Source organism: Mauremys reevesii, linkage group 4, assembly GCF_016161935.1.
Source record: "Mauremys reevesii isolate NIE-2019 linkage group 4, ASM1616193v1, whole genome shotgun sequence".
NCBI lineage: Eukaryota > Metazoa > Chordata > Testudines > Geoemydidae > Mauremys > Mauremys reevesii.
This window is the reverse complement of record NC_052626.1, coordinates 100,144,362-100,247,318: the sequence shown is the minus strand read 5'-3', so window position 1 is coordinate 100,247,318 and position 102,957 is coordinate 100,144,362. Positions and strand designations below refer to the sequence as shown.

General features: G+C 40.7%; 1 protein-coding gene across 4 annotated transcripts; it reads right to left on the bottom strand.

Moving 5' to 3' along the window:
• Positions 1-9,633: 9,633 nt before the first annotated feature.
• LMO1 (LIM domain only 1) lies at positions 9,634-91,289 on the bottom strand. 4 transcript variants are annotated; one of them, XM_039533311.1, is made up of 6 exons: positions 90,664-91,289; positions 46,669-46,774; positions 45,365-45,425; positions 30,168-30,381; positions 14,847-14,972; positions 9,634-10,088 (listed from the first exon to the last, which is right to left on the bottom strand). In XM_039533311.1, the coding sequence occupies exons 2-6, from the start codon at positions 46,690-46,692 to the stop codon at positions 9,983-9,985; spliced, it is 531 nt and encodes a 176-aa protein (XP_039389245.1). In that variant the 5' UTR covers positions 46,693-46,774; positions 90,664-91,289; the 3' UTR covers positions 9,634-9,982. The 4 variants fall into 4 exon arrangements, with proteins under 4 accessions (XP_039389245.1, XP_039389246.1, XP_039389247.1 ...); XM_039533312.1 differs by lacking the exons at positions 45,365-45,425; positions 46,669-46,774 and adding an exon at positions 83,719-83,904; XM_039533313.1 differs by lacking the exons at positions 45,365-45,425; positions 46,669-46,774.
• Positions 91,290-102,957: the final 11,668 nt, after the last annotated feature.

Below are 102,957 nucleotides of genomic sequence, written 5' to 3'. Positions count from 1 at the left end.
TTATATTAGGCTTGAATAAAGACTGGGAGTGGATGGGTCATTACACAAAGTAAAAATTAATTTCCCTGTGCTAATTTCCCCCCCTACTGTTACTCACATCTTCTTGTCAATTGTTGGAAATGGGCCATCCTGATTATCACTACAAAAGTTTTTTTCGACTACTGATAATAGCCTACCTTAATTGATTAGTCTTGTTATAGTTGGTATGGCAACACCCATTTTTTCATGTTTTCTGTGTATATATTGTCCACTGCATACATCTGATGAAGTGGGCTCTAGCCCACAAAAGCTTATACCCAAATAAATTTGTTAGTCTCTAAGGTGCCACAAGTACTCCTTGTTTTTTTCCCTAAATTAAAAAGGATACTTAAAAAAATTAGGAAGCAGGTAAAAATGTAAAGTCAAATGTGAATTAAAATCCTTAGAATCACCATTAAAACTATATAAAAAGAAGGCATATCGTGACAGATATGCAATTTCCTGCAATAATCCTTAAAAAAACCTTAAATTTTAGTGTCTATGGAGTCCACTGTATTAAATGCAAAGGTTTGCTATTTATATTATTGAGGGCCAGGATTGTATGCAACTTCTAAGGAGGAGATGTGATGTGAACCTTGGGAAGTGCAATGAACTTCAAAGGACTGTATTGAACAATGTGCCAGACAAGAATGGACTTTTGGGACAAACGATGTCAAGTGGTTTGTGTAAGGAATTGGGGGACGTGAATGCAAATTCCCACTTGTGGCTATGCAAAAACCCAGCTTTTGAAGCTATGCCCTGAGGAAGGGACCATTGTCTGCTGATCACCTGTTCTCAGAATCTCAAGAAGAAAGGCCCAAGCTGACTGATCTATTCATGGGTGGGCTAGTTCTGAACTAAGGCTGTTCCGAACTTGTAACCACACAAAAAACCCATTGTGGAGTTGAAGGTCTGAGCCCTCACAGAGCCTTTGTTGGAGTGCAGGGTGATCTCTGGTAAATTTGTCACATGTGTGTATGTTCCTTTAAATAATTTTCTTTGTAATGCTTTCATTTTAAGAATAAACGTGCTTCCCATAAAGACCTGTGTGTTAAGTTGTAACTGCTGGCAATTACAGCTGTTCATAGCTTTCGAAGAGAAAGCAAAGCACAGAAGCTGGCCTGGTTAAGCAGACTTGCTTGTTGGAGATATCACAGTGTAGGCAGTAAACTGTGCAGCCTGAAAAATCTCTGATCAGAAGGGAGAGAGATGCAGGTCTCTGCCCAAGAAAGATGATAGCTGAGTAACAGAGTCTAGAGGCGGTGTCCCTGGTGGAGCCCGGGGGTGAACTAGATTAGGGCAGCTGCACCTCTATGTGAAAAATACATATCCCAAATCAAAAAGGAAGCAGAAATGCAAGAAAAACACAACATGGTTTATGGCCAGGCGCAAAAGGTAATGTGAGCCAAAGAACTGTCCTTCAGAAATGGAAATCCACCCCAATTTATGCCAATAAAAAGGAACAGAGACACTGAAGGTAAAATCTAAGATCAAAACCCAACCTTATTTCCAAGAGCCAAGACATGAGAATGAAAATGAAATTATTTTTATATAGCAGAAACTGGAAGCCTGCAAGAGAATCAGTAGATCTACCGGAGCAGCAGGGATTAGAATAGAAGCTAAGTAATTTCTTTACCATAAAGGATATTAGGGAGATACCTGCTCCAGACCTTTGCTCTTTAGGTCAGTAAAGATAAGGCAATCAGAGACTGAAATGTCAAAAGAGAGGGAACTGGGACAAATTGAAAATTAAGGCATAATCCATCATCTGGACCAGGTATTGTATAGCCAAAAGTTCTGAAAAAAATTAAGAACCTTGTGGCAGACCTGAAAAACATATCCAATCCTCATTAAAATTGCCTACTAGATTGGAGGACTGCAAATGTTATACCTATCTTTTAAAAAAGGATTTTAGAGGTGGTTATTTTAAAAGTTTTTTTTCTGTACTAAATAAAGTGGCTAAATTATAATTAAGGACAGAGTTCTCAAACACTCAGATATGATAAGGACAAACCAGCACAGTCTCTTGTAAAGGAAAATCATGCCTCTCCAATCTACTAGAGTTCTATTATTTTCAGCCCACACTCTGTAATCTTGGGTATATGTTTCTGGTGGCAATGTTATACTGTTCTGTCTAAACAGAATTTAAGATATTACATTACACATTAGTTAGAATATAGGCTACACTTTGCCAGTGTGACTTAAGTAAAAAGACAATGGGCTAAATTTTGGTCCCAGATACTGCACATGTGCACAACATAGATGGAAGTAAATGGGAAACTGCACAAATATACCTAAGAGCATAATGTGGCCCAGTGTTTTTCATTGCTACACTGGAATCAGCTTATTCCTTTTGCTGTCAAATTTTTAAAAATATTTTTGTAATTCTCTGTTATATACTAATTATCCATTTCCTTCCAAAAGGATGTGTTACAAAATCAGTATTGATCTCTTCTCCTATAACTACAAATTTTCTCCCCCGATGGTACAGAAATCCATAGCTCTTTAACAGCACACAGCCACACTACCCTGTTGTTCAGGACAGGAAGAAAAAATGGTGTCTAGATGGAAAATGACGGGCCAAAATTTAGTTCTGCAGAATATAATTATGTAATCCAGAATTTGGTCCCAGGCCAATACTCACGTGAGCCAACACGGTCAGGACATCTTCTGAAAGACAAAATTACCCCTAACAATATGCTGTGGTACAGGTTTATTACGAACTCATGGGGATGCTTGGCACATAGTGAATCACAACGTTTCCTTCAGCACCTTTTTCCCTTGGAGGTCTCCCATCCAAGTACTCCTCAGACCTGACTTGCTTAGTATGAGATCTCATGAGATCAGTGCCCAAGGTGGTATGGCATTAACGTCTGAGAATAATTTTCACATCTGAGCCTCTTATAATGGCCAGAATCTGGGTCACCATGAAAATTGCGTTTTAACATGTAGTTTGACTGAGCTCTTCGCTTGCCCTTTTCTCTTACAAGAATTTGCAGTGAAAAGACAGAGACACTTCCTTTGCCCGTAGATAAACCTCAGAAAATCCTGATGCACAAGATGAATAGCATGAAAGCACTATATAAATGCTTCAGGAATCTGTTGATATTAGAAATGTCTGCTGTTGTGCCCATATGTCTACTTATTTCCATACTAAAGACATTTACTGTATATGTTTGCCACAAGGGAAAACTACTGTCTACAATTCAGCTATATTACTGGAAGTGCAGTACTGTATTTGTATGTGTCTGAATTTTACATTTCCAGGATATGTACAGATCCGCATTTTATAGCTCTTATCTTTGAAAGACTCCTCCAATCTGTGTTTCACCTCCCAGCCAATTAGTGAATATGCCTCATTAGGATCATTCTGTCTATATGGAACTTGCTACAGCCCAGGAGGAGATGCATTCTATGCACTGTTCTCAGCAAAGTTAATGATCGTTATGGCGCAAGGGATGGGGATACATCTTATAACTGAATGGAACAGGGTTGAGATCTAAATACAGCATTTCTTGTAAAGTAAATTAAGCTAACAACAAGGTAACAAACTGCTGTTAATATTAGATTAACTTGTTTGGCAAGATATGAAATCAGGAGAGCTGGATTGTCGATAGCCAAGTGTTCAATAAAGCTAATGTAGCTCAGGAAAGTAGAGCATCCATCTGAAATACAAAAAGTAAAAATAATAGATTGGAGAGAGAGCCAGAACCAGCACAATTATACCAGTGTTAAAGATAAATTTAAAGGGTGCTCTAGTTTGTTTGTTTTCAACACTGACTTGTTTTTATTTCAAAAATCAGACTGAGTCACTACCAGCCATTAGATAAGCGAAAAAACAAACAAAAACAAAACAAAACATCCCAGATTTTTTTTACATTTGGAATCTAGAGCCTAAATGCCACATTGATCTAAGAATAAGTAGGCAAATGGCAAATAGTTCAGAAGTTAAAGCAAGTTGCTTGTGTGTTTTTTCAGCAACACCATGCTGCAGTAATTCTACTAGACTTGGAGTAAGAATCATTAAGACTCAAGCAGAGGGGTCATTGACAGTAGCATTCTGAATGCAGGGATTGAGGCAAAACCTGAAATGTCAAACTTCATGCCAGTGGTCACTAAACAGATTAAGCAGCGGTTATCTTGAGCAGTAAAAAAGGCAAGCTGCTAATACTAAATGATTAGAGTCTAAAATGCCATTTACTCTGGTGTGATTCCTCAAATGAATATTTATACCAAGTGATGACTAACACACCATCAAAAGAATTTCATGTTCTGTTCATCAGAGAGTGTCCGTGATTATTCAGCAGCAGATCTGTGCTTCAGCACTTGTTTCTATTAAGCAAATTTGCAGTGTTCAGACAAAAATTCATGATTGCATTTTCCTTCTGGGATTTTTTTTAAGAAATCACATTCTATTCCATCATAAGAATGTGGGTCACGGCGGGTGGGCCTTATCCAATACATATATATGAAAGTGGTTATACAGGCACTGAGCAATTTCTCTCCTGTATTTTATATGAAACTGCTGGACATTTGCTGCACTGTATTCAAAAGGAGAAACCACAATGCATGCAGTGCTTCTCTCTCTCATTTGCCCAGCAACTCACAGGCCGAATTTCTGCATGCAATACACAAATCTGGGCAATACAGGAAAAAAAATAGAAATCATTCAGTCCAGGAAGCGTCTTATTAGGCATCTGGAATCAAATTTACAGTCAGTCACTTTGCAGGGGCACAATAATAATCCTGACTATCAAGCATTATATCAACTATTCCTACATTTACTGGAGTGGTTAACCACAATTTTTAATGCAACTGACACCCGATAACGTATATGATGTTATGCCCATGGTAGGGAATGGTAAGTCATTGGAAACCTTGATGTTCAGAAATGTATTAACCTACAACAGCATTCCTGCAGCCCCATTGTCTCTCTTCTAAATGCAAGTGCATCCAGCCTTCTAATAATGACATTAAAGCCAGTTTGCAAACTATGACGGCTTCCATCCAAGGACCTCAAAGTGCCTCACTAGCATTGTTGCATTAATCCACATTGCACCTTAATGACGTAGCCATTATCTGTGTTTTAAAATGGGCCTAAGGAAAGTGAGGCACAGGGGACTTGCCCAAGTTCTTAAAGGAAGTCAGTGGCAGCACTGGGAATAGGACCCAGCTTTCATGAATCACAGTCCTGGCTTTCACCACAAGAACATCTTTCCTTCACTAGCTGATAGGATTTCAGAATCTGGCATGCACACATGAATGTATTTTGCCTCATCACTAATGTTGAAGTTTAGGACCTATCACAGCCAAGGATTTGTGAAAAAATTAGAAGATGTAAGACCCCCCCATGGAGGAAAAGCAATCAAGAGTGTAACAGAGCAGAGTTCAGCCCTGTTTTTTTGGTGTATATGATACCTGCAAAAATACCCCGGTGAGATGTGAAGCTTGGCTGAAGACAACATTCCAAAACTGAACTGACATACTTCTACCAGGAGCTGGCTTGATGAGGCCACAAGCATTTTCCCCTTTTCCACCAATTGAACACTAACTACTTGGGGATTTTTTGGCAGGCATCTATCTGCAATGATGCCTACAAAAATCCTGACAATGGTTCAGCGGCTGGTAGGCTGTGACTCTGTTTAGCAGACTAACCGGTACTGTCTGACTGTTTCCTTGTGCTCCTCCCAGGTGTTTTTTCCACCTGTTGTCTCGTCTTAGACTTTGATCATAAACACCTCTGTGCAGGGACTGTCCTGTGTTTGTATAGTGCTTACAATGGGTCTCCAAAGGAACCCTAGGTGCTACCATTGCACAAGTAAATAAAATAATGTAAGCTATGCAGAAAGCAAGCCACCAGAAGTTAGATGTTTTGCCATTTCCACGCTGGGTGGAAGTTGTCTAATGTTTGCAGAAGTTTTTGCAACAGCAAAAAACAGTTCATGTAATTGGAGATGATCCTTTCTACTGAGGGGTCCTCTCTCCAACAGTCCGAAAAAGAGGCAGGCTGAAAAGGAGCGCTTGAAACTTCTTGCTCCCTAAGCCTACTTCACTCTTTTGGAGGGTTGTTGGTACCAGGACATCATGGAACATGCTATTCAAGACTGCCAGAAATGGTTTTCTCTGTTCCCATAGTTATTTTCCTCCCCCATTGGAGAGGATAGAGCCAAGGAGACTAGAACTAGGGAAGGGAACGGAAAAGGAGGCCAAAAGAAACAGAGAAGGGTGCTATGGATGCATGATGACAATCGTTTTCTTTCATTAACCTTGAGTGATTTCTGGTTAATGCACAAAAAAAAAAGTCATTAAGCTGTGTTAGCAAGTAGAGCTGGTTTCAGACAGCCCAGTCATGTCCACATTAAAGAGTGCCTCATTAGGAAAGCTACACAGTTATCCTCAATCAAGCCTTCCAAACCCCTTTATTTACTATTTTTTCATAATAGGATACTCGGAATTCTGAATGCTGCTCCAGCTGAATTTGCACTCACCTTTTGTACAGCACCAAATCGTCTAGACTCAAGAAATCTCCTTCAGAACAACTAAGGTCAGAGCCACTAAGGTCTACTGCTATGTATTGTCTTTGGTTCTTGCTTTTGGCCAGCCTAGAAAGCTTACAGGAACAGGGCAGGATGAGAAACTGCTAATACATTTTTACCCATTCGGTGTATTTTTTGTGCCCTAACAAGGCAGAGAAACAATATCATTTCGGCACTTCCCCTTAAACCAGGGAGCAAAGAGGTACTCAAAAAAAAAAAAAGTTAGCATGCTTAGCTTCAAAGCTTCAAGAAAACTCAATTATTTTATTAGAACTTGTTGACAAGTCCCCAAGTACAGATGGTCTAATCTTTTCTTTCTAGTCCTACATATCCTACTTATACCTATTAGCTTTTTAACCTACCATTGTGGCAAATGCTTTTATGTTTCTGTCCACTTTACTTGTATCACAGATCACTCTCCTGGCCAACATCTTGCAATTTATAACCATTTAGGCCAGTCCGTATTGCAGTTCAAGTTTCTCATTGTGTTTTTTTGGTTTACAATCTACAGCAACCCTAAACCATTCATCCGTTTGTGGCCTATTTTTTCCAGGTTCTTTTGGATTTCATTTTTATCTGACATTAACCTGTCTGCCATTCTCATGATTCCTGATGATTTCCATTGGTTGTGCCCCGCACTGTGTCACTGAACAAGATTATGCAAAAAATCCATCAGAGATATTACATATGCCAACTTCTCTCTTTCTCCATCTCCTGCTGCCCTCTGACATCTCTTACTAAGTCATTTTTAAAAAAAGTGAACCCCCACTTTTTCTTTACATTAAGGAAAGAACTTCAGGAAAATTTAATCTGTGCCTAGACAGTGTTTAATAGTAGCAACGGCAAATTGTAATGTTCCTTCTATATCTTAAGGCTGCGTGAGCACTGTCAGAACACGTGATTCAGTAGAAAAATGTTCTCATGTGTCCAGAGAGACCTTTCTTTCTGTTTGTGTCCCTGTTGTTGAGGCTACATGAAACAAGAGCCATCCCAGATGCGCCTCAACAGAAAAGAACTCAGATTTTCTCAGCCTAAGGAAGCAGACAGGTGGTTCAATCACACAAAAGAAACCTGCCTATACAGACCACACAGCCATTTTATAAATCCAAGGTTCTTAAGAGCCACTTCTCTACAAGCTACTGGATAGATTTCTCCCTTCTATACTTTGCCCGAATACTTCAACTTCATTGTCAGTACGGCATACGACTGGGTAATAATAGAATTGATTGGTGGCCAATGTGTCCAGGCAAATCTTTTAAAGAGAATTTCTTCCAGTGAAAAGAAGGATAAAAATGAAGTTATATAACCTTGAAAGAGCATTTCTTAGACATCAAAAAGTAAGTATCAGTTCTCTAAAGAGATTCTTTAACTGGCACCAAAACACTTCTTTCAAACTTTAAATAAGCCTGATAGGAAACCAGCTTTGTCAGCTCCCCTAGCATCACTATGGGATGACACCCCTACCATCACAAATGTCATCATTTTAAACTATGGAAGGAAATCATGGATATGCAGATGCCAATTTTTTCCTTGAATTTAGAGCACATGAAAGGTGGTAAAACGACAGTACTGGATATGGTAACCGATTTAAATCAAGAGAACAAATACAGTTTGGATAGTGAAAAATGAAGACTCTCCTATACTGTCACAAGCAGTCTGAACCATGAGTTTGATAGCCTCTAGTGCTAGAAAGGCTATTTAATCCATGCTCCCTCCCCCTGCCCCCGATGAAATTGCTAAAAGGAACCAATTGGTATTAACTGGAGGAGTGACCTATTGAAAAGACTCCTGACAACCAGAAACAGAATGGATACCAAACAACTCATTTCACATGGCCATCCTGATCCTGAAATATCGACCTCTGTGTTCAAGAGAAGGAATGCTCAAGATAAACTATGAGGTATGTTAGCTTATTAGTGATATCTCAGTGCTTCTCTTACATCTTTGGTGTTCTGCTGTTATTTTTTAGTTTGCTCAGCTTGAGTTCTGGATGTACTGTGAAACACAGTTAAAGAAAATAGATATGAGAGGCCAAGATAAAACTGTATATAGTATTTGTAATGCAGAGGAAACAAGCAATACGAGATTCAAGATCAGTAGCCGGCTATTAATTCATGCTGGGAAAAAACTGAAACAAACGAAGAAAAGAAAAGCAGGGAGATATAGTGTGTAGAATTGAAGTAATTGTTTACCAGTGCTGGCTGCAATGTATAAAAATGATGTTGGTTGTAAGTAAAATTGTTTGGTGTGGTCCCATACCTTGCACGTGAATTGTGTAACACTGACACTTGCCAGAAAAAGTAGCCTGAATATAATTTGGAGCTTTTTTATCGGAGTCTTTTTAAATGACCTAGATTAACTGGAATCTGACAGCTTGTTGTGTGGGAGGTCACAACAACTGGCAAATGACAAGCAAAAAGATCTGTAAAACAGGTGATGCGGGTTCAATACCAGGCTTCGTTTGAAGTCTCTGGCATCAGCTGTTTTGGTGCCTGACACTTGGAAAACTGATGCCCTGTATAAGAGAATTAAGCCATGCCAAAGCCCTGAAATGAATATTCTGATCAGTAACTGGCCACCTGTTGACAAGGCTAGATAGATTCTATTCATTAGGGTTCATACTGAAGAGATACTGTATTATCTGGTCAATAAGGTTCTTGGTCATAACATTGCTCTGTCTGAATTGATGTGCTTTCATTTAAAGGGGGTCTGTGTCCACAGATACCATTCATGGTGAACAATTAAAGAAGTTGTTTACCACAGTCCTCATGGGGATTGACTAGTGATGCAGTGAAGATTCCCCAGCTATCACCCCCACAGAGCTCATTTACGCCTTTTCTACACGACAGCAATTGTGGAGACCAAATGTCATGTGGTTCAAGCAGAGGTTGAATTTCAGAGCAGCACTTTCTTCCCCAACTTTTGTCTGTTTTTGTGGTAGTTTAAACTCTTGCCCGTTATTTTATTTCATGAGTGTTCCAGGGATCTGTGTAATTTTTTTTTAAAAAAAAAATCTGGTCAGCATCAAATGCAGGAAACACAAGCCCCAACTGTATTACAAACAAACCACAACTTAAAATGACCAGGAAACATTCATAATTTTTAATTCACACCAGTAATAAAATTGCATTACATTTTTCATAAAATAAATGTTCCAGTTTATATACAGAAATCAGACTGTACAGAGCCCTCCCCCAGACCCCAAAAAACTCACAAACATACAGGCAATGCAGTGCTCAGCTAAGCAGGCACAACTGTACATCTAAATTTGTAACTGCTTTGTGTTGGGGCAGGAAAAAAGTACTACAATGTATATAGTCCTTTCTGGACCAAGAATTAAAAAAATATTGCAGGCAAGCTGACAGACGCCCCTCACTGCTTGTGTGGCTGAACGTCCATCCCACAGTGCTTCAGCAAAGCAGGGATCGTTATTGAACTTGGGACTCAAAACTTCCATTCAGCTGCCCTTCCTCATAGTCCATCTGACATAAGATCATGTTGTTCTTCAGGAAAAATTTGTCTCCCACACAAAATCTGAAACGTAAAAAAAAAAAAAATTACGCATGTCTAAATGTTAATTGGCATTAACCAGGTGGCAGTACACCAAGGAAAAGATGACAGAGGATTAAAGTCTAGAGGTAGCAGGTGCCCAGATGGAAAGGAAAAGTTATCTTCATTATGAACTATACTTATCGGATTGGAATTTAGGGAGGCAGGATACAGTGGAGAGGGCACTTGACTAGGAACCAGGCGGCCAGAGTTCTATTTCTGGCCCTGCCACTGATCTCTAAGAGACTCAAGTCACTTTACCACCTTGTTTCCCTCTCCTACCTTTTGTTTGTGTTGTCTAGTTAGACTGTAAGCTCTTTGGCGCAGAGGCCCTCTCATACTATAAATTTGAACAGTGCCTAGCACAAGGGGCCCTGATCTCTGTTGAAGCCTATAGATCAGGGGTCGGCAACCTTTCAGAAGTGGTGTGCCGAGTCTTCCTTTATTCACTCTAATTTAAGGTTTCGCGTGCTGGTAATACATTTTAACGTTTTCAGAAGGTCTCTTTCTATAAGTCTATAATATATAACTAAACTATTGTTGTATTCAAAGTAAATAAGGTTTCTAAAATGTTTAAGAAGATTCATTTAAAAATTAAATTAAAATACAGAGCCCCCCCCCCCGGACCGATGGCAAGGACCCGGGCAGTGAGAGTGCCACTCAAAATCAGCTCGTGTGCCGCCTTTGGCATGTGTGCCATAGGTTGCCTACTCTGCTATAGATACTACCGTAATAATCAACATGAAAAGTGATGGAATAGATCCCCAAATAGACATGAGCTTTCAGACTTCACTGAAACCAGGAAGCAAACTGGTTATGTTACACAAAATGTTTTAAATGTTCTATGGTATTCAAATTTCCAGGTGAGGCAGTGTTTACACTAATTTACAGGCACTAAATGGCTATTAAGTCCTTCTTCACCCCCTTATGTACAGTGCTGAACAATAAATAGAAGTTTTTTGATGGATGGCTAGACTCGGTTAACCTTTATCTTCATGGAATGGAGCATGAAGTTCTCTGTCTGCCATGTAAATTGTTCTGTTTGTATTAAAGTTGACAGAGAGACTTGTGATATTTAACAATTTTATTTGATCATTAAGGTCAAAGAAGTTGCACACAATATCTGCAAGGTGCAGTTTGACAGCCACTAGGCTCCTCACACCTCCTGTTTGCTATAGATGTAAAAGTTAATCTAGAATTTTAGGATAATACACATGGTGCTCTTCATTGATCTCCCACTCAAGGGCAGAGTCTGACTTAGCACATGCTAAGTGCATGACAACAAAGCAGGACATAGGCGAGACAGCCTCAGTGTCCTAAGACAATCCTGCTACTTCAGGGCAGGTACAGGCAAAGCTGGTAGTGATGCAGACGGCCAGTTCTGAAAGACAGATATATATGGGTCACACATGTCCATCCATCCAGCCAGGAACTGGCAGATATGAACTTTAAAGAGGCAAAAACATTAGCTAGGAGTTCGGGGGAGAAATATAGGCCCTACACAACATGAAGCCCACAGCTTTTTCCTCAGCAGAGTCATGAAGCCTTGAAAATGTGCCCCTATTATGTAGGGTGACCAGATGTCCCGATTTTATAGGGACAGTCACGATTTTTGGGTCTTTTTCTTATATAGGCTCCTGTTACCCCCCCACCCCCGTCCCAATTTTTCACATTTGCTGTCTGGTCACCCTCTAGTCCTGGTCTGGAATATGTTCTAGGCCTGATGGTCTCTAGTTACCCACAGACTGACAGCCTGCTATCAGACTGGACAGTCTGAATTATAAGAGAAGTGTTCATCTGTATGAGATCTACCAGATCCAAGCCTCTCCAGCACCTCATACAAGTTTTCCCTTAATGGATGCCTACAAGTCAGCTGATGCTTTGCTTAATTTGGCAAGTCGGTATGGCGAAAACCTGTGGCTTCCACAGTGTGCTTAATTAGTATGGTTCATTGTGTGATTTCTCTCAGCACCCAGAGTCTCCTCTCCTAGCCTGCACCTGAAGCCCTCTTTATAATAGTCTGAAATTCAGCTAGCTAACTTTTAGCTTTGTATTCCAGATAAGAAACAAAAAGCTGCTTCTTTAAGAGGAGACTCCAGTTAAAGCAGCATTGCACATATTCTCCTGAAAGTCACGGCCTCACCAATGGATTTGCTGAATATACAAAGTCTATTAGCCAACATTTTCCAGACTGTAACTTAAGACACAGCTGCTGACTTTCTGCTACTTAATGTTACTTAAACTGTGACCATAAAACCCAAGGAGCAGGAGTACAAAACAATGTCATGCCACCAGCACAACTGCAGCACAGTCAACAGCCGCCTCTTGCCAAATCTAGCAGGGGTCTAGAGCACCTGTGGGAGAGCTGAAAAGATATTCGTAGGGTGTGGTTGAGTGTGGTTCTTTGAAAATCAGGTGAAAACCAGGCATCATGGGGTCCCATGTTTGTCTCTCACAATGTGCTTAATTTACAAGACAAAGATGTTTTTCTCCAACTGCCAGCGCTGAAAATTCAGCATGGACCCAGCAGGAAGTGGAGTTCTTTCCTTCTCATGCACAACTACCAATCAAGATTTAGCAGGCCCGTGTCACACCCATAGAGTTTTATGCCTGTGCAAACCCAGCAGTTTTCTGGAGGTTGATGTGCGAGGAAAAGGGAACCCAGCCTTCACACCGTGAGTGCCGAACTGTTAGAAAAACCTATCTTACTGAGCGAGTTTCATCAGGAATCAGTGAGACACGAACACTGAACCCAGGATGCCATTTTTATAAAGTGACTTTCAGAATAGAACTCACCACGAGAAAAAGGCAGGTGAACTGCCTGAAACATCTTAGGATACTGATGTATTAGCAGAGTACAGTGATAAAAAGAAGATTTAGTAGTTAGACAACAGTTACCTTCCCTTAAAAAAAGCAACATGAGTTAGGCCCAAGACACATTTTAGAAATCAGTGTTTTTGACGTGTGTTGGAGCCGACAGCTGATGGAAATATTTCGTACTCAACACTATTAAATAAAGTATCATTTTGCCTTAAAAAAAACAACAATAAAAAAAACCACCACCAACCTCCCCACTATGCTAAGAATGGAGCCTGAGACTCTGAAAAAGAATAGGGTAATACCAATGGATCCCAAAAAACCTAACTGAGGACTTTGCCTGTGAAAGGCTGCTCATTATGAGTTTCGTCTCTGGGGAGGGAGGTGCTGAATCCCTGCCAGTGCAGTCACAAAATGGATAGGTCTGCCAATGCTTTCTGGATAGCAATAAGGTATATCAGAAACATATTAAAAGACAGAATTAGAAATAGGACTATGCACCAAAACACTGGGAAATACAGTTTGTCTGCAAGAAAGTACGCTCCCTGTCCAACACACCAACCACTAGATGTCACTATAACCTCAGTGGAATAACCCTATTAAACGGGACAGCTTGATTTATTGCAGCTGTCAGTATTAATAGGAAGGCATTCTACCCCCAAACAAATACTACCAGCTTTGTGTTTGATACAGTGCCTTCAATTAAAGCCACTCAAACTACATACCATGTGTCTGATTCTCCTCAGACATGCACTGCTGGGAGTCGGGTGTAACTCCACAGACTTCAACCAAGTTATACTGATATAAAACAAGTGTGAGAGGAAAGTCCTGTATTTTGATAGGTTCTCACAAATCTAACATAAAAGCTAGAAAGGAGGCGTGAGCATGTGTGTGTGTAAATATCACACACATACAACCCCATATTGACTGAAATTCCAGAGTAACTGAAAGTGATGTATCTTATTTTTAAGTGAAATATCAGGTATGTTAACTTGGCTTTGAAGTAACATGCTTTTCTCCCATTGAGCTTACTCTCTCTTCTTTTCCTCCTCTTTTACCACGTCCCTTCACAAGTAATAATTTGTGGTTCAACGGGCAGCTTAAGCAAGGAGGGGCAGTTTTAAGAATGAACACATGCTTCAAAAAGGGAGACTATGTTGCATTTAATGCACTCAGCTTCCAAGAGAACTCAACCTTCCGACAAGTGCACCAAAATCAAGAGAAAAGCATACCCTAAAGTATTTGCACACACACCCCCACATACCCCCATTCAGTCTTTTATAGATACCAATGAGTCAGGCTAAACCCATGTCCTTTCACTGTACACTTTGATATGTATTTCTCTTTGCATCTTCCAGTCAGGTGTGGTACGGCCCCATTTAAAACTACCCCACAAGCAGGCCCTATTGCTTATGCAGTAAACTGAAGAGAGCACTTCATAGTCTCCAAAAGGGTTTAACCTAGAATAGATTTCTCCTTTGTACCCTCCTCACTTCCGAGCCTGTCAGAAGTCTGATTTAAGTAACTCTGAGTAACTTGTGCAAGAGAGGGTCCTATTTCCGTCTATGGGTGTTCAGCAAACAGGCTAGATGCTGAAAAACCTCAGAAGCTGTTCATTCAGCTACATTACAACTATTTCAGAACAGCTGTCTGGTGCTTACTGTGCCTGGATCTGCAGTCCTTGCGCGCGCGCACACACACCCACCCACCCCTCCTTTGGCTCCACCAGGCCCACATCCTCGAAAAGATTGCAGGACAGACCCAGTCTATGTAGGCAACTACAAATAAGACAACCCAGCCAGTGCTAGCAGCTTCTCGGCCTCAGAGAGGTGGCAAAGATCAAGCGGATTTCCTTGATCTGTTGGCAAAAATTAAAAAAAAAAAAGTTTGTGGGTTTTTTAATTTCTGTAATAACTGTGTCCTCACCTCTGGTTGCAGAGTTGGCAGGCAAAGCAGTCCAAATGGTAAACATTATCTCTGGCCCTCATCACCATCTCAAAGGCAGGGATCAGTTTACTGCAGGCAGCGCAATTCCCGGTGGTACCAAAGAGCCTGCCAAAGAAGCACAATCATTAGAAGCCATTTTAATTAAATGGTGGAAGCACTAATTAAGTGTAATTAGCAGTATCAAATACTGTATTGCACCAATAAATAGGAGTTGCAGTATCCATTTCGCTGACCAACCAGTGTGCAGGAACTTGGGATACAATTGCCTGGTGAGCAAATGCCGATTGTCGAGATGAAACTTCACTTGGCTTGTGAGCCTTGGGCTAATTTACTATCTAACGGAGAAAAGCGTTAAAGATACTTTCAGTCCTATTTTGCGGCTCACACGATTTCAGCCAAAACAAGACTATTTGCAAGGTTTTATCTCTGAACATTTTGCTTCCTTCCCCACCCCACTCAGCACCCATTTGCTCTTCATAGTTACCTAATGGAGGAATCCAGGCTGATGACAATGAGCCAGTTATAAAGACTCAGAAGACTCACTAACTTTGCCAATGGAGAAAAGTCCAACTTACCTCCTGTTTTAAAGGAACACACACTTATCTAAAGACAATTGGCATAATGTTTTACAAAGCCACTTTTTAAATTTTGCTAAGACCTCCACCCTCCTCAACCTTCCTGGGAACCAACTAAGCGTCTTACACCAAGGCACAAATAGTACATTCAACAGTTCACTTCAGCTCCAGTCCTTGAGGACAGCCCTTCTGCACCAGAAGCTTTGCCACTTGTGTCATGGCTTTTGCTATCTCCCTTCCTAGATGTCTCCTGCTCTTACAGCTCCCACAGGGAGACTAACCAAGAGCTACCGCATCATCCTCCCAGTCCTTGGACAAGACCCTGAAGACCCATGACTCAGTGCCACTCCCTGGTGACAGGCATGACAGCACTTCTAAATTAGAGCTATAGGAACCAGTTGGGGATGCATGCAACGAATCAAAGATTTCAATCTTAAACTGCAAATAGTCAATATACACTTGTTACTTTCTGTTTAAGAGAAAGCATGTGATTTAATTGTTCTCAGAGCTATGTGGAAGGCACCTTCTTTCTGCTGATTGTTAGTTTGGCGTGCATGTAAACATGCACACGTGTGTACATCCTCCTAAACATATATTGGGCCTAAGGTCTGTTTCAATTCTTTGGAGTTGGATCTTGCTAATGCCAGTATTTACTGGTTCTACCAGTACAAAAAGGCAAAAAAGCATAGAGAGAACTGCTTGTAGCCTGGTACAGGAACACCTACGTCTGATTTCTCAGCCTACAATTTGCTGAACCAATCAATGCTACTGATCACTGGACAGTAATCACTGAAGTGTGATAAGATCCTCAAGATAACCCTTCCACTCTCAGGCTCCTGAGCTATCATGTTAGCTTGTTTTTAGCATATAAAAAGTCTTACTTCTTGTGTCAGATGTTAAAAGAGACACCCATTACTTTTCTGTTATTCTTGGCTTGAAGGCCACTGGACTGTTTTCAGTGGGAGGAGACTAGACATTTGTGTCTGACACTTTACAAAAAAAGTCTATGGTACAGTGGGCCAGATAAAAATAGCACCAGACACACAGCGATGTAAGATCTAAATACTCTTGCCCTCAGACTTCACCACATTAGGGCTGGAAAGCCTGTACCGCAATAGACCAAGCAAAATGGCAAAGAGTTTAAATAAGTCTTACAAACAAACAAAGAAAATGGGAACATATTCAGCAAGGGCAGGATGGTGGCCTGCTCTTATGATAGCAGGCGAGCCAGCCCTTCACTTTCCTGCCTGGGCTCCCTGCATCATGGATTAGTGCAGGACAGAGAGAGAGTAGCCTTCAGAGGGCTGCTGCGCCCAGTCCTACTCAGGTGGTCAGGGACACTGCAAGAAAGGGCGTGTCTTATTATGGACCAGTAGCAGACTGGAGCCAAGGGTGGTGGTGGTGCCAGCAGTGGCGGCAGAAGCTCACAGTTCCCTCCCTGGAATGCTCCTGGGCCAGCATAGCTACAATGTCCCTCATTCTGGATGGGGTGCCAATTTATAATTTAGCCCCAAATTTGTATTTTCTGATTCACAGTCATTTTACTTGGCAAAACAGAAATGTCTCTATCACTCCTGGGTGTGACCGTCTTCCATTGTATAACTAGAACACCCTTAGTACAGTAGCAGCAGTCAGTTTCAATTTCTCTATTTGATAGAGAACTAGCAGGTTAGGAGAACAATGACGTCTGCATTTTTAAAATATCCAAATCACAGCAAACGTTAAAAAAAATCACTTAAAAATAAAAATCAAACCCAAGCAAAGCAGCCCAATACATTAGTGGAAGTTAATCCTCAATTTGTTCTGTGCATGATGCCGCTATTCTTGTGAGCGTAAAATATCCATTATTCATTAGCATCACAGTTGTGTGGAGCTCAATCTAGATTAAATAAAATAAAGGGGCCCCAGACAGAGTTATTTGCATTGTTAAACAGGCAGTTTTCTTCACCCTTCAAATAGGATACTTCTCTACATGGAAATGATGGGGAAGTTTGGACAGATGTTCACTTAACGATTTAAACAGTTAGTTTAAGAAACATGAAGATTGTATTTGGCACTGGATTCACTTGTCTCTTTTCAGGGGTTGGGGGGTAAACCAAGTGTTAAACAGCTTTGAATGTTTGCATAAGAGCTACAGTTTATGTTTTGTCCAGCTGAAATTATGTCGCCTTTTAATGTCTACATAAAGGTATCTCCCAGTTTTTCAGTGCGCTAATCTTGTTCTCTTCCATTAAGTTTCAGACAGCCCTCACCTCCCTTCCCTAACATATGAACATTTCACACACATTCTAGCACTTTCTAATTTTAATCACTTCTCAGGGAACGAAGTAAAGCTCTATATAGTCACTAAAATTCTCAAGTATGCCTGACTTGTAGCTCAAAGATCACAAGCTTGGAGGAAGTGCAGATTGAGGCAAAGAAGAGACGCATTCTTCAACTAAGAATTTGGTCTTTGTTTTTTGGCACGTCCAGCTGTCATGCTCCATACCTCCTCTCTTGGAGATCACACGAGGAGCAGTTTGGATTTTTGTTTTTTTAATTTTGGGGGAGAACTCCCTTTCACCATCAATACATCCCATTGTTTAGTTTAAAAAGAAGCCACAAAAAAGGAAACACATATCCATCCTCTGGATGCATTCTCCATAGCAAATCCAATCTTCTCTCTCACTCACTCTCACACACACTCACTCACTGGCATGACACCAGTGGGGGGAAAAAAGTCACAGACAAGGTTTTTTTTAAACCTTTTAAAAACTCTCTTAAAAGTTAGAAAACAGCAATTTTTAAGTACAGATTTATTATCTCTTACGTAACAGAAGGACCTCACCAGCTTGTAAATAAGCTTAGACTATGCAGATTTAAAATTTAACACAATTAAACTTTTACCCTGTGGTAGTAATTATGCTTAATGGCTCTTACTCTGAACTTAACCATGTCTATTGTCGTCAGCCAATCTGAAAGCAGGAGTTTAGCCAAGGACAATTTTCTGTAGTTTATAGGCACACTAAAATCCAGCTATTCTATATTCCGATTAGCTGTTGATGTCATTGTGTATAGTAAAAATTAAAAGCTAATTGGCACACAGGAGCAGCAGTGAATAGGAATGAATTGAGGGGCAAGCGGGTAGCATTCTGTGGAAGTGCTATGTAACTGTTGGGAGGCTTCTTTTTATTTAAAGATTTAGCTGCTTGTAACAATCTTCTGTACAACATTTTGGAATTCAGCAGCTCTGTGGAGGTACCTTAAACTGACTAAATGTATGGTAGGGGCATAATTACCCAGAGTTCACCTTTTCTTTAGGGTATGAGTGAGGGGCTTATACTGGTGAGTATGTGAAAGGGAGGGACTTGTCTAAAAGCGACCATCTCCCCCATCATTTTAAACACATTCTATATTTCCAACTTTCATTCATCCCTCATGAATGAACATTAGATTTGTACCCCTTCCATGAATCTTCCTTCTCGCCCCACTCACATTCATTTATGGTCTAAGCTATAGGATAATCTGCACCTCTGTTTCATTACCTCTAAACCTACAAATAGTATCTACAAATGGATTTCTAAATACCTAGCAATACCGAGATTGCCCTCCATCCTGATATTTGCAAATCAGCAGCAAGTCAGGGGCCAGAAAACTCTCCTTTGAAAAGGGATTGAAAAGATTGGGGGCAGCTCACTTTAGAAAAGAGATGGTTAAGAGGGGATAAGTGTATATAAAACACAGAATGGGACAGAGAAGGTACACTGGGAGCTTCCCTTTTCCCTGCTGTATAATATGAGAAACAAGGAGGACATTCAGTAAAGTTAAAGAGGCGGCAAATTCAAAACAGAAGGGACTGGGCATGTATATGGATACAAAGAATATCCAGAGTTATACTAGTTAACAGAAGCAGATTTTAGAAGAGAGAGTGAACCTCACGCTTAAACCAATCCCTAATAACTAGGGATTAAGTGGTTTCAGTATGAGGAGACCATTGCTTACCATGCTAACCAATATGGTCTCATTTTTAACTTGTACTCTTCTAGCTGCTCTGTAACCATCTGCTATTATGTTATATTTAGATTGTCATCTCTTTGGGGGCAGAGACCATCTTTGTTTTTGCTTGTACTGCACCTAGCACAACAGGGTCTATGATTAGGGCGCCTTGGCGCTTCTACAATACAAGTGGTGATAATCGTTATAATAAAATTCTTGCACCTTCCTCCGAAGTATCTCATGCTGCTGCTGTCTGAGACTGGATACTGGTTTAGATGCACCCTAGGTCTGATCCAGTGTGGCAGTTCCTATGTCCATTTCTCATACCTTGAATTCATAGTCATGAGAAAGAGCCCTGTTCCTACCAGTTCAAAACCTTCCAGCAAGTTGGACTTGAACAACTTACATCAGTGTCTGTCAACTGCATGTGGCTGACACAGATTGAACAACATATGTTTATTGTGAGCTGACAAAATACTGAGTATGCAAATAGCTGTAGAAAAAGCTTAACAGCCACTTAATATGATAAAAATGTAAAACCAGTTCTAAAATGCAGAGTCAAGGCTGAAGGATGTCTCTAATCTGTCTTTGTGTGGGATACGGACGTAACCTGCTCCCACAAAAACTGCATATGGCAAAAACCAGATAGATATTCCCTCTCCCATAATCACCGCTTGGCATGTGGTAAATACCTGTTGATGAGTGCACACTTCTGAATACAACAGAGTCAATGCTACAGTGGAAAGTTGTCAACTGAAGGAAAAGAGACATATTTTGACATTAATGAAGTCGGTCAAGTTGTTCTTTCATGATGGTTTCTAGTTCAGTTCCAGAGAATGTACATTTTATGCCAGAGGGTTTATTACTAATGGATAGCTAAACTGAAGGAGCTGAACCAGCGTAGTATAAAAAGCCCTCCACTTGGGTGGCCAACTGGCATGGAGACCACGGGGCATAAATTTCAGGATTCCTCAAGGGCACACATCTTCAGTTGAACAATCCATATGAAAGGTATTTATTTTGGGTCTTTTGGTCCCTCCCTCCACATTTTAGAGAGCAAGAGATTTACACATGGTATGAAGCTGTCCCACCTGGTGTCAGAATATAGGCATCATCACCTTCAAAAGCTCTAATCTTCCTACAGTATAATTGCTCCAATTGACATTAAAAACAATCTTGGCTTTCACAGATGCTGTGTAAATACACATATGGAGCCAAGTTTTCTTAGGAGAGTTTAGAAATATTAATAGGAAAGTTGCAAGTTTGAAAGCGTTCGAGGCAGGTCAGTACATCAAAGCCTACAAGGATTAGTCCACCCCCGTTAGAAGGTTTTGAAAAACAAAATCAAAATCAACTAACAAACCCAACTGCAATTTGTTATCCTGGAAAGTTCTGGTTTGCATAAGTGAAAGGCCTTCATCTCCATATAGGAAATAATCTTTGCTGTGACAATACAAAGTATGACAATGTGGTTGAGATGCACCATCTTTTGCAAATAAAGCTCAGCATTTACTTTTTCATTGTCAATCTGTCTAGGTACAAAACAGTTTAGAGGCAGGGAAATCCCGTGCAGAATGCCTCAAAGTGGTTAAGAATAATAAAAGTCAGTTTAACAAACTCTACACCATTATTAGGAACTTCAGTAAAACCCAGATTTAAACCACAGTCCTTTCTGGCCATGCTGCATCTATTTATAATCTTTAACAGAAAATACATTTCTGGATATAAGCAGATTCACTGTATACCTTTAATAACAGATCATTGCCTAATATATCTGCTGCTGATGCCCATATATGCCGTATATTTATTGAAAAAATAAATAGCACCCTCTTTGGAAGACTTCCCAGTTTATCTAGTTCTTTCTGCTAATTAATGCTCCTGAACATAGCTTCGATGACACCGTTGACAGATTAGCTCAAGTTTTGCCAGTTTGGGCGCACACATTGGAACTTTCAAAGACTGTGCTTGAAATGTGGACCTGTGGTTTGGCCATTTGATTTGGTGTCACCATCATTACTTACACGTGGAAGTCTATTGAAAGCAAGGCATTGCTGTGCATGCTCTCTTGCCAGACAGAAATAATGTATTTTTGAAAAATCAAAGACTCACTTTTCTTAATCACTAATAAAAATACTGTACATTTACTGGATGCAATAACTTTCATCCAAAGGCATCTCTATGCTCTTTACTCACAAACTGAAATGTAAACTGTACGTGGTTATTACTGGGGCAGAACAAACCAATGCTGTCCAAAAAGCTTGAGACAGGAAAAGGTGAATGTTGAATCCAGCAGGAAGTAGGAACTTTTAGGCAGGAAGAAGGCACTATAGCTACCTGAATTGGAATTTGGTTAAGACAGAGTAAAAAACACCTCTCTCTCTCTTTTGCAAATATGGTCTTGGGATCATTAACAACCAGATAAGATGAAAACCCCAGTTTGAGCTCCCATTCAAAAGTGATGATAAGCAGAACATCACACCCCTAGTCTATGCTGAGGCATTGGTTCCAGGGGGAGGGATAGCTCAGTGATTTGAACATTGGTCTGCTAAACCCAGGGTTGAGAGTTCAATCCTTAAGGAGGCCATTTAGGGATCCAGGGGGGAAAAAAAAATCTGTCAGGGAATTGGTCCTGCTTTGAGCAGGGGGTTGGACTAGATGACCTCCCAAGGTCCCTTCCAACCCTGATAGTCTATGATCCTATACCAATTTAGGGCCAAATCAAAAGCACACTGAAACCAGTGAAAAGATTCCCATTAACTCCACTAGGAGCTGGATCAGACCCATAGAGAGAAACATGTCCTCTACTGATTTACCATCATTTCTTTGTGCAATATTTGAGCTTCCTTTGGAGATACCCTCATTTAAGTCCTGACCAGGACCAACTGTTTCGTTTATCAAATTGTGATAAGTTCCTAACAAGTGCTGGTACGTATGAAATATGCAGAAGTCATTTGGTCTATTTTATCATACTGCGTTTCATTTTCCTCCGATTTACGTGGGTGTAATTCGGGAAGAGCGCCATTTAAGTCACTGGAGTTGCAGTGGTGTAAGATAGGAGAGAATCAAATGCATCTTCTAAAAGCGCCCCACTGAAAATTCTGAATTAAGATGGCAGTTCCAGCAAGAAACTTTGAGCAGGGCTCACAGAGACTGCTTGTGTGCTCCAAGCTGGTGGATCTTCAAGTATGTCTGCGGATTAATAAAACAACTGGTTTTTGTATTAACCAAGCAGTTTACAAAGAAGCACACTGTAAGGATTTCTATACCAGGAACAGTGGCTTCCAACAGAATTTGCCTATTCAACGGAGATAGATAAATTAAAGATGGAAAAGCTAGCCATCACGACTTAACCAAATGGTAAATACATTGACTTAGACAATGTATCTGGAAATACATCTTTATGTAGCTGGAGATTGAGGTGGGATTGCAAGGATAACAAATTTAAACAACTCAAGATCTGATTTCATCTTTCAGAATTAAAAAAAGAAGAAAGTGCTTTAGGAAACATGAAGGTTAACAAATGTTCCTTTGCAAGCAATGACAGTTTATCTTTTGAAACAAATTATAAGGATATGGTTTGCTAAGAGTTCCTGAAGCACATTTGAAAGATGTCCTCAGTGACTCGGACAAAATGTATTCAGTGCAAAAAGCCCACTGCCTTATTTGACGCATTGGATGGCAGCCCGCTCGAAAGCAATGTGGGCAGGCCAAGAATATACAGAACCAGTAGGGCTCCTGCCACTGGGCTCTACCCCACTCAGAAGAGGAGAAAACATTCACACTAAAAGGAGCTAATTCTCATGCCAGTTCCATGCACTGGTCACAGCTGTCCAGTTAACAGGATAGCACTTCTTCCAGGAAAGATCCAGGCATTATGTCTATTCCTGTCAGGGGCTCCAAAGCAGCACAGCACTGAACAGCCCAGAAGCCACTGCTGAGTTTTGAGGTGCACCTTCAAAAGTTTCCATTCATGAACGAGCAGAAATGCAACTGAAGCAACTTGCAGAATGTCATCTAGTATTTCTTTAAATGTATGCACAAATAAGCACCACGGCCAATGACCATGGAAAAAACACCATTTGTTTCACACTAATTGGCCAGAAAGCTAGGGTCTCTGGTGCCTGTTTACTAATCACGAAACAGCGCATTCTCAAACAGCTCGAGCTCCCCAGTGGATCTCAACAGTTACAATACCACATGGGCCAATATCCATTCAAAAAGGCCCTCTATCCTTTATGCAAAGCCTATGGGACACCAATAGAGTATGTGCTCCTACTATTATATGCACTATTCCCATCAGGTTTCACTTACCTTTTCTCTGTCCACACATTTATAGATTCAAAACTGGCTTGCTTCTTAGCTTTGTAAAGACTAACATATTTAGTGTACCAAATTCCATTATTTGACAGTGCTCTTCTTGGAAGCCACATAATCACAGTAAGCGGCCAGTGATTAATTCTTTTGATAGTCATTGTAATACTTTAAGTCACTGCAATGAACTTTACTATAAATATATCTGTAACGTATAATTCCACTGTAGTTTAGCATTAATTCAGTTCCAATTGCTGTAGAAGATGTTACTTTTTTGTCTTACCTACTAGAGTTTGGATATTAGCTCCAAAGCCATTGAAGAAAGGAGTCAAATAAGAAGGGCTTAGATAATTCTCTGTGAGTGAAGCAAAAAAAATAGTGGAAGTGAATTAAGGACTGAGGAGATGGTGCAGAGAAAAAAAAAAGTTATGGATTCAGAGATCCTGTGGTCAGAAGTGACTATTTGGAGTGGAGAACTTCTAGTTGAACAGATGCGGCAAGTTACCTTCTAGGCAGAAGGCTGGCCTGGTTGGTGGGAAAGCGTTTAAACAGGGAAGAGGAAGATGATGGATACACATTACAACATAAAGGCAGAAGGATACAACAACAACATATATGGCCGGCAGGACAATGCTGAAAACAAAGCAGAAATGGCTGCAAGAACAAATAGAAATGAACAGAGGTAATCAAATGCTAAAGACATTAACATTAACAAGAATAATGGAGCATTATCACAAGAAATAAATCTTATTTGGTTATCTATGAGAGAGCCACAGAACAAGACAATTCAAATATCAACTTGCACAGGAAAGCTGGCACTGTGTTACATATAAAACTAGTAGTTGACAAGGGACAAGATTTTCAAAAAAGGTTGTCTAAAGCTAAGTCCATATTTAGGAACCTAAGTAAGTGGACTGATTTTCAGATGCTCTGAGCACCCAAGCAGCTCCCAATGATTTCAGCAACAGAGAATTCGGTTAACGTTAGGCACTTCAGTAAGGCATTCAATGCTGCTCCACATAGTGCTCTCAGAGAAGTCTGAACAAAGGCATGGCTACGTATATTATGTGATGGATGCCTAACTGACGGACGACTGGGAACAAAGTAATGCTGCTAGTGTATTAGATAGCCAACCCCCGTAATGGATACCTTTCCCTCCCCTCAGCAAGTGTCGGATATAGATCATGTGCTCAGTGTCTTCATAAGTGACCTAGAACAAAGAAAGAAGAGCATGTTCACCAAGTTAGGAGGCTGCCTAGCAGCAAGGGAGGCAAAATTAAAATGGTGGGATCTAGGAGAGTTAGACAGGAAAAGTGATAAACAAAACTAGGTTTAATCAGGATAAATGCAAAGTGGTATGGTAGGAAGCTAGCAAAATGGGTGAATGTTGGTTGGGAACTGGTACTACCAAGAGATCTTTGATGAGAAAATGGGCCCAACTCTTTCCTGCCCTGTACATAGTAGTCAGTCATTTTACATCGGTGCTCAGTAGCAATACAATGCTACCAAATCAGACTTCTGCACACCCTTACACAGGGACGAGTGGCTACACAGAGTAAAACCCAGTCAGTTGAACATGAACAGGGAAATCATGCAGTAATAGAAGAGAAACACAGGGATGTATAAATAGTAGTATAATGTGTGGAACTGAATTATTCTTAGCGAATTTAAAGAAGAGTAGCATAAATTATCAGATTATTAGAAAATGACTTACTTAAAGGTTAAGAGAACTAAAGTAGCACAGTCTGGAAAGGGAACTTTGGAAAGCAGATTTGTAACAAGAAAGAAAATCTAGGAGGTTTTTTCCAGTAGTCAAAGTGAGCACAAGCTGAAATTAAGAAAGGAAGACTTTAGGATAACCTAGGAAACAATCTATCAGTGAAGTCAGTTACAGACTGCATATAGCTGCATATGCAACTGTCGTTATTTGAGTCAGTCAATGAAAGATTAGATGGATCTCTCATATTTTGTATCCGATAGTGATAAAAGGAGACGAGCCAAAGTCCCTTCTACCTGCAGTAGCTAAAATTCCTTAGCACAGAGAAAGCCTGCACTGAACTGTTGTGAAGTAAGCGCCTCATTAATCTCACCACCAACACACTGCTTTACACTTTCAGCGTTCAGTACAAATTCTAACTGACCTCCCGCACACCCTAAAGAGGTAGAGAGAAGTGCTGTAGTTATATTTGGCTTATAGCCGGAGACAGAGAAGTGATGTGACACACTCAAGTTATAGAGTTAGTCCATGTCAGAGCCAACGTTTTGGTAATCACTGAGGGCAGGTCTACACTAAGAAGGGGGGGTCGAACTAGGGTATGCAAATTCAGCTACGTGAATAGCGTAGCTGAATTCGAAGTACCCTAGTTCGAATTACTCACCCGTCCAGACGCCGCGGGATCGAAGTCCGCGGCTCCAAGGTCGACTCCGCCACCGCCGTTTGCAGTGGTGGAGTACCGGAGTCGACCGGAGCGCGCAGGGAGTTCGAACTATCACGTCTAGATTAGACGCGATAGTTCGAACTCCGAGAAGTCGAACTCACCGCGTCGACCCGGCAGGTAAGTGTAGACTAGCCCTGAGATAGGTGCCAAGACAAGACAAATAGAATTAGAAATCTGGCTCAGACCACTGCCTGCAAGAATACCCACAGCATGGATTACCTGTAAACTCCTCAGAGTGCTGCTGGAGAGACCTGTGATCAATTCCCGGTTCAGCCACAGATTTCTTGTGGGACCTTGGGCAAGTTTCAAGAATCTGTAGAATGTGGATGAGACTTTCTTGCCTCGCAAGGGTGTTGTGAGGATAAATTCCTGGATGATTGTGAGACACTCAGATATTACAGTTATGAGGGTCATGTGAGTATCTAGACTGAGCTGGAGGCTATATGGCACTTCTTACCCATATGATGACCCATCCTAGGGGCGCGCACACTTTTTTCCCCATAATTTTTGCGAAGGAAGTTAGAGAGAACAAAGCCCCAGCCTACCAGGAAATCCCAGCAGCACAAGCTCCCCTCTACTTCCTATGAGTACCCCAGCACTTTGGTGCTTCATCCTCCTTTGGACTCCCTCATGCTCCCAGCAGCATCGGCTAGCTGCCCTGTATTCATTGTCCATGCTCTGCCAGGAGCAGTCTTTGACTGGTGTTACAAATCTTCAAAGTCCTTTCTCTTCCTATCTTCTAAAATCACCTGTACTTTCAATTCACTGTATGCCAAATACCTCAGTCTCTCCCACCCAGAACTCCTTGCTGTTCTTGGTGTTTCTTCCCCAAAGTCCAGCATCCCTCTGTTCCATATTATTCTACTCTCTGCCTTCTTCAAAACCCTTGTATTCAGTCCTTCCCTCCCAAGCAAATCCCACAACACGCTGCTCCATACCCCAGTCTCTCCTCCCTCTTCAAACAGGCCTCCCCTCACCTACACTTTGGGGGTGGCCTACCTATACAATTATACTTGGGTCTGAGACAGCTGAAATTCTACGGACTCTTGATAGCACAGGCACTTCTTATATGCCTGAGAGATTTAAGAGTAGAATTCATAACTAGAGGAAAGATGCTCTGATTCCACTGATGGGCTACAAGGTTCCAGTTCTAAACACTGTAACAGTTAATTACAATCAAATATTTCACAACTCCATTTCTTCTTATTTTTAAAGGAAAATTAAGGAAAATTTGATTTGTAAAATTGTAAACACTACAGACTCCCTAAAATATTACCCTGAATCCATTAATACTTTGATCCCAGATAGTTCAAGGGTTTAAACTATTGTCACAAATACGGCTGGTTTCTGGGAACCACAGGGTTAACAAATGTTGAATGGCTTAATTACAGTCTATTGTTTATTGCTGAAAATCTATTCAGGGGATGATGGTACAGGAGGAAATTCTATGGGGACAGGTGTTATAGAAAAATATTAGCTAAAAGTCATTCACCCCTCCAAAAAAACCTCAACATTATATCTTTTCACAGATTCCAAGGCCAGAAGAGACCATTGTGATCATCTAGTCTGACCTCCTATATAACACAGGCCATAGAACTTCCTCAAAATAATTCCTAGAACAGAACTTTTAGAAAAACATCCAGTCTTGTTTTAAAAATGGTCAGTGATGGAGTATCCACCATGACCCTTGGTAAGTTGTTCCAATGGTTAATTACTCTCACTGTTAAAAATTTACACCTTATTTCCAGTCTGAATTGATCTAGCTTCAGCTTCCAAGCATAGGATCATGTTATACCTTTCTCTGCTAGCCTGAAGTCTATTTTTAAATATTTGTTCACCATGTAAATATTTACAGACTAATCAAGTTACCCTTTAACCTTCTCTTTGTTAAGATGAATAGATAGCTCTGAGTATCACTCTAAGGCATGTTTTTTAGTCTGTCTCATGGCTCTTCTCTGAACCCTCTCTAATTTATCAACATCCTTCTGGAAGAGTGGGCACCAGAACTGAACACAGGATTCCAACAGAGGTCACATCAGTACCAAATACAGAGATAAAATAACCTCCCTACTCCTTGAGAGTTTCCTGTTTATGCATCCTAGGATCATATTAGCTCCTTTTGGCCACAGCATCACACTGGGGGTTCATCTGCAGCTGATTACCCACCATGATCCCCAACTCTTTTTCAATCACTGCTTCCAGGACAGAGTTCCCCATCCAGTAAGTATGGCCTACATTCTTTGTTCCTAGATGTATACATTTATATTTAACTGTATTAAAACACATATTGTTTGCTTGCGCCAGCTTTACCAAGTGACCCAGATCGCTCTGAATCAGTGACCTCGATTACCTGTTTAGTTACATTCCGAGACCTATTAGTTAGCCAGTATTTAATTTATTTAATGTGTGCCAGGTTAATTCTATATTCTATTTTTTTTTAAATAAAAAATGTCACAGTAGCAAGTCAAACACCTTACAGCAATCTAAGTATAGGATGTCAACAGTATTATCTTTATTAACCAAACTTGTAATATCAAAAAAAGATATGAAGTTAATTTTTCATAAACCCATGTTGATTTGCATCAATTACATTACCCTCCTTTAATTCTTTATCGAGTCTCATATCAGCCACTCCATTATCTTGCCCGGGATCGACATCAGGCTAACAGGCTTATAATTACCTGGGTCATCCAGTTTACTCTTTTATAAGAACTGGTATGAGTCTAGCTTTCTTCCAGTCTTCTGAAACTTCCCCAATTCTCCAAGACTTATTGAAAATCAACATTAATGGTCCACTGGTTTCCTCAGCCAGCTCTTTTAAAAATCTGAAGTCTTGGATGCACTTTAGCTGGACGGCCTGTCTAACTTTAGTAGCTTTTGTTTAACATCCTCCAGAGATACCAGTGGAATGGAAAGTGTGTTTCCACCACCATATGAGGAGAGTACATCATCTGTTTTTCCTCCCTGAATACAGATCAGAAACATTTATTGAACATTTCTGCCTTTTCTGCATTATTATTGACCAACCATTGTCAGGATTCTTCTTGTTCCAAATATATTTTTAAAACTCCTTATTGTCCTTAACTCTGCTGGCCACAGATTTCTCCTTGTGTCCCTTTGCTTCCCTTATCAGTTTTCTATATTTCCTAATTTCTGATTGATAGTCATTACTATCAACTTCCTTTTTATTTATTTTATATATTCTATACAGCGGACTTCACTTCCCCTCACTTTTGCAGTAAGCCCCATTATTAGGCAAAGTACGCTATAGCTATTGTCTTATTAAGACTCATTTAAGCTTCCATATATACGTATTTACATATATCCAATCCAAAAAAAAGTCACAATTGTCCTTGAGTAACAGGTTTTATTCGCTACAAATGCACATGGGTGAGGATAGCTCTACCTGGAGGAAGAGTCACTGTTGGTCACTACAAGATTTCCTGAAGGAAAACTTAAAAAAATAAAAAACACCTGATCTCTTATTTTGATACTGTTTTGCTTTGTTGTGTCACCAAGGAGCCTCATTTGCCCGGGGGAGGGGGGAAAAGGAGGGAGAGAGCGGACAGAAAACAGTTAAATGTCTATTTAAAAGCTGCCATTGAAAGGCAAGTGGGACAGACCCTCAGCAGTTGTGTATCCACATGGCACTGAAGTCAGAGGAACTACGCCAGTTTACACCAGCTTATGATCAGGCCCTCCATTTTAAAAATAAACATCCCTTTCTTTTGTAAGCTCGTAATTTAAAAAAATACCATAAAGCATGCCCTTCCCTCACTACCAAGCCTTACACATAAACAGTTCCATCAAATATAATACAGCAAACGAAAAGGTGTCCTTAAAAAGGAGAAAGCTATGGATCTTGTACTCAATTTAGCTATTAGGCAATGCTAAAAACTGTGCATGTGGATATTTACACAGTACAAATTTAGAAAAAAATAAACAGCCAGCAGTGAACTGGGAGCGTATAGGAAGAACCCACAGAATATACCTGTATTTACCTCAGGTAATCTCTGCGGCAGAGAATGAGATTTGCTTTTGTGTAAAGAGTTGATCCAACCTCTCCAAGACGGCAGTCACAGCAGGCACATTTTAGACAATCTTCATGCCAATATTTATCCAAGGCCTTCAGAAGGTAGCGGTCCTTGATCTTTCGGTTGCAGCCAGCACAGCCTTTCTGCTTCCCTTTTGGTTGTACAGATAACATGGGCACCCCTGCAAACAAAAACAAACCATTATAACTCATGTGACACTTACAGACCGATATTTTAAGCAGAATTGCTTTCCCGCACAGTTGGGGACCTTCAGTGCTGCAGGTTTGGGGGAGATCATGTTCTAAACAGCTTTCGGTGATCAAAGGAACAGGTTTTATCTTGGGAGGGATGTTCACCTGCAAAGATGTGATAGTTATTTCCCAAATGATAAACTGACCCGAGCACCAAGTTGTTGGTTTAAAATCCTTCAGCAAATAAATTAGTTGCAACTTCAACATTTTTCTTTCTTAATTAGCATTAACAGACAATTAACGAGACAGGTAAAGGCAATCATGAAGATTTTAATGGCACATATTCCAAGGCCCTAATGCTGTTCTGCTGTTGAGTTGAGCTTGGTAGAAGGGGAGGAAAGTGCGGGCAAAGAAAACTATATTCCACCCTTTTACTCTTTTGCACCCTCCTCCCTCATAAAAACCCTGCTGAAAACTAGCATAGTCCTCAGGCTGCTCTAACCTATGCTGCCCCAGGCCTCTGAGGGCAACTGAGAATAGCCAGAGCATAAGGATTCTTTAACAGTGCTGCTTATGTCAAGGGCTCTGCACTAGCACCTAAGATGTATTTCCAGATAACTGGCTAATCTGGGCTTTCCCTTTGCTTTGTGCCATCAGAGCAGGTACCAAAAACTCTGGGCCTCATACAGATTCTGGACATCCCTGCTGGACAGCAGAGATGAGTGCAAGCATGTCAGGGAGATAGCTAGGTTCTCAGTCAGGGAATCGAGGGAGAAAGCAGTTCTTTGGCCACCAAATCCCTGGATGGTGATAGGACACCAAGAGCCTATCTGAGCTCCCAGGGCACCAAAGCCCCCAGGCCTGTTAGTACACTTGCCTCTCATGGGCTCCTCTTCCAACTTTCCAATATGCTGCTCCTCCCTACTGCCTCCAACTTCCCTACAGGCCTCCTCTCCCTTTTGGGTACTCAGTCACCACAGGGCTCCTGTTCCCTGAGCTCTGTGCCCAGAAGTCTTGGAGAGAAGCTGCTCACCTATTGCTTTGGAAGGAGTGAGCCTGTATCCTACCACCCCTCAGTATCCTCACAGGGAAAAGGGAGAGATTTGCTCTAGAGCACAAGGGCAAAGGAAACAAACATGGTTTTGTGAGGCTGAGTGGGCAAAAAAAAAAAAAAGGTGCACTTTGTAAGTGACCTAGATGGGGGAAGTGACTATATAAGGAGTCAGAATGCCACTTTACCTAGAGCTTCACAGTGTCTATTACTGGCCCTGCCCCATATCATACCCACATTGAAATGAGAGAGCTGGGCCTCCGAATTGGCTTAGACGAAGTTGGGGAGATGAGAAGGTGGCAGTGATGGCAACAGTGGGGGTGGCACAGGATCTGCTCTCGTGCAACATTTTAGAACAGTTTTTATAGCAAGTTATAGATCCTAGGAAGCAGCAGCTTGATATTGGAATTATTAACAGCCCCTTAACCTGAGTGGCACTACTTAGTGCTGCTGTAATAAGTGACATTTGCTGCTTTCCTTAAAAGCCAGGGGGACTCGAGGGTGGCTAACACTTGGCACATGTAGAACCCACCACTCTTACAGTAATAATTGCTCTGTCAGAGCTGCAAGTGGAGGACAACAGCACTTAAGACACTTCTGCACAAACAGTGCGCTATTGATCCATTTGTTATCAAAGTGGTCTCGGTACTGTGGAGACAGGTCAAGTAACATTCTTAAGGCTAAAAGAGCCCTCCTGCTCTAGGCTGCCAGAGGCTCAAAATCCACTTGCTTAGAAATATCTGCAAACTTGAGACACTAGTGACAACTATGTAATCATTAGTAAGTGAAGATCTAAGCCTCAGCTCCAACACCACACACAAATCAACAACGCTACTCAAACGCATGGCGCCATCAGGCTGCCCAAAAGTAGGAAAAGTTTTTTGAGCAAGCACAGAAGTGTTTTCTAAAGAAAACCCACAAACAACCCCGCCCCCCCGCAAACTGCAAAAATTTAGAAGTGGAACCTATCTTAGACTGCAGGGGTAAAATTTGAGCAGCTGTGATATTGCAAGACATGCTCACAAGAGACAGGAAAGGGACTCATGGGTTCTACACACTGTGCTTTTTACTTGGGCATTCTGGGAGCAAAGAGAAGGAGCTCCACTTTTCCAGCTGATCTCCTCCTCAGAGTATTTCCCACCAAGAGATAATCACGTACCAGCTCAAGCCCCACACCAGCAGACTAACTCCACAGACAAAAGATTGCAATACCTTGCCAGAATGGAGGCCTTGCGTGGAAACACTAACTGGATGTAGAAGTAGGTTTCAGTAGCAACATTAAAATTTTTTTACAATTTTCTGAGCTTACTGAAACCAAGCACCAGGCTTCCCCAAATGTAAGAATCATGTTGAAAGACAGTCTCTCTAGGCACTGGAGAAGGGAAGAAAAAACAGCTCTCTATCTAGTAATACAACATTTTGGATTACAGAACTAAACTGTCTTGATGTATGTAATCAAAGACTCTCCAAGGTCCTTAAAGAGGTGTGACACCACATAGTACTGGATAGGATTTGTTGACTAATCATGTACTTGGGTTCCAGGGTGGGTGAAGGGCTTTCCACTCCTTTGTATTAGTGCGGTTAGTCTGGCCACAAATTGTATAACTTCAGCTTTGTCTGTCAAAAATAACCATAATCTCATTGGTCATTCAAAAGTGGACAAAGATAGGTTTGCTGTGCAAAAATCAGTGTTTCCAATATCTCATCCAGATACTCTTCAAATGGCTGCCTTAAAACTCTCCGATGTCAATGCTGCCAATCACCAGTGGATGGAAAGCAAGGGAGAAGACACAATCCAAGTTGCTAGTTGTCGACATTAGAAAAATCAAGTTTCAGGTGATCACAAGAGATTGCAATCAGCTGCATCAGAATTTCAAATCATGTACCAGCTTTTCAGCTGCCAAGTCGTGAAAGGGATCCAGAAAAACTGAACTCACAACATGTGTTTAGATCAATACTCTGGGATACTGTAGGAAAAACCCTTGCTTGACAGCAGTTCTTTTATCCCCTTTGGCACTGGGTATGCTCGGCTGTGACAAACATTAGTAATTTGAGTTCAAACCTTTACAGTTCAAGATACTTAAATATACTGCTAACATAATATATAAAGTTGCTGCTGCCATGTTAACAAGATTTTAAACAAGAGCTCTGTGTGTGTCAGTATCTCTAATTTTTTCATTCTCTACCAGTCGCATATGCATTTACTGTACATCTATCAGGGCTCAAAACCAGCTAGTAGGTGCCAACATGTTGTACTGGTACTTCTCTGAAGCTACCATCTCTAAGGGTATGTCTGCATAGTATTTTGGAGCAAACCTCTCAGACAGTCACCAAATGGGGTTTGCATTAGAGCTCTAAAAATAGCAGGATTGACAGCATGAAGCTGCGACTTGGACTTCACAGTATGGGCTCTGAAACCTAGGCTGAACGCCTGGAGTAATAGCTCTGAGAGGCGTGAACTGCCCCATTCAGCTCAACAGAGGGTTAAATCATCATTCCTGGCCATCTGAGTGAAGTGTCTACTATTTCATTCTTCACGTAAGGCCATGACTATAGATACGGTGCTACTGAGGCACCTCTGCAGCACGTTTGGTGAAGACGCTCTAGGCCGATGGGAGAGAGCTCTCCCGTCGGCAGAAAACCCCAACTTCATGAGCAGCGGAAGCTATGTTGGCGGGAGAAGCTGTGCACACAAGTGCTTATGCCAGTGAAGTTTATGTCGCTCAGGGGTATGACTATTCCTTCACAGCCCTGAGCGTCATAAGTTTTACCGACATAGGCTATAGTGTAGACCTAGAGGGGGAGCCAAAAAGCACACAATCATATTTTGAATATCTGTGAGCAGCATCTCATACTGGATATTCACAGAAGCGGAGCTTGTTTTGTGGGCAGAGTTTGGAAGAACGCACTACCACTTCTCCCTCCCCGCCCTCAGTCTGCTTCGAGCCACACCGTCAGACAGTCTATATAAGGCTGTTTCGTATTTGGACAAGTTTCATGGGTAAGGCTTGGTGTTCAGTTTTTCCAATACAACATGAATAAAGGAGGAGTTTAACTTACCCAGGCTCATACAGAAAGTGCAAGAAATGCTGTACATGGCAGAAGAAAATCAACTCAATTTGGAGTAGTCTGCCCCACCTGTAGTAGCCTCTACTCCCCTACAAAACGTTATTGTTCTTGTAGTTATTAACTTTATACTACAAGAGATCTACGCATATCCACCCAAGTTTAAAGCATCAGTGGAAATCTAGTAGGCACTGAAAAATACCAAACCCCAGGTTACGTTCCTCTGGTGGTGCGCTTTATCAACACACACACTTTCATTCATAAATATGCTTTGAAACAGCTCAGCAATTTACAGATCTCCTTCCCCATCCCTACATGGAACCACGTGTCATTCATGAGATCTTAAACAAGTCTGGAGATCCTGCCTCAGGCCCATCCCAGGAACAGTAGATGCCTCTAGTTTCAAGGTTTAAACATTAAGTTTAATTGGTTCTATTTCTCCAAACAGAAAATAGTTATATAGGTGGGGTTTTCTAAAGCACTTAAGTGACTTAGGAGTACAAGACTTTCAATGGGACTTGTGTTTCCAAGTCACTGTGGGGGTGGGGGGAGAAATCACACACGACAAGAATGACATTTGCCTTCACTCAAAAAGTTGGGCTCCTAATAACTGCGGTAAGATCAGGACTTCTGCTGAGGGTGTGAGGGATAGAGGGAAAATGCAGTTCCCTTTCTTAAAACATTTAAAAAGTTAGTTTAATCAATATAGGAGGAAAACTTTCCTTAATAAAAGTTAAGCAGGGCTTGAACTAAATTGTAAGGGAGTCACTAGTAGTCTGTGTTAAGGATGATTAGTGGAACCACAGTACGGTTTGTTGTCCCATATGTGGCCTGTAGGCAGATAACTCTCAAATCTCTACAGTCTCCATTCTGTGCACATGATTGTCTTGGGAGAGGCTCATGTGAACAGGAGGAGAGCAACACTTTCCAATTTTCTTTTAATAACTAGCAGAAAAGCAGTGAAGATCTTTTTTACAGTACCTTTGCAAGGAAAGAAATGCCACACACTTGGTCAGTTTTCAGCGGGGGGTTTTCTAATGAAAAAAGCCAGCATTTCAGAGATCATATGATGTTCAAAGCTGCTATTCCCACTCAGATAATAACGAGCAAGGTCAACCTGTGCTGGTCAGGTTCAGCGTTTTGAAATTACATTTTGGTCTAGAAGGCTCCCCACCTCCAACACCCTAACCAATCTGGATGGAGCACAAATGGAACTATAAAAAGTTTTGACTGCAATTAGCTGGCACATTGACATGGCAGGTGAGGTGTGAAACAAAATTTCAAAACTGCCAAAGTTTATCAGCATGGATTCACAGAGTACTTGTCATTTCATTCCAAACAATGAGCAAGCAGAGTCTCCAAAGCATTGTAACTTTACAGCCCAAGCCCTGCAGGGAAATCTCAGAAGACAGGGCCGGTATAAATACCAAACCCCACTCTCCTCCCTCCCTGAAAAACAAACGACCATGGCTGAATAATGCCAGCCAGCCAGTATTCAGAGCCTCAAGTTTTTATTAGTAAGTCACTTCCTTAGCTTAACATCATGAAACACCACTGGAGTATTCTTTATTTTCTAGGGGTATGTCTATACTACCCCACATTACAGCGCGGCCGCGGCAGCACTGTAACATGGGCAGTATAGACATGCTTTATCTCCGGGGGGAAGAGCTCTCCCGGCGATAAAAAACCCACCCCCAATGAGCGGTGGTAGTTTTATAACCAGGGGCGTGGCTCCCAGTAATAAAGCGCAGTCTATACTGGTGCTTTTCAGCGCTAAAACTTTTGTCGCTGTGGGGTGTGTTTTTTCACGCCCCTGAACAACAAAAGTTTTAGCACTGAAAGGCTCTAAAGCAAGAAATACAGTTCATTTTGACTGGTGAAATGTGGTGTTGAAATGGGTGCTAACAAAAAAAAAACCCAAAAAACCTAAACATACTCCTGAGGTCATTCTGCACCAAAAATGTTTAAATTTGGTGCCAAAAAATTTAAAATTCTGCACACAGTATTTTAAAATTCTGCAAATTTTATTTGTCAACTAAATGTGGAGGCTCCAGCATGTCATTGGGGAGCACAGGCCACTGGCTGCCTAGAAGTGGGAAGATCACTGTGCAGTCACACACACCCCCAGGCAGGCTGCACGCAACCCTGACACAGCACAAGTACTGGGTCTGCCCCAGAAACACCCCAGGTACACCAGGCAGGCTCAGAAAGGCAGGATCCAGGTGCAGAGGGGCTTACTGTGGAGGATCCAGGTGTAGGTTGAGAGGGTTCTGTGTGGGGCAATCTGGGTGCGGGTGGCTCAGTGGGGGATCTGGGGAGGGAGGGGAATCTGGATGCACAGGACTTGTTAGGGGGTTCTGGGTGCAACGGTAATGGGATTCTGCGGGGGGGTGAAGGTGGTTGGGGCTAAGCAGAGGGGGGTCTGGGTATGGGGAGGTCAAGATGCTGAGGGAATGGGGCTCAGTGGGGTGGGGATCCAGGTGCAGATGTTTGGGGCTTGGTGGGATGGGGATCTGGATGTGGGTGGCTCATTGGGGTGGTTCACTAACAGCTGAACCACCAACAGGTCTTCCCCAGTCCTGTCCCCCACCCACAGTGATTTACCTCTCTTCCGGCTGCCCTGGGCACCCAAAACTGCTGGGGAGGGTCACATGACTGCTCGTGGCTTCCCTTTGCTTCCCTGTCAGAAAGTCATTTTTCTGAGGGGAAGCAAAGAAATCTACAGGGGACAGAAATTCTGCACATGTGCAGTGACGCAGAATTCCCTCAAGAGTTAACAGACCACCTCAGGCACAGTCCCACACGCACTGGTCAAGCTAAGGTTATAAAGGAGCATACATCTGTGGAGCTGGGAAAAGAAACATGCCGATGCTTACCTGTTTAAATACGTAATCAAAATGTATTACAAAGGAATTTTGATAAAGTATTAAACAGGAAATTTTGCAAATGATATCAAATTCCATTCTCTCTGCCTCTTCCTCTCCCCTCCGCCCCGCCCCCGCATTGCTCACCATCCGTGGTACCTCTTCTTAGAAACAGTAGATGAAGATTTTCTATTTTTGGCAACCTATATTCCCTTCCTTGCCCTTTACAACTTAATAGACTTGCTGCTGGTAAATACAAAATAAAAGCTATACTTAGCGCTCACAGCTCCAACACACATTAAAAAAATTACAGACACCACCCTCTGGTCACACTGAAATTTACGACTGTGTCTAAAGAGGATGTTATTGTACTGGGTAAGCTAAACTTTACCTCTACTCCAGGGCTGACAAATGCGCTTTAATCAGCCTATATCTTCTCTGTCAAGGGTCTTTCAAGAAAATTATTCAGCTGCCTTATACCACAAGTATCAACTAAATACACCCTATATGTTTCTAAAGCATTTTCCAGATATTTTATTCATGTGGCAATTTGTAACTATACCTCTAAGGGCACCCTTCGTATATTTTCGTTTTCAAGAGACTGGAAAACTTTTATAAACGGTGGGCCACACATTTAAATAATAGTTACCTGAAAGGGTGCTGTGATGTACGTCTCTACAGTGCTCTGTTCTGCAAGGGGGCTCCTAGTCCTGTCTGAAAGCATGGAAGTTCACCACCTAATTTCTTTAATGCAACTCTAAAGGTTAATTGGTCTGAAAGAGTAATGTGGACTGCTGGCTAATGATATATGCCTCAAGGCTTCCTGGCTTTCTTGTGTTTTATACAATCAAGTCCAGAGCATAATACGCAGCTGAGATCACCATGACTTTTCGAGCCCTCCCCTCCTTCCCCCAACAGCCCTCCAACCTACCAATACATCTAAAATGCTTCATATTAAAGCAGCAGTAGCTGAAGGCAGTTCTGTTCCACCTGTATTTCATGCCTTGTTAGAGGGGGCTCAGTTAAGAGCAGCAACTGCACTTCTCATTACCACTGCAAAGAACTAAAAACAACCCTAATGAGGAAAGTGTGTGAGCATACAGTATGGGCTGGGAGGAGGGAAGTCCTCCCACATTCCCTAAGGAATCTGGCCAAAATCTTCAATTTGCCATTTATGACAGCTAATTAGTTATTCTATTCAAAAATCTTTGCTTTAAATAAAAGAACTAATTATACACAAAGGTCACTACCCCACCTCCTGTGAAGCACACATAATTGGCTTATTTCCCCAACATTGTGTGTATGTTTTACACAATGCTTTCAGGCAGATGGCTTTAACTCTTTCCTTCAGCAACTTCTTTTTAAACTTTTCCACAGATTAGCGCTTTTACCATCATAATAACTTCTCACAACAACAGACTGGGTAACCTCCCTCCCCTCCCCCAAAACATACTAGCAGACTGCCACTCTCCAGGGCAAGGTCTACATCTCCATATAGGTTTGTACAACACCTAGCACACAGGGATCTGGGGACCACTATGACAGTGTTTTGTTCAGCCATGAACTATTGCTTAAATGGCTGCCCAGCGCTTCCAAACATATAATTAACCAATGTGCTTCAGGTTGGAAACCAGGGGCTACAATTCTTCTCAGTGCATATGCTACATTAATTGCAAAAACAAATATTAGAAGGGGGTAGATGGAACATTGAACTCCTAAAGTAATAAGGGCTTAAAGCAATTTGTGCTTAGAGATCGCACTTTGGGAAGTTGGGAGACAGATAGGCAATTTAATGTGGTATTTCAGAGTACTTAAAGAAATCTTATTTCCAACATCTAATAGCTTAATTTAAAAAACTGACCTTCCAGTAACAAACTAGCATTTGGCTGCAAAAGACAAAATGGCAAATGAAGAGTAAAGTAATCTTATTAACTTTTGTCAACACAGTAAATAAGCAGCACTCTTGTGGTGTCTTTCATCAGAGGATCTGACATTTCTAAGCTTTATTCTCAACACCAACATAAGCAGAGCTGGGCAAGTATTTACAAAAAAAGAAGAGGATTTAGAGAATTTTCAGTCTTATTTTTCAAACAAAAGCACTTTGACTGTGCTCGTACTACTGTTGTGTTTATCTTCTGTGACTATTCTAGCAAACAAGTTTGCTAAACAGGAAACTATCAACCCAAAAAAAGAGTACATTTTCAGTATTTGCAACCTTGAATATTTGCTCCAGAACCTGATTTAATGAGTTAGGGCATCCAATGAATGAGCTGAACATTACCATGTGATGCATGTACAATCAAAATATTCAATATATGCACCAAACTGCTTATGAACGAGCTATAGACCAAGTCATACTCATCAAAATTATTCAATGAATAATTTCAAAAATGATTGTATTACAGAAAACCCATGATCATTTCACAATTTTAGTGTTGTACTGTGATATGCAGGGGGTGATTTCAGTATGGCTTTGGGAATTCATTTGGTGGCATTCTTTCCTCTGAGTCATTACTGAACAAATACCTCAAGCATAATAAGGAACACTGTTGTTGCAGGGGGCAGTTTCTAAGAAGAGATGTAAAACAGATTCAGAACAATTAATAGTTAGATATCCCACGGCTTGCTTTTTGTGTGTGCGTGCGCATGTGTGTAAGTAAAATGAGTAGGACTTTAGCCCTAGAATCTTGGCCAAATTGCAGTATGCGATTGTATGCTCTGATTGCCTACTGCAATCTAGCAGTTTCTATTGCACAAGGTGGCCTAATTTTTCAGCAGTGTCTAATGATTTTGGTTGCCCAACCTGCAACACTTTAAAAAGGGCAAGACAGGGTACTAATTTTCAAAGCCTGCTGGCTGAAGCTGGGCACCCAAACACAGATATCCGAAGTCACTCCTCTTCATTTCTTGTCCAAGAACTGCATACAGATAGACCTAAGCCACAAAATTTGGATTACGGCTCAGAATCCAAACTTCCTTCCTTTGGGGTGTTCAGATGCCTAGTGTGGGCCAATCTCTTATGTACTAGTGCATTCAAGTGAACAACTTGTAGTTGGTAAAATATATCTCTATATCTATCTCACATGCCAGGCACTAGATGGAATCCACAATGGTGAAGGTTGCAAAACAGCTTCCATAAGTAACATTTTTATATGTTCATAAAAATATTCTAGTTGCGGGCTTACGTTTTCCAGGTTTTGAATCTTTCCAAAGATATATGGACAGAGTATCTACAGTTTTGTTTTTGTTTCTTTTAGCATGTTCACAAAATCCATGCAACAGTTCTGGGAGAATTAACTAAAACCCACATTTCTCACCTCCCATCTCCCCAGTGTCAGAATATTCTAATCTCTTAAAGACACCGCTAAAGCAAAATCAGTTGAGTTGAAATTTGGCATGGGCTGCCTTTTTACGAGGATTATTAGTACCTTTGTTTAGGGACAGGGAAAGCAGAAATAAATAAAAAGTTACAAGTGAAAGAACAACCTAAAGCAACTTAGCAGAGACATGAGAAACTCGCTGGTGGGAAAATATTGCAGATTCAGTGATTTCGCATTTGGTTGGAGTTCTTTCCATATTCTACAAATTTGTAAGTTACCATTAAAACAAAATTAAGTTCTTTGGTTCTTCTATGCAGAACATTTAACTGCCAAAGCAAATAGAAAACCAGGTCTGTCTCCAGGCCAAATGGCAACAAAGGTGAGAACTCGCCCTTCACTTAGGGTAACTATATTGTAACAAAGCCAGCTTCTTTTCTCTTTAAATGCAAAAACCTTAATTTAAGTCTGTAGGGTTAAAATCACCCCAAAAGCCAAGGGAATAAGTGTTGAAGTCAACTCTAAAGGCACGAGTAATATTTTGTTATTATTATTAATATCCTACTTTTCTGTTAAGTGTCTGGCTTTATATATTTGTTTAGATTGCAAGAAGTACACATATATTAAAAAAGGATACAGAACATGTCTGAACTCAGTTTTAACAGTGACTCTATAACACTGCTTTAATGTAGGTTCTTTTATTTATTTATTTTAAATTAGTGAGTACTTTCAGGTGAACAGAGTCATATTGTAAGATCATCATCATTTCTTTTTCCTTTTTTGCAGACATACACATTGTCAGCTTAAGCTTTCGGCAACCTTAATAGAATTTCAGTGCCCACTGCCAAATGGCCATTTGATGTTCTGCTCTGTGTACACAGATGAAGCTATCTGTCACAAACCCTAATACAGGCAATAATAACTCTCTAATCCAAAGCTTTCACAGGCCTACAGAAGTTTCTCAAGAATTTTGGAGACAATAAAAATTTGTGCACTACCACAAAAGAATCTGAAACCAACCAAGCCTAATTTGAAAAGCATAACAACCATATTTCATGTTTTTAAAAGCCAGCGGCAATATTTGAAGCCATCAATAGCTAGAAAGTCATTAAAAAAACATCAAAAGCTACAGCCATCACAGGTCATCACAATATGTAAGCAGGAAGACCTCAAAAAGCTTACAACAGATTCACACTCTGAAATACACCCCCTGCAGAGAATTAGTGTATTTCACGGTCAACTCTTCACCTTTACCTCTAAAGATCTAATTGCATTTCCCCTGGGTTTTTCAAAAGATGAGCAAGAATCTACTTTTAAAGAGTGCAGACAGAGTCTTTCCACTTAATTCAATCCATGTAACAGATACAATTGCTATTGACCTTCTAGTGTCATGAAACATACCTCTCTAATGATTCATAAAGATGCAGTTATCCTGAAAAACCTAGTTTTTTTACCTTCCCAAGCAACTACCAGACAAGCCTATTTGCTATTAAAAGTTGGAAGAGGGCTGGGGGGAGCCATTTCCTCCTCCTTTGTTGAAAGAAGAAAAAAAAAAAGCCAATCCACTTCTTTGCAGCAATAAGTACAAACCATTTGCATGCTTAACTGTCAGACCATGCACTTTCCATTAAAGAGATAGCATCCCCTTTCATAAGTCCATTTGGGATCCATTTTAGTGTTATCTAAAAATCAAATCTACATGGTAATCCTTTTAATGTACTCTTGACTTTTAAAAACAGCTTTATGTTCCTTCAGGAAATGTTTTAAGCCATTACTCAGTAATTACTATTCACCCATGAAAACACTGATCTTTTACAATATATAATCAGTTTGCTGACTTAAAAATAAAGCAGGCTGGAATTCTGTCTCATGAAAGTAGTGGCAGAAAACCAAGGTTACCAAAGGTAAATAATTTTCTGCCTAGCCAATATATTCCAGAATGACATATTGCTCTAGTGTATATAGAAGTCTCCAGATGAAGATAGTCAGGAGACAGTTGTATGTACAGTGGTCACCATTAAAAAAAAAGTCAAGAATTACCAACAGATGATAGTTACCAATTTTTCCTCAGTTTAATAGGGAAAACTGGTATCTCCGATAGAACTATGCTTTCACTGTTCGCAAGTCCAAGTTTTTAAACTGACAAGGTGGGTGAGGTACCATCTTTTATTGGACCAACTTCTACTGGTGAGAATAGCAAGCTTTCAAGCTTAAACAGAAAAGAATTCTTCCATCGACCTAGCTACCGCTGTTCAGGGAGGAGCGGAGGTAGACGACCACCTACATCAATGGAAAACCCCTACATCAACATAGGAGAAGTCTACACTACGCTACAGCACTGCAGCGGCATAGCTCCACATTGCAGCTGTGCCGCTGTAGAACTCATAGCATAGACACTCCCGAGGAAACATATGGGGCAACCGAGAAGATAAAACTCCTTGTTTGTACACACATGCTTAAGAAACCGATTTGTTAGTGTGTAGGTCAGAGTAAAGAAGGAAAGAATTCTATATTGGGGGGAGGGGGAGTTTAGTAAGCAGTGAGAACATTTTGCTGTAGTGAGCCTTGAGCTACAATCAGTGATCCTGAAGCAACACTGGACCTGCAGAAAACACACCAGATCCAAAGTAAAGGATTATACTGAAAAGGCTTCCTTACCACTCCCTCCCAACACCATCTTGAAATAGCACCCCAATTCCCAAGAAAGTTCCCCAATGCTCCTGCCCTGTGGAAAGTTTAGCAGGATTTCCTTTGCTGGAACCTTCTGATATTAATTAGAAGGCAGAATATATTTTTTTCAAATGCACTAGCTCAGTTATGGGTTTGATGCAGGAATTGTCTGGTGAAATTCTACAGCCAGCATTATGCAGGAGGTCAGACTGGATGATCATAATGCTCCTTTATGCCTTCAAAATCTATTAGTATCTGAACGTAGTGGAGGATGGGCAGAAAAAAAACATGTGCCAGATTGCAGCACTGCTTCCACTCACCTGTTTAAAGACAGGACCAGATCACAAGAGTACTTAGGCAGGCCCATGACCCAACCCACAACTTTATTTCCATGCAGCCTTAACCAGCTGAAGTCTTCTCTGAGGATGGTGGCTGAGAAAACTGTGACATTAGCATGGGCCACTACCCTTCCCCTTTAATGCACAGGAAAAGCTTGTTAATATCTGCTAGACCTAGAATTAGCCAGTAACTAATCATATAGCATAGATCAGAGTGGGTTTTTTAATCCATTTTTATTTATATTGCTAAATCAGGGCTTAGCAATACACAATTGGCCCCTTATGCTATAAGTCTAACATGTAAACACCTTGAAAAGGAGTGACCAAAATCAGTAACTATCAGAGTAATCAGTTGGTGCCAACTTTCTGTACATTCCTTCAATACCATCATTATTTATTTATTTTTTTAGGGTAAATCATGCGTGGAGATAACTCGAGTGCTACACAGACAAAGGGCAACAAAATGGGGGGAAACTGCAAGGATTTTTGGGCATTGCACAAAAAGTTTGAAAATACTTATGTGGCAATGTGCTCATTATTCCAGAATGGAATGAACACTCAGGGTCTGGCACAAACTATTCTGACATTTAGTTTACTGCACCCATGAAAGCACGTAAAATAGACTGCAAATATAGTCTAGTCTACTATATACAGCATTTATAGTACCATGGTACTCAGAATACGAGGAGACAGGATCACATGAGACTCTCCTCATTTTACGGCTGACCACTGGGCTGCATTCAAGCTGATCCCAAGGGAACCATTTTCATTAACCTATAATACTTTTCTAATCCTATTCCTTGGACCTCAGACCACCACTAGCACAAAACCATACGACTTGCTGCCTACACACTGGATGTAGTTCACCATCATTACAAATGCTCTATGCAGCAACAGATCCTCTTTAAGAGGAAGTCTGCTCTTAAGACCAGTTACTTATGCTCCATTTAATTCTCACTGACATATTAAAAAAATTAAGTGTAAAACTAGCAGGTTTTATTTATTATTATTATTAAAAGAGATGAGCACAGACCAAAAACCCAGATCTGAAAGCCTCTGAAATTTGGGATGTTCTGGAACCTGGATTGAGTCCACATCAATTTGTGCTTAATGGCTCTTCTGTTTATTGCAGTGGTTCAGTGGATTCCCAAACATTTCCAGCTGCTTCAAATAGGTAGTAAACGTCGAGCTTCACCTCCAAACTTTTGACAACGCAGGACAAGAAATTCCAATTAGCATACTTTACCTTCCTTCCATTTCGACAGTCAAGTCCCAACTGCTTGAGGTAGTCTGTGTTTTGAGCGGACACCTCGTCATAAAATTCCTGACCGCTGAAAAGAACTATTCTCACCTTACTAATGAGGTAGAGAGAGTCTTAAGTGCCCTGCAATCTCTTTAGAAAAGTTTGAATCTTCAGATGAGTCTCAATTTCACAGCATCAGGGAATTGTCCGCCAATGCATTGAACCAGAACACTATAGTCTAGCAGAAGTTAGATACACATTGCGAACATCAGGGTTATTTTAGATTAGAGTTCTTCCAAATCAATTTTGGATTCAAACTTTTAAATGCACTCTCCAGAATGCAGGGAAAGAATTTGCTCTCAGTGGATATTTTCTACTGCTTGGGTGCAACTCACACTTCTCTAAGGAAAAGGATGCAACTAACCTTTGTTACTGAAGTACCAAAGCTGGGTCACATGGGGAAAATTATGCAGACACCAACAATCCTAAAAAGGAACAATATACTTAAGGCATTACTTATAAAAGTTGCATACAAAAAATGTACTGCAGAGATTCACTGGAAGCTTGTTTTCACTGAGAGATTTTCAAACTGAAGGTCGGACCCCTCAGAGGGTCGTGAGGCTATTACATTGGGGGTCGTGAGCTGTCAGCCTCCACCCCAAACCCCACTTTGCCTCCAGCATTTATAATGATGTTAAATATATTTTTAAAAGTGTTTTTAATTGGGGGGGCGGCTCGTACTCAGAGGCTTGCTACGTGAAAGGGGTCACCAGTACACAAGTTTGAGAATCACTGTTTTAACTCAACTTTTACACTGCCAAGACACTTAGGTCCAGACCCAGCCATCTTTACACTTATACAATAGTATTTTACTGCACAAGCAGTTCCATTTTTACTCATGGAGCAAGGTACTATTCAGTGTGGTCAAAGGTGGTGTAATGTGACCCCAAGGAAAGTAATCATGTTGTAGTGTTAGAGGGCAAGCAAGATTGGCAAAGTTTGGCCTTTGGAAGATCACCTGGAAGACTAGAAAAAAAATTACAAGAGTTCTATAAAGTCCAACTAAAAAAGTTCTTGAGATGAGGCAAGGCAATTAGCAAGACACATATGGGAAAGTTAATGTCAAAGTTCAAACCAAAAGCAATTAAGATGGGTAAGAGTGCTCCACAACTTGACACAGGTTTCCTTTGTATTCAGAACTTTTCACTAGCATTAAGCATCTTAACTTGCATATAAAGACATTATAATTAAAACCTGTCAAGCTTAAATCAGTCATTTATAACAAGTGCCCAAGAAAGCTTTTAAACCAGACTAAATGTCTCTATTAAAATGGAAGTAGTATCAGAGACATTCAGTTACAATAGTTTTTTTCCTAACTAGATAGTTTGTGAGATTAGACTAGTTTAAAAATCAAAAAGTTCTATGGAAGTCTGAAGCCACTTAAGGGGGGGGAGGAAGAGGGGGGGGGAAGTGTGGCAATTAGAAAAACCTTTTAAAAACATTAAACAGCCCACAATTCTTTGTATGAACTTGAGCACTTCAGAAAGCCTATAAAAAGGCCCAATTTCCCTTCAGAATTATGAGCACATCAGGGAGTGCTCTACTATGCTCCCTAGAGATAGGGACAATTATGTCAATCTGCCACTAGAAGCCGGACAGTTACTTGGACAGGCAGCTAGCAAGCTTTTAGAATCCCAGGCTGATTAGAGTAGGGTATATAGTGCTTACCCTATGCCCGCTATTCAGATTCATTCCAATGCTTTCCTGTCACACATACTCCTTCCATGAATTAAAGGGCCCATCAGAATTAAAAAAAGCAGCCTGGCTCTTCACTCTGTAAAAAGGAATTTATCCATCAAATGTTGAATGGCACCTTGGACTAATCAGGCAATTTGTTAACCCACAGAAAAGATCAGCCACAGATATTTTGAGATTTTAAGAAAAATTAATGGAGTATATAATTGGGAAACCAGGTTTGAGAGAACAGAAATAGTCTCAAGGACAGGGCTTATTACTTACAAATCAGATTAGGTGTTCCCTCCCCACCTTTAATAAAGTGCATTTGGTGCTTGGGAATGTGCTCCTATTGGAAACTTTATGGGTACAACAGCAATCTTGGTTTCCCAGACTCACTCCCACCAGCATAACACCCACCTCAAACTTATTTTGCAGGGTGAGAAAGCAATTCAAACTTTTATGGCTTGCCACATCTTTTGGCAAGTGAGCACAACTTTTCTAAACCACAAACATACATTTGCGTATTAAATTAAGAGGCTCCGAACTGCCTAAAACTGTTCATCTTATTGCAATTCTAGTTTTTAAAAGCTACGAAACAAATGTTCATATGTATATGGCAAATCTACCACAGGATTTCAGTACTGGAAATGAAAGTAGCATTCTATCTTTCAGTTCCGTTACCATTGCTGGATGCATTCATCAAGAAAAAGAGGTGATCTTAGAATCATGTTTGAATGGGAATGGGGTGACAAACTGCTAGAGCAGTGGTTCCCAAACCCAGGTTCGTGAACCCCTGGGGGTTCACAGGAAAAAATTTCCTAATGGCAGACAGAGCTGTCCCTACGGACCCCGGGCAGCACGGAGTCAGCAGCCTTGAGCCCCTGGACTTCCAAGAGCTAAGCAGATCAAAGGAAGCATATCTATCACACTGAGGAGATTTAAACTTCAAAACTCCGTATAAGAGATGGAAAGGGAGGTGGAGATTTTTTGCTTTTTTTTAAATTAAATAGGCAGCTAGTATTGTTTTAAAAATTATTATGAACAAGTTTAAGCTTTGTTGTAACGTGTGTTGTTTGCCTGGACTGCTCAAGACCTGAATGCTTGTGTAGAAGGAACTCTGAGTTGGCTTCTTAAATACATTCATGCTGTTTCACATCTGATACTCCTTGATGAAACATAGGAGCCTTGTCTTATAACAGGCTTATTCAAAGTGTTTCATAGCTTGTAAGTGAGATCTTGGAAGTGTGTTGCCATTTTCATAATGTAATAAAAATGCTGTAATGATAAATAATAAAAAGTGTTTAATAAGCATGTCATAAAATTTTGTTTTTATGACATATTTCCAAGATCACTGCTTTTATAATTTATACTCAGGTAAAGTAGAAAATCCCTGGAAATATTCATTTTTAAGAGGGGTTTCGCAAGACTTGACAAAGGGGTTCACAGGTTGTTAAAGTCTGGGAATGACTGTGCTAGAGGGAAGAAGGCACAAGTCCCATGGGCAAATGCTATACAGTCAGTCAGGAGTGCAGCAGATCTTTGAAAGAGAAGACAACCTGTCCCTGAAAATCAAGCTGCGGTCCAGTCATCTCTCTAAACCTACCCCATTCATCTATAGCCAACATTCAATGCTTCCACCTGCAAAACATAATGCCCTTTGCCAATCCACCTCAACTCAGCAGTACTCTGTGGTCCCTCCTTTCAGAAGAGTGTTTAAATTACCTGCAGCACTGGAATAAAATGTTACTCTAAAGCATGCCTGGAGCTACTACAGCAAAGCTTACGATAAGCAGTTTGTTACTTTTAGTGCTGTAGTGTTTATCACAAGAACCTCTCAGGAGAAGATTCTTCCACCTTTTAATGCAAACTCTACCCCGGCCTGAACTTCAGCCCAGATCCAGTCTCAAACCCAAACAGAGTTTGGGTCTAACCTGGATCTCAAGCACAAGCTTCAGTCAATGTCTAGCAAAGAAGGTATCCACACTGCAAGTCAGCATGGCCCAGCAGATACAGCCTAGAACTTGGAGTCAGGAGAACTAGGCTCTATACCCAGCTCTGCCAGAGCCCTGCAGTATGACCTTGGGCAAGTCACTTCACCTCCAATGTCTGTTTCCCTTCTCTCCCCATCTCTCGTCTACTTAGATCACAGAGACTCTGAGCAAGGACTGTCTCTTATAAAGCATTTGCAGGGTGCCTAGCACCCCAACCTCAGTTGAAGCCTCTGGGAGCTATTGTAATATAAGCACACACAGAGACTGCCTACACAAGCCTTTGTAGGTGGAAGCAACTTTCATAGTGTTCAAAGGTTACAGCATATAGCTGCTTTAAAACTGACAGACTGATCTTCTGAAAATGAAAAACTGGCAATTTCATATGATGGTGCCAAGGAAATGAATGAAGTACCACAGAAAATACTCTCGGTTGCTTCAGTGAGGTTACTTGGGTTGGCACTGTCTATTTCTAGATGCTGGCCAATTTGAAAATAAAAACTTCATTTTTTTAAACTTCATTTTTAATATGCTTGCCCTCCACTATGAACACATTTTACATTTCTTTCAGGTTGAAGAATCCCAAAACATTTCACAAGCTATATGCAGATAGCAGGACTGAAATGCTGACAGGTGGCACATAGCACTGATATCCAAGGGAGATCAGGAAAACTCTCTCTCTCTCTGAGAGAGAGAGCGAGAGAGAGCGAGAGAGAGAGAGAGCGCGCGCGCCATGGGATCTCCAGTGACCATGCAGAACATTTTTAAGATCTCATAAAAATAATAATAAATAATAATACACACATAGTAAGAGACAATTGATCTACTGCAAAAAGAAATGGAAGAGTTCAGTCAACAGGATTTTAAATAGTGGTTCCACAGCCTCTGAATATCAAATATGCCCCATCTCAATATCTAGTTTTCAATTTTCTCTCTTTTCCAGTATCAAAATGCACTTGAACTATAACACAGTTTGCACAGACATCCCAATACCACCTTCTCTATGTATAAACTTTTTTTTGGAGGGAGGGAGAGAGAGACCGACTGATCTTCATGGAGAAAAATATTTTCATGTTAAAATATAATCATGTTAAAGCATTTCTGGAGCTCCTAGTCTTATCATATAGCATAAGAATATGGCGAATCTCAGCCTAATTGTTAATATTACATCAACATCAATACACAGAAGTATTTTAAAAGTTAGTTCATAAATGTAAAATGAAGAAATTCTGGAACGTCAGGAACAGATCTTACAAGCAAGTCTTTATCCATACACTGCACAGAAACTATGTAGAAACAGATTCCTATATAGAGGTGTGCCCACCCGAATCCTTAATAAAGTACATTTTTCACAGAGACTGGCAATTAGAACAAAAAATATTTTTCTGAGAGGAAGGAGGGTCCAGTGCTTAAGCTGCTAGCCTGGAAGGCCTGGGTTCAATTCCTTGCTCCACCACAGACTTTCTGGGTAACCCTGGGCAGATTAGTCTCCTGGGTCTCAGTTCTCCATCTGTGAAGTGGGGGAAATAACACTGCCCTTCCCTGGAGGGATGTTGTGAGGATAAGTCCATTAATAATTGTGGTAATGGGTGTCATTAAGTACCTAAGATAGACAAGAATACACAACTTGTTTTTTTATTAAACCTTTTTTTGTCCCAATCCATTAAGTTATCACCAAACTTCCACCTCTTCCAGAGCCCTTAGACTAATCCACAGTTAGTATTAAATTCATTTCTCCTGTTCAGTAAAAGGCACCACTCTATATTTTCATTCCTATAGGCTATTCTGAAGTCTTAACTCCTACCAGTATCCTCAGGCACCAGTGTCTAGCAGTTTTCTCCTTTTGGATCCTGAGCTAAGACTGACTTAGTGGTATTTGTATTGGCAAGGAGATCACCGACTCATTCCTCTCCTTTTGTTCACAGGGCACACTTCTCTCACATCCCTATAACAGCAACCTAGGTTCAGGTATTCTTACAAGCTTACCGAATACCGCATGTAAAAGTAGTAGCTACAATAGAGACAGTTTCAGACATACCGGACAATACATTCACAGTTAAAGGCTGTGTGCATTGAGTGGTTTTAAGTCTTTTCTAAACTAGGGCATGAACATCTAGTTCATGGTCCAACAGGGGGGAGTTACTGGGATAAAAGTGATGCAAATCCATTTTACACCTATGTAGGCATATACCCTGGGGAAATTGCACTGGTACAAAAAAAAGAGTACACACAACACAGGGTGAAATCCTGGCCCCACTGAAAGAGACTCCTCCACAGTCACATCTTCAAGGAGACTTTCCTATAGTCCCCTGATCTTGTGCTACTTCCCCTTTGCCACTTACTACTGCCTTCTTTTGCTCACTTCTACAGCTAATTTGACTGTCTTGCTTTCTTGCAGGTTTCTAACTCCATATTTCATATCCACTTCCACTCAAACAAGGATAATGGGGAAAAAGCAGCGTGGGAAAAAAATCCATTAAGAGGTTATCCTGTGGTCTTGCAGAAAGTGTGCTTTGACCTTCTGCCTTCCAAAGCTACCCATGAACAAATAGGCTTTGAAGACGTTGCAGCACACAACATAGGACTTTTTGTTGTATAAAAGCTTGTGACTCAGAAAAACTGCCCCAAAGGTAATTGGTATAGTCTGAGCCTTCAGTGCACTGATGAATTCTACTGATGGACAACAACATTTCAACTAATTTTTCATCAGAAAATGCAAATTCTTTGAAACTGAAACTCTGTGGCAAAGACTCAGTTTCAACACATATTTTGGAAAAAGTTTTGAAATTATCAAAGTGTCCCCTTTTGAAATTGTCAAAGTGGAAAATTAACTTTTTCGGTTCAGTATAACTGTAAGCTAAATTACAGTAAACAACTTAAAACTAAAAGGTCAAAAAATAAAACATTCTGCAAATAACCAAACCAATATATTTGTATTGACCCAAAACAAAAAAACTTTTGGATTGTTTGTGAAAATCTGAGATTTAGACTTTTCATCCCAGTTTGGGCTTTAAAATTTCAAAAAACTTTTCCCCGGACAGGATAACCATTTCCTGCCCAGCATTGAAATTCCATTGAGAACACACAAATGCAAGTTTAATAATATATAAGGCTTAATACAAAATAACATCACCATAATTGTCAAAAGGATGTATTGAGTCTGAATATTAAAATACAGTTCTACTTTAAAAAAAAATGCTTAAGAAAGTAGCATTGTGGGATTCCCTATTTGTCATCCAAGCAGCGTACAGATTTGGTTTGCTTAGTTTAGGATGTTTTTTCTCCCCTTGCCATTCAGCTCTGAAAACAGGTCATCAGACTTCTTGTCCGTAAAACCAGATACCTCTTCTGCCTTCAGAGAAACGCTCTCTCTAGTCTAGAGGATGTCTGCTCCACTGAGGTAACACTAGTTCCAAATTTCAGAGTGGTAGCTGTGTTAGTCTGTATCAGCAACTTAGATTCCACTTGTGCCTTCTAAGCAACTGAGTCACACTCCCCTTTCCCTTACTCCACACTAGGGTGACCAGACAGCAAATGTGAAAAATCGGGATGGGGGGGGGGGGGGGAAATAGGAGCCTATATAAGAAAAAGACCCAAAAATAAGAACTGTCCCTATAAAATCGGGACATCTGGTCACCCTACTCCACACACATGCTGGTCTTGGATTCTAGTGCTCTCTGTTAAACTGCCACTTAGCTCCTTTTCAACTCCCATTAGTTCATGGACATCACACTTTGGCAGAGAAGGTCCCTATTTAGATACCACACTCTGTAAAATGTTGTAAGAAAAGAAATAGGTTGCGGCAATGCAGAACTCAGACAGGGGGAGTTGCAACAGTATATCAAATGCTGCTGTAAGTGCTGAAATTTTTATGCTTTAAAAGAATAAAAGCCTTCAGGAACAGCATAAAGAGCCACGTCCCTATAAAAGATATTGCATGTAAAGGGGCATTTATTATTCTCAATTAATGGCATCTTGGTAGATATGTTTAAATAATTCCTGAGTATCAGATTTAGCAAAGTATGAAATGGCTGAAGGCCTCCCTTTTTGGCTACAAAAACTATATAAGAATTACAAGTATAATATTTGACAGTATGGTTCAAAGTCAGCCACATTTGTAGAAGGTACACACCTAACATCAGACAACCTTTTGTATCTTGTTTCACAATGGTAAGGAAAATGTAGTGCGTCTCTGAAAGTACAGATTAAAACATCTGCAGAGTCAGTCTCCATGATAGCTCTTTTACAAAATTCAGTGATGTTCACAGTCTATCATATCAGGCCTTGATCACGTCCTCCCATAGATTATTAGGAAAACTTAATGTGGCAGAACATAATACAGTAGATGTCTGGAAAAACGAATAGCTACAAGTCTTAAAAACACACTTACTCTACAAGCATAATGTGACAAGCATAACGGATTTTAGATTTTTTGGCATATTATAAAAAAGGAGTGACAAAATAAGAATTTATATCCTTTGTCCTAATGAGAACTATTTCCTCTGAACAGAACCTAAGTGTGGCAAACCTATTTATGTAGCTTAAAGGCCTATAGGCTCGTGTGCGTAAGTCTACGTATTACCAACTTGGTATATGAGGCAAAAATGAACCTTTCAGATTTTGTCACTCTTGAACCACCCATAAGGGCAGAGGGAAAGAACGTAAACAGACTCAAGCATGAACAACTAAGCACAACTCTGATTTACATCAAGAGTTTAAAACCACAAGAACAAGGAGACAAAAGCTTGAACAGGTTAAGAAAATGTTAGCATACCCTCTCCACCCGCCCCTTAATTCTTGGAGGTTCCAGAACTCACCTGATAGTATAAAGAGAAAAAGATACAGGCAAACTACCCTTCAAAAGGTACAGTACCTGTGATCATTAGGGATGATGGCAAGTGTGGCAAAAACAGCAACCTTTTAATTTTGACACTTTATGGAGTTAATGGCTTGTTCTAGTTCTCTCCCCCCACACAAATTCTTCAAATACTCAAAGTTTCAGAACGGCTAAAATGAATTGCTAATAGTCAACACACTTCCACGGAGCCCACCGAAGGCAGCTCATAAGGGAGTGGGATCTCAGAAGTTTAAATGCACAGTGGGGAAATGACAGGGGTGTGTAGGCCATTGTGGACAGGACTAGCTGACATCTAGAAGCCACTCTGTGTTATGAATGGCAGGTTACAAAGTGCAGTGAACGGTTTCAAGTATGTACAAGGTTGATACTCAAGTGATCCTTGCTTCCACTCTTAATTTATGTCTCCCCTCTATTTTTCTTAACATCCTGTTGCACTCTTGTGCCTGCCCTCAAGTATGCCATATGCACCCTCCCATCTCTCCCCCTCTGATTATACATACAGCATAATCTCTAAGTTAGCGATCTGATCATGGATATAGAAAAAGCAGCACTTTCATTCATATCCTCTTATGATATCCCTTCTAGAAAGGGCACAGTATTGTTTGCTTTAAACAGAATCTTGACCACAGTTTTTGAACATAAGAACATAAGAAAGGCCGTACCGGGTCAGACCAAAGGTCCATCTAGCCCAGTATCTGTCTACCGACAGTGGCCAATGCCAGGTGCCCCTGAGGGAGTGAATCTAACAGGCAATGATCAAGTGATCTCTCTCCTGCCATCCATCTCCATCCTCTGATGAACAGAGGCTAGGGACACCATTCTTACCCATCCTGGCTAATAGCCATTTATGGACTTAGCCACCATGAATTTATCCAGTTCCCTTTTAAACATTGTTATAGTCCTAGCCTTCACAACCTCCTCAGGTAAGGAGTTCCACAAGTTGACTGTGCGCTGCGTGAAGAAGAACTTCCTTTTATTTGTTTTAAACCTCCTGCCTATTAATTTCATTTGGTGACCCCTAGTTCTTGTATTATGGGAATAAGTAAATAACTTTTCCTTATCCACTTTCTCAACATCACTCATGATTTTATATACCTCTATCATGTCCCCCCTTAGTCTTCTCTTTTCCAAACTGAAGAGTCCTAGCCTCTTTAATCTTTCCTCATATGGGACCCTCTCTAAACCCCTAATCATTTTAGTTGCTCTTTTCTGAACCTTTTCTAGTGCTAGAATATCTTTTTTGAGGTGAGGAGACCACATCTGTACACAGTATTCGAGGTGTGGGTGTACCATGGATTTATATAAGGGCAATAATATATTCTCAGTCTTATTCTCTATCCCCTTTTTAATGATTCCCAACATCCTGTTTGCTTTTTTGACCGCCTCTGCACACTGCGTGACATCTTCAGAGAACTATCCACGATAACTCCAAGATCTTTGTCCTGACTCGTTGTAGCTAAATTAGCCCCCATCATGTTGTATGTATAGTTGGGGTTATTTTTTCCAATGTGCATTACTTTACATTTATCCACATTAAATTTCATTTGCCATTTTGTTGCCCAATCACTTAGTTTTGTGAGATCTTTTGAAGTTCTTCACAATCTGCTTTGGTCTTAACTATCTTGAGTAGTTTAGTATCATCTGCAAACTTTGCCACCTCACTGTTTACCCCTTTCTCCAGATCATTTATGAATAAATTGAATAGGATTGGTCCCAGGACTGACCCTTGGGGAACACCACTAGTTACCCCTCTCCATTCTGAGAATTTACCATTAATTCCTACCCTTTGTTCCCTGTCCTTTAACCAGTTCTCAATCCATGAAAGGACCTTTCCTTTATCCCATGACAGCTTAATTTACGTAAGAGCCTTTGGTGAGGGACCTTGTCAAAGGCTTTCTGGAAATCTAAGTACACTATGTCCACTGGATCCCCCTTGTCCACATGTTTGTTGACCCCTTCAAAGAACTCTAATAGATTAGTAAGACACGATTTCCCTTTACAGAAACCATGTTGACTATTACTCAAGAGTTTATGTTTTTCTATGTGTCTGACAATTTTATTCTTTACTATTGTTTCAACTAATTTGCCCGGTACCGACGTTAGACTTACCGGTCTGTAATTGCCGGGATCACCCCTAGAGCCCTTTTTAAATATTGGCGTTACATTAGCTAACTTCCAGTCATCGGGTACCGAAGCCGATTTAAAAGGACAGGTTACAAACCTTAGTTAATAGTTCCGCAACTTCACATTTGAGTTCTTTCAGAACTCTTGGGTGAATGCCATCTGGTCCCGGTGACTTGTTAATGTTGAGTTTATCAATTAATTCCAAAACCTCCTCTAGTGACACTTCAATCTGTGACAGTTCCTCAGATTTGTCACCTACAAAAGCCAGCTCAGGTTTGGGAATCTCCCTAACATCCTCAGCCGTGAAGACTGAAGCAAAGAATCCATTTAGTTTCTCCGCAATGACTTTATCGTCTTTAAGCGCTCCTTTTGAATTTTGATCATCAAGGGGCCCCACTGGTTGTTTAGCAGGCTTTCTGCTTCTGATGTACTTAAAAAACATTTTGTTATTACCTTTGGAGTTTTTGGCTAGCCGTTCTTCAAACTCCTCTTTGGCTTTTCTTATTACACTCTTGCACTTAAGTTGGCAGTGTTTGTGCTCCTTTCTATTTGCCTCACTAGGATTTGACTTCCACTTTTTAAAGGAAGTCTTTTTATCTCTCACTGCTTCTTTTACATGGTTGTTAAGCCACGGTGGCTCTTTTTTAGTTCTTTTACTGTTTTTCTTAATTTGGGGTATACATTGAAGTTGGGCCTATATTATGGTGTCTTTAAAAAGGGCCCATGCAACTTGCAGGGATTTCACTTTAGTCACTGTACCTTTTAACTTTTGTCTAACTAACCCCCTCATTTTTGTATAGTTCCCCCTTTTGAAATTAAAGGCCACAGTGTTGGGCAGTTGAGATGTTCTTCTCACCACAGGGATGTTGAATGCTATTGTATTATGGTCACTATTTCCAAGCGGTCCTGCTATAGTTACCTCTTGGACCAGCTCCTGCGCTCCACTCAGGATTAAATCTAGAGTCGCCTCTCCCCTTGTGGGTTCCCATACCAGCTGCTCCATGAAGCAGTCATTTAAAGTATCGAGAAATTTTATCTCTGCATTTCGTCCTGAAGTGAAATGTTCCCAGTCAATATGGGGATAATTGAAATCCCCCACTATTATTGGGTTCTTAATTTTGATAGCCTCTCTAATTTCCCTTAGCATTTCATCATCACTATTACTGTCCTGGTCAGGTGGTCGATAATAGATCCCTACTGTTATATTTTTACTAGAGCATGAAATTTCTATCCATAGAGACTCTATGGAACCTGTGGATTCGCTTAAGATTTTTACTTCATTTGAATCTACACTTTCTTTAACATATAGTGCCACTCCTCCCCCTGCACGGCCTGTTCTGTCCTTTCGATATATTTTGTACCCCGGAATGATTGTGTCCCATTGATTGCTCTCAGTCCACCAGGTTTCTGTGATGCCTATTATATCTATATCCTCCTTTATCACAAGGCACTCTAGTTCACCCATCTTATTATTTAGACTTCTGGCATTTGTGTACAAGCACTTTAAAAACTTGTCCCTGTTTATTAGCCTGCCTTTTTCTGATGTGCCAGATTCTTTTTTATGTGACTGTTTATCATCTGATCCGGCCCTTACATTATACTTCTCATTCCTCTGCTCCTGACTATAACCTGGAGATTCTCTATCATCAGACTCTCTCCTAAGAGAAGTCTGTGTCCGATCCTCACGCTCCTCTGCAGCAGTCCGCTTTCCCCCATCTCCTAGTTTAAAAACTGCTCTACAACCTTTTTAATGTTTAGTGCCAGCAGTCTTTGAATTAAGATTTTCATAGCAAATTAAGCCTCCCTATCAGTTACCTTGTGTTTCTACACAGTTTAAGGAACTGCAGTGTCCAAATGAAAAAACATACAAAAGCAAGACACTCCAAACCACCTGCCCAGTTCTATAAATGAACAACTACGGCAGCTAATTTTTTAGGCGATTCACGCTGGGCCAAACTTTCCATCCTGGGGGCCTCAAGCTAAGCCTTTAAATTCATATTTAGGCACCCAAATAAAAGTGACAGGCTTTCAAACTCCCACAAATCCCATTGATATTGGCTGGAACTGCAGGTGCTCAGTATTTTGAAAAATCAGGCCCATTTATTTAGATACCTAAATACAGATTTGGCAGACTAATTCAAAGCACCCCGATTTGAACACTTGTGCCATTATTCTTTTCTTTGGGTTATAGTGGGTAGGATGAGTCTTTAGTGACTGGAGTATTCCTTGCGCCTTCACATACAGTGCGATAAGTTTGCAAGACAAGCAAGTCTTCCAGAAGTGTCAGACTCTCCAGTCACCTTAAAAAACCCCAGGTGAAGCGTTGGATATTTGGCTCCCTACCAGAGGTGTTGCACAGTGCTTTGAAGATTACAAAGCACTAAACTATTATTACAGCACATGAGAGGCTCAAATCATATGATGAGCTAACCTGGTTTTAAAAAGTGTTTAATGAGGACGGATGGATTACAGAGAACTCAAGCAACCTTGTATTTTTTATAAAGTCTTCCCAGTCAGTCATTCTACTGAGAACACAGGCTTGAATTTATATAAGAATTTTGGAAGACATGCCTTTCTCTGATGAAAATAAAATGGAAATATAAGCAGGGAAAAGGCAGCTCTCTCTCTTGTAAGTGATGGAAAGTCAATTTGCATCATAATTACAACCAGGGCTGTGTAACGTTACTTTTAGTTAAAGCAGTAAACTACTATAATAAAAATGTACCTGGGGAATATTTAGAGAAAGCACTAATGATTTCTTCCCTAGTGGTTAATAAATTCACTTCCAGATCAATTTGTTCATGATAGAAACTTGAGAGCATAAACAGTTACACAAGCTCTTAGAGAGTGTGTCTTTTTCAGTATAAATGATTTATTACAATGATTAGAAGCACATAAACAATTTAAAATACAACTCTAATTAGTTTTTTTGGAAGAAAGGGAGAAAAAACCTTCCTGACTCTCTCTCCGCATTATGTTTTACTTTTCTAAGTGTGTACTTTTTAATTAAATCCAAATGTCACAATAAATTTAAAGTGTTTTATTACCACTCTGGCTAACTAAGCCATTCATGCAAACACCCATTATATTAAACCAGATGCAGGACTGAAAATGGTTGAGGAAAGAAAAAAAAAGGCAATCATTTCTATATTTGACAAGAGACTGTACAAAAGGTTTAAATACCACAAGTTTTTTGGCAAGCATTTTCAATTGTACCCAGAGAAGCTGGTCAGCTAATTGTTGTTTAATACTGTTTCCAAGTCTGAAAGCATCAAACTCTGTTAAACTTTTCCATTTGGGGGTGGAGAAAAAAGACTTTGTGGAAGCTTATTGTAGCTTACTGTAGAAATGCACAAGAAAGAGTGGCTTTTATATCTAATTCTGAAGTATTTTTAAAAGAAAGTGTTTTGGAGCTCTAATGTAAGGCGGCTGGCCATGAGTCAATTTAAAATGCAAAGACATCTGGAAAATGCTCTTTTGAAACACTAAGTACCATGACATCTTAAGAACTTCTCAACTGAAAGAGCACCACATTTTATAATGCAAGGAGGCTTTTTGGCTGCTGATTCCACTGACCTCCCTGAAAGGGTCATACATAGTCCATGTACATTTGGGGTATAGGCACCACGACAGGTAGTGGCTATAAGCTTGGGATAGCTGGTAGAAGCTAGCCACTTTTGGAGCTCTATACAACATACTCTTTGGCCAATATTTTCAAAAGAGGCTCAGTGCCCACAATGGGTAAGGCAGGGCAGGTTTTCAAAAGAGCTCAGCTCTCACTGTGGCACTAAAGTAAGTGGCCAGATTCTCAACATGTTGAGGGCTGAGCTCTTGGAAAAGCTGGCTATAGGTATCACGGAAACGGAACATTCCTGAGCATCTGATCCTTGTTTAAATTCCTATGTGAGAGCAAAGTTCTTTTGAAAGTCTGGAGAGTTCAGAGTATTTGGGGGAAAAAAAATCTGGCCCTCTATTGCCACTAGCACAGAGGTTGGTCTTGGACCCCAATCACCCATTTGACAGCACACTGTGCTAATGCTGCAGCAGCATGGCCTACAAAGGGCAGATTTAACATAGCTTAAACAAAAGCCCCTATTAGAGAAAGCATCGACAATTATTAAAATGTGTTAAAGAAAATGGGCACTGCACAGATAAAGCTTTTGACCTTGCTTTGCAGCCCTCTTGAACACTTTAGCATAATCTATCTAAATTAAAAACAAAGCACCAAATTTTAAAATGGCACAAAAAGCCCATTTTAAAAAATGTGATTAAAAACAGGTCAGGAGTTGGAAATTAGTAATTACTACTACAATTAACCAAAATAAGAGAGAGAGAGACAGACACACACACACAAATTGGGCATGTTACTTGCAGTTCATGTCAGAAAAGCAATGTGACTAGAACACAGAAGATAAAGCCTGCAAGTTGCAGAATCATTGGTGTAACTAAACTCTGTCACAGACACAGGCCTGCAGTTGCAAGTCTGCAGCTTTTGTTTCCACAGCGAGATCTGCTGATAGTTAATATCTTCAACTATTCCACTAAATTCTTTAACTGGGATTTGAATTCTTTGGTAACTGAAAATTTTGATTTTCTTCTAGTCTAACCTGTCAGTGCATCTCTGCCGTATTAGTACATTTGCCCTCAACCTCTTATTTTAATACCTAAGGGAAAAAAAAGACAAGAAAGGCCAACTTCTGAATCTCTTTGTATTGAGAGGAGGTCATTTGCCAAAAATACCACCTGCTAGAGTCCATATTGTTTGAGTGTAAAAGCCTATTGAGAACTGCCAAGGACAGCATATAAAAGATTTCTAAAACAGATTACTTAACACTGGATAGAGACAGAAATACTCTGTATGCAACTAACATCTTTCAGATGGATTTCCCTTAAAAAAAATTTTTTTTTGCCCTCAAAATCTAACAATTAACACTTTGTTCCCACTTCAATCTCAAAATGGCTCTTTGTGAGCTTCCTTAGAGCAACTTTGAAAGAGCACGGTGGGAAAGAATAGACTGTCTGTTTTGAACTATAACTAAAAATGAACTATTCTCTAGATCTTCTATTGATGCTACCAGCTACCACAGGTTAGGTGGAGATCTAGGTTCAAATCCCGTTTAGGTCCCGGTTTATGCTCAGCTCATGATTTTTTTTTTAATTCTATATGATTATTAGAGAGAAAATGAAATTGAGGGGTGAGGAAGCAGGAGTGAACTTCCCTAAAAATAGGGGGAAAAATCCATCTGTTCCCCTTAAATTTGAAGAGCGTTAACGCCTTTGCCATAGTTATGAAAATTTGGGGATGCAACTCATAAGTATTATAGCAACTTATTTTTACTGGGACTCCTAAGGCAATGTATTGAATATTCTGAGCAGTTCGGATCACACAAAAAGAATATGGTTAAGAAAGCATGGCAAAGGGCAAGTCAAATGATACAAGAACTCAAGGACCACAGTTATTCAGAAAGAGTGGGAGACAAAGATTTGTATTCTTGGAAAGGCCAGGATCACCAGTGAGCCACGCGGAATTTAGAAAAGAATAGGGAGGAGAGAGGCTACAAAGCAGCATGTGGTCATCAGCCGCAGGAACCTGGGGAAGCCAGCACAGCACTACAGAACTTGTTGGTTCTTTTTAAGTACACTTTAATGTAATTTGCTGTCTAGGACAGGCCATAGGGAAAGCTTAAGAGAGAGTTTTGTTGGGGTGCGCATGGAGCTCTCCATTAGTCCTTCCATTCATACCTTCCCTTCCCACCCATCAAACCCTTTCTTTCAGCAGTGCTCCCCCCAGAGGCTAGTCATGGCTCCCTTGCCAGCCAGCAAGCACCAGGGAGAACCAGTCAGCACGGCTTCAAGCATCTTGGCCTGTGCCTTTAATGGGCTTTCCGATTGTGTTAAGACACAGACTTTGAATGGATTTCTAACTGTTGATCTCAGGGACTCCTTCCCCCCTCCCATCCCAAAGCAGAGCCTCTTGCCTCTAAAGTGCTCCTAGTCCATGTCAACCGAGGGGTTAAGCATCTGGCATGAATTCTAATCCTTGGATGAAAGTGCCACAGAGCCAACCAAAGTTGTTTTAGGCTACATCTATGTTGTGAGCTAGGGGGTGTGATTCCTCTGCCCAGATGTGCCCTAGCTCTCATTGAGCTAGTGAGAGTATAAATAGCATCGTAGCCATGGTAGTGGCAGCAGATGACTTGGCTGTGCCAAGCACGGACCCAGCGGTTTGAGGTGGGTTTGTATTTGGCACAGCTAGGTCATGCCTCCACTGTGGCTAACTGTGCTCTTGTAGGTACACTGCTGTTTATACTCACACTAGCTTGATCAGAGCACAAGTCTATTTACACACAAAGGGCAATCACACCCCCAACTTGTAGTGTAGACATAGGAAACCTATTCCATTCTGAGACTAAGTATTTTCCTTAGGAAAGTTATACTTCACAGCAAGTAAAACAGGGACTGAGGATAGATGCATGACCATTACAGCTCTTCATTTTCCACCCCCTCAAGTCTATCTTGTATTTAGTGTTTATGTTTAGGAGACTCAGGAAAGTTAAATGATTATGGATCTATTTTAAAAATGTGTAAAATTCATTACACAAACTATTTAAAACCTTTCTGAACTTTGCATAGTTGAAATTACTTTTTTAAGTAGCTTTATAACTGACTCCAGAGCCAGAATCTTCTACTTACATCTAGTTCAGTTATTTATACCCAGTGATAGAGAGGAAATTGATGGTACATCCTCCCTTCCCCTCCAATTCGCTTCCCTTTTTACAGCTGGTAACAGTAGGAAGAGAGGGTACAGCAGAACCACCTTTATAAGCACCATCCCAATTAGAGTCATGTTTACATTACACTCTCATTTTCAAGGATACTCATCCACTACATTACACATCTGAGTTACATTTTAAAGTATCATTGTTAACAGATCATCCAGCACAATGTAGATTTCATTTGGTGCTCATGATGTCCTTAAAATGGGCAGTCGTTGGGGTAGGGAGCATTTTTTTTCCTTTGTGTTTGTAAAATGCCTAGCCCAATGGGATCCTGGTCCATGATCAGAGCTCCTTGGCTCCGTGGTAATCCAAATAATAATAATCAATCATCATCATCATCTGTGCTCTAGGAAAAAGTTGTACAACAGAACACATGGTAGAGCATGGCCAAACTCCATAACCAAGAAAAAACACTGGTCATGTTTTCAAATGAAAGCCTAGTCAGAGTCATACAATTTATCATGGGCTCTCAAAACCAATTCAAAATCGATTGGACGTGAACATCCACATGGATTCGTACTAGTACTAATGTGAGAATCACTTGAACTTAATAGTTCAGAAGTACTGTGATCCGGTGAACAGGGCACTGGACTGGGACTCAGGAAACTAAGGTTCTATGCTCAGTTGTTTCTCCTCCAATCTTGGGGGTGGGGAACGGGACCAACACACAGGATGCACTGAGAAACCTTGAGGACAGATTTACTCAATAATTAATAACAAAAACTTTATTATTATTATTTAAACCAAAATGTTGAGCTTGTTCCTCATGGGCAAACAACAAAGTCATTGCTAGGGGCCTGAATGAGCCTATGGAGCTGGCATGGAAATCTGGAACGAGGGCAGGGCATTCCAAGCAAGAGAGACAGGATGAAAGGAAGCACAAAATTGAAAATGAGACTATAAGACGACAAGAGTGACATCAGACTTGGTGTAAACTGTTCATGACATTGCAGTTTATTACACTGTATCACTAGATACAACGATAAAGACAGACCACATGTCCGGCACAAGGGGCAGAATTGGAGTTCTATTTATTACACAGAAAATTGATTGTCAGCATGTTACAATAAAATATACAATTGTTTTATTCCTTTAAATTCTTATGAGCATCTTGCCATGCTCTTAGCGTACCACATCGCTTGCAGAAACCGCCTTCATGACCGTTGGTCCTATTCTGAAAGGTCTCATCCGCTCAATCCGCCGGAGTCTGTCTTCACATGCTCGGGATAGACAAGGCCCTATCTCACCGGAGGTCTATGCCCAACAGCTACCCTCAACCTGGTTTGGCCAGCCTGTCGAAGCTGTTGCCTGGGGTGTGGCCGCTACGCATGCTACAGCTGCTGGGAGCCACAGGTGAGAGCTGAGTGACAGGTGGGGACCACAGGTGGACGAGCTGTCCTAGAAGGGCACGACATGCCCCTACACCAGAGGTGCTACCCCTCCCTGAACACCCCATCCCCCCAACTCCCGTGGGGTGTATGTCAAGACTTGCGCGTGAATTGGATTAAAGTGAGGGAGAGGTGCGCATAGTCAGCCTCACTCTCTCTTCCCAGATTCCATCTTGCTCCAATGGCAGGACAAGAGTCGAGATGGTTGGAGATGGGCTGGGTGCAGTGGCACTGCGCCCAGCCCATCTCCAACCGTCTCGACTCTTGTCCTGCCATTGGAGCAAGATGGAATCTGGGAAGAGAGAGTGAGGCTGACTATGCGCACCTCTCCCTCACTTTAATCCAATTCACGCGCAAGTCTTGACATCCCCCCAACTCCTGTAAACTTCAAAGTCTTGTGGCGATGGGCGAGCGACGAAGCAGCAGGTGTGGCTACACTGGGAGCTGTAGCCGCGGACCTGCACACAGGCGGCTCAGGTCTAATGGTCGTCTTCTTGCTGACCGAAGCAACAGCTGGATTCGGCATCTACCTGAGTGACTGAGCAGCCCTTTCTAGGACCGCACTGCTCACCTCCGTAGTAAGAGGAAGGGGCTAGAAAAGGTGCCCTAAACATTGTTTGCTTCACAGAACCCTGGCCAGCTTACCGCGGCCGGAGGGGATCCCATCTTATGCGGTCGAACAACAAAACTTCAAATAATAAAACGTAAGATGACACCACTCACTATTGGTACATAGAACTTACGCACGCTTCAAGACAGCCCCTCAGCAGATCGACCAGAAAGAAGAACAGCCCTGGTCGCCAGAGAGCTCGCAAGATTTAACATCGATATTGCGGCCCTGTGTGAAACTCGTCTAGCCAACGAAGGCCAGCTCACAGAAATAGGAGGTGGTTACACATTCTTCTGGTGTGGACGCAGCAGTGACGAACGTCGTGAATCTGGAGTTGGCTTTGCGGTTAAGACTCATCTTGTCCGCAAACTTGCCAGTCTTCCCAAGGGCATGAACGATCAATTCATGACACTGCATCTTCCACTACCGAGAGGAAAGCAAGCTATACTAATTAGCGCTTACGCACCCACAATGATGAATCTGGATGAAGTAAAGGACAAGTTTTATGAAGATCTCTATGCTCTACTTTCATCTGTGAAGCGCACTGACAGGCTGATTCTACTTGGCGATTTCAACGTGAGAGTAGGATCTGATCACTCTGCCTGGGATGGCGTCATTGGAAAAAATGGAATCGGCAAATGCAACAGCAATGGCCTACTACTACTGAAGACATGTGCGGCTCATGATCTGATCATCACCAATACCATCTTCCGCCTGCCCACTCGCAAAAAGACGTCCTGGATGCACCCACGCTCCAAACACTGGCATCTCATTGATTATGTCATTGTGCGGAGGAAAGACAGACAGGATGTAAGGGTGACCAAGGCCATGCCGAGTGCTGACTGTTGGATTGATCATAGACTCATCATCTCCAAATTAAGCCTTTACATCAAGCCAAAGAGACGTCCGCAGGGAAACAAAGCTGTGATGAAAAAGATCAATGTCAGTAAACTGAGGAACCCCAATACAGCAGCTTCACTAGCAGATGATCTTGACAACCAACTCTCAGAGCTGCAATTAGAGGAAAATGCTGAGAAGGACTGGGAACGCTTCCGGAATATTGTGCACTTTTCTGCACTAAAGGTTCTTGGACCCTCACACAGGAAACAGCAGGACTGGTTTGATGAAAACGATGAAAAGATAAAGGCCTTACTTGCTGAAAAGCACCGCCTTCACCGTGCTCATCAGAACGACCCGTCGTCAACAGCTAAGAAAAATGCCTTTAACAATACTCGCAGGACCGTACAGAGCAAGCTTCGTAAGATGCAGGACTCCTGGTTGAGTGCCAAAGCAGATGAAATCCAGAAGTTTGCTGATAGAAACGATGCTAAACGGTTCTACGAAGCCCTCAGATCCTTGTACGGACCTCGGCCCTCAGGGAGCTCCACTCTACTGGACTCAGATGGTGCAACTCTCATTACTGAGAAGACTCTGATTCTACAGCGTTGGGCTGAGCATTTTCAATCCGTGCTGAACCACCCATCTTCCATCAATAACGAGGCGATTGACAGAATGCCCCAGGCGGATATCAACTACAGCCTGGACGTTCCACCATCAGAGACTGAAACCTTACAGGCCATCAGTCAGCTGTCCAGTGGCAAGGCTCCAGGATCTGATGCGATCCCAGCAGAAGTCTATAAGGATGGTGGTGCAGTGCTTGTCGACAAACTCACTCAGCTGTTCCAGTCCTTCTGGAATCAAGGGTCCATTCCTCAGGAATTGAAAGATGCATCCATCGTACACCTCTACAAGAGGAAAGGAAATCGAAAAGTCTGTAATAATCATAGAGGAATATCACTGCTTTCTAGCGCAGGTAAGATCCTTGCACGAGTGTTGCTGAATCGCCTGATTGACCACCTGGAACAGGGTCTACTACCCAAGACACAGTGCGGCTTCCGCAAAGAGCGTGGCACTGTGGACATGATCTTTGCAGTCCGACAGCTCCAAGAGAAGTGTCAAGAGCAGAATCGTGAACTGTACACCATCTTCGTGGATCTTACCAAGGCTTTTGACAATGTCAGTCGTGAAGGTCTGTGGCGCATCATGTCGAAGTTTGGGTGCCCTGACAGATTCATCCTGATGGTACGTCAGTTCCATGACGGCATGACGGCTCGTGTTCTGGACGACAGAGAAGCTTCAGAAGCCTTTCCCATCACAAACGGCGTCAAGCAAGGGTGTGTGTGTTGGCACCAACCCTGTTCAGCATAATGTTTTCAGCTATGCTGTCAGACGCCTTTCAGAACAGTTCCTTGGGAGTCAGCCTGAGATACAGGACTAATGGGAAACTGTTCAACCTGCGAAGACTCCAGGCTGTCACCAAGATAAAGGAGACTGTGTTACGAGACCTCCTTTTTGCTGACGACTGTGCCCTGAATGCTGGATCAGAGCAAGAAATGCAAGCCAGCATGGACAAATTCGCAGCAGCATGCGACAACTTTGGCCTCCTCATCAACATAAAGAAAACCGAAGTGATGCACCAGCCAGCTCCGAAAGCCCAACACCAAGAGCCCACCATCACAGTGAAGGGACAAAAGCTGCAAGCAGTGGACCAATTTACATACCTTGGCAGCACCCTCTCCCGTGCAGTGACAATTGACATCGAGGTCAACTGCAGAATCGCCAAGGCAAGTTCTGCATTCGGCGGACTGCTGACTAACGTGTGGGACCGCCGTGGAATAAGCCTTGCTACAAAGCTTAAAGTCTACAGAGCAGTAGTGCTAACTACCCTGATGTATGCCAGTGAGACTTGGACTGTATACAGGAGGCACGCTAGGCAACTGAATCACTTCCACACAACTTGCCTCCGCAGACTTCTGAGGATCCGGTGGCAGGATAAGGTGCCAGACACAGAAGTCCTCTCCAGAGCAGGCCTGCCGTCGGTTCATACTCTGCTTATGAAAGCCCAGACACGCTGGGCAGGCCCAGACCACCGCATCCCCAAACAGCTCTTCTATGGTGAGCTGTCTCAAGGAAAGCGATCGCACAGGGGACAAAAGAAGCGATACAAAGACACGCTGAAAGCCTCTCTCAAGTCCCTGGATATCGATATCACCTCCTGGGAAACCCTGTCACAAGACCGATCGACATGGCGTACACTGATCCACCAAGGCTGCCAGACATCTGAAGCCAGAAGGATAACCATAGCACAAGAGAAGCGTGCACTCCGTAAAGCCAGAGCTGCAAATGCTGTAACAGTGGTGCCCACACATGTCTGCCCGACATGTGGCAGAACATTCCGTGCCCGTATTGGCTTTACCAGCCATTTGCGGACGCACCGTGGACAGCTCACAACCTGTTAGATGTCAAGGTCTTCTTCGAACACGATGGACGAACATCCTATGAGCATGGCAAGACAGGTATTTTTCTTCCCCTGGAGGGGGTGGGGGAGGGAAAAGAGAACCTACTACTCTGAGGACTAGTAAGTGTAAAGTATATCTTTCAAGCTCCGTAGGTAGAAGGGAAGTGAACTTCAGAATGAACTGCTCAGTCTGACTCAACATTCATTGCCATCAGTAGATTTTTAAGACTCATTCGCCTTTCCTTCCTCTCTGCCTAACCACACACAGTTTGTGCTCTCTCGAAGTTGCTCAGAGTGCTGCATGAGCCAGTTATGCTCCTCAGTGAGGCCAAATGTGGTTCATAGCTCTGGATGTGGTGGACCCATGTGCCTTGCCTTGGCACAAGAATCTTCTGCGTGCTGCATGGTAACTCTGGTCAAAGGGAACACAGAATCATATTGGGCACAATTTAAGCTGTGTAGTATGTTATAGCATTGCCTCTCTGGTTGCTCTAATTCAGAGTTTGTCAGCATTTCCAACACCTCCTACTCCAAAGCAGGGGTTGCTATAATGGTCATTAAAAAAACCTGCCTCAGGCTTTAGTCTGGCCTAGGGTCTCAGCCCACAATTTTTTCCTTCCCGTCCTCCCCTCATTCCCTTTGGGAATCTTCCTGGTGTGTTGAAGTGGAGGAGGGAACCCAAACACTAAGTTAACTTAAATGCATAAAACACGCAGAGATTAATTCGTCCACTGCTCTCTGTTGGGCAGCACTTGGATACCAAGAGGACAGACACCTATAAATCCCCAAGGCAGATCGTGCCTAGGTGTTATGGGAATACACTGTTAAAGACCCCTGTAATATCTAGTGTAAAAAAGAATTTGAAATCTCAGCTTTGCTTTGAAATTCTGGTCCAGATTTACTGTTGGTGCATCCACACTTACCATAAAGATGAACTGGCCTATTAGCAAGACCCTCAGAGTCACCACCAGTATTTTGGTGCTAGTGAATTTTTCCTGCTTTCTTCAAACAGTTAAAGCACAAGACTCTGGGCTCAGCAGGAATGTAAAAGGAAATATAGGAAGAAGTGTTCCCTCAGGAGCATATTTAATCTTAGCTTAGCCAATTTTTTTTTTCTTTCCACAAGAACCTTGTGGAACTTAACTTTTCCTGCCATGTAGCTGAAGCTTTGGTGCACTGGCAGCATGAGAATTCTTCAGGTCCGACAGCGGTGCTGTCGACCACAATGGAAGTGTGAATGCAGTCAGGAGACCAGAGCGCTCCATATGGCAGTTCTTGTTTTAAGGTTATTTAAATACCAGTAAATGGAAACATGGCACAGCAAGCCCCAAAGCCTCAGGCAGGATAACAATATAATCCACTGTAACTCATGTGCTAATTGTAAGTGGATGACTACTGGAGTTTGAAGTTTGAGTAATGTTCAAGGCAGCAGGTTTGCCTAGGCTAAAAGTTTAGGGCTTTTACCATCATCAACCGCTAAAAGGGCAATGGTTATTTTGGGTAGTACCCACTACACCTGAACTAATTCTTCCATGGAGCTAGTGTTCTAGTACTATCACCACCAGGAAACCAGCAATACAATATCACTCATGTTCAAACCTAGAAGTAAAAACCACCCATGTTAGGTAAACTTCTGACTCACATCTGCTGAAGAGTAGCTGCACCAGTCAATGGTAACATTTTCTGCAGTCTACGTGTGTATGAGGTCATATTGATTATGTTTCCTTTCCACCTGAACTATTTAATGCATACCTCTGATACCGGTCATAAGTGACCATATTCATTCAGCTTTACAATGTAACTAAATGGAGTTCAGACACGCTATGGTATAAAGTTACTTACTGCCATCCGACAGCAGTCCAATGAACGCTGTACATACACAGTAGCATTTGAATCAGTGTTAACTTAATTCTTAATAGCTGAAACTGTGACAGCGTGCTGACCCTTTCATGTCAACCGGGAGCATGCAATCTTTGCAGAAGATCCTCAGGCCTTTAATCAGATTCTCAGTGGGTCTTAAAGGGATACTACAACATCAGTTTGTAAACATCTCTCTAGTGGAAACAAAAACTACTTCTGAGCTAGCCAATTACGCAATCCCAGAAGATGTAGCATACGGTCATAATGGAATGAACTGTGGAAGGAAATTACATTTTAAAGCAGGTGGTGGCAACCTCAAACCTTGACTCAGATATTTGCAGGCAGGATTATATCCCCATAAATAGATCAGGCTTATAGAAATGTATGTTGTAAAATGCTTTTCATGTCATCTAACCCTTCACCTGGATGGCTCACTCCAACATGTAATGTGTCATGCAAAATTGTGTGCACGTTAAAAATGGTGCCTATAATCAGTTTGAGCACATTTGTGAAAAGCACGTGGGATACTTCAAGATCAACAGACCCTTACTCCTTGTAGCGACCTGTGATGTCAAATACCATTTTATCACATCACTGCAAATTCAGCAGGAGAAGGCAGAGTAGACCAATTCTGTTAACAGATGCATTATTAACTGGGATTGGGAGGAAAAAAAAGTGTTAAGGAACAGGGGATGAAGCAGGGAAGGAAAGAAAAAGAGTGTTAGTGAGTTGAATCCCAAGTCTTAGCCTATCAGGCACTAACATTAAACAGTCACTTGCTGCATTACTTTAAAAATTCATTTTAGCATTCAAAGCCATTGCAATCTGCTGTGGAGAGCTAGAATTACAAACTTAAAAAAAAATCAGTTATTTTGTCTGGAGCTATTGTAGACTAATGTGTAACAGACATCACTGGATGGTTCATAATGGCTCCAAGGGCCATTATAACCTCAAGGGTCAAGACCTACTTGAAGGCTTTAGAGGTTGTGGATCACTGACCCTAAATAGACCACTGCAGGCAACACTTGCACAGCAAGTTGCTGCAAAAAGGCTGTGAAGTTTTCTGTGAAAGACTGCTGCTTATGCATTGTAACACTTGGACTAAAATAAATAGGAGTTTAGGCCTACAGAAATAGTTTGCAATACTACTGTAGTGTAATTCAGTTGTCAAGTAATTTTAGTAAATGTCATTTAGAAAGACAATCAAGAAGTTCTTTTTCTCCTGTCCCGCCTCCCTTTTTATTTTTCAAAGAGTTCAAAAGGGCCAAATGGAGGGATTATCAAAATTAAATACGAAAGAAAAAGGTATCCTCAAGCAAGGAGCTTATGTGCAGACTTCCTACCCCAAGTGAATTTTCATGAAGCGAGGAGTTTTATATGGAAACACTGACAGAGCCTCATACGTTGTGGCATAAATTCCCCCATTAGAACAGCTAACCCAGTCAGCACTCTTAGGACTGTTTCTCAGTCTTGTGAGAAGGATGAAAATTAAGAGCCACGAAGCAAATTATGTCCTGGTCTGCCCAGTTATTTGCCCCTCAAAACCCTTTAATGGAAACTTTTCAGACGTGAGGAAGAACTTTACCTTTCAGTAGCGAGGGTGGGAAAACTGCTTTTTAAGCACAGAGTGAAACAGTTAATAAGTTAAACACTAACACAGAAAGACTTAAGTTTTAAACACATGCATCTTAAAATGAGATAGTAGATGTTCATTTCCTCATCCCCCTCATTCCCAAGCTGAGGGTCTACTCCTCTTGCAAGAGATGACAACCTGAAACTCCAAAAGGAGAAGCAGCTCAGCTCTAAGAGGTCATCTCTTAAAAGAAGAAACAGACCCATACTCAGCTCTTGATAGACAAAATATTATTAAGATTACTTATAGGGCTGCACCTGTTTCTATTAGTGATTTTCAGAACTTGCCATTTACTATATTATACATAATTGCAGATTACTATTAAAAATAAAGTTTAGCTTTCAAAAACCATCTAGGTATTTGATTAAGGGGGATGGTTGAGAAATGATAAATGGGTTTTCAAAACACAAAGCAGATGGGTATCTTGGCTACTATGGAACCCCAGTGTAGCCACAGCTAGTTCCAGTTGTAAATGTATATAAATCTCCTTAGAATTTAATTGGCAAGAATACTCCGATGTACACTGCAGATTTTTCTTTTAAAAAAAGAAAACATATGCAAGGTGGAAGCACCATTATACAATATTAAACTGTTAGAGGTTTAAGCTTTGTGTTGGTTTAGGCATTAGTTACCAACAACCACTGATGGCAGACATAAAGCCTCCCTTAAATTATTAAGCATAAAACAGCAGACTGTAATATTTTGCTAAACCAAAGTACAGACACAGACAAAGATGTCATTTCAATATTTGAAACCAGCAAGTTTAATTTAAAATAAGAGCAAACCAATAAGCTCAGAAAATAGCAGTGTGTGAGAGGAAAATTACACTGCTAGAGAGAAAAAAAGGGGAAGGGACTTAAGAAAAGTAATCTCCAAGTGGAAATTAGAAATCAACCCCTAGAAACAGAATAACACAAAAGAAATATTACTGTCCACTTTCTAAATCAATATAACACTGCTACACGACAGAATTACCATGGTAACTCAAGTAAAAAGAATAAAGCAATTCTTATTATTTCAAAATAAAATCACAGCCTGAAGCCCAGCTTTTATTACAACTGCTGATAGATCGCTGGCTTGTATTTATCTGAAATATTGCTTTTCAATCAGCTATTTCATGAATGTACAAGTTTCACTGAGCAGCCCACTTAAACAGTGCAAGTTTAAAAAACTGAACAGGCTAGCCAATGAATCGTTTTTATCCATTTTTAAAGGCGGTTGTTACATTTTCGCTTAATCCAAATTAAAGAGAGATAAGGAAACAAAATAAAAAAATAAAGTTAGTGCTTGTTTAACTTAACCTCTGTAAATTCCAGCCCTTTGATTCCCAGGACTCCAAAGCTCAGAGGAGTACAACAACATACCCTAAGTGTTCTAGTAATCTCACGGACAATGAGACTATTATTTATTTTAGTTTTGCATAGGGAAGGTTACACATCTGTTCTCTTATGAAGAAGAAATCAGAGAAAACACCAACTCTAGAAAAAGTCACTCAAGGATGTTTTGACTTGCCCTACTGGACACGTAGAGACTTAAACCACAGTTTGTACCAGTGCAGGAAAATGCATCAAGGGCAGGATATTAGTCTGTACTACACATTGAGGCCAGGCTAAATGCAAAGCTCAGTTAAGTTCCCTCATGTCTCCAATGCTTGTACTCCTTGCACTAATGTACTTAAAAGGTGGCAAGCCAGCAGGTTACCTTCTGCTCCCTCCCCATCAGCTGTTCAAAAGAGCATCGATCAGAAACTGAAAGCAACAATCCTCTGAAAAACAGCAATGCTTTTTCTCCTTGCTCTTATAGCAGAACAAACTCTTCCAGCTAGCTGAATATGCAGAGGCATTAAACAAGGCAGGGGCTATGCTGATAGTTATCAAAGTAAAACTATCACAAGGTCACAAAGGCACTAATGGTCAAGAAGTTTTAGGCCCCCCCCAATCTACAAACAAAATGATGTTGGGGGAGCTGCCTTAGGATTCCACATGGCTTTCTAAGATGGTCATAACAGTTTTTCTGTCTGCAAAGGCAAGAACCAACATGTTAGCGCGTTGCATCCCAACTGTGGCAAAAAACAAGGTGCTGGCAGAGATTTTTCTCTTTGCTGAAAGGAGGGCTTTTATCATCACTTGGATCTAACTTCTATGGGTATGTCTACACTGCACACTAAGCCGAGGTACTGACTCAGGTTTGAGCCCAATCTCCCCTTCCAGCTATACACAAACCAGCTTGGCTCAGGTCAGCAAGCCCACAGGACCGGGTCCTAGGACCCTGCTAAGGAGCGGGTCAGAGACAGAGTTCCTCTGCAATTGAAGGCCGAGCCCTATCATTTTGCAGTGCGGACACAACTCGGGCCGCAAAGCCAAGTCAAAAGGTCTGCATAGTGCAGTATGGACTCGTTACCATGGCAGCGAGACCTAGGCCCAGCAACTGTAAGCCCGGGTTTAGAATACAGTGTCGACATATCCCATTAGGCCACAGAAAGCAAACTGAGGAGCACCTTCAGATGCTACTCAGCAGTCAGCCCAGAGAAAGGGGCAGTCAGCATGAAGCTGCATGGCCCTCACCAGATTCCCATGAGTGTTGGGACAATGGTTATTCCTTTCCTACCTGGGCTAGTAAGGTTCTTCCACTCTTTTTCATTGAGTGCCACTAGGGGTGGCATGGAATGGCATCTGGCCAGTGAGTGGGAGAGTGCAGCCAGCACTGCTCCCACTTCCCAACTCTGTTCAGCTCAACCATTTTTGCTCACAAGAGTATTCGGTCAACAGCCTGCACTCTCCCGAACCAAGGCCGAAGATGCTGTCTGAGCAGCCCTCACTCAACTGAGCAGGGGAGACAAGGGCTGTGCAAGGAGAGATCAGGCCACCCAAGTTAGGAACAAATTAGCACAGGCACTCTAGTAGCATTTGTAAAATCAACTCCCTCTCTCTGGGCTTCGGCAAGTCACCAGACCTCGGTATGCCCTGGCTTTACAACTGTAAAATGGGTCTAATACATAGCATGTTGGGAGGAATTATTTAATATTCTTAAAGCGTTTTGAGGAAGAAAAGCACTAGGGATATGCGAAGTATCCTAACTGGAAGATGAGAATCAATGGGAAAAAAAAAGAGTGGTAAGGCACCTAGTAGCTTTCTTTTATATTAAAATATTTAAATGTCCTTACAGCTTCCTCTCCCACAATCCTGTCTCAAAGTCAAGAAGAACTCTGTGGCTTGCTAATACTGTGATACTGCAGTAACATTGCTCATTTTAAAATAGAAACTGCAGCAATACTAACCTTAGTATAGAAGAAGTGCACGCTGCATTTAAAGCATAAAGTGGCCCTATAATCATTCAAACTATTGCAATTGGGATTCAAAAGCAGTGGTGGAAACAATATATGCTTAATTTGAACATGGACTGCTAAGAGGTTACACTCAAATATCCTGTTTTATAGAGTGTCTGGCTATATTTTAGAACATTTTTCTAGAGCGTAAGCCAGCCGAGGTCTCAATCATGTACAGATTAGAGAAAGGACAGGAGACTGGGGGGAAAATAGAGTCCTATTCTGTCTGACTCACTGAAATAGGACACTCTAAACTGCACTTAAAGTGTTTCTTTAAACGAAAATGGCTAAAGTAGTAGGATGTAGAAAAACAGAACCAGTAAGTACAGAGGTGGTTAGAGAGTTTTTATTCAAATAAAGTCTTGCCTCGGGAGATGGAAAGAGAATCTTGAAATATGGAAATTTGAATTTACATGTGTTAAAAGCATCAGTGAGACACTTCTTTGGGAAAAAAACCCACCTTCGTTACTATACATGATAAAGCAGCAACTGAATGTTTGCTTTGATCCCAGCGCATAAAGGGTGAAGCTTTTAGGCAAGGAGCGGCAGGTGATCTCAGCTCTTCTGCAAGTCCTAATGCTCCTAAAAGCCACTCTTCCAGTTTCTGTAATTGGGCATCAGTAGTTAATGTAGTATTGACTGCATTACATGCTCCTGTGCATCCTCTCACTAATGCCAATTGCATCACCTTGTACATTTACCATATTGCTTAGCCAATAGCTGTTAAAAGCAATCCAAATCATGAATCATATAGGAAACTTTTAGCAAGACACGACATCCAAAGGAGACAATTTACAGTTGAGTTAATCTGGGTACATTAGTGAGACATGGATTCAGGAAGACAGACCAATTTATGTTACTTTAGTTTTACCCTTTATTGCTTTGTATAGGCAAATGAATGGAAGGGCATGGAGTAAAAACAGATATAAAGGAGTCCTTTCAAAAAAAATAGAGCTCCAGTCTATGCAGACAGGTCAAAGGGTTTGAGATGTCTAGTACAGCCTTTCATATCCATAGCAGGGTACTTACAGAAGTCATTTTCCACAAAGGAGAATAAAAATGAATATATTATGGATTCTGAAGAATGTTAAATATCCTCAGGTATAAACATTAGGCAGAAACTGAGTTGCCAAGATCACCTAAAGCAGACCAGACCCAGCCTATCCACAGAGATATCTAGTAAGTGTCTTCAGTATCTACAATGCCATCACAGGCCCACACAGCAGTCTTTGTGCGTGTTTCCAAACAGTTTTGTGCACAGAGTCTAAGTTCCTTGAGGTGGGGACTGTAACTTTGTAGGCAGTGGATAAAACAGTCCTGAGTGGGCTAACTTCTCAAAACTACTTGAGCACACACGATTTGCTTCAGACAATACATTGGTAAAAATAAAATAAAAGCAATACATTCATCTCAACTTGTTAGTGGGATTTGATCATCTGGAGACTACTCGTCACTTCTGAACGCGAATGCATGGTCGAAATATGAAAAGACGTTGAAGTGGATTAGTTAGCTAAAAGGTAGACCCAAATCTAGAAATAAACTGGTAAACCCCAAACACCTCTTTTTGTTCTCTGTTTGTGCATCACCTAGCACAAGGGGGTCTGGGCAAAAAATACATAATAAAATATAAGGCACACATTTTACAGTACAATCTCTAACGAGGCACTTGACAGAAATTACTGGTAGTCCTTTATTTCTCAAGTTTAAGCAGTACTATTTTGCTTTTCTTATTAAGCATGACAGTGTCAGAAAAAGGAAAGACTGGATATCAGGGTGATGCTGAAGCCAAAGAAATACCCCTTAGAATAAGGCATTAATAATTTGTAAATGGGGAGGGGGGGAAGGAATGAAGGGAAAACAACTGTGTACCTGTCAAAAGTATTTCAAAAAAAAAAGAGAACACATACTTGTATGTTTAAATAATCTAAAATATTGGAACTCTGGTGCTCTAAACCCCATTTAGGAAAAGATCACAATTCCCCTTTGAAAAGCTTCCAGGGGTCCCTTTGAAAGGGTTGCACATGAAGGGAAAGTGCCAAAACAAAACATTTTCACTAGCAGATCAATTTAAACAGCTGTGGTAAAGCAGCAGCCACTGGCACCATCATTAACAATTTAAAGCATGGCTGCTTTTGTCTTCCTTCCCAGTTACAGTCTCATTATGCTTTTTTTTTTTATTTATTAGAAATACAGTCCTCTGGAATACATTTCTATCTCATATCCATAATGAACCACCTAGGAGCATCTCTGGCCTTGACCCAAATATACGTTTATATTAGTGAGGGAGTTTTTGTTGTTTAGTTTTGTTTCAAGTTCTCTTCACTCATGAATAACCCTACATGTTTCTTTTAGAGAAAGAATAGAACTGTTAAAACCAGTAGTTGCATCAACCAAGTATTCCCCTAGTTTTGTAAACACATACATGGGAATTTGATAAGTGAGTGCAGAATTTTGAACACTGCAGTAGAAAATACACAATTGATCATTTAAACAAAAAAAATGTAAATTCATTCACCACTACCTGTGATCCTCTTTGATGCCCACTCTGTGATAATACAATTATTAATAATAAATATATTTACAGAAGTAGACACACAACTTCCTTCTCTATAAATGTTCTTGAAAAACAAAACAAAAAATCAGTGTGTCGGAGCCCCGGCCATGGCCCAGAACTTCACTGTGCTAGATGCTGTACAAACAGAACAAAAAGACAGTCTCTGCCCCAAAGAGCGTACCATCTATTTGTGACTCAGTAGCCAACAAACGGTCTTGAAAACTCTATTGCCTTGGGGGAGTGGTCATCCTATCAGGGAACAGGAAAATAACCCACACACCGGAGAACTATCAAAACAGCTGCTGTGGATTGTTCACAAACCATCTATAGGCTGAAATATGCTAATCTAATAGTAAACAAGATAACAAAAAATAGACAAGTCCCTCTAGGTGCCCCCAAAATTATTGGTGAATAAGTGCTACAGTCACTGAAAGTCATTCCCTGTGGACAGTTCACCCACATTAAAAATCACTGCCCCCAACTCTAGTATACTGTTTAAAACTTCACAATACACTAAACAAGGACAATTCAGCACAATTTTAAAAACACATAGCACCATTAGAGTTTTACACTTCAGCAGTTAGCAATATCTGCAATGTATTTTCTATTCTTAGAATACCATGCTTAATGTTTTTTGGTACCATTACTATGATTTGGATGGATTTCAAATATTTTATTTGCCATGAACTTTCATATTCTTAACCTAAGATAAAATGGTTTAAAGATGCACTTAACACTGGTGCTGCCAGCATATTTTCCTTTCGTAGCTGTTCAGTTACTTCTGATGAAAGCCTAATGTTGTTATAAGCTTAATTATTTGACTTAGGTTAAACAAAAAACTTTCAATAGGAAACAGACATTTGCAAACAATGAAATGTGTTTCTAAAGGTGAACTCTGAAAACCTAAAAAAGCCTCCCAAGTGAAATCAATTAATCCTCCAACCATGATAACTTCTTAACCATTTAAAAACAGATATTTCAGACTGTGCTGTGACCCTTTATCACCAGATCTAATGGCTTACTTTATTAAAAATGCACTGCTCGTACAAGGACTTTTTTTTTTGGTGAAGATTCTATACTTTGATGACTCTCAAGAGATGCTACAGCAAACAGATAAAATACACAGCTTTCATGAATATCACATGAAAATTGAACACCAACCCACAGGCAGCACAACAGATTTTAATCTTATTAACTGTTGAGCAGCCTTCTTATTACATTTAAATCCAAAATTAAACCTAAATAATTTCCATGATTCAGTCTCTTCTTTTATCCCTCCCTCCCAAACCCACCTCCAAAAGTTGAGGGGGAAAAAAAAGTGCTTCCTAATTGTTTTAAACACGTAATATGCCTAGAAGACAACTGCAACATAGCAGCAGCACCTCGGAACTTAAAAACATTGACGCTTTAAAGAGGAGTCCAACCTCAATACCATATCCCTGCAGACTACAAAATTACCTTGATTGTACAACACAGGAGTGTGTATGTATATATCCATAAAATACAACTCACTGCTATTAGAAATGTTAACTTCTCCATTTCTTTTCAGGATGGGCAAAACCAGTTTCATTAAACTAAGAACTCATCTAAATGTTCAGCCTAACCCTTTCAGCAATATTGAAGAGATAGGGATAATATTTTAGAGTCATCTTTTCAGTCAAGTGCCCCAAGAATGACTGTTCTAAATGTGCAATCCCACAAGATTTGAAGCAGCTAAGCTTTAGGGCAGGGATTCTCAACCTTTTCTTTCTGAGCCCCCTCTTCCAGCTATACCACCAATTTCACACTTCCTGTACCAGGTACAATCTCAAACATTTCCCTTTTGTGACTCTAAACAGAATCCACAGCAATTACGCTTATGCAGTAGGTTGCATGATTGGCCCCAACTATATACACATTTCCTTAATCGGTTGGGTTATATAACCAGTTCTCAGCAACAGAAGTTTTTCATTCTTTGAATAAGGTGACTTCTAGGAGGACGTGCAGGAAGCCTGACAGGTCTTGGAGAAGCTTCTCAGCAAAAGCAGAGGGAAAAAAAAACAGCTTTCAGAATAAAATAGTTTTCCTGATTTCTAATAAAGTTCCATATTCAGTATTAGAAGAAAATGACTCTCTGCCCTTGCCAGGTGTCATCTATTTTCCCCATTACTCCTCGCTTCGCTCTGCAGCACTTGTCTGATCAATTTGCCATTTCCTTTTTTAAAATCAGCAACGTATAGGTGGTCTTGGAAAGATTATATTTTTACTGGTAAGTGTTGATTTCACCATACAAACAAATACCACTGAAAAATATTTCCACTGATAAAACCCTAAGTTGACAGATAGGTAAAGTAAGAAAAATGAACTCAGTACGATTTCAAGATATTTGTATGTTTTGACATGTGCTGTTGATAATTTGTGTTTTAATGTTTATAAAATTTTAACTTTTTTGAAATCAGTGTCTGCTGCCATTCAGTAATTCCTGTATGACTCTGACACCCTCCATAATTTTGTAGAACTGAAAATTTAAAAATAAATTAAAAAATGTTTACAAACAAACATCTATAATATCTGTTGATTTAAAAAAAATCTCACACACACACAACCCCGCCCCAAATTCTGACAAACAGCCACTGGATATTTTTTCTTCCAGAGGTAGCACTATTTCACGTTTAGGCTTGTGTTCATTCTATAACTACCTTATTAGATGTCTATAATGATCTTGTAAATGGTTCTATACATTGAGTAAAATGTCACATCTTGATCTTGCTAGATTTGCATGCGGCATCTAACATTCATTTATAAGACGAATGCATGGGCCCCGATCTCATGGCTGGAGTCATATCTCACTGATCATTCTTGTCATTGGGTTTGTGGTTGGAAGAAGGGAAAAAAAATATCTTTGTTCTCCTGACTTACCATGACACAGGATTCTGTTTGGACCCATCGCTTTTATTCACACTTTATAACCACCTAGCAATCAACATTGATGGTATTTAATCCATCTTTATCTAGATCTGGTCCTTCTTCCTTTTTCTCCAAGTGGCTTTGCCTTCATTTACCATGTTGCGTAAGTGATACTTTTAAGTGGATAAGTGAGAACTTCCTGCTATTAAATATAGATGAGAGAAATGCTGTTTTGTGGCCCTATTTCATGGAGTCCTGTATTTTAAGGTTAAGTCTCCCCATATTACTCCTTCCCCCACAGCCCGATGCATGCAAGTGTTTGATCATTACCTGCTCTTTCAACTCACATCAAATCAGTTAATACAAATCCATTTGCTAAACAACCTTTCAGAAATGCATGGATTAACTGCATAGAAGACTGCAGCCCTGGAGCGTACACTGGTTCTCTCCAAGTTAAATTATTCCAACCATCTTCCAATCCGCTTGGTTTTTTTTCCTGGTGCCTCAATATTACCTCCTTTTTCAGAAGTCTCCATTGTTTACCACTAGAGCAGCTGATCTCGTTTCAGATTCTCCAATATTCATTGCCCTAAATACTTCATACTGATGTGCAGCTTCTTTTTGCAAACTCACACCCACGTCCGTCCTTGGTACCCATATTTTGGGGTCACCCTCTAAATATCAAAGTCTTCATCCAAGACGCCCATAACATTTGCTGGAACTCTCCCACCTGGTATTCATATTACTTATTCTTTTGCCACATTTAATTGATTCAGGTTCTATTTTTAACTCGCAAGACCCATGTTTGTATGCACTGTTGGCTGTACCAGCTTTGAGATATAAAACACATTCTGATCAGTGCCTTCGTACATGCGAAGAGGGCAGTAACAAGTTGTTCAATAAGCTGGGTCTAAGACACTGAGTAGTTAACAGCACAAGTTAGGTGAAAAAAAGTTGCATTTTTTGTAATAAAAGAATGATGATTTCTGTTAGTGTGCTTCATGCCATACATACTACTAACTAGGCTGCACTTCACTGTTAGCAAAGATTACAGCTGGAATAAGCAGCAGTATTTTCCTAATTGCTATTACAAACACTGAATTTTTGTTTTGCTTTGAGTGTTATTTGCGCATTACACTTGAAAATGTGATCTCTACATGATGCATTTTTGCTTTTACACAGGTAACAGCACTTCCTCAAACTGAAGAATTTAATTTTGGCTGTTCTGCTCTGTTCATATTGTTCCATCATCACAGATTATAATTTTGAGTGCAAGCATGAACTGCAAAGGAGGATTTTAAAATGTGGCAGAAACGGTTTTTGTTTAAAAAAAGCAGTACACAACTTGTGGCCCAATAGGAAATAAGGTCAGCCAGCCAAATATGTCTTATTCAGAGGAAGATTACAGAGTAGCCTTATGCTTCTAATAAAATAAACTCACTAGATTCAACTTACACAGCCAAAAAAGCAACAGAACACCTTTGAGAGCTGAGCTGCTTCAGAGCCTTTGAAATCCAGAGACCTTCATTTGTTTTTTCAGCATAAGCAATATGCAACCACTTAATACTTCTTTTAGCCACCGTAGAGTCATCTGCAAAGTTGCTGGAGAAGATTTGTAACAGATGCTTTTATCTACTTCATTTTCTAAGCTCTAATAAGTCGACAAGGAAACCAATCAGACAACTCAATAGAAATCGAAATTTCTATCTTCTAGGTCAGGTTATTTGGAAATTTCAGGAAGCCAAATTGACTGCTACCGTATTGGTAAGACTGGTTATGCATTCCAGACATGAAATCTGTAAATAAGACACCATGACTGTCAATTCAGAGTTAAGACTTTATGAATTTCATAGAACTGAGGAGAATGGCAATAAGAGGTTTTTTTTTTTTTTTTTTTTTTTTAATAAAGAGGAAAAGTCTTGGTGGGAAAAAAAAATCCATCCAAATTTTATTCACCACAACCTGCAGGTCAATCCAAAGTTAGGCAATGTACTTGTGTTCCACTCCATAAAACTAGACTAAGGTTCTCTGAACTTGCAAATAAGTTGGAGCGCACTGATCGTGTAAAATATATTGTATCTACTGATGATGGTCCTCCAGATACCTGAAAAAAGTCCACTATAAGCAAAGCTACAGGTCTGATATAATATTTGAGCAGAATTCTTATGGTTATTTTAATGTGGGAAAACCTCAATGTAGCAATTATGAAACCTACTGGTTAGAAACCACCAGATGTGGGTTACTTTTTAATACTCAGGCGCTTCCTATTCAAAATATTTCCCACTACACAAAATCCATTTCAATAGTAGAAGAAAGCATAGGAGGAAATCCTTCCCTTTCAACCTGGTATTTGAATTACTTAGTTTTAAGTACTATTAGTGTTATGTGATTAGCATCAATTTTGACAGGGGAAAACAATTCCTCTTTTTGTCAAGAACTGAGACACTTCTAATATAGCAATATTGCTATTACTGGGTGTCAAAACGTTTAAATTCACAGGGTTCCAGGCATACTAAACATCCTTCCAAATTTTCTCCAGTCTGTAAACCCATGGAAATTCAGTACCTCCATTCTGCCTCCAAATGACACCAGTGTCTAACTTTTCAGCTGTTAGATCTTTTCACATGCATGGATATGCTAAAAGCTACCAGAATCCATACTATCCAGCAGCATATACTGGCAGACACAATGCAATGAAGTTATCCATTTAGAAAATGAATATAAAAGAATGAGTGTTCACACCTATCTAAAGGTCAGAATAGCCTTCTTTTAAAGAAAATGGCAATCCCCAATATTTAGCTTTGCCATTAACATTACGGTAGCACCCTCAAAATGTTTGTCACACAGGTCACAAAGCAATGTTTGTTTTCTCATCAGAAAACTTGTGGTCAAACTTACCATATTCATCCTAGAAACTACCAGTGACAGAGCAGTTAAATTGCTTGCCCAAGGGCAAATGGCATTCACACGAGGAAGACACAGGTTCCCTGACTCCTAGTCTCATGCTCTAACTACTAGATATCAGTGCCTCAGCGTCATCTTTGACTCTTCCCTAGATTGCTGCACTGCTCCTTCCTTCATAAGGACAGCTAGCTTTAAAAATAATGGAAGCACACGCCAGCACCCAAACTTAAAAAGAGTCAATCTCTCCTTCAGCTTCATTCTAAAGTTACCTTCCTACACTAGCACCACCTCTCCCATTTAGAGAATAAATTCTCACAATAAACCAATGATTCTTTGCCAGAGCAGTTTAGCAGGCCTATTAGCTTATTGTCATTATGTTTATAGCTATAAAGAAGAGCAGTAAGTAATAATATATATAATTAAACATGTAAATTAAAAAAAGATGTGGGAAAGGAAGCATCAAAATTAGATGCAAAAATAAAAGCTACTAAAATAAACAAGCTAAGATGGGTAAAATAGAGTCATGTCGTCATTTGCTGGGAAGAAAAATCCAAATGAATAAAAAAAATAAACTGTTTCTGCCACATGTCCTTCAGCAAACAGAGCCTGAAGTAAACACTTCTGGGCTAGCTGACTTGTCAGCAAAGCCCGGGGAAAACTAAGATAAAGAGCGAATTTCCCCTGTTACTGGCACAGGGAAAAAAAAAAAAATCAAAGGGTTAAGGCAGAACACCCAAACATGCACACTGTACATGTGTGTCAGAGCCATTTACTTACATGTAACCCCGTACGGCATACACTGTGTACAAGCTTAAGGAATCTTAGCCCACCTACCGTCCTCCTTGTCCAGCACCATCATCTCAGGGATCAAGAGGAGTCCGGGTGCAGATGCTGTGTCTCCAGCAGCCTTCACTCAGGGAAGAAGAGAACTAGTCTCTGGGATCACAGATGAGCCACAGCACAGCTGATCGTCCTTTAGCAGCCAGTGAGCTCTAATTACCCAGTTGTCCAGCTTTTAACCTAGATTGCACTCAGTTAGAATTACATTCAGAAATGAAGCACTTTGCAGATACAAAAGCAGTCTCACCTACTTTTGTACCTCAGAATTGCAAGGAACTAAAACTGCAATTTAGAAAAAAAGGGGGATCGGAGCTGTTTCTTTGGCTCTCACCTTCTAAATGGCTCAATTTGCACAGTATAATCTGTGTTAATGTAATTGCATTTGATAGCTCATAACCCTGGCTGTTGCAACTACACAGCTTTCAACCCTTACAAAGTGTTTTCCCTTGGATTTAAGATTAATCTAAATCTCAAATTATATTCAGAGAGAGGGGAATATATCTAAGACCGGCTACTGCTGCCTCTGTCTCTCAATTGGTGCGCTTTGCCCACTTGCTCCTGAATAAACGCACGCATTTCCCAGGGACCCCCTCTTACTCTTCTGTCAGGATTTAATGGTGAATTTAAGCCTTTCTAGCTCAGCAGCACCACCTGCAGTACAGTATCTGTACATTTAGTTTTACTAAACTACCGAGTATCTTTAGTGTTTCAAACATTACTAACTTTGCCTCTTTTTCATGCTGTTCGTTATCACCGATCAATTTTCACACACAACATACTCTTTCAATATTTATATTTACGTACTGCATTTTATACAACTGTGTTTTACTTTTGCCTCTCTCTAGATAGAGATCTGTCTCCAAAGCATTCCTTCCCCCCTTCCCTGCTTTGCTCATTTAAAACTTGAAGTGTCATTTGAAACTGTTCTGTAGCTTCTAATGGGTTAGGGACTCTCCCTTTCCCTACTAAAACCTAAAATTCCCTGCATAGATTCTAAGACCATAGCCCTGCCACACTGGCTTCTTCCATTATTAACTCTATTTCGCAGATGTGTCACGGTTTAGAGCTTGATGCAACACTTCTCAAAGCTCATTTTGACCTTGTTTTTCCATGCACACTTAGGAAATTTCTAAAATACACTTTGTGAATTTCAGTACATCATGCAACATTTCAAATAGTACAACAATTTCTACAAATTGAGTGCAATATTAGTCCTTGCCCATTTGCTCAGAAACATCATTGTTGCAGTTAATTCTACTAACACTGGAATATAAACCAACACGCTTGGGGAAGGGCAATCTTCCATCTTTCCTCACATGAGTAGGCCTTGCTCTCACAAGCAGCCTATTGTCTTCAATCGTGTCAATCAAGATTACAGGATGAGGTCCTTCAATACCAAGCGCGATCTACAATTTTAGGCATCGGGGTATTTTTAATCCCAGAAAACATTTTATTCTCATTTTAATGATATTTCTCCCTCCCCTTTACAACTGATACAATGGTACTCTTTTAAAACATGATAGCAGGCTCAAGTTATATATCCTTAATACCTATTTTTAATTAGATTCCTTATCCTCAGCTCAAATGGCTTTTTCCTTCCCCCTTCATTTTGAATACTTAATCCTAACAGTCCTTGAACATATTTGATGTTAAATATATCATTTTGCATAGAATCATTTTCATCCAGTACTTAAAACTTCTATTCTTCTCCTTTTAATATAGTTTGCAAGGATTGAAATTGTATTTTAGGGTAAGAGTGCAACAGCTAAGTGATCATTTATTTTAGCTACTGTAAATTAAAAAGGAAGGGGACTGCATGCCAAAGATGTGGTAACTAATGCTTGCTGATGTTTGTTCAAAAATGTTTAACTAAGAGAAAAGTATGAATTTCTAATCTAGCATAGGTAAATACTGTAATATTTCCTCTAATATATTGCTAACCTTTATTAGAAAACATATTCCAGTGTTTTTGGATCACAACACCTTACTTCTGACACTTTTTTTCTACCCCAAAGCTTCTATTTTGGGGCAATATTTTTTTCCATCTTTGTAAAGAGTATCTTTAAAGTAGCTATTTTGGTAATTACATGACATTTAAGCTTCTTGTCTACATTAAATAGCTGCTATATGTATTACTGTTGCCCTTTTTTTTGGTAAATATACCTACAGACTGATTATGTAGCTGTCAAAATATTATGCATTAACATGTAGCGCTGTACCAGTATCCATTTTATTCCTGCATTACTTCTACACATCCAATCACTTGGATTCCCTTTTGCAAACTAATAATTCTTGCATTAAACATTCCTCACACACTCACTCATTTCAGACACCAGTAAATAAATATTATATATATATATATACACACACACACACACACATACACACACACATCTCCTGTAACCCTTAAAACACTTTACTAGTAATTTAACAGAATCAGCTACAATTAAGCCAATCATTGGAACTGGTCATGATATTTGAGATCCGCTTACTGATGGGTTCTTTTTAGCAGAAGTTCTGCTCTCCACTGTCAAAGCATTGGCAGTAATTATAGATTTGAGGAATATCTATAATAATTCTGAGCTATGTAATTATCGTATTGGACACTGGGCTGGTTTGTTTGTGCAAGTCAAAAAGAAAGACCTAGAGGGCCAAATTCAGCTGTGGCTAACACACCAGAATTGCACAGGTGCAAGTCTCTACAGATTTTGGCTCAGAATGATGTTCTTTAACTTCAGCTCTGAAGATTCATTTTGGGAAAACACTTGCATAAGTTTTCATTTTTAAATATTTCCTAGTATTACATTGTGTTCTATCAGTTGGGTTATATTGTGTCACTTCAAACATATGAACCGATGCTACCTTAGAGACATAACTTGACATAGTGCCGCAAAACCTCAAGTCAGGAACCTGACTATTTTTGTACTCTCCCCCTTTACCCACAATGATATTTGCAGAGCCCTTAGGAAAGTAGTATTGTTTTTCTGTTGCCCATATTGACACCAAGAAGTGTTTGCGTCAAGGCAGCTTTCCACTTACTAGGCAGCAAACTGATTATTAGACCCTGTGTGATGGTGACGATGTCACCCTAAGGCTTGCATACTCCCCTGAAGCCTTCATTGCAACACGTACCCTGAGGCTAGGAGAGCAATCTCCTCCAAAACAACAATACGGCTGGACAACTAGCTCTCAGGGATGCAACTTCTACCTAAGAGGATGTGAGCTCTCTGCAATGCCCCAAGACTGCTGGAGGAATGAGGGACTTAATTCCTGATTTCCCACATGGATGCATGCAGCATTCATTAAACTTTCACAGTGCCTTCTTATGCAGAAGAGCTAGCTTTTTAAGATTAAACATGACCCTACAAAAAAACAAAAAAGTGAATTGGGTATCTGTGATCTGAAACTTTGTTTTTTAACCTTCTAAAAATCCTAAACAAAAAAAACAGACCTGTCCCGAGAAGGAGACCTGCTTGCATTAATAGAACAGACCCATTTTCAATAACAAGGTCTTTTAAAACAAGCAACTGGTATAGCTAGTGATAGCTTCCATTTTAGTCCATTTATAACCTGTGCAGATCCAGCATCCTTTTTAACATTCACACCTGATCAGGCAACTGGAGCTCCATCCAAGTCAGGCAGAAAGAGAAAGGAAAGCATAAAATAACCTCCTCATAAAATAGTTTCCTCTCTTAATCTCGCCTTCTGTCCCTAATTCCTCTGACACTTAACAGGCATAATTTCTCCTCTAGCATAACTACACTATCAACAGTTTTGAAGATTCACAGACATTACTACAGTTTGTTACTCTGATCTCCACATCAGGGGTTTCTTACTATTCTTCTTTTTAAGTACATCTCATTCTAATTTCCTCCTTACCTTCACCACCATTCCCATTATTTCCTTTTATATCGCTGTTCACGAGAGCTCCTGGAATGAGGGCTGTTGAGAACTGTCTGGATAATCAATGGTTCTAGTTTCACTTCCTTACACCATCATCATTCCAGCCCTGAGCTCCTTATGTTTAACGAGTCTGTCTGCAATACTTGAAAGAACCCAAATACCCCCATTAGCAAACCCTCTTTAGATCTCAGTCTTTCCTCACAGCTCACCTGCTTCCCTTACTTCTGCAGCAGAGGCAGCATCCTGCTGTTAACCTGTCAATCAGATTTAAACAGATATGGGTTGGCAGGCACCCTTTGGCAAAAAGTTAAGGGAGATTAAGACGTTGCGTAGTTTATTATTATTACTGGAGGACTTTCATGCTGAAAGTAAAAAGGCAATCTTTTTCCCTCTAGTCAAACAAAATTCGCACTGTAACAACTTAAGTTTCAGGGATCGCCCATTGTAGCTTACCCACAAAAATGAACTCAGATGGAAATACAAACCCTATCGCACATAAGCAAGGTTAATTCTTTTCTGGTAGTGCTCAACTGTACTGACTATTAGTTAGCCCCATGTATCATGGTGTGTGGAGGAACAGATGTGAGAGAGGTTTATTTTTCTGAACATTTCATACCTTTTACTTAACATTTAGATCAAGTTCTCTCCCCTTTACTTCCCCCCCCACACACAGACACTTTTGACTTCTATACACCCCATTACTAACACTGCATTAGTTTACTTCAGAGGACTCTGTCAAACTAGAATACTATAAAGGCCTCTAAGTCCGCAATTTAATTTGGCATTCAGCTCCCTCCCCACACACCCTTCTGAGTCCCAGTGTGCATTTAACCTTCTAGCTGTTAGAGATTCGACCCCCTCCCACACAGGTGGAGCACACAAGCAGGCATATGATTTTTCCTCATTCCTCAACTGATTCCATTAAGGTGTGTGTCAAGCAGGCTCTCACCTTGCAGGGGCAGATACTCCAAGATTGAGAGGGAAAGGACACTTCCCGCTGTCTCTTTTATTCTAGTAGTCACCTTTCCAAATTAAACCCCCCATCCACCAGGGGAGAGAAGTTTTATGGTAATTTATACAGGCACATAACATATAGCATTCACTGCAACACTACCAAAGTGAGGCTTTGCAGTTTGCAATGTAACTGAAGCTGGTATGATGGTGACAAGCTAATGCCACCTGACCTCATGGCCAGTGACACAGTTATATGCACCAAGATGTCATGCAGTTCTGAACTGGCAACAGGACTTTGATCATGATGACCAACAGCATATTCCCTCATCTGAGTCCTCAAAAGACAGTTATCTCTGTTACACTCCTATTCCCGTACATAATATTACTGGCATAGCTTGGCGGGAGATGAAAGGGTGGGAAAATGGTATCAGCAGATGAAGGAGATCAATTAAAAATATCAGTGTTGTGTTACCGCAATTTTTCCCAATAAGGATTAGGAGGAAAGGACCATTTTCTGAGCTGCACAGACTTCTTTCCCCGGGCATTGCCTATGCCGATGAAGAGGGTATAAGATTACCCTTGCCTTGACCCAGTAGCCACCCATGTGCTCATCCCTAAGGCAGAGGCCACTATTTGAAAACACAGTTGTACAAAAAAAGGACAGCAAAATACTGCCAGAATCAGTGGTGTCTAGGCATATATACGTTCGTTTCTGACAGGCAATCATGCTGACAATGAAACAGTCTTTTCAATTATGGAGAAAATGACACTAGAATAGAATGATTTTAAAAGAATAAAAAAGTCAATATGATGAACTCTTATGGGGAACACTGGAAGAAGCAATCGCCATGCATAACAGCAGGTGATCATGCTTTCAGTACTCACTGGTGCTTTGTAAATAAGTTTCAAAGATTGGGGTGGGGGATTCAAATGCCTCAGTAGGATAAGCCTAGCAAGAGTTTGTAAGTGTGTTGTTACATCAAGCTTGTAAGGATTGTTTTTAGCTCAACAAAAACCATTACCACAGCACTCTGCAGCAAATAACCCTGGACTGCCAAATTTGACAGCTAAGACTGCAGACTAGTGGATGACAGAGGTCCGAGTTATCCTCTCCATTCACCCGGGCCCCAGATTACAAAAACCACTTCCAACAGCACCTTATTTCTCGCTGTCTATGCTTCGTCAGGATGCAGGAGGCTATTTTGGAGAGTTATCACCAGTCTTTTTCTTTTCTCCTCAGCACTTCTTAATACTTTACACGCCAGAATTAATTTCCCTTTAAATTAGCTTTCATAGCCTGTAAATCCTGCCTCCAACCCTGCCTCTCTCCCCGCTCCCAAGTGAATCCAAATGAATTTCTAGCAAGTCTTGACAATAAGCACATGGTTGATCTAAACTTGCATGCAGTCAGCTCTCTCATTTCCACATACACACACCCCCTTTCCTTCCCAGCCTCATTTAAAAAGTAAATCCTTCTCCACAATAAGCCAAGGCGCCCTTTGTGAAGCAGTTTAGCAAAGCTGTGAGCTCTTAGTCATTAATAGCAGGTTTAGAGCCATAAAGGGGGAGGGAGCTGAGGAGGGGAGGGAGGTGCATGAGGGTGGAATAGGCAAGAGGGTAAACACGACAATAGGAGATAACAGACAGTGGACATGCTGGGAGAATAGAAAATACTGAAACTAATGGATTTAAAGAGGCAGGAAACCTAATCCAGGCCCGAAAGATCTAGTGAAGAGAACATTCCGTTTGCTAATGAGAGCAACAAATAACGTGAGTGGGGAAGAAATCGGTTCTTATTAAAGGAGAGCTGGGGAAGTAAATATCCGACGAATCCGATAGAGTTTAGCGAGGCAGTCATCCAAGCCCTCCCTTAGACACCCCTCCATACACACACACGAGCCAGCATGCTCCGATTTGTACAGTAACGGTGACACGCACTTGCAGAAATGCCCCTGCTCCACACACACACGGCAGCAGCTGCCTCCCTCCTCCTGCAGCTCGCGCTGCCTATCCGGCCGCAGCCACGGGAGAGGACAGGCGCCGGGCGAGCGCGCTCTGGCGTGATCTCGGCTTCCTACCTACCGTCCTCCTTGTCCAGCACCATTGTCCCGGGGGGCGCGGGCAGCAGCTGCGTCCGCCGCTCCGTCTCTGGCGTCCTCTCTCCCTCCAGCCGCCGCCTCTGCTCCTTCGCTCCAGGGAGGGGAAAGGGACGGAGGACCGGAGAGTGTTTGCAAAGCGCTGCCGAGCGAAAAATGCACCCGGATCGTCCTCCCTGTTTTTCTCCCCCCAGCTAGCTACAGTTGCACGACTTTTAACCTAGATTGCACCGAGCTAGAATTACATGCAGCAGCAGCAGCACTGAAGAGCTTTGCTAGTGCAAAAGCAATCTCCCCCCTCCAACTCAAATGCCAGTTCAGAAATAAATAATACTAATTTTAAAAGGGTAAAAGAGGCAAAATCGAGGGCCGGTTCTCCAGCGCCTTCCCAACGAGCACAGTCAAAAAAATTGTTTTAATGTAATTGCAGGTGATAGCTCATAACCCCCCTCTTTTGCTGTCGCTACTGCAGAGCTTTCCAGGCTTCCAAAGTGCTTTTCTCTTTATTTCACTCTAAATCTAAAATTATATTCAGAGGTAGGGGGAGGAAAAATGAGAACCTATCGCTGAACGCAAAAGCACTTGCTGCCTGCCTGCCTGCCTGCCGCTCTCTCTCCTCTCAATTTATGTGCTTTGCACTCTCTTGCTGCTGAATAAATGCACACATTTCCCAGGGACCCTCAGATTCCCCTGTTAATTAAATCAATTCATTATGCTCAGATCTGATTAGCAGCCCCTTCCCCCCCTCTTTGAATCAATTATTCAATACACAAACATAATTGCCTGTGCCAGAGGTGTCTAAGTATTAGCTTATTTAACTCCAAGGACACTAATTACCCCTAGGGCAAGGGAACTTTTCTCATTAATTCTGACAAAGCACAGTTAAAGAGAGTGTGTGTGTATATGTGTGTGAGAGAGAAAATGCGGCAGTGTATAGCCAAGGAAAGGAGGCATTGCTTTAACACACGTGTTACTGTATAAATAAGCTCATTTTCTTTCTACCTCTTACATTACATTCTTCCCCACATCTCCCCCTTGCTAAACTTTTTTTGAAGTAAAGTGCAAGAACTGCATTGCAATGAATGTAGGTGGCATTGCTGGCTTGAAAAGTGTTTGCAGCTACACACAAAAAAGGTGTAAAGGGTTGATGTGGGGAGCACAACAGAATTTGCAAATAGTTTTGTTTACCAACGCAGAAAACGGTGTGGCAGTCAGTGTTCTGTATTTTAAAAAGCTGTGAAAGGAATAGTCCTATGAAAGCAGCAGATAAGATGGCACAACATGGCATGTACTGGTAACAGTTCTGAATTGTTTACAATCTGAATTAATATCAATGCCACTATTAATGTACTTGCTTCCGACGTTTACCATAATGGACTTGATTTCCATTAGCTGAAACTGGAACGCCGAAAGAGTCTAGGCAGGACTAATACAAACTGAAATCAACAATCATTACACTACCCATTAGAGACACAGGCGTTGTGGCTTGCAGGTTACCCAAATTTTAATTCCATGTGAACTTCCATTAAAAAAAGTATTAATTGATTCCCCCCAAATCGGCTTTTACTTTCTAAAGATTCCTATTGTTAGTGTCCTCAATTTGCACAGGAGCATTGAAGATTTTCTTTTTGTTTCTTCAGGCAATGCCTGAGCTGATCCAGTACTCTATTTGCCTATCTACACCTATCAGGAAACTAATATTAGTTCTGCTCATACACTAGGTTTTATTTAATTTTTTCCCAGTCTTGCCTTTTTTAAAAAAACTTTTGTTGGTTTCTATTGGTGGGACATGGACAATTTTTGGCATATCTGGAATGCCAAAAGATCTGTCTCCTGGGATTTCCTCCCATTTCCCAATTGCACAGCATCACATTTACCCATGTTAGGACTGCCATGACTAAAGTCGCTCATTTGGCAATTCTAGGGCTTTATCTTTAAAGCACACCTTGTACATATCAAATAAAGTCAAGGTGAAAAACTGGTAAGTTTGTTGCCAAGCAAGCTTAACTGAAGTGTACTCATTACTTGCAAGCATAAATACAACTTGGAGCATAATGTTGTGTTCCATTAGTGCAATACATTTTTCTATGAGCATAATGATAAAAAAGCCTACAGCTTTGTAACACAACAAACCCTGCTAATTTTCTGGTCTTTAATTTCCAGTGTATGGCATATACTGCACCCACAGGAACTTGACCTGTCTAACTCAATGAATCTTTTCGGAAAGAACACAGCACAGCTCAAGAAATCCCAAACCTGGAGAAACCTATAGCATTCACACACATCTAAAATATGTTAAATTGTAAGGCCCCGATTGTGCTTTCACTGTAATCAATGGGAGTTTTCGCTGCAATGGCAGAAGAATCAAGACCTTAGTATGCAGCAATTCCATTTTATTCTGAGCTTGTTATGGAGGTGCTAGAGTTTTGTCTAAGGATGCTCTTAACAAAGAGGCATTTGTTTGGATACGCTAAGCTGAAGGACACTATGGAGGATGCAAAGGGAGAAGCGGCGAGAAACTGAGTAAAGGGTCTAAACTGTGAAATGAATATTGATTTTGGTATCGCCTCTCTAGAAGTGATGTTCACAGTTGAATTCAGAAAGATTGTGGTCACTGGGGATGAGAAAGAGAAGAAGAGGCAACAGACAAATTGAAATGGGGTCACACAACCAAAGCCAAACTACTATAAAACATAAACCATTAAATAATTCTCCATGCAAACATTTTACAGTTTAAATGTTATGCACTAATCCCTGCCTTTACATTTATGTGGGCTCTGAGGTGTGCAGGTTTAATAAAGATGGTAGGATTAAGCCCTATGTAAAAGTCTTTTTACAATATAGTGGACCGTTGTCCGGTGTGCGTGTTTTGCAATTAAATATATTCAGACAATCCATTCAGAAAAGGAAGCATTTGAATACTTATCTGAATCTCTGGAGTCTAAAAATACTAGACTGAGAATGTCATGAGAATGGCCTTTCTTAAGAATTTTCCCATACGATCATTAATTATTATTAATGATTATTATTGCAGTAGCCCCAGTTTACCAGGTGCTATATAAATGCACAGTTAGAAAGAGTTCCTGTCCAAAGAATTTTCATTCTAAATAGATAGAACAGACAAAGAGTTGGAGGGGAAACATGCCCAGAGAAGTGCAAGTGACTTGCCTAAGGGCACACTACAGATCAGTGGAAGAGCTGGGAATAGGAACCAGGTCTCCTGACTCTCAGTCCAGTGCTGTAGCACTAGACTGTATTGCCTGCTTGCTCAAAACAGGACTAGACATGGTTAAAATGCCATTCAAGGCTTTTGAGTATGCACTATTGTTAATATTATAGTAGCACCTAAAGGCCCCAGCTGGAATTGGGGCCCCATTGTGGTGCAGGCTACACAAAAACCACATGTAACAGTCCCTTCAGTGAAGAGCTTGCAGTGTAAACAGACAAAAGAGAGAAAGAGTGCGAGGGAAAAGAAGTACAGAAAGGAGCAGTGACTTGCCCAGGATCACGCACCAGCTCAGTGGTAAACCAGGAGTATAGCCCAGATTTCCTGAGTCCCAAATTGATTCCCTGTGTATTAGATCACACGTTGCCTTTTCTTTTTTGGTCTGGTCACAAGTAGGAGAAAATGAAATGCCTCATAAAAATGATGGAGAATAGTAGATGAAGATTTCCTGGAGGGTAAAGACAGAGAACTTGTGTTGTATCCCAGCCAGGGGTGAATTGGACTGAAAGACCTCCACAAGTTATTCTATGCTAGAATGAGGCGGGGATCCAGTGGAGGAAAAAAGTATACAATCATGCAATTAACCATCATATCATAATGCATACTCAAAGTGGCAGAATTAGGGTTTCAATAGCCATCATCATTTTGGCATTGGCTAACGTTTGAGTGCCTGAGTTGGCAACATTACATGGTGGTGTTTTAACTTTTTTTAAAATTTAATTTCCTAAGTTTCAGATGCATAGGACAGACTCCTACCACTCTGAGTTAGATTTAACAGATTATTTCTGAAGCAGCATTGCTGAGTGAATGAGACTTGCATCTGCCATATTAGAGACCCAGGTTTTATTCCTAGCTATCTACACTTGTCTACACTTACAGCATTACAGTGGCACAGCTGTAGTGCTTAGTGAAGACACTACCTGTGACAACGGGAGAGCTTCTCCCATCAGCGTAGGTACTCCTCCACCTCCCTGAGAACTGATAGCTATGTTGATGGGAGAAGCCCTGCTGTTGACATAACCCTGTCTACACCAAGAGTTCGGTCAGCTCAGGAGTGACGTAGTTATACCAACATAAGTTTGTATACCAACATAAGTTTGCGCACGTGAACAGTCACAATGAATTCAGCATTAGGGCACAAGTGGCAGATCCTCAGTTGGGGCAGAGTGCCATAGCTCTTTGCAATATAAAACAGGCATTTTGTCCATGACACTACACTGTCCCAGATGGGGACAGGGTCCCACATGCACTGGCATTGATTACAACATACAATAAGAATAGAATTTAAGGTGCTAAGTAGGGCTGGTCAAAAATTTTCCAACAAAACATTTTCCCATTAGAAAATACCTATTAATCAAAAGAGAAATGTTTTGCAGAAATGTGTCACTTTTAACAAAATTTCATTGAGACAAAATCAGAATGGAATGGTCCAATAAGATCAAAGAACATGTAGGATGGGACGTTTCCATTTCCATTTTCAAAGGTCTTTTCATTTCCTTTTTAAATAAAATTATATTTTTAATCAGAACTTTAAAAATATTTCTATATTATGAAATCAGAATTTATATTTTTAATCAGAACGAAATGTTTCAATTGACTTGAAATGTTTTTTTTAATTTTGTTTTGTGAGAAATTTCGTGAGGGTTTTTTTTTATTTCATTGATTTGGAACAGAAAAAATATCAAAACTGCAGAATTTCTCATGAAATAGAAAATCTGGTTCCCACCCAGCAGCTCTAGAACTAAATTAGCTGCAGGACAATTCCTTTCATATTAGTGCCCACTTTGGAGTTTCTTCCACCTTCCTCTGAAGTATCTGGCTAATGTCAGGCTTGGCTGATGTAATATTGCAATTCTATGATCCTACAAGAACAACTTTTTGTAGCTCTTACAATAATTGTTCAAGTTCATACAAAGTATGGCCCTGATCCAGGACAGCACTTAGGCTCACGCTTAAGTCCTACTGACGCATAGCACATGCGTATGTCCTGAATAGAAATGCTTTCTGAATCAGATCCAGATTTCTTTGCTTACACTAAGATCTTCTGTACTTGAATGTCTATGCGTTGTAAAAATTCTGTATCACTAGGTTTTGCTTCTTGAAATAAAAATTAAATATTTTTGTTGAATGCAGACTTTTTCTATTAAAATTATCTCTGTGTTAAAAATAGAACATTCCCTCTGATACTGAGAGAATAAAAACTGAAGGATAACTCATAAAAGGACAGCCTCTAGAGAATGTGAGCTCTCTACCCTTGTAATATAAGGCTGACACTTTAGCCATTAGGCTACACAATCTATGGTGACCTTCTAGGGGAATTTACAGGTATTATATTAGTAACAGGATGCTTTGGCTGCTGTTCTCTGGGTAGCAGAGACACAAAGTTACAAGGGAAAATAATTGTTTTAAAAATGAAGTAAGAGATCTAGAATTCAAAATCTGCTCCCTACTTTATAACCGTATCCATGTAATTTATCATGAGGCAGGTTTTGCCTCCCATGCAGGTGTTTAGGGTCCCAGATACACTGGAATCCATATGGTTTCTCTGTGCTGGGGAAACAGGAAATCAAGAGGCTGTCCACCAGGGTGCATATAAACCACCCTGCACACTATCAATGGCTGGGCGTGGATAAGGGGAGTAGGGTTGGATATAACACTGCACAGATTCATCCAACATCTCCTTCCCCCCAATAAAGTTGGGAAGAAAGGAGGTTCTAGGACTGCAGAGCCTGAGGCTGAAGTTAGTGGCTTCAGAGCAGGCTGGGAGTGGGATTTGGAGCTAAGCAAGGTTAGACTGGCCAGGTTGCTATGTTACAAACATGGAACATAGTTGACATGCCTCCTCTCCAGTGAAGATCTCCCTTCCCCTCCCCTCCACTCAAAACCTCTTTGTAGTTAGTCAATTACCCCACCCGCTTCTTTGCCTGTCTAGTATATTTTTATTTTGACTGTCATGTGACAATTAAAATTTGTCCCCAGTCAAGGAAAAGTACAGGCCATTCAACTAATTAGATATTTTTAAACATCCCAAGCTCTCTGAGCAAGTCCAACCACTGGGACATCTTCAGATGAAAGAAAGTGAGGAGCTGCTACATTTTAGTTACATTTCACCCTTAGTTGGGCAACTACTGAAATTGCTTTAACACCTCAGGCAAGAGTGATCAGGCCTAGTACTGCCAGCCTCAAACGTTCAATAGTCACAAATCTAGATGAGAATCATGAGCTTGGCTTGAAAATCATGAGATTTTAATAAGTAATCCATTTGGATTCTTTTTATTTGTGTTCTAGTTTTTGAACTTTTACGGTTTATGTTTTTAAGCTTTTTTCTGAAATCATGAGAGCTAGACATTTGTTTTTAATGACAGCTGGGATTCTTCATTAATACTATGCCTGTAAGAACTGGAGCTTGGAGGAAAACACCAAATATCACAAGACTCACAATAAAACTGGTAGCGTTAGCAACACTGCAGGCTTGTACTAAACAAAACAAACCCACCAATAGAATCGTATGGTCACAGTGGCGGCTCAGACTGGCCCAGTACACAGCGATACGGGTGTTCTCATTCTCCAGCATCTCAGCTTTCATTTTTTAAAAGTCAATCTTTCACTGTTAAGGTTGAAAGAAAACCTCAAACCTGTGAGCTGAGAAACTGCATGCAGAGAAATGTCTGTATGAGTGCAGAGAGCCTGATGGGAGGGATGGTCAAAAATTTTCGCTCAACACTTTTTTTTTCCAATGGAAAATTGATTTTTCTGTGAAAAGTTTTGTTTAATTGAAAGTATCGACCTTCCTAGATTTTTTTTAAATGTATAGAAAAACAGAAAATGTTTCAGCTGAAAACTGAATATTTTAATTTTTGTTGGAATTCTTTGGCTTTTTTCCCCTCACAAAAAATTTAAATCATCCGCTGAAAATTTTCAGTGAGAATATCACCAAATTTTCTGATCAGCTCTACAGAAGCTCTGAGAATCATAATCTGTCCCAGTCATCTCAGTGAGGTGTTAGCTGAGATGCTCAGTGATGACTCCTTAAATCGGAAAGGAAAAGGAGCATCACAAATGTGACCTCTCATGTTGGTGCCACAAGCAGTTGGCATTTGGGAGATACCACCACTTTCTCCTTCACTTCCTATCTGTCAAGAAGGAACCAAACTCCAGGAGCCTAACAGAGCCCATTACCACATTCAATCACCACTTACGGGGAGCCGAGGTCAAAGATCTCAGAAAGCATGGGATGTCGTATTTTGAATGTCTGCACCATCTACTGTTAACAGCATCTCATTCTGATAACTCACATGAGTGAAGCTTGGAAGATTCCTGTTTTTCTTAAGATGATGCTTGTTAATAATAGTACTCCACAGAGGTATGTGCCATCAAGTGAGCTTTTTCTAACCTGGCTTGAGTCACTACCATGATTCTCAATTAAGTGTATGGAATTAAATATTTAAGTTTGATTTATGAGAAAATTAGCTGGAAGAAACTGACCCTTTTCCAATTTAACTCTACTTTAGGGAAGGAAAAAGGGGGTCAAAATAGCCAAGAATACCCAAGATTACCTCATGTGTCCCATATATTCCCATACATTCCACCAGAGAGAAGTTCAGATGTGAAGTTGCTGACATAATATTATAGCAAATACATATGTTAGTATAAGCACACATTCATCAAGGAATAATACATCATTCCAAACAAAGGATAAAGGTATTATCCATAGTACATACCACGGATGCATCGACCCTGCCCAAGATATCAACTGTCCCAATTCCCACTCCCTTTTCTCCATCCAAAGGGTTTCAGCCATATATTACCCATCCTAGCACACACCTTCCCTAACAAGCTCCCATCAAGCAGAAGCAGAAATATTTAGATATGCTTCCCCAATCTCATGCTGTCCCTCCCAACTAAATTGAAACCAGAAGAATATTCTGTAGGTCCCAGTTCAAAACACTGGCCCAGATTCTAAACTGCATCCATGCTGAGCATGATGCAACTCAGGAGACCAGGTGGCTTTATATTGCCCTTTGTGGCCTTCGAGATTCTGGTGGATGCTGGCTCTAATTTACAACCCCCAGAGTCTGCTCTGGTTTACATCTGTCTGCCTCAGTCTCCAATGAGGTGTTGCAGCAGCACAGAATAGCTGTAATACACTCTATGGCCACACCCCTTCACTGGGGCTCACCAGGCCACTGTGTTCCACTGGCCTTGTACTACCCAGGGAAGCCCACTAAATCAGCCGGAAATCCAGCTGGCCAATTTGTCCCCTACTCACTCTGCTGGTGTACAAGGGCAGCACTTAACCTAGAATTGTGGCTACCAGGTCCCTCCAGTTTCAGCTCAATAGACACAAACCAGAGAGACTAACCATGCTCACTCTACTCAATGGTATCTTTGACATCAAGGCATGTTACATGCTTCACTTAGTGAACAGGGGGCAACATTTTACCAGATCAGTAACATTGGCTGCGACTGAAAAATAGCTGGTGAAATGCAAAATGGTTCAACTCACACTTATTCTACACCCAGATAATTTACACTTTAGTATCTAGCCTTGGTTTCAGAGAACAAGCACGTCATCACTGTGTCCATAGCAGAGTGGATTGTAACTCCCCCTCCTCTCATGAATAGTTCCACTTTTCTATATGAACAATCACAAAGCCATCCATGTTGCTTCTGTTCTTTTTGGTACCATCCATTGAAAAGAGCTGACAATGTCATGTTTCAGAGCCAGTTTGGAGTGAGGGTAGTGAGGTAGATAAGCAGGGCAGTCAGGCACCATACTGCCATGCCACTGGGGCTATTTTTTTGTTTGTATTTTTGCTTGGATGCTCTGTGCTGGGGTGACAAAAACATTTCCCACCCCAGCTGGCAAGATGCCTAAGGCCATTCCTTCACAGTATCGATAAAGTATTCCTAGGATCGTAGAAACATGAGAGATGTAAAGACTTAGAAGACCACTAAATCCATCTCTGTGGAAATCAGTGATGGAGACACTGACTGAACTGAACAGTAATCAGACCACGCCAGTCTAATCAGCTATATTCTTCTGGTCCATCAGCGAATGGTCAAGGTATGGTCAAGGTATGCAAGTACCTTGTGCCCTAAGACAAGAAAATAGCTTTGAATAAGATTCTTGGGCCTGCCACAGTTTCTTCAAGAAGGTGAAAAACTTGCTCATCCTAGAGGCTCAGAATATTATAAAAGTAGCTAAAAAGTTCTAGCATATACCCATCAGAGCAGAGATGGCTGCCCTATTGACAAGGTGAAAGGCATTAGAGATTGGTAAATCTGAGAGTATTTGTGTTTTAGATGATCAGTGGTTCAGATCCAGCTCTCTTATCTGAGACCTTCTCCCTCTTTCACTCTTCAACCAAAATTCAGGGTTGGGGGAGTTTGGAAAATTATTCTGGCTCATTTCTGTCACCTCATCCTTCCACTTGTTTTCTAAATCAGTGAGGTCACTTCAGTCAATTCCCTTTTCTCATTATTTTGTGGTAATTAAGATCAATTTAGACACTTGTACTACTAGTTTCTAGCAGTCAGATCTCCAGAGTGAGTGGCAGGGCTCTCACTGAAGAAGACTATTATAGATAGAACATGATGAATCAGGTAGTCCACCCAAACCCAGGCTGGGCATTCTTTAGAGTAAGGGGCCTCATTTGGTCAGGTTCTTAGATGAATGTTCCCAATCATTTTTTAATTTACATTTTTGTATAGCATTCAGAGGGCACAGTGAGGATCATGGATAAAAAACGAAGCAATACATTAAATAAGTAAGCCTTTGGCTACACCCTTGGCACCTAGCATTGCAACCGTGGCGAAAAGTGACAACTGTGAAGTTACTATCAAACACATCTTCCCCCTAACATGCTTTGGAGGTAGTCAGACCTGTAAGAAGAGCGTGAAGAGCAGAGTTTAGATAGCCTGGTAATGACTACATCTGTTTTAAATAGATTTTTTTTTTGGGCTAAGGCTACCATGCCAAGCATGGAGTCAAGTTATCACTGAAAAAGGTTGAGCTACAACTCTGATGTATTTTTCAACAGAGTAAACAGCCGAGCCTTTTTTAAAAAGCATAAACTAGTTAGAACACAGAACTTTAACTCATGCTGTTTGATGCTTTAAGTGTGGATTTACACTACAACACCCTTGCAAGTTATCTATAATGCCTCACATTGCTAGTATATCAAATTTGCATAAATACACTTCAAATATATATAGATCAATAGATATAAATGTGCATTTAAAAGGTGAATATCATAAGTGCATTACACACAGAGCTCTTACACATCCTCTAATTAATTCAAATAATCACATTTTGCTTTATTAAATTAAACATTATATGCATAAAATATAGCTTACCATTAACTCTAAGCACTAAAACACTGCTAAGAGAGGACTGTTGCTGCCAAAAAGGCAGTAGGAGAGCGAAAGAACTCTACTGAAATGTAGCTATAACCTCTATTGCCATGGAATGACTAATAATAATGTATATATTATTTTTTAAACAGTATTTTTGGACAACTTTCCCCTCTTTGTCTGGTACTCCAATTCCAGCCTGTAATACTGTAACTTTGCAAGCTAAGCACAAGGAACCAAAGTAGCAGTATAGACCCAACACATATTTTTAATGGGATAATTCATTATTTCCTCCAGCAGCTCATTTACTGATCAATCCTCCCCTCCCCTCCATTTTATAGAAAGATGGGTTGAGGGAGAGAGGAACTTCCTGATAGTTCTATAGAATTCTTTCCAAATGAGAATCCAGTCACTAATCAAGAGTTCCTAAGAAGCAGTAAGGGTAGCTATAGTTCTATAGTTCTTAGGAACTGCAAGCACTTTCTTCAATATATGGTTCCAACTGTTTCTTCGTTTTCTGTGTTGCCTTTGTTTGTGTAATATACTCAATTACAAACAAGAAATATCTACCCAAATGTAGTATGCAGAAAATATATATTTAAATGTGTGATTTGGAGGAAATTTCTTAGGTCAGTCCCAGTTTAAAGCTTTTATATGCCTACAAAATCCAGGTGATGGTAAATTTAGCCCTGCTTGAAAGACAGTGATTAAAGTTTTTAAGAAGCACAGAGATTTTACACAGAGTGGTATCCTACCCAGGACCAATTAAATGTCATCTTAAATACTTAACTGAAGCATTTTTTATATACTAGGAATCAGTTAAGTGGAAGGTGTCAAATTTAACTTACATTTAAATTTTGTCATTGAGTTAATCTCAGGAGATTATACACCATATTTCAGGAATGATTTCAGAAAGCTTTCAGTACTACAGTCTCTGTTAAGTTTGCTTCAGGACCACTGCAGCAGCCTTGAAGGAAGAAAACACACAGGGGAAATTCTCCATCCCCAAGAGCAAATAAGCACAAATAATTACAAAAGTGTTGCAATTAGGTTCAAAATAATGAAGGTGACATCACATGAAGGTGTCTCAGCTAAATAACTCACAACAAGAACATTAACAGAGTTTGTTCCATTTCCAAAAAAGAAAAAAAAACAATTTTTTTTAAATCTGTGACAAGTTAATTTGTATCATGTCATAACATGATCCAATGAACTATGTGCCCTTTCTTCAACAAATTCTTTTCTCAAACAAATACAATGCGACATTTCAAACATTTTTGAGAGATAGAAAGAAGATAAATCTTCATGGGTTAGGCTATTGGACTGGGACTTTCAGGAGATCTGGGGCGTTATTCCTAGTTCTGCTACTACTTTTTTTTTGTGACTTTGAGCAAAACACTGAGGGCACATCTACACTACCCACCGGATCAGGAGGTAGTGATCGATCTATTGGGGATCGATTTATCGCGTCTAGTGTAGACACGATAAAATCGATCCCCGATCGCTCTGCCGTCGACTCAGGAACTCCACCGCTGCGAGAGGTGGAAATGGAGTCGCTGGGGGAGTGGCAGCGGTCGACTCGCTGCCGTCCTCACAGCCAGGTAAATTAACCTAAGATACGCTGACTTCAGCTACGCGAAGTTGTGTATCTTAGGACGACACCCCCTCCCACACACACAGTGTAGACCTCGCCTTAGG

Coding starts and splice junctions, on each gene's coding strand:
- LMO1 (XM_039533311.1), bottom strand. CDS start 46,692: ATGAATCTGAATAGCGGGCATAGG. Junction 30,382..45,364: donor TTGGTACTTCAGTAACAAAG/GTTAGTTGCATC, acceptor TTTTGTTTGCAG/GGGTGCCCATGTTATCTGTA. Junction 14,973..30,167: donor TGCCGCAGAGATTACCTGAG/GTAAATACAGGT, acceptor CTTCTTTGGCAG/GCTCTTTGGTACCACCGGGA.